Raw genomic sequence first — 144,179 nt, forward strand, 5'->3', positions numbered from 1 at the left:
CAGTTGGTTTAAGCATTTTACACTTTGCTAAACTCAACTGAGGCTCACTGCCACTGCAGCTGTTTAAATCTTTAACTCAGCCCTGTTGCTCCCTATTAAGTAGAAAAATACATGCACCACACACTTCTTTCCTACCGTGGATGGCTAACAATATTTTGATAATTAATACATTCTGTTTTCATCTCTAACAGTTTGGTTTTTTTGCACTACATACAAAGTCGCATGGCAAACAACCTGCAAAAGACTAATGGTAAATTAGTTAACCAATTTTAAATAAATTAATTTAATTAATGCATTACTTTTAACATTTGATCATTGTAGCTGTTAGTTCTGCAAAATACGCTGTGCCACAACCACCTTGTTATTTTTTATTTTTTTTTTTTACCCTTTTGCATTGTCACAATTTGAATATATTAACTTTGGTGATTTCTGTCTGCTCCTCAACCAGACAGAAAGAATTACTGTTGCAGTGACAAGAAGGAAATACTTTATCCAACCTTTCCTCCCCCAGACATAGCAAAACTATTTGTTTAGCCTTATTCCACTTAAAATTTGAAGGTCTAGAAGATGACCAAATCAAACAGCAGCAATAGATGAGTGATCGTCTCTGACTTTACATCTTCAAGGTGGACCAACTAGGTAGGAGTGTCTAATAGAGTGGACAGTGACTGGACACAGTATGTAAAAACTCCAGCAGCGCTGCTCTGTCTGATCCACTCATACCAGCACAACACACAGTAACACACCACCACCATGTCAGTGTCACTGCAGAGCTGAGAATGATCCAATACCCAAATAATACCTACTCTGTAGTGGTCCTGTGGGGGTCCTGACCATTGAAGAGCATGAAAGGGGGCTAACAAAGCATGTAGAGAAACAGATGGACTACAGTCAGTAATTGTAGAACTACAAAGTGCTTCTTTATGGTAAGTGGAGCTGATAAAATGGACAATGAGTGTAGAAACAAGTAGGTGGTGATCGGTGTATATTTTAGCTAGCTTAAAGGTCATTGAAAGAGTGAAAGTTATGAACAGCCCCAGTATCATTAATTAAAGATTGGGGTTCCCTGGTCTATAATGCAACCATACTGTAAAAATGAATTAAAGTATAGGGTTTGCTCAATACATGATCTTTAAAGGCGATGTTGACAGGATTTCACTTTAGAATAATTTACATACACTCTAATCAATAACTAATTTTGGGTATAGTCAGATGAGATTAAACAAAGTGGTAAATGATGAGAAGAAATATGGACTACAACATAAATAGTGATTTCTGAATAAGGGATTATTATATAATGAACATCATGTAGAACCAGGTTTGACAGTTTTTGGCTTGTCCCACTTGGGTGATACTTGAAATCATTTGTCAATGAATCATTCAGTGTATGAAAGCGTGTTCTGACCCAAATGTGCTCTTTAGTTTTTGAATAATTTATTCGCAAATACTGAAAGTGTGGAACACTACACATACTGTATGTACCTTGTATTACTTTCACAACTAAAACATGTTGTATTGTCTTGTTGTTGATTCAATCATACAGTAAGTAAAATACATTACAAAAAGTTTTCTATAGCTTTCAAATTAATATTATTAAATTACCCTATGTTTTGGTCTACCTGTTTGATCATCCCAGTCAGCAGTGAATCTCATGCTTGCACACAGTGGGTACACACTCTTTGACTGGAGTGTCATTCAAGTGACAATTCATTGACTGGAATATTTTGGAGAGATGGGGAACCAAGTAATTTCAAAAACCCAGCCAAACACTGAATAAACATACCAAACTCAGTAGTTGTTGCTACTGCCCCACTGTCCTTATCAAAACAACAACAATAATAATTTATAGAAATCAGAATTAATGTAAAGGCCATTGTAGTCGGTAGTGCTGTCACCTCACAGCAAGAACAATTCAATTTCTGTTCAATTTCTGTGTTCACATGTTCTCCCTGTGTTCGTAAGGGTTTTCTCTGGGTACTCCAGTTTCATCTCACAAGTCCAAACACACGCAGTCAGGGCAATTAAGGCTAGTAAACGTGTATAAGTAAGTGTCTGTGTGTGTCCTGTAATTGATTGTCCAGGGTGTTTTCTTGACTGCAGCCCAATGAATCAGACCCACTGCAACCCTAACCAGGAAAAAGTGGTGGTAAAAAAAGAGATAATGACTGAATGAATGAATAATCAGTTTAAATGGTCAAAACATAAAAACATTAACAATAGAAACAATCTTACTTATTAATATGACCACAATAACCAAAAACCTTTCACATTGTAAAATATAAAATAAAATATGACATACAGTTTTATACAGTTACAGTAGTTAAAACGTCGAGGGCGCCCAGGTGGCGCAGTGGGATATTCCACAAGCGTCTTTTGTCTGCTTTGAATCTCGGTTCTGCTACTGGCCATCTAGCTGGCACAAATTGGCCACCATGTCTGCTGGGTGGGAAAATGACCGGACTGAGTTGGTGGGGTCTTTAGAGCAGCAATTTATTTACTGTATTGTTTTTTACTTTGTTTACCTCCATGCTACAGCCTCACAATTCCTTATAAGTGATTAAATATAGCTTTGTTGTGTCTATATAACTAGGGTTTCTTAGCTGAGAGGGAATTGTACAGATGGTCAGTAGGGTTGCCACCTATGTCTGACAAAAACCTGGACACAGACAGACTGCTTTGCCTACAAGCCAAGCAAAGAAACATCCATGAGACTATATATATATATAAAGCCCTGAATATTTGAAATACCTTTAGTATCTTTATGGGAAGAAACAGGTGCTTAGCTGATTACTTAGATACTGATGTGTGCTTTGCTTGTGCTAAAGTTCTTGGCTAAAAAATAAAATGGGGGCCATTAGAGTTGCATTTACTAACATTAAGTACTAGGTTAGAGTGGATAGACCTAGCTTGATCTCACTCCCCAAGGATTCAGGAAATCATGTGAGAAGCAACTGACAAAAATGGAATGCAGCTGAAATGGTAAAAATGGATCAAGTCTATTGAAAACATTAAGTGTTCTTGCAAAGAGAAAAAAAAAACTTTTTTATGTGAATGCCTATTAAAAATAAGGACATAAGGTGGCAACCCTAATGTGTGGTAGTTCTTGGAATACTTTTGATCAACTGACAAATTTCTTTTTAGCTTAAGGGTCATATACACCTATCAGCCATAGCATTAAAACCACCTCCTTGTTTCTACACTCAGTGTCCATTTTATCAGCTCCACTTACCATATAGGAGCACTTTGTAGTTCTACAATTACTGACTGTAGTTCATCTATTTATCTACATACCTTTTTAGCCTGCTTTCACCCTGTTCTTCAATGGTCAGGACCCCAAAGGACCACCACAGAGCAGGTATTATTTAGATGGTGGATCATTCTCAGCCCTGCAGTGACAATGACATGGTGGTGGTGTGTTAGCGTGTTGTGCTGGTATGAGTGGATCAGACACAGCAGCACTGCTGGAGTTTTTAAATGCCGTGTTAACTCTTACTTTCACTTACTTTCCACTCTATCAGACACTCCTACTTAGTTGGTCCACCTTGTAGATGTAAAGTCAGAGACGATCGCTCATCTATTGCTGCTGTTTGAGTTGGTCATCTTCTAGACCTTCATCAGTGGTCACAGGACACTGCCCACGGTGCTCTGTTGGCTGGATGTATTTTTGGTTGGTGGACTATTCTCAGTCCAGCAGTGACATTGAGGTGTTTAAAAACTCCATCAGCATTGCTGCGTCTTATCTACTCATACCAGCACAACACACACTAACACACCACCACCATGTCAGTGTCACTGCAGTGCTGAGAATGATCCACCACCCAAATAATACCTACTCTGTAGTGGTCCTGTGGGGGTCCTGACCATTGAAGAACAGGGTGAAAGCAGGCTAAAAATGTATGTAGAGCAACAGATGGACTACAATCAGTAATTGTAGAACTACAAAGTTCTTCTATATGGTAAGTGGAGCTGATAAAATGGACAGTGAGTGTAGAAAGAAGGTGGTCATAATGTTATGCCTGATAGGTACATACACCATGCTTTTCATGTACTTATTGCCCTTATTATACAAGCACAGAGAAGTCTTCAGGTGTTGTTGATCATAGTCACTAACAATGTATTTTTAGGGTATTTAAATACATTTTATATTTTTACACCACTAGATTTGCAAAGTTGCAGTATGTTTTTTTTTATTCAGGATATTTAGTCATATTTTCAGACAACCCACAACAAAATCAGAGAAAAACTCATATAATAGTTGCTGAAATTAGAATGCCTAAGACCCAGGACCATGACATCCATGTCCATTACTAGTGTGTGCCAGCCTTTGACCCTTAACTGTGAATGAAATGCAAAAAATAAAATGCATTACTGATACCTGAACTACTCTGAAAAAGGCATAGTAAAGGATAAGAGAAAGGATGAGAGCAAGAAAAGGACAGAAAAGAAGAAGAGGGCAGTAAAGGGGCCACTGTTAATTCTTCCATATCTAAGCCTCTTTGCTAAAACTCTCTTTGTCTTCAAAGTCCAAGTCATTAAGAGTAATCCTATCACTCAACCTAATCTGAAGTTGGGGAGCATGAGTCCAGCTTTACTAAAAAGTGAATAGACAAAGCTAAGTTTTGGTCAAGAGAGTCTGAAAGAAAGCCTCTCATCTGCTCTTTACCCCTTTTCAGTGCCCATTCTCCTCCAGTTGAATCCTGTCCAAACTCCTAATGAAGTGCTATTAATGAATATTTTTCTTCCTCCCAAGCTGGCCTCCATCTGCTCTTCCCCATGTAACCACAGTGTCTTTTTGTCTTGCTGATTCACTGATGTATTTACTGTACGTATTACTAAAGTAATGTAAAATATACATTTGATATTCTCACCTTATTTCTGCTTGGAATTGGAACCATAGTGTTTTTGTTAGAATTTTTCTTCTGCTTCTTCTTACTATTATTATTCTTTTTCTCTGATAAAATGAAACACACAGACCAAATCGTAAGTCATTTGGAGATGAGACTTGGTCAACAGGTGTTAGTACCTCCGGCTAGTCAGGACCTCGAGCTATGCTTGATTGGCCTGATGGTGGTGCTATAGTGTAGCATCAGACTTTGAGATCCATGTCTCCTACCCCATATGATGTAGAAACAAAATCTTTTTCCCACTGATTACTTGACTTATACCCTACCAAAAGCCACAAGAACCATATGCCCCAGCCCATTTAAATTTGAAACTAAATTGCATAGTAAGCAAAATCACACAAATATTTGAGTGCGAACTACTCTCTAAATTTTCACCACTCATACACAAATCTGGTATTAAAAGAATGCCAAGCTTTTGCACTTTAATAATTAAAAAACATATTGGAATTCTATACTTGTTGTTGACAGATGCCAGTCAAAACATGGATGGAGAAAGCCAAACATAGAACATACATATAATGCTCTAACTCAGAAAGCATTTCACTGATTGTCATGAAACCACAATCATTCTATAATACAACCCCAAATCAGAATAAAGTTGGGACAGTATGGAAAATGCAAATAAAACAAAAAACACAGAGTTTATTACATTTACTTTGACTTTTATTTAATCGCAGACAGGATGAACCCAAGATATTTCATGTTTTGTCTGCTCAACTTAATTTGTTAATATACATCCTTTCCTGCATTTCAGGTCTGCAACACATTCCAAAAATAAATGGGATGGGGAAAATTCAGGCTAGTAATGAGATAAAAAACAAACAAAAACAATAATGATGTGACTCCCAACAGGTGATTGTAACCATGATTTGGAACAAAAGCAGCATCCAGGAAAGGCTGAGTCTTTGATAAGCGAAGATGAGCAGAGAATCTCCAGTTTGTCAACAAATATGTGAGAAAATTATTGAAATGTTTAAAAACAAGACAAGATCCAGTAAAAACTAACATACTTATATTTTCACATTTCAGAATTTTCACTATCAAATTGGGCTGCCCAAAAAAAGTAGTAAACAGAACAATCTATATTTTTTTCATAATCTTATGTTAAGTTCCCTTAAAGTTACTACTTCAAAATGAATAACCTGGCAAAAAGTTTCACAACTTGAACTAATCTATGTTAGTCTAAGTTTAGCTTGTCTAAAAATCTTTATTACATCAGTGTACAAACACCATTTCAAAAAAATGTAAAATGCAATATACAAGAATCAGTGATTTTTCAATTGAACACTTATTTAATTAACAAACGTACAAATAAATTACTTTTAATGTTTTGGCTGGCCAACATAATTGTTTGTTTGTTTGGTTGTTTGTTTGGATTTAATGTCATGTTTTATGGTCACATTCATGACAGAAATGGTTACTCGTTACACAAGATTAATCAATTCACAAGATTATATCGAACACAGTCATGGACAATTTTGTATCTCCAATTGACCTCACTTTCATGTCTTTGGACTCTGGGAGAAAACCCATGCAGACACGGGGAGAACATGCAAACTCCACACAGAAAGGACCCGTACCACCCCACCTGGGAATCGAAGCCGGACCTTCTTGCTGTGAGGCGACAGTGCCTCCCACTTAGCCTCCCTGCCGCCCACCAACATAATTGTATATTACAAATAAAAACATATGTTGAATTTGATATCTGCATCAAGCCCTGTAGGGAAGTTGTAGCCTGGTGGTTAACTATACTAGTAATCAGAAGGTTGTTGGTTTAAGCCCCACCACTGCCAGGTTGCCACTGTTGGGCCCATGAGCAAGGCCCTTTACCCTCAATTGCTTAGATTGTATACTGTCACAACTGTAAGTCGCTTTGGATAAAAAGCATCTGCTAAATGCTGAAAATGTAAATGTAAAATTTAGGAATCTATTTCCATGTAGGGCAAAATCAGAACCCACTGTTGAATGTGACCTCAGATGATTGTTATTAAATACATTGCTGACAACACTGTATGAGCATACAAACTAAAACACTGATGTAAAGATTTACCTGTGAAGGCAGTTAGTATAATAGGGTAGTATCATAAAAATAATGGATAGCATAATCATAATTATAATAATAAAAATGATTCGATTATTATACTCAGATTTGTACCAAGTACATATGACAATTTGGGTGTACAATCTGCGTAAAGGTTATAACTGTTTAATTTAAGAATTACATCTTACAAACACACACACACACACTCACTTTAGCTTTTATGTTTGCTGGTTACCCAAATGAAAAGCACATGCAGTTCAGTTAAAATTACAGAGTAGTAAATTGGTAAAACAACACAAATGTAGTTTAACTGTGTCATAAATGCAGGCAAGAATCTCAGATTGCACTGGCACTGATGGCCTAGAGACCAAAACACAGAGGCATACTGTGTTTCATGACTCACCGACCAACTCAGACAGCAACAGACATTGGCACGTCACAGCATTACGCCAGCACCCAGGGGTCAAGGTTCAAACTCTAAATTGTTTATGAGACATGAAACTACCACTCCCAACCCAGCACCAAAACCATTTGGGGTTGAAACACAATTTTCAAAATGACTCCAAATGTGTATTTGGGTTGTCACGGCTTCAGCTCCAATGGAGCACCAGGCTGTGTTTATAAAACACTGTCTCCGATAGTCAACATCAACTGCTGCTGCAGCTGCAGGCTGCCAAACACTTACAGCTCAAGCCATTCGCCTGAAATGACTGAAATTATGAGCACACTTGGGTTTGTTTGTACTTGTTTTTTAATTGAATAAACATTGTGCCTTATAAAATAATAGAATAACCAATTACATAATGTTCTTTTTTGTGATTAAATGCTATGAGTAAAAAAGTGTATGGCATTCATTACATTATACTATGTCTTTATGTAAACATTTCTGGTACAACATAATTTTTTTTATTAATATTGTATAATAATTTACTAATTATACTAATTATAAAAGTGTTATTTATTATTTTAATGTTCAGGCATTTTACATATCATTTTTTTGTCATTTACAGTTAATTATAATATAGTTTATTAATTTAGTTTGAAACCTTTATTTTGCCTTTTGATGATATTTTTTTTTAAACATCATGTGGCACAAACAGCACAATAAATTATTAAACTTTCTAGAACTGTAATCAAACTAAATAAAAACAACTACAATGTCTTTAAGGAAAAAAAAACACAAACATAAAAAATCAACCATACCAAGCAGAAAACTACAAAATAAATTGTATAATAGAGAATTCAACACTACAATAATATGACAGCATATTAGAGCCTGGATTGGGACACAGACGCTGAGGGCAGCCTCCAATGCGCTTTACAGTGGTTATCCAGTAACCCACGATTACTTTTAGGTCATTGTTTGTATTATAGGCTTCTATCCTCATGACATGACGACTAAACCCATCAATGCAACCATTAATAGCGATGCCATACGGCTTTAGTTTATCGTACGTGTCCATATGCCATAAGGTCATAAGTTCGTCTGGTTCTTTCTTCTAAATAAACAAAGTTTATTGCAAAGCCGTTTCAGCTAATAACAGAGATTGAAGATTTCTTTATTTGGCTTTATTTTATACGAAAGTATAACTTTACCAAATCATGAACATCCCTCATTAACACAAGGAGGTTATAAGGCCAGAATATTTCAACTTTAATCTCAAAATCATTTCGACTTTATTGACTTTGAAACCTATACAACTTTATTCTCGAAATCGAAACCTAAAAAAATATTTTTTTACAGTGGCCCTAATACGCCGTAATAAAATTGATTGCTTTTGTATAAAATGTAATAATAATAATAATAAAAGTATGTATGGTCAGATCTCTGACATTATTTTGGTTAATACAATAGATTCAGTATAGATATTGCAGATAAATGTGTATTTGAATAAGATTTTAAAAATGACATTAAAACACAATTGTCACTGATCCCATATGGCTTTACTTTCACATAAATAACAATGCATGGTATTAATATAGATACACTAATCAACCATAACATTAAAACCACCTCCTTGTTTCTACACTCACTGTCCATTTTATCAGCTCCACTTACCATATAGAAGCACTTTCTAGTTCTACAATTACTGACTGTAGTCCATCTATTTTTCTGCATGCTTTGTTATCCCCCTTTCATGCTGTTCTTCAATGGTCAGGACCCCAAAGGACCACTACAGAGTAGGTATTACTTGGGTGGTAGGTCATTCTCAGCACTGCAATGACACTGACATGGTGGTGGTGTGTTAGTGTGTGTTGTGCTGGTATGAGTGGATAAGACACAGCAGTGCTGCTGGAGTTTTTAAACACCTCACTGTCACTGCTGGACTGAGAATAGTCCACCAATCAAAAATATCCAGCCAACAGCACCTTGTGGGCAGCGTCCTGTGACCACTGATAAAGGTCTAGAAGATGAACTCAAACAGCAGCAATAGATGAGCGATCATCTCTGACTTTACACACAAGGTGGACCAACTAGGTAGGAGTGTCTAATACAGTGGACAGTGAGTGGACACGGTATTTAAAAACTCCAACAGTGCTGCCGTGTTTGATCCACTCATACCAGCACAACACACCACCACCATGTCATTGTCACTGCAATGCTGAGAATGATCCTCCACCCAACTAATATCTGCTCTGTGGTGGTCCTTTGGGGGTCCTGACCATTGAAGAACAGGGTGAAACAGATGGACTATAGTCAGTAATTGTAGAACTACAAAATGCTTCTATATGGTAAGTGGAGCTGATAAAATGGACAGTGAGTGTAGAAACAAGGAGGTGGTTTTAATGTATTGCTTCTGTATTGCTAACAATAGATAATCCTGACAGGAGTCTAAAACTCTGATATCTTTAAATGGCTGGCTCTAAATCATGCTGGCCTTGCTCTGACAAACAGTGATCAGAACTAAGCAAGCAGTCCAGACAGCCAAAAACAGAGGTTCGCTTTGTTGCCATGTGCAGATTAATATCTTAAGCGTGTACCACTGTTCAGAGTTATGTCACCAGTGGCTTTAATGATATCTTAAATTAATGAAGTGGTAAAAGCATTGAAGGAGAAGGCCCGTGATTTACAGGATGGCTTTTAGCTGATGCACGTAGCCATCCCAGCTGATAAATCAGCCGCTGGGAGCCAGGCCCAAATGAACAGAGGCTCATGAGTTTACAGTTCAATTAGCCAAGCACAAGGACACTGCTGCATTATGCCTCTCAAGACCTGGATAAATGGAAGGAATACGCCATGGCAAAAGAAAGGCTCCTTTTACTGATGGCAATACATCTTAGCTAGTTTGAATAAGGAGTCTTAAAAAAATAGCAGTGATTTTAAAAAAGTGAATAAAGCACAAAATCATTCTAATAACTTTTATTTCCATGAATGCAAATGCACTGAAAATACTACACTTTCAATTCTAAATCAAAGAATTAACAAAATGTAGCCAGTTTGTGTTCATCATTTACAGAAAATTAAGAAAAATGAATATTAGGCTGTTCAAAAAAATAGCAGTGCCAGCATTTTTCTTTAAAACTCAAAAAATGTATCTATAAACTAAAAATGTTTAAGGTTTCACTTTAGCTTAAATTACTGAACGAATATTTAGTGGCATTACAATTGTTTCCGAGATCTGTGTTGCATGGAGTCTACCAACTTCTGGCACCTCTGAACAGGTATTCCAGTCCAGGATGATTAGACGACATTCCACAGTTCCTCTGCAATTTTGGGTTTTGCCTCAAAAGAACGCATTTTAGATATCAGCCCACAAGTTCTCTATGGGATTGAGGTCAGGGGATTGGGCTGGTCACTCTATTACCTCAATCTTGTTTGTCTGTAACCAAGATGTTTTGGGTCATTGTCATGTTGAAACACCCATTTTAAGGACATTTCTTCTTCGACATAGGGCAACATGATCTCCTCAAGTATTCTGATATATTTAAATTGATCCATGATCCCTTGTATGCGATAAATAGACGTAACACCATGGTATGAGAAACATCCCATATCATCATTTTGTACCACCATGCTTTACTGTCTTCACAGTGTACTGTGGCTTGAATTCAGTGCTCAAGGGGCGTCTGACATACTGTCTACGGCCACTAGACCAAAAAAATAAAATTTTGCTTTCACCAGTCCACAAATGTTGAGCCATTTCTTTTTGGACCAGTTAATGTGTTCCTTGGCAAATTTGAACCCATTCAGGACGTGTCTTTATCTTAACAACGGGACTTTGCAAGGAGTTCTTGCTGGTAAATTGGCTTCACTTAATCATCTTCTGTACTCACTGGTAACTTCAGATGTTCCTTGATCTTTCTGGAGGTGATCATTGGCTAAACCTTTGCCATTTTGGCTATTCTTCGATCCATTTGAACAGTAGTTCCACGCTTCCTTCCGCGTCTTTCAGATTTTGGTTGTCACTTCAAGACATTTGAGATCATTTTAGCTGAGCAGCCAATAATTTGCTGCACTTCTCTGTATGTTTTTTCCCTCTCAACTTTTTAATCAAAGTACGCTGTTCATCAGAACAACCCATTTTACCCAGTATTTCAAAAGGAAATGTGCTATGACCAAGCTGTGCAACATTTGCCCCCCTCCTACCTTAAATAAGGGCCAAAATTGACAACCGTTCTTCTGCAGAATGAATGACTTCACCAATTGAAATTCTCACTGCTATTATTTTGAACAACCCCCTTTCAATCAATGCTTCGATTACTCAGAATGAGTGGCATGCATGTCCTAATTGTTGGGTTTGTTTTGTTTTCATTACTCTACTACACTTTCAAGTAAAATTTTTGCTATGTAGAAATATCATTTCTACTAAAAACAGTGATTTATCAGGTCAATGGTGTTGGACTGCTATTTTTTTGAACACCACTGTATGTGGAGTAATTTATGCTTAGTCTTTAAGAAAATTTTAAGATGCATTTTTACTATGTATTTTAGGCAGGGTTTTTTTTTATGTCACAACAGGAACGAAACACATAGTACATTAAGGAGAGGTGATAATCCAGAGATTTGGCCTTAGTTTAGTTTACTACCACCAAGAGAGCTGTAACACTAAATGACCTTCAGAAGCCCATAGCCTTTTCTGTTTAGGAGATAAACAGTGCTGAGGTAACCAATGCTGTTTCCTAAAAACAATAATTAAATGTAGACAAACATGGGGCTGCACCCCTCTGCTGAACATTTTCTGATTTTACTCCATAAAAACGGTCTAGTATGTTTCTTATGTTACTTCATGCAATGGTATATCACAGCTGCTTTGAACAACTTGAGGTGGCAGTGAAATGATGCATATTGGAAACCATTATTCCAGATATTTAACCTTTGTTATTACATCTTCATCTCTTCACTAATATTGTTTGTGGCTTGGGATGGACATGGCATTACCATGTCTTTCTTATCACCTGATCTTCATTTTCATTGTGAATTGATTTAACAGTGTTAAACTAGTGCCCGTGGTGACCTTTATACTTATAAGCACTAGCTTAAGGTAAACCTTCAGTACCATAATTCATCATTCAGCCACTCAGACTAATAATAATCCTACTTCTCTAAAAAACTGTATTACCAAAATTATGTGGACATCTGACAATGAGCTTGTTGGACATCCCAGTTGGAAACAAAACAATCTTAAATCTTATGGGGAGGTTTTTTCACAAGATTTGTGAGAATTTGTGCCAAATCAGTGAAAAGAGCATTTGTGAGGTCAGATTTTTTTTTTTTGTACTTATTTTGGACTGTTTTTGTGCCCAGGTAGCACAGTGCGATATTCCGCTAGCACACCAACGCCGAGATTCTAAACTTCTTGGTTCGAAACTTGCCGTTGCCACCGATGGGTCGGTTGGGCGCCATCTAGCGGGCATTATTGGCAGTGCCTGCAGTAGACACGTTTCTGCTAGGGTGGAATGACCGCACTATGTGGGTGGGGTCTTCAAACTCTGTGTAAGGGCCTTGATTGGCAGATAGAGAGGCGCCTGTGCAGAGTGCATAGGGGAAAAAGGGTTCCTCTAAGGGCTGCACGCGGATGCACGGCATGAGCAGCAATAAACCCACCTTGACTGCAACAGGGATCCCCCTATGTTATTTTCTTACCATTCCATTCCAAGCAGAATTTAATTTGGCTATAATAATTTTTCCCTTCATGTGAGTGAGTAAGTCAGTCAATGTGTGAGTGTGTATTGTCCTGCGATAAACTGGTGCCCTGTTCGAGTTGTTTTCCAGTCTTGCATTTAGGGTTTCGAGGATGCTAGATCAGGATATAAAACGATTAGAATAAAGTGGTTACTGGAGATGACATATATGTGTGTAATAAGGTACAGTAGAATAAACAGAACACCCAAGACTTTGTTACTTTGACATTAATTTAATGTGGTATTATTTACAGTAACTCACTGATTTATTATTGCAAGCAAATTGGTATTTAACTATGTTTAGGAACAAAATCATCAATTTACAGTAGCTTTTTGTTTATTACCCTTAATTACATATACTATAGATATATATAGATTTTTTTTCATTTTCTTTAATGGCTTCATCCTTGTCATTGTCGCAGCAGGTCCACTTTTACTGGAAACACCAAACGCAAAGCAGTAATACCCTGGACAGGGCTTTGGCCACTCTCATCACACATACACAAAACACACGCACACACAAAGCTGATCATGTCTGTGTACACGCCCAGCTGGTTGATAGCACTAGTTTTCACCAAAATAAACTTTGTGGTGGTGGGCTGCCATGACAGACCATAGTACCTCCTGATTGCCTAAATTGCATAATAAGCATTTAACATTTTTAAGTAGCACAGCTGATCAAAACTATTATTATTTTTTTTTTAATGCATTTTCTCCTTTTTTTTCCCCCGATTTTTAGCGCGTTAAATTTTTACCCAATTGCGTTATGCTTCCTCTCTACTGGTGCTGACAAGATTAACACGATTGAGGAGAGCTTACTGACACACATCCCTTCCGATACGTGAGCAGTAGCCGACTGCATTTTTTTACTTGCACCAGCTGAGTTTATATGCGAATCAGCCCTGTGCACAGAGAGCCACACCCTGATCAGCCTTATTCCTCTACTCTGTGCAGATGCCATCAATCGGCCAGCATAGGTTGCATCAGTTATGAGGTCCCTATCTGGCTCCCTAACCCTGTATGAACAACAGCCAAACATTGCTCAAATAGTCGCCCAGCCCAGCTGGATGGCAGAGCTGAGATTCTATACAATGTATTCAAAATCCCAGCTCTGGTGTGCTAGCGTATTTTACCGCTGCGCCACCTTGATCAAAACTATTATTAACTATACTGACTTTGTTTAAACTAATTCTGCATTCCTCTTTAGAGCCCTCATGTTTTACAGTAGTAGGTTGTACGCTAGCCCACTACGGCTGAGATCGGTGGATCCTATGTTCAAATCTCAGTGGTGCTATCGGCCAGTTGGGTGTCTGCACAGACATGATCAGTGCCGTGTCCAAGAATGGATAAAATAAGGAGGGCCTCATCAAGAAGGACTGTCTGATTTTCATATCCGCTGTGTTGACCCCTAACACAAAATACAAATGCAACCTTAATTTAAAAAAATGCATTCACCTTAAGGAAGTGAGAAAAAACACATATGGGTGTGTAAAAAAGTAACAACTTCTTAAAACTGTGTGTAAAAACTAAAGCTTAAAGCATTAATGTTTATTAATTTGCCATGGCAAATAAAACCTAGGATTCTACAGTAATATCATGTTGAGAACAATGTAATAATGCTGTAATAACAACAAAATGAATTTACATATAAATCTTTACACTAAACTGTTCATTTAAATTCCACTGTGAATTTCTTAAGAGACGTAGGCCTGGTTGTAGATTATCTGCTATATGATCTAGCAGATTTGAGTAAGGGTAGTTGCATTTTAATGCGTCACAGTGGCCGGCTTCTCTGTTAGAAGCCCCTCTCTCCTTTTTTCTGGTTTAAGTTTCCTTTAGGGACTGAATGAGACCCTCTGCGTCAGATCCCATTCAGTCCATTGTTAATCGAGAGAGTCTGCAATCAAAGTGTGGAGTGTTTGGGTCAGGAGCCCCTGTGATTGTTGTCTACCCCAGGGCAGCAATGTGGCCCCCAGGAGACTCCCTTTAGCAATAGACTCGACTATTCAGACACTTGTACAATTAAAACTTGATCTTGTTGATAAGTCAATAATACACCCTTTGCACGTTTTATTTTCTGTTGTTTTGATTTGTTAGATATTTATGTGAAATTGTTTTAAACATGTACAATTTTAATTTATTGCATTTAGATTCAAAGAATAATTTGATAACTTCAAGAAATAAATGAAGTAATGAGGTATGTACACTTTAGTAAGTCAGTAATCAGATTTCTCAACATACATGTGGTGACGCTGTTTACTTTCCAATGATTTGAGAGCATTGATACTTTCTAATCAAGTAACATTAACTAATAAGTGTTTTAATTAATTTACCATTTATCTAATTACATTATTATGACTGTAATGTTCTGTAATTCCTGACTTTAAGGAATCTGGTAAAAGGAAAAAAAAAAATGCTCAATTTAATTTACTCTGTCAGCGGTGTCTCTGTATGTAGTAAAGCAGTTAGTTTAAGTACATTTTCTAAAAGCAAGGTGGTGCTACAACTACTTTTTATGCAATGAGCCTGTAAATAATTTAGTTAATTTGGTTGGAGGCACAATTATTTTAAATTTTTATTTTCGTAATTACCTCTTTTAAAGTTGTTATTTAATTGTTTTTATAGTGGAAACTTGTTCTTAATACCATTATGCTTTAAGAATGTGCTTTATTTTTATACTAGATTACTTAAATAATATAACAGAATACAAATGACACCAGTGGTGATGTTACTAATTTGACACACTTTAATGACCTGCATGTTGGGTAAACGTATTATACTTTCACAAATGTGCAGTTGTAGAGATTCAAATGATCATTTAATTACTTTAATTACTGATTATCTGCATTAAATAACATATTTACTGGGCTAAAATGCTGCTGGCTTTATAGGTCTTTGGAATGTGTTAACATGTCTGAGCTGGTCACCATATACTGTATATATATATAGGATTATTGTCTCTGCTAACTACCTAACAGGCTTTTAAAAGGGGCTAAAAGCCTTATTTAAATATATTTATCTATTGTGAAGTCGGAAGTAAAACAGCAGACAGTAGACCGAAGTGGTTTTAGTGTAATTTTACTGACATCAGTAGATCTAGTGAATACTGTAATCTAGAGAATACATTCCCATTTCATCATCTGTACACTATTTTATCCAAATAATAATAAAACCATACTTAATGTATTTTTCTTTGCTAGAGTGTTTGTATTACAATAATTAATCTTATTTCAATTACCATATTATTTAATTACCTTTATTCAAAACAGCCTAGCCATTGGGACTTGTCAGTGCGCTTGTCATTGCCGGTCCCAAGCTTCTTATCCATATTTCTTGAGATTGTGGGGCATCATTTGGGTAGTGTCTTCTTTTGCTCACACCCTCTCGTGAATTAAGCAGCATTCTCATGGCTTTATTAGGGCATCTTTGCTGTGTTTGTTTGGGGATAGAGATAAATGCTTTGGACTGGTGACAAAAATAGCACATTCAGCCCTGACACGTCATTTGCTCTATAAGCAGGTGTCAGTGGAGCTTCACGTTTGTTCGAGAATCAGCCTCTAATTTTTGAACGTGTGGCAGGGAGAGAGGGGATGTGGCTTTGATGGACAGGAGGTGTGATCCGACAGTAGTACAATGTGTTATACCAGAAATCTGAATGTGCATACCAGGATCATTATAGCATATGGTCGCTGTCCTGTGTCCAGGCCTGGATCTTTTTTAAGTCCTTGCAGGAAAATATGGATCTTCACACATTTTCTGCAAAAGCACGCTTTGGTTCCTTTATTCTCACACTCACTTTTTTCTCTCCTGTCCCTTTGCTCGGTCTCTCGCTCCCCCTCCACCTTTTCTCTTCTCTTCTACTCTCTTAGGTGCTGATCAATTCACAGCCTCCTTTGAAGGTGTGAGACTTGTCCCTGCACTTTGTGATTGGCCTAGTCATCGCAGGCCCTCTGCACTGCTCTATTTCTTTGCCCAGTCTTTCTCTAGCTATTCATTAGCTGGGGGCAATGGTCTTCTTTTTCACTTCTTGCCAGCCTGTGTCTTACAAGCCACATATGCAACCCAGACAAAAGGCATACGATCTTACACTAATCCAACATTCTATCGCTCTTGCTGTCATGCCATCTAGCGCTGTATTTCTTCTTTTCTCGCATTCTCTCCTCTCCTGTGGCTGTGATCCCATTAGCACACCTGAAACAATACCTCAAGTGACAAATGTTTTGGCACTCATAGCTGAGAGACAGAGGGGGAGAGTGAAATGTGGGAAAGAGTACCCAAGCAGCCAGAGCTATTTTCAAGTCCCAATAACATTTCAACACTTGTAAACTTTTAATTGAGAGAAAGAAAGGAAGAAGGACAAATATTAATAAGAAGAAAATCTTTTATTTATTATTTATTTATTATCTTTTATTTAAATAATTATGTGATTTTTTTTTCTGTTTATTAAAAATAAATGTCCATTCTTAATACAAAACCTAACACTAATCACTATTATGACAAATATATTTTTTGTCAGTTTTCTCCCAATGTATTCATATCAAACTGCCTGATTCGTATTTTCACCTCTAGTGCTGATTACCTCCACTCCTGATTATGGAGGGCTGTAACTAAAACATGCACCTTCTGACACGTGTGCAGTAGCTTCTTTTCACTGGCAAAAGGTGTGTTCTTGTGAGTATTTACATTGCACATGGAGAGTCACACACCACACCATTTCAAAGTGTCATTGGGACGTTTGGTGCCTATTCATTTAAAAGAGCATGTGTAAGGTCAGGCACTGATGTTGAACAAAAAACCTGGTGTTTCAATTAATCCCAAAAGTGTTCAATAAGGTAATAAGCATGTCTCTGAAGTTCCTTCACACCAACCTCACCAAAGTCTTTGTGGAATTTATGTTCAGTGTTGCCACAAAGTTGGATGCATATTTATTCAACATAACTGATGTAATGCACCTGTTAGAAACTGGTAAAACATTTAACTTTGATCAATATCAACATATTTTTGGTCAACTAGTGTATGTTAGGGAAAAGTTTGTGAAATTAATTTATAAGGCTTAGACATACATTATGTGAATTAATGTGATTGTTATAATGGCCAATAGACATGTAAAGATTGCCCAAGTAGTGCTTTCATTAAGTCTTAAGTCTCAAGTCTTAATGGGCATCATATCCTGCAGTAAGTGATGAATTTGATCTATGATTGACCATAGTAAAAAAGTAAAAAAAGTATTGTGCTCTGAATTATTATTTTACTGACATTTAAAAGATATGTTATGTCTTTAATTGTTTGGAAAAATGCGTATTGCAACTTACATTTCGCATTAGGGTTCTATTAAGAACGCCCGTTGACCTCAATTGACTGAATTGAACGTCTTACACAGTAATAAACCAATAAGCATTATCTAAAGGATCGTTTAGTCAAGGAATAAAGAAAGCTTAACTGAATGCGCTATTGCTGTATTGTACATGCAGTGTTTTACTAACTTATATAATATAAAACTCAGTAAGCAAGCTGAGGTAAACAAACTGCTCTTTATTTCCCAAACCTGAAAAAAAGAATATTAATCAAACAATAATAAAAACTTGATATTTTATTATATTACCAGTTACAGAGAATACATAAAATGTAATTTTAGCTTTTTGGAGTTATGTAGTAAGTAATTTTGTCAGACTAGATGGTAAAATTAACGTTACTGCCCTATATTATCTTACAGTTATACGTTATGTGGTCAGTAGGGGGCGCGCATGATCCAGCTGAAGCTTCACTGCACAGTTTGACTTTAGGACGTTGTTTACGTTACACAGTGAATTTAAGCGGAGAATTTTATTATTTTGATTAAGTGATTTTTTATTACCAGATTTTCCACTCGTCTCATTTTTTCCATCGCTAATACATTTATCACGTTCTTTTGAAATTTCCTTGCAAATATTATGTGACAAATAGGCCTACAAATAGCCCTGGTTTTCTTTTCCGGTGTACACGTTTAGCATTTATAATCCAGCACTATTAAATAGTCTGTCAAAAACTATGAGTGATTCGTGAGGTTTTTTTAGGGGGTTTTTTTCACTTTGTTTTTAAACTTCCAGTTGTTTTTATTTTACTCAGCGTGGGTTTTTTTTCAACACAATTAACACGTTTAATATTCGACCTGTTTTATAAAATTGACCATCAATTTGTTAAAGTGTTTAAGAATATAAACTGTTCAAATTGTATATATTTTTTTTTTCATTTCCATTTCAAGATTGGCTTCAAAAGTTGAATAAATTTTGGACAAAGTTTAGTTCTCGTTGCACAACTAATTCAAGTCAACAGACCTAACGAACTGCCACGTAACCTTTAAAATGCACTAACACTATGATGTTACACAGTGTGATGTTTCCACTCGAGTTATTGTGCTGACATAAAAGTTTCTTATTCATTTTGACATCCAATTTTTGTCCTTTTTTGCATATTAAAAAGAATGATTTAAACTCCTCTCGAAGCCATTTGATTGATAACATACTTTGGTAATTAATACATTAATTTATCAATAAAATATCAGCGTTAAAATTAAGAACACAATATTTAACTTAAATGTTTGGATTTGTTTTTGGAAATTAACCTGTGTTTTCGAGACATCATTTGTACTGTCACTGGTCTAAAAGTGGCTCGTAAATGCAAATGGACTTAAATGACAGCGTTAACTCAGTGATGCGTGTCACAATCTGCTGAACCTCTCTAAAGAAAAAGTTGAAGCGAAAGTCGTTGCCCACATTGTTGTTCTTTTATAGACGCTAACTGAGACGACTTAATGACTTTATAATGCCATTCGGTGGTGTGACAGCAGTTAAGCGTTTGGCTAACATGTCATCCTTAAACTGGAATACACAAAGTCCGAACAAAGTACGACCGAGTGAAAATACGAGTTGTTTTAACGAATTGGTCAATGCCATATAATTTGTGAAATAAAATAATGTAATGGCTGCACTATTATTTTCAATTCGAAACTCTTAACATCTAGGTTTTAAAGCCTCATAAACGTTAATACTTCAAGATATTAAATCATCTCACTAAACGCATTAAACAGTTCGTAAAAGTAAATGTACTTACGCCATGAAACTGATGTAATCTACTGAGCAGCGTTCAGTTTAGTGACAGAAATCCTCATTTCGTAGCCTAGTTCCAGAGATACACAGAGGCGCATCACGGTACACCGTACAGTTTGCGATCAGTACTGGCATACTGACTTCACATACCATTTAAGATACTATACAGTCTGCTGTTTTAGACGCATCGTATTTCTTCGGACCGTCGAATGATTTAAAGATGATCTTAGTTTCACCTCGAAGAAAAAAGCCACGGGGTGTTCGTAAACTGTTGCGAGTCCGTCTCTCTTTAGTGTGCAAACTGCCGTTAGTGTTGTATAAAATGCTTCCAGGCGCGCACTGATGACAGACGCTTTTCGGATCATCTTCATCCACACCTTGTCACGGGCCATCACTTTCAGCCCACACTTAGTCCTGTGCTCTTCTGCAATAAGCAACACTAAGTACAAAGTTCCTCTCCTTAAAATGTTTAGTCTAGAGCATAGAAAATAAACCAGATATAATACCATTAATTACGCACTATACACACAGGACCTGAACTCAAACCACTGAACTACTAGTCATATATGTGTTTAATTTTACTTAAGAGCAGGATACACTAGATTTTTAACTGGGTAAAACTGTTAAAGTCTGTTAACATAGTCATGATAGGACTTAATATATTAGTTTTAATGGGAATTAAAGGTTCATTCATGGGTGAATTTGATTAGTTCTGTTAATATAGTCATATATGTGTTTAATTTTACTTAAGAGCAGGATAAACTAGATTTTTAACTGGGTTAAACTGGAATCTGTTAACACAGTCATGATAGGACATTAATATATTAGTTGTAATAGGCGTTAAAGATTCATTCATGGTTGAATTTGAATCACATTTGATTAGTTATGTTAACATAGTCATATATGTATTGCTTTTCAGCGAGTTTAACAGGTTTGTTAGCATAGTCAGAATGTCTGTAGTTTGACAAGCAGTATATAACATTTTTTTAAAGCTTTTAAAGGCACCTTCTCAAGTGTGTAACTATACTCCATTATAGAAGTAGATGAATGTGTCTTTTTTTGTTAAAATTAATCAAATACTATTATTAAGTTCCTTAAACAATATCCATGGTACTGCAGTCACACTACAATCCCTAAGTTTTGTGGACCTGTACTTTATTTAACGTGAGACCAAACAGCGCAATTAATGAGACTTGAATTTGAATTATATTATTAGTTGTAATTATAAAATCAACTCAAAATCAAGAAAACGAACATTTCTATCAGGGGGATTACAATTTTTCAAAAAATATGTAGGTACAAAGCTGTAGTATATAACTTTTGGAAATGTAAGGTTTTGGAGTCCTTATTTCAAAAAACTTTTGTTAGCAACTTACATAAGAAAATTAATTTAGTTGAATAATCCTTTTTGCTACCATATTAATACACAATTAGTAATAGTGTCTAAATTCATATTCCCAAAAAAGTTTATAAAAGCTTTCTTGCTTTTAAGTTAGACCAAAGGCTATATGAATTCGGTAGCTGACAAGTGAATAAAGTGTCTGTTTTGTAAATACATTAATAAAACAACTATTTATTAATGATACTTATTTTACATTTTCTATACACCCTAGTAAATATGTTCACTAGTTTTTTCAGTTAGTGGTGATCTGTTAAAGTACATTTAAACGTGTAATAAAAACAAAACACAAAATGGTATTATATATTAGTTCCCTTTATTTTTTGCATATTTGACGATAAATAATCAAGCGAGTGGTCTAATCAAGTAATGATAGGTCAGTTTAATCCAATGCAGGTTTTGTTCTCCTGAACCTCCCTTCCATTGGTCATCCTACCAAACTCAGCTGGACTAGCCCATTTACAAACCACGCGGGGGTGTTACATGAGCGCGCGTGGGGCGCCTTGTTGAACATTCAATGTTTTTTATTATACCTTATGCGTGTCACGTTGAAGTGGAATTGAAAATGACTGTGTCACTGTAAACCCACTGTAAACCCAACACAAGTTATGCGGTGTAGTGTGCTATGAACGTGTCAATATACACTTAGAATGAAGCGTGTCTCATAGTTGGGGCAACACTAACTGTAAACAAGGCATACCGCATTGTCCAGATAAGTCCTTTTAGGACATCACTGAATCTGATTACTCATGTTGGTATACTGTGAACAGATCTAAAATTGTGCCATAGTGCACAATCCTTACAATCCTTACACAGCCTTACAATGTTAACCGAAATAACACCTCCATATGTACCCTCATGTACTGTTGTTGTAGAGTGTTGTTGTGATTATACAGATACTTGTTTGTATAATGTGAATCTCTGTAGTGTGTACTATTACTGTTTGACTTTTGATTTATGTAACTAGGCCTTAATTTCCTTAATAAAGTATCTATCTATCTATCTATCTATCTATCTATCTATCTATCTATCTATCTATCTATCTATCTATCTATCTCAATCATATTTTGCAGTTTTGATAGGCCTACATGTAATTGAGCCCTGGTTTATGACATTTCTCAGTAGTTGGCTGTGTATTGCTCGTTCTAAGTTACTATGAAACGCCAAAAGGCTCAGCTGTAAAACAATGTTTTTATTTGATTTATTTTATTAGGATTTTAATGTCATGTTTTACACACTTTGGTTACATTCATGACAGGACAGGTAGTTACTGATTACACAAGATTCATCAGTTCAAGTTTAATGTTAAACACAGTCGTGGACAAATTTCCAATTCATCTCACTTGCATGTCTTTGGACTGTGGGAGGAAACCGGAGCTCCCAGAGAAATCCCACGCAGACACAGGGACGGCATGCAAACTCCACTCAGAAAGGACCTGGATCGCTCCACCTGGGAATCGTACCCAGGACCTTCTTGCTGTGGTGCTACCTACTGAGTCACCTACTGAGTATTGTTGGAGTAATACTTCAAACATTTACATTTACAACATTAACGGACTCACAGTAGATTATACTTTAATGTTGTATATCTGTACATTCATAGCTTTACATGTATATATTGAACAGATAATGCTAGTTTTATATAAGATTTATGTAAGTAAATGTGTGTTTTGTGTTTAATGTGTGTTCAAACTGTGAGGGACTATAGTATGCACCCAAGATTTCCCCTCACCTTTCACACCTGTGTTAATGTGATGTGACAATAAAAGTGATTTGATTTTACCCTGCTGCTCAATGGTGTTTTTAAAACAGAATACAAATGTCAAATTACACTCTGGATTCATGACATTTTAAAGCAAACTTTGGCACATTTTGGCAACTACACTGCAAAACGGGGCGGCACGGGGGTTAAGTGGGTAGCACTGTCGCCTCACAGCAAGACGGTCCTGGGTTCGATCCCCAGGTGGGGCGGACCAGGTCCTTTCTGTGTGGAGTTTGCATGTTCTCCCCGTGTCTGTGTGGGTTTACTCCTGGTGCTCCGGTTTCCTCCCACAGTCCAAAGACGTGCAAGTGAGGTGAATTGGAGATACTAAATTGTCCACGACTGTGTTCGATATAACCTTGTGAACTGATGAATCTTGTGTAATGAGTAACTACCGTTCCTGTCATGAATGTAACCAAAGTGTAACCAAACACTGCAAAATGACTAGAATAGCAGTAGCTTTAAAATGTTGTACAGTTAATTTAAATAAATCTATTTGATTAGAAATAGCATGACATGTACATCTTCTGTTATTGATTTGTGTTCCATAGCCCAAAGCTAAATTAAACTCTAACCTACTTTACAGAGGGAAAAGTGAAACCCAACACATTTCTCAGAGCATCTATTTTGTTCTAATAAACAACTCCTGAAACACAAAAGAGATCATAGGGATCTTCAAGACTTGAAACGTATTGCTTCTTTTAGATGTGACCCATTTGGCTTTCCATGCGGTACACACACCACCCCCTTTTCAGCGAGCCACTTACTGTAGCCCACTGCGTTGTGGAAGGCGCGACCTGTTATGGCCACCACTACTTCCGGGTTTTGGCAGTCTGGTCCAGATTCAGCGCGCCGCCGCTTTCTACACACACATACACACGCGCGCGCGTGCACTCACACGCTCGCACACTCGCTAGTATACGAGCAGCGGAGGCGGCTCTCTGCATCGATTGTGCTCCTTTAAGAAGAACTAAGCCAGAATTCTCACCCCACCTCCTTTCCTAGATCATTTAGACGCTTTGTATAAAAAAAATCAACTCGGGAGCCGAGAGCGATCAAAAGAGACGCACAAGAGCGTGATTTTTGTGCGCGCGTTTTTGCGAGCGATCTTGAGGCGGGCGAGCTGTGCTGACCGGGAGAAGCGCGCCGGAGGATCATCATTCATCCTGCACTTTGACAAGCTAACCCCTGATTGACAGGCTGAGTGGCAAAAAGCCATGGGACTTGCTAGTTGAGTTCGAGAGGTGTTTTTTTTCCTACGGGTCTGGAAAAAGAAGATTATTTGGGTTCTCCTCACTGTCCGGCGGGTGAACCGCGAGGAACCATTTGATTTAGTTTGGCTGAAGTTGATGTAAAGAACTGACTCCGCCAGCCGCTCCAAAGAGGCGTTTGGAATTTTTGTTTTGGGAAGGAACAGTCTCTGTTTTGGAATTTCTGTGCTTATTCCTTCTTCATCCTGGCCTCTTCTCTTAGGGAATATATTTTGTCTTGAAAGAAGCTGAGGGAGTGTGGAGGGCGATGGCGCAGCGGGTACGTACAGCCGACTTCAAAAGTTTCTCCAACTCGGTGCCGAGCGCTGAACCGCTGAAATGATTCAGAAGGCTCACTCTGTTCTTAAATGCTTACCTTTACGCGTTTATATTCCATTCTTTCCTTTGCATATGATTTACCTTAACTGATTAATTAATTAGTGATTTAATAAACACTAAATCGCGAAACATAACCTTTGTGACTTTAGCTTTTTATAGTATGCCAATTTGTTTGCGCTTTATCTTATCCAAATTCAAGTCTTTATTTACTCTTACCAGCTGGCAAAAATTGAATTTAAAAAGAAACCCTGAATCTTTCTTGTTACTTGTTTATAAAACCCAGATTGCTTTTACTTTATTTTATTTAATCACACTTGAATCCATTACTTTCAAGACAGAGTCTTGTTTTATTTCTATTTAAGAAAACAGCCATGAGATGAGATGTTTTTTTCAGGGGTTACTTTTTCCCAAGTTTTAATGAGTCAGTCAAAGTATTTTGCATACTTCTTTCTATTGAGCAGAATGACCGCACAATGCTACCAAGTTCTTAAATGGTAGTAAAAACACAATAAATAATACACAATAATACACATTAATACACAATAAATAATTTATTACAGTGTAAGAGAGATTATTTTAGTGTTTGATACTTATGTACACTGGAACTTCCAATACCAGCCAAATAAATTATTTTTATAGCGTCCATAAACACTGTTTATTTATGTCCAATTTGCAAACGTAATTAACAACAATTAAGGCAATGTTTAAATTCGTTACGATTTTGCTTGTTTAGTGTCCCGCTCTGGTCCAATTCTCTACAGTCATCCTGTCACTTAATAATCATAAAAACTGACTTTACTTTAAATGTTTTAAAAACATCAGGGATAATACACATTGTAGATTACTATGTGTTAATAATGTACACTAAACTAATTAAAGTGATGCATCGTGTTCATGTCACACTGTGCATACGTGTAGTGCAAAACATTTTCCTATTAGAATACCATACATATTTATTAATTTAAACTATCCAATTTAGAATGCACATGCCATAATAAGAATTAATCGCTCCGGATAAGCTGTAGAATATTCATTAACATTTAGTTATCTAAGAGAATATTTATTCTAGCAATGTTAACTAAATTGTAATAGCAGTGTGTGTTACTGTTTATTATTCCCCATGCTTTACTGATCACCAGTTTGTGTCAATGTTGTGTATACATGACTATAGAGACAGATGAACGGAGAACATGCTTTTTCTTAAAGCAGTATATATATATATATATATATATATATATATATATATATATATATTTCATATATATATTTCAAAAACAGTTTTTTCCTAATATATATTTGTCATTTGAGTGGGAAAAGTGAGCTCCCATAGGCTTGTGGCTAAATGTTTATATCGTGTGCAGTACGAAGACTTGCCCCACTACGGCATGGACGGAGTCGGGATCCCGGGCACCATGTACGGGGACCCGCACGGTGTCGCGCGGCCCATGCAGGCGGTGCACCTGAACCACGCGCCGCCGCTCCACGCGCACCAGTACCCGCACACAGCGCACGCTAACGCCATGGCGCCCGGAATGGGAGCGTCAGTCAACGACGCGCTCAAGAGAGACAAGGACGGCATTTACGGGTACAGCTAGGGCCCAAACACACACACACACACACACACACACACACACACACACACACTTTATTATCAGACGTGCCCGTTGCACAAAAAGCACTTGCCATTCTACCATTATTTTGTGTTCCGATGTTAAAAGGAGTTTCTGCAGTTAAACAATGCACCCAAATAGTTCCCCTTACACGCTTTTTTTGCAAACGCTTGCTTTATTTCGCTTGGTTGTTTTCGGTGTGGTGTCCGTGTGAACCCAGCTTTAGTGTATATACACATCAACTTGGCGTTATTTATTGCGTCACGTTGCCCTAAATATATGGAATATTTGTGGCTGAACTGTTTACTTTTCAGAAATTTTAATTTCCCATGAATTCTAGTTTTTTTTTTAATTATTCGATAGTTTTGTTTTATTAACAAGCGCAGAAGTGAGTAAATATTTGCTTACTAAAGACTTTATTATTATTATTATTATTATTAGCAAACTTACTATTGTATGTATTTATTAGTATGTATATAATAATATTAAAAATAATTATAATAGAATAATAACAATATGAAAAATATTTGTCATTGGGATATTGTTACTTGTTATTTTGCTAATAATTTAATACAACTTTTGAAACTTCCCTTTCGGCCTAGTCACTCTTTTTTTTACTATGTATGTATCTATTATTTTGTCATTATATTGATTGGCAAAACTAACACTGGAATATTAACTGTTGTAAATTCTGACTGTTATTCTTACAGTTTTTGTTAGCTGGTTGAAAGCTTTTCCTCTTATGCTGACGTTATGTTTTTATGTTTTTTTTCAGACACCCCTTATTTCCACTACTAGCACTAATTTTTGAAAAATGTGAGTTAGCGACGTGTACGCCCCGGGAACCTGGTGTGGCTGGAGGAGACGTGTGTTCCTCTGAGTCTTTCAACGAAGACATCGCAGTGTTCGCCAAACAGGTTTGGAAAATATAGTTCATTAATATGCGCTGTTGGCTCAGCCTAATAAATGATTATTTACTTTTGTCACATTTACTACTAGTAATACATAGTGTGAGGTTTCACCTAATGAATAATAAAAACTTGCACGGATTTATTATAGACGTATATAGATGTATTTATTTTTAACTCTTGCTTAACCATTTCACTCCAGATCAGAGCAGAAAAGCCATTATTTTCATCAAATCCAGAGCTGGATAATTTGGTGAGTACAAGGGGTTCTTCTTTTCTTGTTGTGCCATGATGTAATGTCATATTGCTTTATTAATTAGGATCGCACATAGTATCCCAAGTGTTCAACGTGTTTAATCAATTTAATAAATGCAAATGTGTACATAATTGCCACATAAATAAATTTAATACGTCAACAAAATAATGTGACGTTGTGTTGGTCTTACGCATTTCATTATAGAGGATATCAGGTACACACTGTATTAGTAATTTTAAACAAGTAATAAGTAATTTTAGTATAATGGTCTGTTTGTTTTCACCAGCCTGACACATATCTTACTTTGCACTGAAAAAGTAATTTCCATTGCACTTATCACTTATTTTTTGTTTATCATTCGTCATGCAGTGTAAGAAAGTTTTAAATGATCGCTCTATATGAGCCTACTCACAGATTAACTTTTAAGCAGCACTCCTTTGGACGTTTAACTACTTTTAAACTAACCCTAATTAATTTTTAAATAATCATTTGCAGATTAAATGCATTAAACGTTACGTTTGATTTTTAGAAAGTGTCTCATTTTTCAATTAATTTATTTTCCAGATGATACAAGCCATTCAAGTTTTACGTTTTCATCTTTTGGAGCTTGAAAAGGTAAGGTTATCCATAATTGTTTTCATATTTATTATAGTTTTACTTTCATAATACTGTTTCCCTCTTTGCAATTATGGATACGCGATACAATTACAAGACTTCTTAGCAACAACCCTGATCTCTGCATTTCATGATGCTGCAGTGTTATTATAGGGCAGTAATAAGACAGCTGAACTGTTCCAGAAATTTGTAGACATGAATGTCCAGTACGTTTGGAGCAGTCGGTCTGAAAGAAATTTAAATTAAAAAAAGCTGCATTTGCATGATTAATGCATGATTACTACATTGTAAACGTCCCTTGTTGATCCGATGGGTTTTTGCCTATGGCCATGTATAATAAATAAATCTGTTAAATTCATCTATTAAAATCAAATAAATTCTTCATTGCATGGCTCAAATGCCCGTGAAGGCGTTTTTCCCTAAAAGGAGGCAGTAATGAAACGCAATTATAGTCTTTGCCTTAAATGCCACTTCAGCGGGTTGTGTAGGTAATGACCACAGCCCCGGGAACAGATGAATTTAATACGGGTGTTGAGTATGGTGTGTTGCCCTTGTCACTGTCAATTGTCAGCTGATATCTCTATTTTGTGGGTTATAGTGGGATTATTCTTGGAAGTTGTGTTATAGGATTTAATGTGTCATTGGTACTCAATATAACCGTAAATACCTGCGTGTGCGCTTTTTGAGTCATTTCTTTATTCTTCTTAAGGTACACGAGCTGTGCGACAACTTCTGTCATCGGTACATCAGCTGTCTGAAGGGCAAAATGCCCATCGACTTGGTCATAGACGAAAGGGAAGGAGGCTCCAAGTCGGACAACGAGGAAATTACGAGATCAACGGGGCCGCTGGATCAGGTAGGGTGGCACCTTGACTTTCTCCGTTTCCCGATCGGGGTCACTTCGCTGTTTCTCGCTCATTTGCATGCGATTAAGGCTTTTCGGATTCCGTCGGAATGAAGAGAGAGAAAAAATTTGAATAATGTAGCCATTATCGCTTCATTAGAGTTTGATCCCGTATCCGACCTGAGGGGATTAGCTTGTGAAAGCATTGCCACAAACTTGACCTTCTTCGTGTCGATTTTAATTTAGACTTCTCCCATCGGTTTTTATATTTTCTTCTTTTTTTCTTTTCTTTTTTTTTTTTCAATCAGACTGGATTGTATTCAGATGACTTTGCTATTATCGCATAAGCGAGTTGAGGGCGAGCAGTGTGTGGAGGTGAAATCTCCAGAGAGCACTGGTGCGATTCAGTAAATACTGTTGTGGGTTACATCCCAGCGGGCACACAACGTTCATGTGACTTCTTTTGCTATTTAACAATGAATAATAGATCTAAGCTGTGGTTTGGAGGTGCCAACCAGCTTTTGGGTGTTGAGTTAGATTTGGCTAAATAGTCTATTGAACCTCAAAGTTGACAATTACATTATTAAATAGGCAACACGTCATAAAACAACATTGTTAAACAAAATCAAGAAAACATCTGACGTCACAGTTTTATCGTAAAAAGTTTTTTTTCTTTTTTATTTAAACGACCTGTGGTCTTTTGAATGCCTCCGATTATGTTCTGGTATTTGTGCTTCAGTGGCTGTTTTGACAGATTTTTCCTTTGGTGCCAACGCTGATCCCATTGTATAAAGTTTAGTTGATCAACTAAATTACCAAATAAGAGTGGCGAAACGTTATTGTGTTTTGTAGCTTATTGAATAATTTACATTTACATTTTCGGCATTTAGCACACTTACTGAAGTGCTTCCATAGTAAACATTTCATTACTCTAGTTTAAGTAGACAACAGTCCAAGAACACAAATCTGCTAAAACTCTGTTAGAACCAAAGTGTTTTTTTTTTTGTTAGTAAGTTAGTACAAATTGTGCTATATGCACAAACACTATTGCTTATTGGCTCATGGGCTTATTAACAATGAATAATAGATTTAAGCTGTGGTTTGGAGGTGCCAACCAGCTTTTGGGTGTTAAGTCAAATTTGGCTAAATAGTCTATTGAACCCTTAAAGTTAATTAGACAATTACATTATTAAAAAGGCAACACATCATAAAATAACATTGCTAAACAAAATCAAGAAAACGTCTGATGTCACAGTTTTATCGTAAAAAGTTTTTTTTTTTTTCGCTTTTTTTAAAACGACTCCTATTATGTTCTGGTATTTGTGCTTGATTGGCTGTTTTGACTGATTTTTCCTTTGATGCTAACGCTGATCCCATTGTATAAAGTTTAGTTGATCAACTAAAATACCAAATAAGAGTGGCGAAACATTATTGTGTTTTGTAGCTTATTGAATAATGTTATGCTATTTGCACAAACACTATTGCTTCTTGGCTCATGGGCTTATTAACAATGAAAAATAGATTTAAGCTGTGGTTTGGATGTGCCGACCAGCTTTTTTTTGATAGATAGATAGATAGATAGATAGATAGATAGATAGATAGATAGATAGATAGATAGATAGATAGATAGATTTCCATATTATAGCTAGTGACAAGTACATTAAATAAAACATAAAGGCAATAAATAAAACATTGTTATACTAAAAACAAGAAAACGTCTTACGTCACATAAAAGATCCACCACAGTTTTATAACAAAAGACCTGTGGTCTTTTGAATGCTTCCAACTATGTTCTGGTAATTCTGCTTCATTAGCTGTTTGACTGATGTTCCCTTTAGTGCCAGGGCTGATCCTGTTCTATAAAGTTTGGTTGGTTGATTAACTAAAATACCAAATGAGAGCGGAAAACCGGTGATGTGTTTTGTAGCCTATTGAATTATGTTGTGCTACGTACACAAACCTCACTGAGCTGGACGTTTACGGTGAGGATTTAACTGATCTGTAAACTTTAAAGGCCAAACCAGAAGCAGTGCAGTTTTTAATAAGATGTACGGGCCCAGAGAGGGCTGCTATAGATAAAGAAAGATAAGTGCGCATATTAAGGGGATTAGACAGATTCGCCAACATAAAAAGTAACGAGGCGGTTAGGCGTAATCATTTAAATCCATACGGTCGAGTGATCGAATAAGGACCCTGACCAGTTGTAGCTGTGTGATGAGTGAAAACCCTGGCGCGCTGCTGCCTTCATTACTGAACCAAACGGCCTCTGTCCGCCATCTCGCCTTTATTATTGTTAATGAACACACTCGCAATGATCCTTCACGCAAATCAAAGTCCAAATTTAATATTGCACATTTGACGTGTTTTTCTTTTGAGCTAAAACTCAATCATAGGAATAGAATTTGTCAATATTTAAGTGCTAAGAGCTGATGACTTTTAATAATAGATATAGCGTAGCCCATATGAACACCCATGGGTATCTAGGTATATAACTTGACAAGAGCAATTTGTAATGTGCTGGAGGGCGCACAATCAAATCTTTAATTGACTTTAGGATTATAAGTGTGGCCTATATTTTCAGTGATGGTGGTTTTGAACTAAATATTGAAGATGATATTGTGTTTACGCTTCTTTGTTGAACTGTCAAGAGTGATAGGACTAAGATTTTTTTTTTGCCTGACATTAATAAGATATTAATATGTGTAAGTGTATGGATATGTTCCAACATCCAATACTCTTCTATATCATACTACCAATGTTACAGGGCACGGTGGCTAAGTGGGTAGCACTGTTGCCTCACAGCAAGAAGGTCCTGGGTTCGATCCCCAAGTGGGGCAGTCCAGGTCCTTTCTGTGCGGAGTTTGCATGTTCTCCCCGTGTCTGCGTTGGTTTCTTCCCACAGTCCAAAGACATGCAAGTGAGGTGAATTGGAGATACTAAATTGTCCATGACTGTTAAGATATAACCTTGTGAACTGATGAACCTTGTGTAATGAGTAACTATCGTTCCTGTCATGAATGTAACCACAATGTAAAAAACATGACGTTAAAATCCTAATAAACAAACAAACAAACCAATGTTACATTTACATTATTTAGCAGACGCTTTTATCCAAAGCGACTTACAGTACTGTGACAGTATACAATCTAAGCAATTGAGGGTTAAGGGTCTTCCTTGCTCAAGGGCCCAACAGTGGCAACCTGGCAGTGGTGGGGCTTGAACCGGCAACCTTTTGATTACTGGTCCAGTACCTTAACCACTAGGCTACAACTGCCCTTGTTCAGCAGTATACTGTCCGTAATGTATTTACTTAACAATACTTCTCTGGGTATTATGAGTTTTGATTGCTAGTCAGTGCTAGCAGCCAGGAAAATCGATATACAGTGTATCACAAAAGTGAGTACACCCCTCACATTTCTGCAGATATTTAAGTATATCTTTTCATGGGACAACACTGACAAAATGACACTTTGACACAATGAAAAGTAGTCTGTGTGCAGCTTATATAACAGTGTAAATTTATTCCTCTCTCAAAATAACTCAATATACAGCCATTAATGTCTAAACCACCGGCAACAAAAGTGAGTACACCCCTAAGAGACTACACCCCTAAATGTCCAAATTGAGCACTGCTTGTCATTTTCCCTCCAAAATGTCATGTGATTTGTTAGTGTTACTAGGTCTCAGGTGTGCATAGGGAGCAGGTGTGTTCAATTTAGTAGTACAGCTCTCACAATCTCTCATACTGGTCACTGAAAGTTCCAACATGGCACCTCATGGCAAAGAACTCTCTGAGGATCTTAAAAAACGAATTGTTGCGCTACATGAAGATGGCCAAGGCTACAAGAAGATTGCCAACACCCTGAAACTGAGCTGCAGCACAGTGGCCAAGATCATCCAGCGTTTTAAAAGAGCAGGGTCCACTCAGAACAGACCTCGCGTTGGTCGTCCAAAGAAGCTGAGTGCACGTGCTCAGCGTCACATCCAACTGCTGTCTTTGAAAGATAGGCGCAGGAGTGCTGTCAGCATTGCTGCAGAGATTGAAAAGGTGGGGGGTCAGCCTGTCAGTGCTCAGACCATACGCCGCACACTACATCAAATTGGTCTGCATGGCTGTCACCCCAGAAGGAAGCCTCTTCTGAAGTCTCTACACAAGAAAGCCCGCAAACAGTTTGCTGAAGACATGTCAACAAAGGACATGGATTACTGGAACCATGTCTCATGGTCTGATGAGACCAAGATTAATTTGTTTGGTTCCGATGGTCTCAAGCATGTGTGGCGGCAATCAGGTGAGAAGTACAAAGATAAGTGTGTCATGCCTACAGTCAAGCATGGTGGTGGGAATGCCATGGTCTGGGGCTGCATGAGTGCAGCAGGTGTTGGGGAGTTACATTTCATTGAGGGACACATGAACTCCAATATGTACTGTGAAATACTGAAGCAGAGCATGATCCCCTCCCTCCGGAAACTGGGTCGCAGGGCAGTGTTCCAGCATGATAATGACCCCAAACACACCTCTAAGACGACGACTGCTTTATTGAAGAGGCTGAGGGTAAATGTGATGGACTGGCCAAGCATGTCTCCAGACCTAAACCCAATAGAACATCTTTGGGGCATCCTCAAGCGGAAGGTGGAGGAGCGCAAAGTCTCGAATATCCGCCAGCTCCGTGATGTCGTCATGGAGGAGTGGAAAAGCATTCCAGTGGCAACCTGTGAAGCTCTGGTAAACTCCATGCCCAGGAGAGTTAAGGCAGTTCTGGGAAATAATGGTGGCCACACAAAATATTGACACTTCAGGAACTTTCACTAAGGGGTGTACTCACTTTTGTTGCCGGTGGTTTAGACATTAATGGCTGTATATTGAGTTATTTTGAGGGAAGAATAAATTTACACTGTTATATAAGCTGCACACAGACTACTTTTCATTGTGTCAAAGTGTCATTTTGTCAGTGTTGTCCCATGAAAAGATATACTTAAATATCTGCAGAAATGTGAGGGGTGTACTCACTTTTGTGATACACTGTATATCCTGGGCCAGTTTCATTATGTCAAAACATAGTACGCTAGCATATGTTTTAATTAAATTATAAAACAATTCTAATGCATAATAACACATATATCAACTCTGACCTGCTGGAAGACCTATCTGGAGTGCTTTACAGAAAGCAGCTTCTCTGTATGATTTCCATTTGGTTAGGTCTTTCTCACGCTTCGTTACGCTGTCCTATTATTTAGTGTATCAATCTGTCATTAGCTTATATTCAGTTAGATAGTAACAGTCATGCAAATCCAGATGCAGGCTAATAATCATTTAAACCAAATTACTAAAACTTTGGCTAATTGCATGCAAATAAGCCGTGTATATGTTTTATCAGACCTAATATTGCTTCTATTGTTAGCAGTAAATATTTAAATTAATAATTCTAGTATTGTGTAAAAGCAAATCTTGAGTATTTGATTTAAGTCTCAGTACTCCCCAGTGAGCTGTGAAGTTTTAAACTGAAGCATATGTTTTACACACTACAATTTACAAGTTTTAATGGATTTAATCAGCTAAACGTCTTATTCTTGTTGACTGCCATGTTTGTGGCTTGACTCTGTGGTTGTTCTGCGGTGACACCCTTAACAAATTTGCGTGCGGTGTGCATTTTTTCACTTTATATGTATTTTTAATATATGCCTTCAGGCATAAAGTTGAATTGGACTAGGGGAAGTGTTCTTCTTGCAAATGCTGCTCATGAGGGAGTAAGGGCAGCTCGTTTATTCATAAACCAATTTATTCCGGCAAGAGGATTCTAGCAGAAAGCAGAGTATACATGGATTTGATTAAACTCTACATTTTCATTCTCTGTGGTCTCATGCATCTTTGTAATGTCTCAGCTCTTGACTGTCATTGTTTTACACGGCCTGTGAGCAGTGAGAAAAGAACGGCACCTCCCAACAACACAAAAGGAGCAGTAGGTGAAAAAGTCAGCAGATTTTGTCTAGTTTATGAATGCAGCCAAGCCAGTTTGGAAAGAGGTTTTGCGGTTTAGAGCTTGCTGATAAACTCTTTTCCCTTGCAGGTGCTTAGCAAAGAGCCATTAACCCTTTTCTCATGGGGCTTATGTGCATTTTGCCAAAAAAACTGATTTTTAGCGTAGAATTTATACACATACACCGATCAGCCATAGCATTAAAACCACCTCCTTGTTTCTAGACTCACTGTCCATTTTATCAGCTCCACTTACCATATAGGAGCACGTTGTAGTTATACAATTACTGACTGTAGACCATCTATTTCTCTGAATGCTTTACAAGCCCCCTTTCATGCTGTTCTTTAATGGTCAGGACGCTCCCAGGACCACTACAGAGCAGGTATTATTTGGGTGGTGGATCATTCTCAGCACTGCAGTGACACTGATGGTGGTGGTGTGTTAGTGTGTGTTGTGCTGGTAAGAGTGAATAAGACACAGCAATGCTGATGGAGTTTTAAACACATCACTGTCACTGCTGGACTGAGAATAATCCACCAACTAAAAATATCCAACTAACAGCACCCTGTGGGCAGCGTCCTGTGACCACTGATAAAGGTGGTCACTCAAACAGCAGCAATAGATGAGCGATCGTCTCTGACTTTACATCTACAAGGTGGACCAACTAGGTAGGAGTGTCTAATAGAGTGGACATTGACTGGACACAGTATGTAAAAACTCCAGCAGCACTGCTGTGTCTAATCCACTCATACCAGAACAACACACACTAACACACCACCACCATGTCAGTGTCACTGCAGTGCTGAGAATGACCCACCACCTAAATAATACCTGCTCTGTGATGGTCCTGTGGGGGTCCTGATCATTGAAGAACAGGGTAAAAGCAGGCTAAAAAAGTATGTAGAGCAAATGGACTACAGTCAGTAATTGTAGAACTACAAAATGCTTCTATATGGTAAGTGGAGCTGATAAAATGGACAGTGAGTGTAGAAACAAGGAGGTGGTTTTAATGTTATGGCTGATCAGTGTACAGTGCCCATACAGACTACATTTAGCTGGACTAAATGTCAACTCGTATGAAAACATATAAAACATTAAAATAATTAATGTTTGTAAAATTTCCTTAAATATTCACATTCAGTGCAGTGTTAAATTTGGCAAACCTTGGCAAAATAATATCGATATGGTATGATCTTCATTAGTGCCATTATGATTTCTTTGGAGGAGTTTGTGGTCCACATTTGCATGAGCCACAGCAGCATTTGCACAGTTACTTCTAATTACAGATGACACTATGAGTGCTCTCGATTTTGCTAATGAACTTAGAACTTAGAAGATTTTTTTAGTTATGACAAAAGCACTTATGACTTCAGGTGCCTCTCAAGGGTGCTTTCGGTTATTTCAGGCTAAAGAGGGTTACAGATAATTGAAGTGCCCAGTGATGACTCTATTAAAATGTTTATTTGCACATTTTTCATTGTGAGCTCTGCATGCCTATTTTTCAGAATGTCTATCATTATACATTTAGCAGTTCTCCCGCAAATTAGTACAGAATTTCCCCCAGGGAGAAAATTTTTTTTTGTGTAAGTGCACATAATAAGGGTTCTACTGTATAGTCAAAATGATGCTTAATTTAGGGTGGTGACTTTAAGTTTGTTTTGTGTGTGTTTAGCCTTTCTATTTTTATTTGACATTATTTAACACAGAATTTAGTAATAACTTTAAAAAAATTTGTATTTTTTCATTACTAGTCCAGTTTTATTTCTTCAGTCTATATCTTTTGGTTTTTTGGTCCGTGTGTAATGCTAAAATACAGTAATCATAAACAATTATGGGCTATGTTCCAGGTTGAGATAACAAGTTGCTGTTAGGATTCAAAAAGTGATTTTTATCTAGAATAGTGAAATAGTATGGCAATATCAAATGTAGCTGTCTCTGAAGGCATTGTTTAAAAAGTGTTATGGATTAGGGATATGAAAAATTAAAAAAATAATTTGTATAGCCAAACAAAAATGGTTAATTCTTTACCAGAACTTTACGAACTGTAAATATAATATTTATTTATTGTATTTTTGTGTGTTATAGTCAAACACCTGTTTATCATAATTGTCAAATATTTCAGAGAAAAGAAAGCGTTTTGATTGCTCAAGCAATGGCTACATGTGCTGGGACCTGAAAGCTATTATAATTAAGCAAGATCATGCTTATCCTCTGGTGCCATTAAAAGTAACTCTACTTATTCTAAAACTAGATATCACCCACAGGCCATGAAGACATATTTTTCTCTCTCCAGAGAGCGAAACCAACCCGATTTCTTTACCAATTATCAGGTTTTCCCCCTCTTTTCCCCTCTCCCCTTCTTTCTCCCTATTGAATTGTGAGATTTGGGGAAGAAGTAGGTGTAACGGGGGAGGGGATTGTATTAGCTTTCTCTTTTTTGCTGGCTGTGCATACCATTATCAAAATCCTTTTATTTCCTTTAAGTCCTCTAATATTTTACCATTAAGTGTGTATGTCCTGGGTTTTAGTTAACCCGCCCCATGTTTTGTTGTCAGTATAGATAGTACTTCTCTCATCAACGTGTAACAGTAAACAAGTAAACAAATAAACAGAACAGCATCCAGAACATATTTGCTATTGTGGTCGGCATTCATTCAGAAAAAAAATGTGTGAAAGCTTGAGCAGGGGCTCCCAGGGGAGCTGGCACTAGTTGGTTTGCACATGTACCCTGGCGAATCTTTTCGGTGCTGTTAAAAAAAGGGAAATGCCAATCGCTGAATCTGTTGTCATGAACAAAACAAAAAATAAAACAATCTGCTTTGACACTCGTGCACTAAAAAGCCTGATCAAGAATGCAGAAAAATATAAGTGTGTAATGTTTTTAAATTCTGTGTATATGGGTGGTGGGTCGGTAGGTATGATGGTGGGTAATATGTAAAGCGCTGAGAGAAAGTCCCTAGACGATGCAAATGCAATGAATTGGAATGCCTCACCGATCATAGCAGAATCAAAATTTCCAGCAAGGAAAATCTGTTCATGGTGAATTAAGTGGTGGAGGAAGAAATGGTAATGAAAAAAGGAGAGAAAGGCAGACACAGATGACAAATGCTGCTCCCCATGCTACGCGCTACAGATTTAAGAACTTTGGCTAAAGCAACGCAGAACAGAACGTGGAAAATTGAATTTACTAAACAATTAAGCATTGAATTAATCTTCATCCTGCACGAGAGAGGGGGAAGGGAAGGAAGGAAGAAAAACACACCGAGGAAATTCTATCTCATTCATTAGATGAACAGTGAACTATATCAAACATATTATGTGTGGTGGGAGTGTGTCTGCTGGATCCATGTCTCCCACAATCCACTATTACACACACCAGCACCTCTCGGTAATGTTAAAATACACACTCCAGCTTGTACCTCCAGCTCCTATGTGTTCGTTCTGGATGGATAGCTGGAAGGATGTAGTGCTCCTGTGCACTTGGCTGGTCTGTGATCTGGGTGCTTTCTATTAATTAGCTGTCAGATCTGCGGTGGCCAGGAGTGGCTGGCCAGTTATAAATAGACTGGCGCATACCCTGGAGATGTCACTCACCCTCAGTTAAGACCCTCCCCCATTCCCAGGGGCCTCTGCAGCATACCTCCCACAAGTCTTGCTGCTCTTTTTTTCAATTACAGTTAACACCATAGTTTGCCATTTTCTCCTAATTATATTTTCAAGTGGGATTTGTTGCGCACAATGAAACATCCTTTTTACATGTTGGGGCACTAAGGTTTGTGAGCCTGGCGCTCTCCATCCCCAGGGTGCTGTGCCATTCTTTTCCATAAAGCTCTGAATAAACAAATTTGCTCCATCTTTACTTTCCCTCTTGTTCTTTTTTCTTTTTGAAAAGCTGGAGTTGTAGAAGCTGCTTTAACAGATTGTTCTCTGAGCATATGTTCCAAATTACCTCTTACAGCATACGCTTGGTATGCTGCAGAATACACCATTTTTTCGTTTGACGTTTTCTTTGAATACTGTTTGCTTTTTGTGCTAGTACATTGTGAGCAGCATGTTTACAGGACTTTTTTTTAAGCAGCAGAATATGTTGTGTGGGGAGTCTGAATGTTTCTGTATTGTTTAAATGCGTTTTATTTAAAGCTGCTGTAATTACGTTGGAAATTAAGTGATTTGGAGACCTCTCTGGCAGAAATATGATAATGCAAGCAAAGAACATTACGTAGGAATACGATCTGTAATAACATACAGCTCTGAAGCGACTGAAGCAGAGCAAAAAAGGAGTATTTGGAGTATTTTGTTTTCTCAACCATATTAGGAATGCTATTTAATAGTCATTCTAATTCTTCTCATATAGACCCTTACAACCACACAACACATGTATGAGTGTTTGTGTGCACAACACTAGTATATTTGTCTAACAAAAGCTCCAGTGTCCTCCTATAGGCTTGTTTTTCTCCAACACTACATTACTTTTTGCTGAGGCACCCGGCGATAAGAGGCAACATCTGTTGTGTGTTGTATGGGGTGAACAGGCTCTGCATGGGGCTGAGGGCTCCCAGACTGTGGTTCTCCATTGTTTGGGCCTCTTCTCTTTATCCTCATGTCTCTTCCATTTGCTACATAGCATCCGCCCAACAGCTGACACTCCTCAGCCATTATACACCTAAACGGAATTGTCAATAGGATTTCTCTGTTTTAGCTCACTACTCTACAGATGAGAGCGCAGCTTTTATTTGATTTCAGCTTGTACAGACACACACACATTTACACGCAGTCTTTCTGAGATATATAAGAAGTGCCTGGCTGTTCTTTCTCTCACTGCTGCTGTGTTTGCCAGTGTGTGAGGAACGACAGGTTCTGTGCCACTGAGACTGAACTGCATTGTACTTTAAAAATGGATCAAATGGACCTTATTTCTCTGGTATTACTTTTATTAAGCTTTTTCTCAGCTGATAGCATCTTTTTGATTTGAAAAGGATACATTTTGTTAATATAGCTGTTGTCTGTTGCTATGCTCAGAAATGTTAAGAAAACTTGTGGGTTAAGGAGTTTCTTCAGCGTCAGGCTTGTGGGTTGTAGGGAGTAAGCATCACATGAAGGAGTACAGGGCATGGGAAGAGTTTACTCTGCTAAAACCAGCTAAATAAGGAACATCTGATAGTGCAGGCTGTCTTTGCAATGTGGGAGTTCAGTGAGCTCTTATCTGTGCGTGAGTCCCTGTGGTCCAATGCCTGACTGTGCTATCCTCCCTGTCTTTCTTATTTTCTCCACGCAGACCTCATGGAACAGAGACCACGATGACACAGCGTCAACGCGATCTGGGGGCACGCCAGGACCCTCCAGTGGCGGACACACATCACACAGCGGTGACAACAGCAGTGAACAAGGTATGCATTTTAAAAAGCTTAATATACAAGTAAAGGGTTTAGACCATAATGGTGTGATAATGTTATTGTGTTGAACTTTTGGATGCAGAGAGGATGTAGGTAGTGTCAGCAGTACTGACAGAATGCTGTTGGGTTTACAATATATATATATACAGTGGGGCCAAAAAGTATTTAGTCAGCCACTGATTGTGCAGGTTCTCCTACTTAGAAAAATGAGAGAGGTCTGTAATTGTCATCATAGGTACACTTCAACTATGAGAGACAAAATGAGAAAAAAAAATTCAAGAAAATACATTATAGGATTTTTAAAGAATTTATTTGTAAATTATGGTGGAAAATAAGTATTTGGTCAATAACAAAAGTTCAACTCAATACTTCGTGACATAACCTTTGTTGGCAATGACAGAGGTCAAACGTTTCCTGTAAGTCTTCACCAGGTTTGCACACACTGTAGCTGGTATTTTGGCCCATTCCTCCATGCAGATCTCCACTAGAGCAGTGATGTTTTGGGGCTGTCGCTGGGCAACACGGACTCCACAAATATTTTATGGGGTTGAGGTCTGGAGACTGGCTAGGCCACTCCAGGACCTTGAAATGCTTTTTACGGAGCCACTCCTTCGTTGCCCGAGTGGTGTGTTTGGGATCATTGTCATGCTGGAAGACCCAGCCACGTTCCATCTTCAATGCTCTCACTGATGGAAGAAGGTTTTGGCTTAAAATCGCACGACACATGGTCCCGTTCATTCTTCCCTTAACACGGATCAGTCGTCCTGTCCCCTTTGCAGAAAAACAGCCCCAAAGCATGATGTTTCCACCCCCATGCTTCACAGTAGGTATGGTGTTCTTGGGTTCTTCTTCTCCCTCCAAACACGACGAGTTGAGTTTTTACCAAAAAGTTCCATTTTGGTTTCATCTGACCACATGATATTCTCCCAATCCTCTTCTGGATCATCCATAAGCTCTCTGGCAAACTTCAGACGGGCCTGGACATGTACTGGCTTAAGCAGAGGGACACGCCTGGCACTGCAGGATTTGAGTCCCTCTCGGCGTAGTGTGTTACTGATGGTAGCCTTGGTACTTTGGTCCCAGCTCTCTGCAGGTCATTCATCAGGTCCCTCCGTGTAGTTCTGGGATTTTTGCTCACCGTTCTCATGATCATTTTGACCCCACGGGATGAGATCTTGACCCCAAGATCATTATCAATGGACTTGTATGTCTTCCATTTTCTTACAATTGCTCCCACAGTTGATTTATTCACACCAACCTGCTTGCCTATTGTAGATTCACTCTTCCCAGCCTGGTGCAGGTCTACAATTTTCTTCCTGGTGTCCTTCGACAGCTCTTTGGTCTTGGCCATGGTTGACTGTTTGAGGCTGTGGACAGGTGTCTTTTATACAGATAACGATGTCAAACAGGTGCCATTAATACAGGTAACGAGTGGAGGACAGAAGAGCTTCTTAATGATAAAGTTACAGGTCTGTGAGAGCCAGAAATCTTGCTTGTTTGTTATTGACCAAATACTTATTTTCCACCATCATTTACAAATAAATTCTTTAAAAATCCTACAATGTGATTTCCTGGATTTTTTTTTTCTTTTTGTCTCTCATAGTTGAAGTGTACCTATGATGAAAATTACAGACCTCTGTCATCTTTCTAAGTAGGAGAACTTGCACAATCAGTGGCTGACTAAATACTTTTTGACCCCACTGTATATATATATTTTAAGAAGCATTTTTGACATGATGATTCAGCAGGTGGTGTTGGCGCCACAAAGCTACAGGGTCCTGTGTTGGCATGTTTTTCTGTGTCCATGTGGTGTTTCTTAGTGTACATTTGGCTTCCTCCACCTCACTTGTACATAACAGTAGATTGATTGGCTTCTCTAAACTGCTGATCTGTGAGTGAGCGAATGGAGGATTGTGACCTGTTCAGGATGTATTCTTGCAAAACACAACAATGCTGTGAAGCAGTATTATGACATGGCTGGTTTGCTAGTGTGAATATTGTGTACATTTTAATCACAGCAAAGCTATATATAAAAATATACAATGGATTGTTTTAGCATGAATACATTTTAATATATTGCCCAATCCCGGTGTAAAGGTAGACATAGCAAAGGAGCAGAACCTGAGATTTCTAATAGGCACAGAGTAAGGTAGGCAGCAGTGCAAATAGTGCAGGACTCTTTTCGCAGGGCACTTCATTTGAGCCCATCAGCTGATTGTGATGAGTGTACACACTAATGAGGCTTCCTTTCGCCTGGACACACCATCTGCAGACCCTCTGGTGGTGGCACTCCTAGGAAAGAGCTAGTCAAAATTTTATTTACTCCCTGTTTTATTCTATCCAGAGACTTCAGATTGTCCCTGTCCAGACAGCTCTAGTAGTCCAAGCAGATAACTACAGCATTTCTGTTTTCTATTTATTCAGATATGCGCCAGGTTTTCATTGCAATAAAATGTGTCCCTTTTGTGGCCTCAATATAGTGCATCAGATGTCCAGATTTATACAGTAAAAGTGTAAGCCTCATCAGCTGAGTGCTGTGGCCGACTAGTTGTGCTATTAGAGCAATAATCAGCCCATTTTCCTAAAAGGATTATCAGAGCAAGAAGCAGACAGGCCTATTTCAAACAAACTGGGTGAAAAGCAGCTTCATTTATTATTAAAGCCAATGTCAAGGCGGCAATCCGATGGGCAGCCAGCAGGCAGAGCAGCACAGGAAGCAGAAAAGGGCTGTGTTATGTTCCAGATGACTGAGCAGTGATTTCTATGGCTCAGACTGTTCTTTTTTCCCCTCCTCTGGCTGGAGAAGGACAGTGTTCAGAGAAGATCTGAAGCCAAGGTGGTCAGATGGCTGGTGACTAATATCCAGGCAAAGCATCATGCTCAGTTGGGCCACTTAATGAGGACGTTTTATGCAAGTTCGGAGCTGCTGACCTTTGCTCTTTATCGACCAAAGTGACACTTCATTTTCAAATACTTCCAATTATTGTTGGGTTTTAACCCTCCCCCATACTTATCTTTCCTGTCTATACCGAAGGGAATGGCATTTAAGCCTTCTTTAAACTCAACACCTGGTAAATTACTATTGTTAGTAATATATATACATAACTCCACATGTGCTTATTATGGGAATGTTTTACACACTTTTACATTCTATTTTTATTGTTATTTTGTAGACTTAATGTAGTGTACTTTTGTATTACTCTTCCACAACAACCGATATCAAGTATTGGTCAAATATTTGGACAAGATACTAGTTGAAGTGTGTGTGTGTGCATACAGTCATTTTTTCCAACTAGTGTCTTGTCCAAATATTTTTACTAATACTAATATTTTGCTAATGTTGCAAAGTATTCACTAAACCAGGTTTTAGGTCATCAAAATGTAATGTATCATCTTTTATTTACACAAGCCAACTTAGTAATTACCCGGAAATTTTACTCGACCTGGGAACTTGCTGTGCCTGTCTAGCCAGAATTTCAACCCATTCACACATACCCTTACCCATTAAAATGCTGGAAAATTTCCAGGTCAGTACAGTTGTGTGAAAGGCTTGTATTATAATGTACCCAAGCAATAAGTCGTGTATATGTGTTGCTTAAAGCTGAGGCTGTGGTGTGGGATGGAATTATAGTAATGTGGGTTAATTACTGATTGTGGAAAGTAGTAGTATTAACCAAATTAGCATGTTCGGTAAGGAGTCACTTCATAATCCCAATAAGCACACTATTATCCTTTTGGCTGAGACACTCATTGCCACTTTACCCTGTCCCAAGTGGCCACCTCCCCCTCCTTTTTTCCCTCATGTTTCCTACTGACCTTTTCTGTCTCTCCATGCTCTACCGCTTCCTTTTACTGCACGTCAGTGACTTTTGCTGGCATATACCTTAGAAATATTGCTTTGTCTTTCCATGCACCATGGACTAAATAACTGATTTTGCACTGTGCTCAAATATTCAATTAATGCACATTGTTAGAATTAGCAAAGAGCTTCAATATGCTTACCCTTCTCTGGAAAGCATGTGTGAAAAACATGCTGAAGCCATTCTTGTGTTGTGTCTCCCGACATGTTCTTAACCGTAAACAATGATTGATACACAGTTTTGTAGTTATGATAATATAGTCAACCATGCTGTGTTTTCTAAAGTCTGATTACTCCTTTTTGCATATGGAGGGGAGGCTGGATTTTCTGGCCACACAATTAAGTTCTGATTGTATGTCATCCCTTGTGAGGGGTTTTTCTTTTTAAAGGAGTCCAGCTGAGAACCAGTCCAACCCTTCCTTCTTTAATTAGGGTGTATCTATTAGCAAGGGCGGCTCAGTGTAGCACACACATGCCCACCTTTGTGTGACAGCTACCCTCTCAAGGGACTTGTTGTGGTATTGTAACAGGAATCCTGCTTAGTTTAGTGAGTATCTTTAGCTTAAGAGGACAAAAGAAAACAAATCATTATTACAGACCAACCAACTTTCCAAACAGCAGCAAAAGGGGCTGAAAAAGCCTGATTAAAATGAACATCTTAGGCCCACACTTAGGAAAGGAAGAATAAGTATTTAAATTCAACTCAGTATTTAAATCCAACTTTGAGAAACCTAGTGTTTCAGTCGCTTCTATAAAAAGTCTAGGGCCAAGGTGTTGACTACTGAAGTTTGATACGTATCAGCAATTACTAGGACCCTTTTGAAGAACCACCTCTACTAGTGCGCCAAGCCAAATAGTCCCTAGAAGGCTCTTGTTATTGTCTGCATAAATTTACATGCATTGCGTCAGGCTAAAATTCTGCAAGGCTGGTGAGATCTGCAAGTCTATGATGCTGCTTAAAGAGAACAGCACATTTGCAGACCTAGACCAAATTTAAGCTCTGTTTCAAATAGTGCAGTGGGCTGTATTTCCTTTAACTATACACTTGAGTATGGGCACTGTATTTTGTAATTGTTTACTACACAACTCTAGGGGCAGGACGCTGCCCATGGGGGCGCTGTTGGCTGAATATTTTTGGTTGGTGGACTATTCTCAATCCAGCAGTGACAGTGAGGTGTTTAGAAACTCCATCAGCATTGCTGTGTTTTATTCACTCATACCAGCACAACACACACTAACACACCACCACCATGTCAGTGTCACTGCAGTGCTGAGAATGATCCACCACCCAAATAATACCTGCTCTGTAGTGGTCCTGTGGGGGTCCTGACCATTGAAGAACAGCGTGAAAGGTGGCTAACAAAGCATGCAAAGAAACAGAAGGACTACAGTCAGTAATTGTAAAACTACAAAGTGCTTCTATATGGTAAGTGGAGCTGATAAAATGGACAGTGAGTGCAGAAACAAGGGGGTGGTCATAATTTTATTCCTCATCTGTGTAAATGCTTTCAACTTTGCAGCAACAGTTTAGGGAAGGCCCGTTCCTTTTCCAGCATTACTGTGCTTCTGTGCACAAAGCAAGGTCTATAAAGACATGAACTCTGGAGTTTATAGAAACTCCAGTGACCTGAACAGAGCTCTGACCTCACCCCCAGTGAACTGAATGGGCACAAATCCTAACAGACATACTTGAAAGTCTTGTGAGAAACCTTTTCAAAGTGGCTGTTGTTATAGCTGAAAAGATCATATGCCACATAGTGTAAATATGCAGCAATATAAATAGCAAAGCAAAATCTGAAAGACATGGTGTATATCATGTCATGTAGCTCTAGTGTGTTGTACTTATATATTTAAAGGGCACCAAACACACACACATATATAAGATCCTATATTTTAATCCGACATACAGTGGGGCCAAAAAGTATTTAGTCAGCCACTGATTGTGCAGGTTCTCCTACTTAGAAAGATGAGAGAGGTCTGTAATTTTCATCATAGGTACACTTCAACTATGAGAGACAAAATGAGAAAAAAAAAATCCAGGAAATCACATTGTAGGATTTTTAAAGAATTTATTTGTAAATTATGGTGGAAAATAAGTATTTGGTCAATAACAAAAGTTCAACTCAATACTTTGTAACATAACCTTTGTTGGCAATGACAGAGGTCAAACGTTTCCTGTAAGTCTTCACCAGGTTTGCACACACTGTAGCTGGTATTTTGGCCCATTCCTCCATGCAGATCTCCTCTAGAGCAGTGATGTTTTGGGGCTGTCGCTGGGCAACACGGACTTTCAATTCCCTCCACAAATTTTCTATGGGGTTGAGGTCTGGAGACTGGCTAGGCCACTCCAGGACCTTGAAATGCTTTTTATGGAGCCACTCCTTCGTTGCCCTAGCGGTGTGTTTGGGATCATTGTCATGCTGGAAGACCCAGCCACGTTCCATCTTCAATGCTCTCACTGATGGAAGAAGGTTTTGGCTTAAAATCTCACGATACATGGCCCCGTTCATTCTTCCCTTAACACGGATCAGTCGTCCTGTCCCCTTTGCAGAAAAACAGCCACAAAGCATGATGTTTCCACCCCCATGCTTCACAGTAGGTATGGTGTTCTTGGGATGCAACTCAGCATTCTTCTTCCTCCAAACACGACGAATTGAGTTTTTACCAAAAAGTTCCATTTTGGTTTCATCTGACCACATGATATTCTCCCAATCCTTTTCTGGATCATCCATATGCTCTCTGGCAAACTTCAGACGGGCCTGGACATGTACTGGCTTAAGCAGGGGGACACGCCTGGCACGGCAGGATTTGAGTCCCTCTCGGCGTAGTGTGTTACTGATGGTAGCCTTGGTACTTTGGTCCCAGCTCTCTGCAGGTCATTCATCAGGTCCCTCCATGTAGTTCTGGGATTTTTGCTCACCGTTCTCATGATCATTTTGACCCCACGGGATGAGATCTTGCGTGGGGCCCCAGATCGAGGGAGATCCATCCATCTTCCATTTTCTTACAATTGCTTCCACAGTTGATTTATTCACACCAACCTGCTTGCCTATTGTAGATTCACTCTTTCCAGCCTGGTGCAAGTCTACAATTTTCTTCCTGGTGTCCTTCGACAGCTCTTTGGTCTTGGCCATGGTTGAGTTTGGAGTCTGACTGTTTGAGGCTGTGGACAGGTGTCTTTTATACAGATAACGAGGTCAAACAGGTGCCATTAATACAGGTAACGAGTGGAGGACAGAAGAGCTTCTTAAAGAAGAAGTTACAGGTCTGTGAGAGCCAGAAATCTTGCTTGTTTGTGGGTGACAAACTCATTTTGTCTCTCATAGTTGAAGTGTACCTATGATGAAATTTACAGACCTCTCTCATCTTTCTAAGTAGGAGAACTTGCACAATCAGTGGCTGACTAAATACTTTTTGGCCCCACTGTAACATGTGACATTGGTGTTTAAGTAAGTGCTGGATGTGTCAAATCATTATTTTGCTGTATTGATTCGAGCGAGTGAGTACTGTTGTTCACAGATCACATGGACTCAGTTTGCCAAAGGCCTCTGTGAAGGTCAGCTTGAGCAGAAGCCCTCATTGGCTCATTGGCCCTGACTCATCACCTCTGTTTGAGGATTGGTTGGATTTCAAAAGCTGCCTAGAAGACAAGGCTTTAAACAAGATGTATGTCTGCAGTATTGTACTCCTAGTTAAGCTCACCATTCCCTTACTGTTTGTTCTCATCCAGATCATGCATTAATAAAAACAATTGTCCATCAGAACAGAAAAGCCCCTTCATCTTATCTTTGTTTTTGTCTTCCCCCATCTTTTGTGCCAGGCTTTCTTTAATTGCTGAATGTGCTACAATGTTGCTCACATTATCTATTTGTGCATGTGCTTCACAGTTTGCGTTTCTACCAGTCTCTTTTCTCCTGCTTTGTTTTCCTCCCTACCTGCCTTAACTGTACAGGGGTGCTACTTCAAAGTGCAGCTCTAAAAGCCTGATGTTATATAGATGACAGCAGCCATGATCTCTGTTGTGCATGCAGATGCACATTTGCTTTTGAAGACTGGATGTAATCTGGTTAAATAATAGAGGCCTAATGACTGATAAATGGTCTGTGTTTTTGATATGGCCTGGATCTGAAGGTGGGCACAAGGTGAACTTCTGCTGGTCGCACATGCACATCTGACCCATACACCTACACACACAATCACAAAGGATACAAGGGCTGGCGGTTCCTTTCTGTGTGGAGTTTGCATGTTCTCCCTGTGTCTGCGTGGGTCTCCGGGTGCTTTGATTTCCTCCCACAGTCCAAAGACATGCAAGTGAGGTGAACTGGAGATACTAAATTGTCCAGGACTGTGTTTGATATAACCTTGTGAACTGATGAATCTTGTGTAATGAGTAACTACCGTTCCTGTCATGAATGTAACCAAAGTGTAAAACATGACGTTAAAATCCTAATAAACAAACAAACAAACAAAGGATACTGGAAAGAGAATCCTGCGACAGCAGTGGTTATGGGCAAGGGAATAAACCCATGCACCATGCAAACTGGAAACATTGATAAGCAGTGGACATTTCTGTAAGCACTTACTGAAAAGTTAAAACAAGCAAATGACAAACTCCCACCCATACTTTTCTTGTGCCTCCTCAGTCACTGTTTGACTAATTTAGGGCTTCCTGGATACCTTGTCTCAGGGCAAATAATGATTCAAATGCTGCAATAACACGGACATTGTGATGTTTGCTATGGGATTTAGCGGTCACTGGGGCACTTCCTTCTGTCCAACCGTGTCAACCCTGGCCATGTAGCTCCTTCCTTTCCTCCACTTGTGCTCTAACCATTCTTTTCCCTTTTTTGTATACATTTTTGTTGTTCCCTACTGAATATGCACAGGCCAAAAATCAGTTTTCATTGTTTCAGCATTCCTTTTTACAGACAGAAGATGTTTTGTCTGGTTACCTTTATTTTCAGCCTTTAATGTACATCCATTCCTGCATTTCAGGCCTGCAGCACATTCCAAAAAGTTAGGACTAGGGCATTCTAGGGCTAGTAATAAGGTAAAAAAAAGAAATAAACAAAGAAAAAAACACTAAATAATGATGTAATTTTAAACAGATGATGTCGGTAAAAAAAAAGCCAGGGTCTGTCATGGTATGGGGTTGTGTCAGTGCCCTTAAAAATGGCAATTTACACCTCTGTGATGGCAGCATTTATGCAGAAAAATACTTTGAGATTTACAAGAAGATACAAGGTACAACAAGACAATGCAAAACCACATGCTGCACACATTACAAAGGCATGGCTATGAAAGAAAAGGGTACGGCTACTGAACTGGCCTGCCTGCAGTCCTGACCTGTCCCCAGTAGAAAATGTGTGGAGAATTTTGAAACAAAAACCAGTACTGTTGCACATCTTAGACATGTTTGCAAGAAGAATGGGACAAAATAAAACCTGAAACACTTTATCGCTTGGTATCTTTGGTGCCAAAACGTGGCAACGTTACAAAGTGGTTAGTGCTTTACCGCCTCAACTTGTTTTGGTATGTGTTGCAGGCCTGAAATGCAGGAATTAATGAAGTATCTTAGGTTCATAATATCTGCAATGAAATAAAAGTCAAAGTAAATGTAAGGATACATACTCTCCCAATTTATTTTTCTGATTTTGAATTAAAAAATAGGAAAAAATGAATTATCAGTGTGCATCTTGAAGTGTTTATGGGGTAAGGAGCAATGGCACTGATACTTTAATGTCCCAAACCACATACTACCTATTAAAATGCATGTTGAAAATAGCAGCACTACTATTGGTGATGTACAGATATGGCACAGCATATGTATGTATGTGCTTCAGGACACAGCCATGATTTAATGTTTCACCATTTTTTGTTGTTAAGGCTTATAAGTAATCACTGTAAGTTACTGTAAGGGACAGTGGCTTTGGGCTATCAACTGAAAGGTTGAGAGTTCGAATCCCAACTCTGACATGCAGCCACTGTTGGGCCCCTGAGCAAGGCCCTTAACGCTCTCTGCTCAAGGGGCGTCGTACAATGGCTGACCCTGCGCTCTGACCCCAGCTTCCAAACAAGCTGGGATATGCAAAGAAAGAATTTCGTTGTACTGTACTCGTGTATATGTATATATGACAAATAAAGGCAGTCTATTCTATTCTAATATATACACACATATTTCCAAAATCAGACCTAAAATGAAGAATCTTGCATCACTGAATTAGTTCCCTGTTATTCAAAGACACATGTTAGACAGGTCTCTGAAAGATTGCAACATTACCGACTTTACCAATCACACACAACAGTTCTCAGACCTGCATCAGATATATGCTACTCAGCTTTCTAGGAAAAATGCTGATAACACCCAGAGAGATATGCTATCACCGCTTCACGAGCCTGATGGAGGAAAGAAAAGACATAACGCTGAAAGAGGAACTACAGTCAAAACACAGCCCTAACACTGTTCATTAGTCAGGCATTCCTGTTTGGCAGCAGACACACAGTTTATTTAGGTCTTTGATAAAGAGATTAGCAAAGATCTTCTTTGCCAAGGAGAGATGGCTCTTTGCTAAGCTGGTTATTTTAAAACATTGCATATACATTGACCTGCACAAGAGATACAAGTAGACTGTGGGGCAAGATTAGCACTCGAGTTTTTTATTTTATTTTTTTAAATGAAATGAGATTAAACTGTGTTAGCCTTTTAGCAGCCGAAGCAGAAAAAAAAACCATTAACCCAGCTGGATAATCCTGCCATGATCAGTGCATGAATGTACTCTGTCTATTTATTTCTATAAAGGTGAGCGGGCTTTTTATATTAGCAGTATCGCATTGGTTCGAGTCCAACCGAAAGCCACAAACAGTATTGTGCTAATTTTAGCTTCCAAAGAGGATGAGGATGAATGGCCTGCTGCTAGTTTGCCATATGCTTCACTGCCGATAGTGCTGGGTGAGGAATATTTTCCTGCAGATAGTGATTTAGGCATTGTGCGTAAGGTCCTCGGTCTGTTTACAATGACATGAACGTTTTATTAAAGATGTAATGCGGTTGGAGATGTTAAGTTCTGTCATATGGCAAAAAGTGCTTAGCCATTTCTTTATGTCTCATCTCTAGGATATTTATAGCCACATTTTGGTCACTATGACACCTTTGTGCAAAGCGACTTGCATTACAGTTACAGTATACAGTCTAAGCAATTGAGGGTTAAGGGCCTTGCTCAAGGGCCCAACAGCAGCAACCTGGCAGTGGTGGAGCTTCAACCAGTGAACCAGTGACCTTCTGATTACTAGTCCAGTACCTTAACCACTAGGCTACGGCTTGCCTTGCCTAGTAAAAATTTAATGCTTCGGAAATAAGGTTTTCTTTAATACCTAGGAGCCTAATAATCACAAATTGCCTCCATTTTTAAGCAATAAAACAAACATGTATTGTAAATAAATTGTGTATACGCTCATATATCTAGTTCTTCATTAATTTATTATTTTAAAAAATGTCAAAGTTAAAGAAAAATCATACGTTTGCGTTACCAATGCGCCCAAACTACTTTACGCCATTATTTAAATGTTTAACCCTTTGATGCACAAGCTAAGCAAACCCCTTCTAATGCACAACATGGGTCAAAAATGACCCATATTCATCCATTTAAGAATATTTTCATATGCACATTTGTCAGTTATTCATGTATTTGCTGTCTTAGCTAATAAAAGCTATCTATACTAGAATATGTAAACAGCTAGCAAGCAAATAGTATTGGACATATTCAAGATTCAACAGCCTAATCTTTGGTTGTCTTTCAAAAGATCAGTAAATATGTTTTTGACTACAAACACTTACAAATGTCAGTAGTTTCTGTCAAATTCCATAGTAAATACATAAGGGTCATTTTTGACCCATGTTGTGCATTAGAAGGGTAGTGATACAAAAATGATTTTTATTAAAAAAGTAAAAAATATAAAACTGAAATAAGGATTTGTGATGAGCAAAAACAAGTTAATTGAGGAATTCATGGAAGCTTGAATGACGAAATTCATTTATTGCAAAGATGTAGAAAATAAAAACTCAGTTGAGTCACTTTTGACCCAGGTTGTGCATCAAAGGGTTAAAGCAAAGAAATAAAAGGTCACAAAGCCTTTATATTTAAATAATCCAGCCTCCTGTTCTAAAGGTGTTTGACCCATGTATTTGTCACTGGAAGCCACTCGCAATGAAGGAATTATTTGCCGAGTGTCAGTGGGGTGCTGCGACAGAGGACAGTGCCTGTGCAGATGGAAAGCTGAATGCTGGCAGAAAAGGGCTCTTTTGAAAGGGGGAGGGCTGAGTTAACAATTGGGCAAAAGCTTGACCCAGTGCTGACCCTTCCTATATAACTGCCCCCTCCAGAGCTCTGGGCTGGCCTTTTGACATGGATACCTGTTAAAGGGATTTAAAGGGAAAAGATAAAGAGTTCCTCAAGGCTTTTTTCTTCAGATTTAGGGAGTGAATGAAGAATAACAAACAAACAAAAGTGTGTGTGTGGTTGAAGGGGTGTGCGTGTGTGTGAAGAGGGTGTGTTTACCTTAATGCATGTTTGAGAGAGTTAGAGCTTTTAACAGGCTGTGTTTACGAAACACACATTCTGAGTGGTAACCTGATCACTGGCTGCTGTTCTGAGTTTGAATGAGTCAAAGAAAGGCTGAAGTGGAGGAGATTTTCAATTGATAACCTAAGAAATGTTCATTTTGTGATCAGTGCAGGCACACTGGGTTTTCTCTTTGCCCTTTTGACCAAGCGTGTGTGTGTGTGTGTGGATTGTAACGGCATCGCTCGTGTTCAGCCATCCCTCATGACGCTAGTCAGGAAGCAGACACTCAGGCCAGCTCCTTTTTTTTCCAACTTAGAGCTTTATCTTCTCAGCATATTCTTAGTTGATACAAGTACAACCGCATCCTTTTTGCGCCACTTCCTGTGACCTCAGTGAGCATTGCTCTTATCCTACGGGGTTTATTAAAGTTGATGTGGCTTAGCTAACAAACGTGCCCTTTGAAAATCAACTGATTTTAAAACCATCTGAACAGCCATCTATTTTTCTCTCTGCTATTTATAAACATAAGCTAATCATATGTAATTTGCCTTACTGTGGCCCCTCCATGTTAACTCCATTGGACAATTTCAATGAGTGCTAAGGGGCTATTATTGGCAGTGAAACGTTTGCTTATTATCAACTGTACTCGGCAAAGGGGAAAATCCCTGTCTATTAAAAGCACTTATCTTTGCCTGAGTTATTTAGATAGCCACCATGTGGAAAATTATCTGCCAGAAGCCAAAAATGAAAGCTTTTTTACTCTACCACAGGGCATCCAGATCTGTTCAGTGACTTGCCACGGCATGCCAAAAAAGCTTGATCTAATGATGCAAGTGGTTGCTGAGAGAGTTTTTTATTTCTAATTGAAACAATTCGGTCTGGGTTTGACATTGCCCAATTACAGGACCAAAAACGCAGACATTTAGTTTATTACAGATATCATAAAGTATATATTTTTCATTAAGAGCAAGCTTTGTGTTTTTTTCCCATCCGTTTGCAGTCAGAGAAGCACTTTTCTTGCAACAATGGACGATGTAATTTTTTATAATGTAACTAACATGGACCAGATTGTTTCAGTATTGTTTATTAGTTCTGAGTAGGGCTGTCTCGATACCACTTTTTTATGTCCAAATTGTAATAATACATGTCTCAATGCACCATGGTTAAACTAGCTATCTAAATAACAATGCTCACTCTGTGAAACAAATATTCTAAAGGAATAAATACAAAACCTACATCACACTTATACAAAACTGCTGTTTTTATTTTAACTTTTACACACAGAACATTTAGCAGCATTTTTGGTTTCACTTACGTTCGAGCTGTTGTTCACGTGACACATCTCGCTTTACGGCGTGTCGTCCAAAGTGTCTACAATTGGAAGATGTGGATGTCAATCAAACGCGATGGACCAATTAGAATTGACACACAGTTGAGATTTTCCGTTAAAGTTCTGTCACGTTTTTAGATTATTAAACCCTGCTGGATTTTAAAGAGGACATCTGTGGCTAAACGGGAAACGGTGTAGTTTGTTTTATTTCATAACACTAATGGATTAATCGTTGAGGATGTGAGATATCTCCAAGCCGGGACAAGATTTCTTTATCTCAGGTGAGCGATTTATCATTTATAAAGTGATTTTTATTGTGTTTAAACAGTGTGTTTAGATGTGGCAGTAGTAGATGATTTTTTACAATGATAAAAGTAGATCAGTGTGTTTTAATTTCTGAATAGCTGTTGCAGATGAGTTGTAGATTAGTGGCACATGTTAATGACCTTGTTACGGCAGTCACCGAGTGAGCTGGCAATAAACGGCACTCTGTTGGAACGTATCTTCGTGTGTTATATGCTTTACACACAAACAATGGCCTTATTTACATTAAGTGTTATTTACATTAAGCAACAGTATCGGATCGGATTACAAGTGTTTTACCTTCCGATATCCGATCCAGTGATTTGGGCCAATATCGGACCGATATCAATACAGAATATCAGATCAGTGCCAGCCCTAGTTCTTAGTGTAGCTTTTTGTTTAAAAAAAAAACATTCTCTTTTTTTGTTTGTCCACTCTGGATTGTTATCGAACAAAGCTGGCCTGAAGAAGGTGTCAAAAGCTGTCTGAGACAGAGGGTGAAAAATGAGAACATATAAGGTGTGTGTGTGTGTGTGTCTCAGTGGAATCGAAGGACTCTGAAAGTGTTCTTGTTTGAACCTCTGTGCCCTGCTTTTTCTCCTACCTTATATCTTCAGATTAAAAAAAACATTACAAAGGAGGAAAAATCAATAGTTTAACAGTAAAAGTGCTTGACATAAAAGGGTAAACTGGCCGGCTGGTGCTGCAGTTCGACCATTTCTTTCTCCTCAACATGAGAACAGGATCAGCAGGGGGGGGGGGGGGGGGGGGGGGGAGCACGTGGTGGACAAGTCTAGCAAGAAGAGAAAGGGTGAGAGATAAAAAAAAAAAGGAACAGAGAGCTTACCAAGCTAATGCTGTGTTTGTGCCCCTGGGCCCTGGCGCGTTCTCCAACGTGTTGAGGGCTTCAGTGTAAGTGACCCTTATACACACACAGACAAGAAAAAGCCATAACATTTGCAGTGACATTTTTGCCATCACCTATGGGTATGTCAGGCGCATGATCCCAGAGACCTAAGAATATGCATGAAGGGCTCACATCGAGGCCCTGGCATGGGCACCACCGTGTAATGAGAGATGGAACAATGCTAAATATGGAATACATTAAACACATTACAGCCCATGATCCAGTACAGCAAAGGTGGGCAAAGAGACACGGGCGGTGATAAAAGGGTTTGTAATTACATTTGTTTTCATGTATCGAATTATGGTTTACCAAGCCGGCGTCTGTCAGCATTACTCAAAGCTCTTTGGTTCTTTAAACTGTCATCATTTACCTCATTATTTCAAATGAATCACCTTTAATTGCGTATCATAATCAAGCTTTAAAGATTAGTGTTTGTGCTGTCATTCCTTGCTTGTAATTATGAAAGAAAAAGGGAGAAAAGATCTGTTTATCTGTTTCCATCAACTGTATGTTTTGCATACATATGCAAATATTAAAATACACCCAGGAAAAGGAATATTATAGCACATGCCTAAGTGCTTGTTATTGAAAGCGTTATTATAGGCTGTAAGAAATTACTGTTCATTATTTTTGATTTATAAACAAACTGTTATATAACAATCATTACTCATTAAATGTTTGTTTTATTACTTTCTTCCAGTAGCAACAGGTTGGTTAGAATTAGTAAGCAGGAAAGTGTGTTATAATGTGAATAATATCTAGTAAGTTCATCTTAATCAAGTTCACTGGGGTGGCACGGTGGCTAAGTGGGTAGCGCTGTCGCCTCACAGCAAGAAGGTCCTGGGTCCTTTCTGTGTGGAGTTTGCATGTTCTCTCCGTGTCTGTGTAGGTTTCCTCCAGGTGTTCCGGTTTCCTCCTACAGTCCAAAGACATGCAAATGAGGTGAATTGGAGACACTAAATTGTCCATGACTGTGTTTGATATAACCTTGTGTAAACTGATGAACCTTGTGTAATGAGTAACTACCGTTCCTGTCATGAATGTAACCAAAAGTATAGAACATGACGTTAAAATCCTAATAAACAACCAAACAATCAAGTTCACTGATTACAGGTGCGAGGAAAACCCCCTTAACTGGAGTGTTAGTTAATAATAATAATTATCACGGGGATCCAGGGTTCGAATCCTCAGTGGTGCTTTTGGCCGGTTGGACATCTATATACAGATATGATTGGTTATGTCTGAGGCTGGGTTGGCTGAGGCCACAAAATTAATTGGCATCCTGTCTGGGGTGTGTTACTTCATTGTGCCCTGTAATTTCAGGTACCCTGCACCACTCAGACCAGGTTTAAGCACTAGTAAAACATAAAAATGCCATTTTATTTTATTTTGTTTGCCAAATTACAAAAACAATTACAAGTGAACCTGTAATTAAGGTGCTCTGGTGTTGGTCTATTACACTTGTCCACCGATTCAGGTTTGAATCTCAGTGGTGCTATTGGCCGACGGGGCATTTATACATGACTGGCTATGACTAAAGGGTTGGGATGTCTGAAGCCCTCTTATGGATTGGCAGACTGACCAGGGTCTTCCTGCCTTGCAGCCAGTGTTTCCCAGTGACCCACCATGACCCTGACCAGGACAAGCAGGTTAATGAAAATCTAAAAAAAGAAAGGAGAAAATCTGTAATTATTTAAGGGAATGTATAGCTGCTGTGTTGGGTTAAAACTGAAAAAATGTACATTAGATTAGAAAAGAAATCATATATAATTTGTGCTGAAATAGGATTGTTTGGGACTGTGTTGACATGGATTTGGCTGCCTGCTAAGAAATGAATGCTGGAGTTCCAAAAGTGCAGCAGCCACTTTGAAACTTTGACTGCTCTTTTAAGGAATTCCTTCATGCTCTGAATATTTTTAGGTGGGAGGCGCTTGTGACCCTAGCAGAAGGACTCCCCCCTCCATCACTGCCCGGCCTATTCTGGCCATGTGAATTAGTAGAATACAATAAACGCAGCTTTATTTTTTCCTCCCTCTTTTCCCCTCACTTGCACTCTCTTTCTGTGCGCTTGTGTGTGCGCTGGAGAGAAAGGCAGGGGTGTGTGAATGGGCGCATGCTGAATGGATGCAGACAGCACACCCTGAGTCTTGGTCTTGCTGAGCTAGGGACTGCAAAGTCAAATGTGTATAGTGTGTAAGGGTGTGTGTGTGTGTTTAAAATGCTAAGAGAGAGGGACAAACCACCAAAGTCAGTGCACCGGCAGGAGCCAGAGGTAATGTTGTGTCAGGAAAAAAAAGCCTCAGATATGTCTCTTTGACTTGGCTTATACAATTTTGTCAAAGCAAGAATATACTGCAATTTAAGCTTTGATAGATTGAATTATAACCCTTGGCAAATCCCTACTTCTTTCACTGAAACCCTGCTTTGTGTGAGTGTGCTTTACTTCATTGTGCTTAAGTGGATGTCTTTTGTGATAGGGATGTGCTTGACAGTTGGCTAAATGGCACAGTACTAATTTGTATTTCATAGAGAAAAAATTGTTGACACCCTCGGGTTGTGCGTGAGCCAACAATTGTACAGGTAGTGCCAATTGAAGTTCATTTTAGAGCAATTAGATAATAAACGATCACTTTAGAGCTTTTTGATGAATACCTTCAGTGGGCAAACGGGTGTCAGAGAGTGATGGAGAACTAATAGCTAATCAGGAGAGCTGGCTGACAAAAGCATGTTAAGGTTTAAGTGTTAAGCTGATTCGTGTGGCAGGCAGGCAGGCAGGCAAGCAGGCAGGCAGAGAGAGCAATGTCAGCCATAGCAGTGTGTATGTGCATGTTAGAAGGGAGCATAAAAAATTCTTTCCCTGATTTGCCGTGGGGCATCCCCCTCAGCCTCTGGACCGCTCCAGTCACCGGCCTGCTGCCTAATTGCCACATAGACTCCATCACGTATGGGTAGATGAGATGACATTCCACCCCCCTCACTGGCAGTGGCAGACCAGCCTGCACATGCCGCCCTTCCAACCCTTCCACTAGCTGCTAAGACGCTGTCATAACCCATTAGCGGTTGGCCAAAGTTAGCCCATGGCATTTCCTCACAGCATCAGCAAAAAGGCGAATAAATCTGCCACTGGAGCCTGCTGCTGGTCTAATGAGGCTGTGAGCTTGTTTATAGACTGGCATTATTTTTATGATTATTTCCACGTTTTTGGACTTGCCGCCACTCACATGCTTCTCGTTGGCCATATACGAGTAAGTCATGGTGGCCAATGATGAAGCTGATGTCAGAGTCATATGGATACCTGGTTTCTGTCAGTTTACAGTATAAAATCTTACCAGCCCCAGATCGTACCTAGATTTATTGATATTAAATTGCAGAATAAATAGAAATGCCAATAAAATCGACAACTCCAACCATCTTTCTTTCCCTCATTTTTGCCTTGAGGGGGAAGGTCCTCACAGGTCAGATTTAAGTAAAAATACTAAGGGAGAGAGGTTAAACAATTCATAATACAGAAGAAAGGAGAAAGGCTCCAGAGAGAACACACAACACATTTACCTTATTGATCACACGATCTCTGTTTTACTCCCTCTCACGCCATCCCCCTTTTTTTCTCGTCCAGTCTGCGTCCTGATTTCTAGCCTTTGCTTCTGTTTTGCTAAGTCGCATGGGACAAGCCCTGGGTTTATTATTTTAAGCTTTGCCTAACACGAACTGGTCTTTACACCGTATTGAAAGCATTTGCTTTCAATGAAAATCTTGTCTTAGATTACAAACCTGCGGTGCTGCTTTCCCTCCCAGGCGGGAGTGAGGAAGTCTTATTTGCTTAAAAACAGTAGGGAGGACAAACTGCTGTTTAGGCCTGACTGTTTTTGGCATCGGTTAATGATGTAATCAAAGCTCATATTTTTCTGCGATTTTGTGTGTGATGTGTGCTATTGTGGCTCTGATAGCATGTGTTCTTTTCTCCATGGGGAAGGCTTGGGAGCTGCGGTGGCTCTCAGGAAGCATCTAAAAGGGTGAAATGTGCCCTTGGATCTACATAACTATTCACTTAAGAAATCTCAGGCTTTTCTGGAGCTGCTCTACTGCTACAAGGGCAGGGAGTTTATATGAAATGCAGAAAGCCTCCGTGCGCCTAATGGCGTATATAATTTAGATGCCCGCAAGGCATGCTTTCAGGAATTCTATTGCCCGAGGTAATGGGGAGCAAAGGCCATTTTAGGCCCTTCATTATTTCACTGTAGCTGGAAAGAAAGCTATCTCCAGCCAGATTACCACAGACATTTCCATTAATTATCAATGAGCTTGCCCCATGTAGGTTTTTAAAGCTACTGGTGTAGAAAGAGTTAACCAGTGGCATCTCGTAAAGCTTTGGTGAATGAACAGCATGTTGGAAACACTTTTTTTGTGTAATTAAAAAATAACAGGCTCTAATTTTTTGCCTGCTCTCCCCTGCTACAGACACAAAACACTGCCTAGCTGTTAAAAGTTGCACAGCTTTCGCATGTTGTTTACCCTGTTCCTTTTTTCTTTTATGATTTATTATTTAAAAAGTCTGAATTGACAGCTTTTCCTTTGAATAAGGATCATATCAATTATGAAATATGCCTAGATATTGTATCTATTGCTGCTGTATGGAGTTTTAACAATAACTGGTTATGTGAATAGAATAAATTCTTAATCATCAATTGCAGGGCATTAATGCTTTAAACTCTCTTCTGAAATTCAGTCTTATTTTGCCTGCTTGCTGAAATATTCCCTTATCAAAAATGGGTTGCTGTTGGCACTCATTCTGCATTGTTATTAAAATTGTGTGCTTTAAAAAGCCACCATATGTGCAGGGCTACAACATATTTATTTCCCCCAAGTTTGTGCTGCCATGTAGCACTGTATATGTACCTGAGGTGGAAAAAAGCCTTTCCCCAGATGACAAAGACTAAATCTCTTTGTCAGTGCTGACTCTTCTCAGACTGATGGCAGCAAAGAGATGCAACCTTACAAGTCATTTGAGTGACTATGTGCTTAGTTTCTGCTTTATCTACTTCTTTGCTTACTGTCTGTGCTTTGAGCTGTTTGTTATAATTATATGACTAAATACTACTGGAAAACTGTATATTTGCCCCATTGTTGCTTAAAAATAAATAAATGACCATGTGAGATTAAGTACGATGAACAGGCTCGGCTAATGCTAATGGACCGCCTGTGCGTGTGCATCTATTTTTAAAGGTGACGGTCTGGACAACAGTGTTGCCTCCCCCAGCACAGGTGATGATGATGATCCAGACAAAGAAAAGAAGAGGAATAAAAAGCGTGGCATCTTTCCCAAAGTCGCAACCAACATCATGCGGGCATGGCTCTTCCAGCACTTGACAGTAAGTGAAATGCTGTGGTCTGTTCTCTCTCTATGGCTGTGCCTTTCTACTAACACACCGTAATCATTCTGCATCATGCTTGGATACGTTTGAGAGTTTAACAGAAAAACAGCCTCAAGCTAGATGTGGCAGTGATAAGCATTATTAAGAGAGTACTTTGCTTTTCTTCTCAGTTTGTTCTCATTTGTGGAGCACGAGCGATGGAATGAAATGGCCCACTCTGTGTGATGGATGACTTGCGCTTGTGTTTGTTTTGGTCCATGCTAATGAGTGTCGGAGACGGACATGTCATATAGGAGATGTTGGTGGTTGAGCTTCTTTTTATGTTTGTTCAGTTCAGTTCCGCTTCCCAAGACATGCTAGATAGTCATAGTCTCATAGTCTTTGAGAATATGCTCGGCCTTTCTAGATGGGACATTGTCTATTGTGCTTAGGAAGAGTCTTAGTTTCTGTGACAAAGCTTGTAGTTTTAAGACAGATGTGATTAATTACTTTAATTTATTGCAAGATCAGGTGGCAGACAAACAGGCTAAACAGAACAAACTTTAGCTGCCTTAAGGACCCATCAAAATCTACCTGTGGACACCGTGTCTGTGTCCTGAAACAAATACATACACTGTTGTGATCAGAAATATTAAACCATGTCCAGTTCTAATGCCTGTGCATCCATTGTTAGTGCTTTGAGTGGAAGACACACCGAAGGGTTTGATGGACTGTGTGTTGTGACACCTTCACATCATCAGTAGTTATTAAAATAATTCGCAAATTGAGCCACAGTAGCTCTTCTGTTGTTCTCTATGAGATGTCAGAGCCTTCAATCAATCATTTTTGGATACCCAACAACCTGTTGGCGGTTCATGGCCTGTCCTTTCTTGAATCACTCTCAGTGTGTATTCACTGTGTATTCACCACAGCTGCCTGTAAGCAACCCTTGCTGTTTTGTAGATGCATTAACCCAGTAATCTGCTTATAACAATCTGGTTTCTCATCAGAGTTACTTAGATCTTTATGCTGATCACATTTGCTGCATTCAACATGTGTATTATGAGTAACTTCCATCAGCGCAACATTAAATACATACCCGACTGTGATTTGCACAACAGGCATTGTTATGAACAGGTGTTTTGGCCAATTAATTAAAAATGTGGATAAAAATATCCACTTTATTTTATTATTTTTTTTATTTCAAATGTTAAAAAAAAAACCAAAAAAACCCCCAAAATGATTAGAATTTTTTTTTTATTACTGTATGTTTGAGCGCATGTTTTATGGAAACTTCTATTCAAAGTGACTCAAAACTGTGACCAAATACAATTCAGCAATTCAAGCAATTCAGGGTTAAGGGCCTTAATAATGCTTACATGAAGCCTTGACCTTACTACATTTACATTTTCTGAATTTAGTAGACGCTTTTATCCAAAGCGACTTACAGTACTGCGACAGTATGTTGTCTAAGCAATTGAGGGTAAAGGGCCCAACAGTGGCAACCTGGCAGTGGTGGGGCTTGAACCAGCGACCTTTCGATTACTAGTCCAGTACCCTAACCACTAGGCTACAACTGCCCTTACTAAATATCCTTGGATTCATTTGAATGTCAATTGCCAGTCGGGTCATCCTACCAAACACTACAGCCTGACCTTGCAAATGCACCTTTGACTTAATGTGATACGAATGCCACCGGACACACTCTAAAATTTTGTGGAAAGCCTTACCAGAAGAGTGGAGGTTGTTGAGTAGGGAAGTTAATTTTATATTAATGCTAGTGGTATTGCCAGAAAGAGATGTCCAACAAGCTCATAGTTAGGTGTTCACATACTTTTGGCCATATAGTGCCTTCAAATAGTTTTCCTCACTGTATTTGTGTTTATAATTTACAGCTAATCCTTACTAATCTGTGTATGTATGTGACTGCCAGACAGCGGTTAGCTATCTGCGGCTGTCCACACCTGCAGTAGAGGATTGCTAGGAAAGTACTCTGCATTGATGTGGTTGGCCCTCCTCTCACCCTTGATGAACTTTATTTCCCCTGTTTTGTTCACCGCAAGCTAATATGAGCATTGCAAAGACACAGCTTATCTTCATATATCAACACCAATGACTTACTAATGTCATACTCCACTAACAAGCCTGGTGGTGACTACTGCGCAACTTCAGGACTTAATTTAACATAGTGAAGTGGTTCCTTTTATGAACCTAAATGATAACCAGATGACTTTATGATTTGCAGAATACACACCTATTATGGTCACTGGTCATTGTTAAAAGGTGTTGAAAGCCAATGTGTTTCCAACCGGAAAGCGGAGTCAAAAGGAAAGTCATTTGATCATTTCCAAAGAGCACCCACGTGGTCAACCCCCTTTCTTACATCTGTGCCACAGAAAACCACCCCAAGGGCCCTTGAAACCTTCATCTGCCCTCGTCCCCCTTTACCCTCTCACACATGCACAAAGACACACACACACACACACTCACTCTCACCCCTGCTAACCATCACCTTTAAGGGCCCCTTGAGAAAGGTGTGTGAAAAGAATGCCATTTGCTAGTTCACACACAGTGCACTCACTGGCACATACTGGAGTTAAGAGCGATTGTGAGAGCGTACTGTCCGGTTTGACCCGGTTTACAGGCCATGCGGACGGTGCTGTGTGATTTCGCCTTGTGTGTTTGTACACTTTGGCAGATGGGCATTGCTGCTAAATGTAGAGCCACTGGCGAAAAGCCTGAGCCTCTGCCAACAGCGGCCCCCTCAACCACAGGAGGCCTCCAGAGCACCCAGAAGTGAGAGAGAAAAAAGAGATAAAGAAAAAAAAAAAGCAGTGCAAAATAAAATAGTGGAAAATGGAGCAGTACGTGGAACAAACAATGTTCTGTTGTACCGTTTACATTGCACTTAACATGCACAAATATGCAGAAAACTTGACATGCCACAGTTGAGCTGGATGGCCAATCTAATGCAGTCAACTCAGCTTCCGGCCCACACCTGTTCCCCGTTCAGTCTCAACGTGAGCAGATAATCAAAGGAAAAGAAGGAGAAAACAGGAACAGTTGCATGAAAAAGCACAAGAGAAGCTGTAGCACAGCATTGTGTTCAGTTCTCCCAATTTATTGTGTGAATGCATCTGGTTCTCGAAGATAAAGCAAGTGGCAATTACCAGGCCTCATAAACAATGCAAGCGTATGATAGTCTTAATCTAATGTTTTAAGATCCTGCAGTTGTGAAAAAAGAAAACATCCTCATACTGGAAGTGTAGATACCAACATTTCAAGAGAAATGAGGAGGCATCTATCTTTGTTACATGAGCCGACCAGTGAAGCCATTGTACAGAGACGGAAACGTGAAGTGGGTGGTTAGACGAGATTACCCTGCCAGGCTGCAGCAGAGGAGGCAAAACAAGAAGTTTGGGGATGAAATATGCTGAAAAACTAGAACCTATAAACACGACTTTAATTATTTCTGCTCAGTATTATGTTTATCTCTGTAAAACAAGCTCTAGACCCACATAGGACTAAATGTAACTATACTAATTATGTGCTGCTCAGGACTGCTTTATTCTAGTGTAAAGTCCCATTCTAAAAACACCAAACTAACTGTTTGTTCTGTTTATCGATTGTTCCAGACATCCTGGGAAGAGATTCATGGGCATTGCATCCTGCCTTTCTCTTTTTGTCCCTCCTTTCCACCTCCTTCTTTATCTTGTTACCCACCATATTACTCGCCTCTTAACAAATGCAGTTTCTCTTTAATTTACCCAAAAAATTATAATAAAATAACAGCCTCTGACCTTAAGTCTCAGTGTCCCTGTGGTTCTGCACTTAGCTCCGCTCAGCCACAGCAAGGCCGTAGTTTAAAACAGAAGAGTAAGGCTGGCACATGCAGCTCTGGGCTTCCTCTTATTTGTACACAGAGCTGGAAAACAGGGTGCCTATATTACAGCTCGTAAAAAACAAACCGCAGCGCAACAAGCTTTCTGCTCTCTCTCCAGTGTTTATAACGCTTGTTTATATAAAAAGGGCAACTGGAAAGCACCGATTCAGACTTCCTAATGCAATAAGGTCTTAAATTATCACAATTTGAACACACACAAACAAGAACTAGTGGAGGTAATGGCATTTTCCCAGGGCTAGAGTATATTTTACTAAGAACCTCTACAGTGCTGCACTTTTTTTGACCAGAACCAGGTGTGAAAAGTGCTATAATTCATCTCTGCAGCAGTTTTTAGGGCTCATGGCTGGACCAGCAGGGGGGATAGGGTCTATGCCCTCTTCAGGAAATTTAGCAGTGAATTTGTTCCCCTGCAGACATGGATGTGGATTGGGGGGGGGGGGGGGCGCTATGGGGTTTTGTATCTCGGCCTGGTGATGATTTCCTACATTCGCTGGGCAGGATTACAGATGTTGAGCATATGACCTGCCTAAGAATTAGGCCTTGGAAAGTACAGTTGGGTTTTTGAGGGTCTGAACCTCCCCATTTTTTCTTAGAACAACAAGGGCAAAGAGTTATTTCGGCATGGAACAGTGAATTTGCAATACTCTTTCATTGCACTCAAGGATCGTATGTTATTTATTTAAAAATACTGCATATATTGCTTTTTAAATAAACTATGTACACTAAACTAGTTATGTCAAACAATTACATTGTATACTGACACTGACTACACTGATCAGCCATAACATTAAAACCACCTCCTTGTTTCTACACTATTATACAATTACTGAATGTAGTCCATCTGTTTCTCTACATACTTTATTAGCCTGCTTTCACCCTGTTCTTCAATGGTCAGGACCACCACAGGACCACGACAGAGCAGGTATTATTTAAATGGTGGATCATTCTCAGCACTGCAGTGACACTGACATGGTGGTGGTGTGTTAGTGTGTGTTGTGCTGGTATGAGTGGATCAGACACAGCAGCGCTGCTGGAGTTTCTAAATACCGTGTCCACTCACTGTCCACTCTATTAGACACTCCCACCTAGTTGGTCCACCTTGTAGATGTAAAGTCAGAGACGATCACTCATCTATTGCTGCTGTTTCAGTTGGCCGTCTTCCAGACCTTTATCAGTGGACACAGGACGCTGCCTACGGGGCGCTGTTGGCTGGATATTTTTGGTTGGTGGACTATTCTCAGTCCAGCAGTGACAGTGAGGTGTTTAAAAACTCCATCAGCAGTGCTGCTGTGTCTTATTCACTCATACCAGCACAACACACACTAACACACCACCACCATGTCAGTGTCACTGCAGTGCTGAGAATGACCCACCACCCAAATAATACTTGCTCTGTAGTGGTCCTGGGAGAGTCCTGACCACTGAAGAACAGCATGAAAGGGGGCTAACAAAGCATGCAGAGAAACAGATGGACTGCAGTCAGTAATTGTAGAAGTAAAAAGTGCTTCTATATGGTAAGTGGAGCTGATTAAATGGACAATGTGTGGAGAAACAAGGAGGTGGTTTTAATGTTATGGCTGATCAGTGTATATTGCTAGTCAATAAGGCCTGCCTTATCACCATTTATAATTTAAGTGTTTTGGATACTATTCAAAAGACATGTCATCATTTGTTTTTAATTATTCCTTTGTTATTGAAAAGCAGCTGAAACCTACTCAGTATTCCTTGCAAACTGTCCATTTGGCCATTAATTTGGCTCCTGTCTGACTGTAAGTTCATTCATGTGGACAATTTTACTGAAGTCTACTTCCAACAACTATTACTACCAAAAACTCTTTCTGCCATTAGGGTTCAGGGGTCACCCAGATCTTAGATACCATTAGTTGTCAGTTGTTTACTGCTGGAGCCTACAGATTTTAAGCACACTGGTCACCCATGGCAACTTCAGTCATGCCATGTGGCCTCTATCTATCCTGGCAGGGAACGCATGGAACAAGCCCTACTCTCCTAGCTGCTTAAATGTCATGCCCTGAAAAGGCCAAACAGAACACCTAATGAAAACAAACATTTAAAAGCTACAACTTCTATAACTCTGTTAACATCTGTTAAAATTGCACCATATTTGTAGGTTCTTCTCATGTGAGCAGAAATTCATTCATTCAAGTTGACTAATGTCTCTGTTACATTATTTGTTTATCTAAGCACCCCTTTCATACTTTGGATGGTGCCACATTACAAGCTTCAAGAGTTTTAGATTGTGAGGAAAGGACTAATAGCCGGGGCCATTCTAACTGTGGAAGCTTTCTCCCCTCTCTTAAGTGTACTTCTACGAGTTCCCTTGAAGCACGGATGTACAGTGTAATTTTGAACATCTCTGACCACTGTTTGCATTTTAATCATCCTCTGTGTGCATATTTACTTTAAACAACATTAAGACCTCCGATACTTAAAGTTACTTGAGACAGCCAAGTCAATCTCAGGGCAAAGGCTATCCATTGTACATGGGCATTCCCTCACCCACCTCCCTCACCTTGTAATGAAAACATCATCAATTATCCCACTGACAGGCCCCTGGGATGTGGGGCAGGCAACTCTTTGGAGCTGGTCTTTGTGGGATGGTTGCCTTTGCCACCCCCACATCCCCTGGAGAGGGAGTAAGCGAAAAAGCCACATGTATCCATCATTTGCAAGCCTTCCAGGCTGACAAGTTAAAGGCACTGATGTGTCTTTTGAAGAATGGGCTGAATTGGCAGACCCTGCATGAACTGCCAGTCGCCAGTGGACGTCTCACTGTCACTGGTGATTGGGGCTTTTATTTGACCATCTGTGTGGTGATTGATGACCATAGTACTGATGCTTTGCCTGCTCTAACTGCAGCTTCCCAATTATTGTATTCACCTAAAGGTCAAACGCTTTCTGGATAGTATTCCCTTTCTTCATCTTCTCTACTTTTTCCTTACTTTCTAGCTTTCTAGCTTTATGCGCCTCTGAACGATTAGTAGATGGCATTTATGGCAACTCCCAACCCACCTAAACATAACTTAACAACTTTTTAATGGCTGCAGTATGCTTTAGAGAACAGCTCTGAACAAACATATAAAGTGCTAGAACGTTCATGGTAAACATGACAGTAGAAGGTTCTTAACTGTTCATCAAACAAAGAAGGCAGGTAATAGATACATAGTAGTAAACAGTGACGGTGCATCTTTTGTAAGACATTATAAACTTTTAATTCTCAGTAAAACAAAACAAAAAAGCATGGTTTAATGTATTAAAACAACAAATGTTTATGTTTTATTACCAGAAAATGTAGTTGGGTTTAACTCCTATTCTTCTCAATTAGTTGACTGAGTTTAATTCTGGTATGTTAAATAAGACAGAACGGTCAACTGTGGCCTTCAAGGACCGCTCCAGGACAATGGCATGAGATCGTGCAGATTGCACATTCTTAGCATGTTAATGGCCTCCCTTGGCGTCTGTACTTTCACTATGTGGTCCGCTAAATATGGCCGTTGCATTTCATTATCAGATCGGTGTGAAGAATCACAGTGGCAAAGAAGGGGCTGTGAATCACTTTTGTATGATTGTTTTTAGAATCCCAAACTGGCTAAGTGTTGCAGAACACAATGGATCACTTTATACTATACAAGTTCTGGTTTTCATGCAGTACTTCGGGTTATCACCTGTTTGGCCTGCTACAGCTTTGCTGACTTCAGAAGCCAGTACTGAACATCCTGCTAGGAAAGCAAGTAGTGTCCCTAGGGCCTGCCATATTATATAGTGTTTATAGAGTAGTGTATGTTGTGATAGCCAATGATTTTGAGACATAGTATAGATGGAGTCTATTGAGAGATGACTTATGTGGCATTGGTTATCATAGATTATAGCAGGTGGTTAAGTGTATTCAGTCGGCTTTACCTTCCTTTAGAATAAGGTGTCACTGCTTTGCCATTTGCTTTAGGGGTAAACTGAGTTTAATAATGGTCACTAAGTTATTTTTTCTTGTTGTCCAGCATAAATATTAATGTATTATTTGTCTAGTCAAGGGCTCTAGAGATTTTACAGTGTCTTTAGCTCCTGAAAGAGCATCAGTGTACCTGACTGCTCCAGATCAGTATTTGTTTCTGATGGATTATATAGCAGCGGAGGCACAGTAATCAGTTCACACGTTTGCTAAACCTATTTATCAGTTAGTTACAGGGGTTGGACAAAATAACTGAAACACCTGGTTTTAGACCACAATAATTTATGGTGTAGGGCCTCCTTTTGCGGCCAATACAGCGTAAATTCGTCTTGGAAATGACATATACAAGTCCTGCACAGTGGTCAGAGGGATTTTAAGCCATTCTTCTTGCAGGATAGTGGCCAGGTCACTACGTGATGCTGGTGGAGGAAAACGTTTCCTGACTCGCTTCTCCAAAACACCCCAAAGTGGCTCAATAATATTTAGATCTGGTGACTGTGCAGGCCATGGGAGATGTTCAACTTTACTTTCATGTTCATCAAACCAATCTTTCACCAGTCTTGCTGTATGTATTGGTGCATTGTCATCCTGATACACGGCACCGCCATTGGATGCACATGGTCCTCCAGAATGGTTCGGTAGTCCTTGGCAGTGACGCGCCCATCTAGCACAAGTATTGGGCCAAGGGAATGCCATGATATGGCAGCCCAAACCATCACTGATCCACCCCCATGCTTCACTCTGGGCATGCAACAGTCTGGGTGGTACGCTTCTTTGGGGCTTCTCCACACCGTAACTCTCCCGGATGTGGGGAAAACAGTAAAGGTGGACTCATCAGAGAACAATACATGTTTTACATTGTCCACAGCCCAAGATTTGCGCTCCTTGCACCATTGAAACCGACGTTTGGCATTGGCAAGAGTGACCAAAGGTTTGGCTATAGCAGCCCGGCCGTGTATATTGACCCTGTGGAGCTCCCGATGGACAGTTCTGGTGGAAACAGGAGAGTTGAGGTGCACATTTAATTCTGCCGTGATTTGGGCAGCCGTGGTTTTATGTTTTTTGGATACAATCCAACATCCCTTTCAGACAGCTTCCTTTTGCGTCCACAGTTAATCCTGTTGGATGTGGTTTGTCCTTCTTGGTGGTATGCTGACATTACCCTGGATACCGTGGCTCTTGATACATCACAAAGACTTGCTGTCTTGGTCACAGATGCGCCAGCAAGACGTGCACCAACAATTTGTCCTCTTTTGAACTCTGGTATGTCACCCATAATGTTGTGTGCATTGCAATATTTTGAGCAAAACTGTGCTCTTACCCTGCTAATTGAACCTTCACACTCTGCTCTTACTGGTGCAATGTGCAATTAATGAAGATTGGCCACCAGACTGGTCCAATTTAGCCATGAAACCTCCCACACTAAAATGACAGGTGTTTCAGTTATTTTGTCCAACCCCTGTATGTGTGTGACTGTGAACCTACAGTACATTTACCTGGGGCTGCTTAGGAGGAGCCATCACCACCTATACAGTAGATTTGTTTTACAGAATATTTCTTCCCATTGAGAAAGTAGGTAAAAGAAGTATGATAATTGGTATCAGGTTGTGGATTTATATAGCCATGGTGCTTCAAGATGTAAAGCTAAACTGCAATAATTGTCCATTTACAGCTCCAAATACATTTAGGTTCATGAGGGTTTTTTGTTTTTATTTAGAATAAAATGTGTGATTCTGGTGTTGTTGCACATGGCATTTGTGCCGGTGCAATAAGAGATGCATGGCTGCATGGATGTTGCATTCAGCGTCCGCTGAGCCATGTCATCCTGAGGGAAATACAGTATTGGTGCAGTGATCCATCCAGGCTGTGTCTGAGGCAAGAAGTTGTTAGCGTGTGCTTTAAGTAAGCTATGGTTCCATTTCATTAGATTTAATGGCTACCTTAACTAATTGTAAGTGTTAAAAAACCAGCAAGTAATGTGTTGTGTGTGAAGGGCAGGTAGAAGAGACTCCACTTTGTTTTTCAGTTGTGAGTGTTTTAGTGGCAGTGGATGAGGTGGAGCACAAAAACGAGGCACTGCTCAATTGTTTCTTACGACAGATTAAAAGTCATTGATTTCTAAAAGCTGTGCATTGATGGGGAAGGTTTATCTAAAGCACAGAGAGAGAGAAATAGAGAAAGATAGATAGAAAGACAGTGACTGCTCTGTCTGTGCTTAATTGTTTTCTTTTTCTCTTCTGCTTGCAATTAATGACCATACTGAAACAATTGTAAAATACCCCCATCTGCTTCTAACTCTGCTTTAGTTTTGACCAGGTTTCCCCTTCCCAGGTTTCCATCTGCAGCCTCTCCCACAAAGATTAATTAAAATAGAAAGGGCAAAGGGGTAATTATGATAATAACATAATAATATGAGTTCTTGAAATGTGGGTTCCTCTTGCCCCTCCTCCTGCAAGAAAGCTTTTTTGAGTGTTACATTTAGCTTAAGGAATGATAGAGCCAAATGTTAACCAAATTTTGTCACCCTTTATGCTCATGTACATCATAAGCTCTGTACTATACCTCTATGCCTGAATAGATCCTAATAGCTGTTTGCATTTCCCTTTTGGACTCCTTTCTGACCTGTTTTTATCTTGAAAGAGTTTGATTGTCAGTTTGTAAAGCTGAGCTTCTCTGCTACCTGCCCAGCATGGCATCCTTTACTAAGTGACCTCCAGCTGCAGTTTGGAACACCACGTGGCACGCCTCGATTGCTTTTGAATGTTCTCCTTTGCTCAAACAGGGTGTGATTACAGACTTAAATAGGTTTAGTGGTCCAGTAAACTTTGTAATCACCCCTGCCTCTAACCCTCCCAAATTAAGCCAGGCTCATCAGTTGTAGTCTAGCAAACTTTCACTACACCTGAAGCATACAGGACCCCTTCTTATTAGCTTGTGGCTAGAATAGCAAACGCAGGGCAATATGCATCACCTTTGAACAAGTTAAACGTGAGTTCCAGCCCCACCACTGACAATGAAGAACGGGCTCAGCACCCTTAAGTACTTAAACTACATTTATAACTACTATTAAATCAAAACTATATTTTATACACAGTCAACTGTCCCTTAAGCTGGCGGTATACTTTAGATAATGGAAACGTTATAGAAAAGTAGCATTGCAAGCAACAGTTTAGGCTCTACTACAAGAAAGAAGGGGGTGTTCCTAAAAACGGCTCTCCTTTACTATAGTATGAGCACAAATGTTTTTAGATAGGGCCATGAGTAAAGCCAAGCTCATAATAATAAAGAACAAATAACCAAATTAATTTGCTCACATTTAAAAAATTTTTGCTATTATGCTTAGGGGGACAATGTAGCCTAGCGGTTAAGGTACTGGTCTAGTAATCAGAATGTCGCTGGTTCAATTCCCACCACTGGCCCTTAACCCTCAATTGCTTAGACTGTATACTGTCACAGTAAATGTAAGTCGCTTTGGGTAAAAGCATCTGCTAAATGCTGAAAATGTAATGTAAATGTACTTACAGAATGATTAGCATTACCCTATGAAATATGGATAAAAAGAACCAAAAATGAAATAACACTAAATCAGTGATAAATAATTGTCAAAGGGTTCATAGTGCTTCTGAATGAATTAATGTTAATGAAATGAATGTTAATAAACATAATCCCAAAGAAATGAAACAGAAAAACATCATTCTGTTGCCGAGAATAAGTGCTAAGTCCAGTAAAATACATGATTTACCTCAACTCAGTGGTGAAAGTCTTAGAATCATCACCTTGCACCTGCTGCATTATGCAAAGCTATTTAAATGTCTCCAAATTAAGTGGTCATAAGCTTGATGTTCTAATCTTTTGGTGTTCTCTGTCTGTAGTGTTTTGCATATTACATGGGTCATTACAGCAGGCCTACATGCAATAGTGTAACATTTTCCGCCTGGCTTACACAATCACTGAAAGCTTATTGTTTAGTCAGAATATGGTTTGTAATCCAACTCATTTCCCTGCTTAAACTGCAAGAGACATTTTTCCCAAACTACATCAACATTAATTTGATTTGCTTCCTACTGGCACTGCTGCATACGTCTGACTGCAAACAAACAAAAGTTGTTTTTAACATGGAGAAAATAATTACATCACTTAAATACCGGTTTTGGAATGTGTTCTGTCAGCTAGGACAGAGTGAAATTTTCTAGCTTTTCCCTTTTTTGTTCTAAAGCCAGGAAATAATTGTGCTGGCTTTGGGTTCTATAAGTAAGTTGTAAACTTCACATCTCAGCCTTATAAAATAACTTTCCAATTCCAAAATCTGATGCCTGAAGCACAGTCCAAAAAAAAAAATTGGAACAGGGGCTAAGGACAAGTTGTTTGTTTGTTTATTAGGATTTTAACGTCATGTTTTACACTTTGGTTACATTCATGACAGAAACGGCAGCCACTCATTACACAAGATTCATCAGTTCACAAGGTTATGTCGAACACAGTCTTGGACAATTTAGTATCTCCAGTTCATCTCACTTGCATGTCTTTGGACTGTGGGAGGAAACCAGAAAGGAAAGGACCCAGACCACCCCACCTCGCTCATCTATTGCTGCTGTTTGAGTTGGTCATCTTCTAGACCTTCATCAGTGGTCACAAGACGCTGCCCATGGGGCGCTGTTGGCTGGATATTTTTGGTTGGTGGACTATTCTCAGTCCAGCAGTGACAGTGAGGTGTTTAAAAACTCCATCAGCATTGCTGTGTCTTGTCCACTCATACTAGCACAACACACACTAACACACCACCACCATGTCAGTGTCACTGCAGTGCTGAGAATGATCCACCACCCAAATAATACCTACTCTGTGGTGATCCTGGGAGAGTCCTGACCATTGAAGAACAGCATGGAAGGGGGCTAACAAAGCATGCAGAGAAACAGATGGACTACAGTCAGTAATTGTAGAACTAGAAGTGCTTCTGTATGGTAAGTGGAGCTAATAAAATGGACAGTGAGTGTAGAAACAAGGGGGTGGTTTTAATGTTATGGCTGATCGGTGTATACTGTTGAAAAGGTCATTACTGTCTGTTTTTTCTAAGAAGGTTGTACCATATGCCAGCAGTGGGTATAAACCATGGCCTACTTACTCACTACAAACCAAAAAAAAAATAAGAAGAAGGGAACAGACTTTTAAGTATGCATAAACACACAGGCATACAGTCATGTTATTTTGATATTTATACCAGGCTCATTGGATGAAATGGGTTTGCAAAAGCTTTGTGCTGTTATTTTCTCTTCCTTTACTTTCTCTCTCTCTTACTCTCTTGTTTCCCCCTTGAAAGCCTGTTTTGTTGCTCCCTAACGAGGGCCAGGACTGCGTGTTTATGCCACCTACACAAAGAGGAATTTGCTATGGCTTTTGTCGCTAAGGGATATCTCTAAACACTTGATTGTTACATCTTCAGAAATAGCACTTCTTCTCTCTGATAGTGTAAGAAAAACAATCATGGCACCATGTAATGCTGTATTCATGGCTGATAGAGCAATAACTGCAAGATGTTCTTTTTTAAAAACACTGAGAATGTATGCAGATGTAGGCTAAAGTTTGGGAACCTGTGAGCTCGGTAAGCACAATGTTAATGTTAACAAAGCTGCTGGTAAAGAAACAGTAACAGTCTGCCTTAATTCTGTTTACTCAGGAGCCCATAAAGTAGGGTGGGAGTATGTGTCTCTGGGATGGGCTGTTGATATGATACTCTGAGGACACCTCAGCCAAAAAGGCTGTTGGTTCCAGCCTCGGGCATTCCTGAGGGGTAGCTCAGTTTCTATGGGGATTAGGCTCATGGAATACGAAGAGGAGACAGCAGCAACAGATCTAGGTGAAAAAGAACCATGCACAGACACCTAAAAGAGTCCCTCAGTGACCAAGTTCCTGACTGGAAAACAACTCTGCAGCTCCTGTTATGCAGTTTTTTACCATACTGGACAGTAAATAGAGGGTGAAGACTAGACGGCATCTTCACTATCACATCTGCTTGAGTTAGTGTTATCAAGCATAAGGAGAATATTTAGATCAGAGAGTAGATGTGGTTTAAATATTAGGCCTTTTGACTAGGCGCATGGAAGATGTTACATGTAGAGGGGCTGCAAACTGAATCTGGAATCTGTGTGCAGCCTGATACAGCAAGTTTCATGCTGATATATTATGGTAATGTGATTGTCCTTATCCATTTGACAATTTCCCTTAAATTTGGAGGGTGGCTGGGGCAGTGACGAATCTACTCTTCCCACACCTATGATTTTGTCTCATGGTCTGCCTTCTTGGTAAATCACTCACTCACTTTCTTAACTGCTTATCCAATCAGGGTCACGGGGGGTGCTGGAGCCTATCCCAGCTTTTCAATGTGCGGAAGGCACACAGTAACACCCTGGATAGGGCGGCAGTCCAATTAACCTGACTGCATGTTTTTGGACTGTGGGAGGAAACCCACGCAGACACGGGGAGAACATGCAAACTCCGCACAGAAAGGACCCGGACCGCCCCGTCTGGGGATCGAACCCAGGATCTTCTTGCTGTGAGGCAACAGTGCTACCCACCGAGCCACCTTGCCACCTCTTGGTAAATCATAATCAGCAATTTTAGCATATAATCAATTGTATTGAGGTAATCTTTCCTTGAATGGGAATCACACATAATGCAGAGACATCATGTTAAATAGAAAAAGAGCAGACAGAGATAGGGAGATGAGCTGGATTGTTGGAGTGATTGTAATTGGTTAAACAGGATATAAAAAGAGATGTCCACCAACAACTCTAGGGAGGATATGTTGAGTCATGAAGAAGTATGTCCAAGACTTAGACTTCAGTGAGGAGGAGAACTTAAAATGAAAAGAAATCTCAATTTCTCTTTAATCCCCAAGATAAAAGAAACGTTTAAAATTATTCTCCCCTTACAAATGAACAGGAGGATTCCATATGTTGGAACGATACAAGACACTGCTGGAACTCTTCCAGATGTCTCAGTACCCCGACCAAAGTTGTCTGCTAACACATGAACCAATATTATACTATACAGCCTTTTTAAGTTGCACCTTGTACCTTATACTTTAAATTGAGCAGCCTAAATTCTGCTGAGCATGGGGCACAGGGACAGAGTGGGGTTAGCAGTTTGTAAACTACAGCTTGCTGTACACAAAGAAAAGGGATCAGTTCCTCTTTTTGCTCTGATAGAGCTTGAACTCTACACTTCACCCTTGCAGGCACAGGCCACAGAGGCCACTGATAACACAGGCTTGGAGAGTACTACTGGAGCTCTAAAACTCTTTCTCCTACTGATAAGATTCATGACTACAAAAATGTGAAGGGAGGACATGAATCTCCTGGCATGCATGGCTGCATGCAGACTGGAAATTCTGATGAAAGGAGTAGTATATTTGGACAAGACATATCATTAGGATAGGCAGAGGAAAGACAGGGAGGATGCTTTAAAATTTTCCATCTGTTGAGTGCTGTTGTTGCACTCAGAAAGTCTGCGTAAACACTTCTCACCTAGTCCAGTTTGCCAAGAAGATTAAAAATACCCAGAACGTCTTGCACTGTGATAAAAAACAAACCTTGGTTGGTCTTTTTATTAGGAAATCTGAGCACATAATTTTTTTAATAATAAAAAATCTGTCCTTTATACAAATGCACCCATTATCCATGAATGCTTTAATATGATAGAATCGTCAGTGAGCATGAAATCAAATGTGTGGGCAATTAAGGGGGTAGGAGTGTGTTTTAGAATCAAGAAAGAAGAGGAAATTCGAATATGCGTGGAGGTATGAGTGGAGAACAGAGCACATCAAAACAGCCAAAGGAGCACCATGGGAAGTGTGGGTAATCAGGGCCTAATGAGCGCAGTTATTGAGCTGTGTAATACAGCACCTCCCCTCTCTTTAGCTTCTATCACGGTGGCCCCTTTTTTTCAGTCCAAGCAGTTGTGTATCTTTAATAGTCACTAGTACTACACGCATTAGACACTTGTTATGCTGAAGGAGAAAAAGCAGGTACCCACATGATAGGAGAGTACGCTACCATTGGAAAAAGAAAATAAAACAATATTTTTATCTACTAGGAAAGACTAATCTTCAAGTAAAATTGGTCAATACAAATATTTTGTTAATGTGTAAGACTTGGTAAAACTGAACAGGCCATGGTGATCTCCTATAAAATCTTTAAAATGATATATAGAATGCTGAACAGCTACCAAGTGTACACAATTTCAAACCCATTTTCCCTATAATCATTAACTTGAGTCACTAAAATAGTCAGGTCCTAATGGCTATGTTTACCCCTTCTAAAGATACACTTGAAGTAAATGCCAAAATTTCTTCTTTACAGTTAAAGGCTATACAGTACCCCACTTTTTAGTCAGTATTTTCACAATGTACAGGTCTCCTGAAATACAACAAAACTGACCAAATCCTCCCCTGGTGCAAAACACCTGCTTATTCAGAAGATGTGCACAACTTGGTGCACACTAGATTTGCAATTAAAGCAGATGTGTACTTATCACTACTCATGTAATGTGAGCGGGTGGGTCATAGATCAGTGGCAGAGCCTTCAATATTTTCCAGCATGCAGGATATTATTGGCGATGTAGAGTGAGATCCCAAACAATTAGTGGTAAGCTCAGCAATAAGCAACACTGGGATTGTGAGAGGAAACTGAAAGAAAGAAGCATAAAAAAGCAGCTACATTAGTACCTTGTAATTGGTGGTTTTTTCCTAACATCTACATCTATTATACAGAAAGTATTAAAAAGCACCCTAATTATTTAACTATCTATTTAAGCAAGTAGTTTGACATTTAAAGCACAGCTCACTGTCAGCAGCAGAGCCTGGATAAATTTAATTTGAGCTATTATTGCCTGAAGTCAGTATTGATAATAACAGTCTGATGACAGAAAAATCTAAAGATTAATCGGATGTTCCCCTGAAGGGAGTATGTAGTCTCTCAGTCTGCAATCTGGGCCATCCAGATTCATCTCTCCATAGAGCGTGTGTGGGCCAGCAGTTTTTGAACAGGCTACATTTGTGTTGTGCTGTTGCCTCTGGCATGGCTTTTCCTGAGCTTGCTCACAAGGCCCCCATTGCCATGAAGCTATTACAGCCAATAGTATGGTTCATGCAAATTTACACCCACATCTCAGTGCTTTTTAAGAATCATAACTAACTACAAATCTAGAATAAGTTAAAACCTTTGTGGGACAGGTCAGTGATAGTTTTTGTCTTACAATTTAAAAAGCACAGTGTTCTGAACAGATAGATTCATAGATAAAAACATGAGTCTGAACAGTTATGGCTGATGAGAGAGGAAGAAAAGCACACAGGAAAAAAATAAAAGTCTTTTAATTATAACTTCTATGATCTATCAAATCCCAAATAGGTAATGGAGAAATAGAAGAACAGCTCCTTCTACAATACACATTGTACACAATCTAATTCATGATTATGAAAATCGCATCACAGACCGTGAAATGAGCCGTTTCTCGTGTAATATGCAATTTCAGTTACAATGAAATTCAAATTTTAAGGTTTGTGTTTAGCTATTTAACATTTTTGTGCTTCTCTACACACGTGATCATCTCTCTGTAGTCTGTGCTGCACCTCAAAACAACAAGCCAGCAAAGTATTATGCTCCCGAAAGTTTGTCTATGTACACACTTCTTTTTTTATAAATTGGCACAATGACCCCAAAATGGACATTTCTCAGGGTGATGTTGTAAAGAGTTTTTTTTTCAGTCCCTGTAATGTAATACTGCTTAGGACACTATACAATCCTCTGCCATTTAAAATGTCACCTAGAAGAACTGGCACTGACTGCTTTGTCATATACATGACCTATACTTGACAAAAATCACCACTATAAAATAAAATAATGTTTGTTTGTTTGTTTATTAGGATTTTAACGTCATGTTTTACACTTTGGTTACATTCATGACAGGAACAGTAGTTATTCATTACACAAGGTTCATCAGTTCTCAAGGTTATATCAAACACAGTCTTGGACAATTTAGAGTCTCCAATTCACCTCACTTGCATGTCTTTGGACTGTGGGAGGAAACCGGAGCACCCGGAGGAAACCCACGAGGACACATGGAGAACATGTACTCCACACAGAAAGGACCCGGACCACCCAACCTGGGAATCAAACCCAGAAATTAAAATAATGACATTTTCTTTTTATTTGGTGAACTTCATTTCTCAATAAGAATGTTCAACCGTTTAGTATCTCAGTGGCAGAATTTAAAGGAATTGATGTCAGTTTGATCATCTCTACTTAATAAATACGTGTTTAGAAACTATTGAATATTCATAGCAGTACAGTAGAGGGTGTTCACAAAAAATAAATTGCTCTGCAGTTGAACAGAACAGCACTCTAATTAATGATTTTGTTTCTACACTTCACTTAACTTTATAATTGGCTTGTCTTTTCACTGCCATTAATTACATGATTTCATATTCCATTAATGACTCTAAGAAAGAGATGCACCTCACTTTTTCACACTAATTAACGACTGCTTTGCCACTTTTCCTCTCGATGTGTGAGCAGTGTCTCTCCTCCTGCATAGCAACATCTACTAGCACTAGCCAACACATTTATTAATTGATTTATTTACACTCTTTGCTTTTGTGTGTTCTCTTTGCAGCACCCATACCCATCAGAAGAACAGAAAAAACAACTGGCACAAGACACTGGTCTCACTATACTACAAGTGAACAACTGGTAAGTAAATTGTACCTATTGTGTTTACATGCAATCAATAGCATTGCCTCTGGCCACCAGCTTCTAATGACCTGAATTAATAACCCCACCAAGTCTGAACTCCCTTCCCTTTTTCCTCTCATCTACCTTCTGATCAATTCACCTCAAGGGATTGCATTGCTGGGATTTTTGTGACATTGCATTGGTAATCTGAGTGCAATTCTAATAGCAATTCCCATGAGAAAAGCAAGCCTCATACATGTGAAATCCTATTCTAAAATTCATATGGTACAGTTGCACGTGTGATGCAGCTTTTTGTTTCAGGCTAACGAGTGCCTTTGATTTCTCAGTTCCTACTACTGGAGCCCCATTAAATTTGGTGTGGGATTTCATCCTTGGTTGCCTGTTCTAAGGGATGACCATCAGCACATATTTACCATTATTAGCCATGTCTAACAAATGGCCCAAGAAAGGCGGGTAAGCCAGTAAATCTACGTCTAGGTCGGCACTTTTGATGGCAGTCTTGTAAAAAACAATTCCACATAGTTACTGCCAGAAGGTTTCCAGGTACAGCATGAAAGTTTCTCACAGTGTGTACATACGTTCATTCACTATTCTAAAAATAATGTATAAATGCTTCATTTCTAATTCAATTATGTAACCTTTTGGTGAATTAACAAGCCTTAAGTAGATGTAGACTTGAGTCTCTGGATGTGGACATTAGCCAGACGGGAAATATGGGAGACGTATTAAAGCCCATTATGCTAAATGTAATTTCTGACAACATAATCCATGCCATTGTTCAATTTGGTAGAAACAAACAGGCTACTCCCAATATACATGCCCAGAGAGGATACATTTACACAAGTAGTGAATTTGCAAAGCACAATCCAAATATTGTGCTTTAACACCAGTAAATATTTTTTGAGTTATCAATTTGTTAACTTTTAATAGCCCATGGGAGATCAAACCTTTAAACAGTGTAAGACTTGGAGCACAGGCAAGCCAAAATAGCAATTAGACATACACCGATCAGCCACAACATTAAAACCACCTCCTTGTTTCTACACTCACTGTCTATTTTATCAGCTCCACTTACCATATAGAAGCACTTTGTAGTCCATATGTTTCTCTGCATGCTTTGTTAGCCCCCTTTCATGCTGTTCTTCAATAATCAGGACCACCACAGAGCAGGTATTATTTAGGTGGTGGATCATTCTCAGCACTGCAGTGACACTGACATGGTGGTGGTGTGTTAGTGTGTGTTATGCTGGTACGAGTGGATCAGACACAGCAGCACTGCTGGAGTTTTTAAATACCTCCATCTCCACTCACTGTCCACTCTATTAAACACTCCTACCTAGTTGGTCCACCTTGTAGATGTAAAGTCAGAGACGATCTCTCATCTATTGCTGCTGTTTGAGTTGGTCATCTTTGAGATTTTCATCAGTGGTCACAGGACGCTTCCCACGGGTGCTGTTGGCTGGATATATTTCTGGTTGGTGGACTATTCTCAGTCCAGCAGTGACAGTGAGGTGTTTAAAAATTCCATCAGCATTGCTGTGACTTATCCACTCATACCAGCACAACACACACTGACACACTACCACCATGTCAGTGTCACTGCAGTGCTGAGAATGATCCACCACCTAAATAATACCTACTCTGTAGTGAGTCCTGGGAGAGTCCTGACCATCGAAGAACAGCATAAAAGGGGGCTAACAAAGCATGCAGAGAAACAGATGGACTACAGTCAGTAATTGTAGAACTACAAAGTGCTTCTATATGGTAAGTGGAGTTGATCAAATGGACAATGAGTGTAGAAACAAGAAGGTGGTTTTAATGTTACATACTCACATCATTTTACACTATGTGTAGTGGTATGCATGTGTGTCCAAGGGAACAGGGGAAAGTGTGGGAAGTACCCGAGGAGTGCATGATGTGCATGATGTACACATAAACCATAGGCTAGCATAGGAGAGCTGTTGCTCCACAGGCCTGCTGTGCTCAGTAGAAAGCTCGCCACTGGGTGTCTCCATGGCAACCCTAGTCACGTTACCTTCTGACCCACTGATTTTAAAAGCAATATCCTGAGCTGTGATTCTATTTATCAGGCAAGTCAAAACACACAGTGCCAAGCAGCCAAAAAACCAGAGTGATGAAATTTATCAATCGGAGCTGGTAACAGCAGCCACACTGTATTAAACCAACACGACCCATCTTTTACAAGCATACACATCTTAACCAGTTTAAGCTTGTTTTTATTTCATTGTAGCTGTTATATTTAGGTTCCCCATCAGGGCTTTGATTTTTTATGTCAGGTGTTATGAATGGAAGTTGCAGCTGTGACCATTTGGTGGCAAGAAGAGATCATTTCTGCTCCTAGACTTGTTAACACAAATGTAGTGCTTCATTATTGATGAGGGCCCTGTAAATCGGCATGCTGGAGATTAAATAAAAATGCTAAAGCAGGGTGGGATGTGGATCACTCATGAATCATTGGTGCATACACAGCATGAAAAAGGCTTCCAATCAAAATTTCTATTTTTAGAAAATCTCCATTGTTAAACAGTTGTTATAGATTAGTCCAATGGTATATGTGTGCTTTAAATTTTAATAAAAGACAAAGATTAAAACATATGGGCAGAGATAGTTTTGTCACACTTGAGAAGACAATGTTATGCTCATATGAGCACAGACACAATCACTTGAGTGAGCACACACTACTGGGCTTTTAACAGGCAAGCAGTGGGTGGAGAATGTGGACTGACTAAGTTCTATTTTTGGCTAATGCGTGCAGGTTGATTTAGATATAATGGTAAATATGAAAAGTAAGGCGACAGTTATTCTCTCAGCAGGGGCTGCAAAGGAAAGAGAAACTGATGCAGATAAAGAAGGGAAGAAGTGGGGAGTTTTAGTCTCTGGTGATAAGAGAAACAGTGTGTTCTCAGAATGCTCCATAAAGAGCGCTGATGTGAAATCAATGAGCAGGTCATCAGGTTTCACATGTCCAGTCTTCCCTTCCTGGCGGAATTTAATAATGCCCTTAAAGATGGTGTTTAAACCTCAGGGATGGATTGTTTTGTCAATAAGGCAGCTTTTATGAAAGTCTTAAAAGCATGGCGAGAAGTGTGTCGGCGCTACTTTAGAGAAATAGTGTCCACACAAACCAGAGATCCGGTTTCTCCACCTGGGAGGAGTGAGTGAAGATAGTGGAGGTGGGTGGGATGTGGAGGGATGACTGGCATGCTTCGTCTGGTTGACAGCCAGGTCTGCTCATGCTAAAAGCAGTTGAAACTTGTTCTGAGTAAGCTATCGCTGATTGCTCCATGCTCAGAATGTGTATTCTTTGGCAATGCTTTTTAGACTTATGGGCAATTTGTGACCCCTGCCCCAGTGAGTATGTTCAAGTGTTTCATTACTCTTGAAAAAAAAAAATATATATGTACACCGATCAGGCATAACATTATGAACACCTTGTTTCTACACTCACTGCCCATTTTATCAGCTCCACTTACCATATAAAAGCACTTTGCAGTTCTACAATTACTGACTGTAGTCCATCTGTTTCTCTAAATACCTTTTTAGCCTGCTTTCAACCCCTTTCTCAATGGTCAGGACCACCACAGAGTAGGTATTATTTGGGTGGTGGATCATTCTCAGCACTGCAGTGACACTGACACGGTGGTGGTGTGTTAGTGTGTGTTGTGCTGGTGTAAGTGGATAAGACACAGCAGCGCTGATGGAGTTTTTCAATACCTCACTGTCCCTGCTGGACTGAGAATAGTCCACCAACCAAATATATCCAGCCAATAGCTCCCCATGGGCAGCGTCCTGTGACCACTGATGAAGGTCTAGAAGATGACCAACTCAAACAGCAGCAATAGATGAGCGATCGTCACTGACTTTACATCTACAAGGTGGACCAACTAGGTAGGAGTGTCTAATAGAGTGGACAGTGAGTGGACACGGTATTTAAAAACTCCAGCAGTGCTGCTGTGTCTGATCCACTAATACCAGCACAACACACACTAACACACCACCACCAGTGGTCCTGACCATTGAAGAACGGGGTTGAACTGTAGAACTACAAAGTGCTTATATATATATCCTAATTATTTAGGTGGACAAACTATAAACAGTCTTAACTTTATTCAGACAGGTTCAGTCTTCTGCATGTATTTACAATTTAGAAGTGTTGCAAGTTAAAACTAAAAATGGAAATAAATCCATTTTTTATTTAAGTTGGATTTTTAAGATAACATTATTAGTTTGCAATAATATTTTTAGTTAATGTTTCTTGTAGTTCTGGTATAAGTATGTGGATATGCCTGTTTGTGTGTGTGCGACAGTGACGAAGGCCCACACAACTGGGTGCAGTGATGTGTGTGTGTGGGTGTGTGTGCACACGGGTTGGTGTAGCACAATGCCCTGAAGCAGCTTTCACATAGCCGTGCTGTCAAGGTGCTTTAACGTGAATCTCTGTGGCCTTTCAACAAAATACCAGCTCACCCTGGGGTCACCATGATCAACAAAAGCCTCTTCCACGCAAACACACCGCCACACACCTCTTCTTCTGCCCCTCCTCAAAAAATGGAGGAACTTCAGGCAGTGCAGATTGATGAGCCTTGGTATTATTATTGTTTGTCCTTCTGCATGGTTGGGCTAAGTCAGTTCTTGAGTGTTTGCTAACAATTGTGCCATACTGGAATTTCAGCACTTGCTCAGACCTGATCTCTATCTGCGTTATGTCAACATCAGACAAGTTGGAGTGTGTGTGTGTGTGTGTGTGTGTGTGTGTGTGTGTGTGTGAATGTGTATGCATGTTATGGCTCAGGAGTTGTTTCTTGTCCAATTATATGTTTATGTTTGGTGTATTTCTGAATAAAACATGTGGAGTGTATAAGTGTTTAAAATTAAAGGGTGTATAGTGTACTGTAACTTGGTCACAGTAAGTTGATTTTTTGTTTGTGGGTACACCCCACCATACTCTGAGTTACATATAACAACCTATATTTTTTTCTTTCATATATTTCTTTTTTATTCTTGTCTTTTTGTAAGGGAATCTTTACATGAAGAAAAATGGCTTTATTTCGGCATATCACAGATTGATAGCCTAAAGCTTTACCCACTAGGCTACCACTGTCCTAATGAAAGTGCATTCAACATTCTAGTTACTCGCTGAGTTTTCTCTAGATATTGAGACTTGGAACTAGATCAAACCAGAGATGTTCACAAGTCACAAAATACGAGTCAGAGTCAAGTCACACACAAGTCAACCTAATCTACACAAAACATATTGGAAATGTAGCATAGAAACTCAGATAAAAGCATAGAAGTTCAGATAAAAAACGACAGATTAGCTGTACTGTATTTTGCCATTTTACTCAGTGGCTTTACTTTCCTAGGTACCAGTTAAAAGCTTACACTGATATGTTTTGTTTTCATTGCAAAACAAAAGCACGCGATAAATCAGGCACAGCGGCCAAAATCCAAAACACAGCAAAAAAAATCCATAACCACTGCTTACCATAACTTCTGTACTTCCAGATGCTATTAAATTTATAAGCGTGTGTCCCATTATGAATAGAATCTGTTGTTTTGTAAATGTGTGCATATAATTAAAAACCTCCAAACTTTTCCCGGTTGTGAAGTAAAACACTAACCTGTTAGAAAGCCAATCAAGTTTCGTTAACACATCATCTGTGTGACGCTGCAAACTAAATACATGCAAATAACAGCATTTCTTACTAAAAATTACAATCAGAAGGTCTGATTGGTTCAGAAAGCGGTTCTTCCAACCATTAGCGCCAATACTGTAGGATATACGTAGGGTATTCCACCATTTTAAGTGAGATTCAAATCCAAAGGAGGTAGTAGGGAGTGGCGCTTCATCGCTATGCCGGAAGCTGGCTGGAACATTTACCCATTGCGTGTGCTGCGGGTTAAAACGGCTGGAGCGTTATTAGAGAGCAGAAAATGACATGATCAGAATGATGTCAGATCATATATGTATATGTATGTAATTGTTGCACGTAACTAATGTTAACACATGATCCACTTTTGTTGTATACAAGTCATTTTTTGCGAGTCAGTTGAGTCCGAGTCATTTGAAACGAGTCAGAGTCGAGTCTGAAGTCGCTGTGTGTGCATCTCTGGATCAAACATTAGCTGTATAGTTGGTGCCACATATATGCTCTGTTATCGGTATCATTAATGTAAGGTGTTGTCCAGTTTTTCATAATATGGCTTCCCCAAACTACACATTCTGATACATCTTGTCTTGCAGTATCATGATATTTTGGGCCATTTCCTTACCCCCAGCCTAAAGGACAGCAGTTCCAGTACTAAAAATATACTGCTGGAGACAATCATGGCAACATGCATAAAAAAACATAAACACTGCCATGCAGTAATTGAATTTCCCTCAAACTTGACTGTAATGAGATTTTTTGTGCAACGCACACCACAGCGAGTCTCTTCAGCAGTGCTCTGTGGGTGTATGTTTTCCCAGAAAGAAAGTGAGTGTGATCTGTACAAAATCCCCAACAGATTCATCAAACAAAGCAGTTTATACACCCAATACGAATTTACAACCTTAAAATCATGAAGTGTGAAGAGGGGCAGGTGGGCGCATTGATGTCAGGTCCACCTGACATGTGGTTGATGCAGTATAGCCCCAGAATGCCATGTTTAATACTTGCCTCTAATATTGCCATGTATCGTGTTTCCCTGTGTCTTTGTAAGTTTTCTTATTATAATCCAGTGAGTTTGAGTGTGATGCCCTGTAATGACCAAGTACAGTGTTCAGGTTGTATTTTCTCGTGGCACCCAGTGATTTCAGGCTTTAGACCTTCCGCAAACCTGACAACAAAAAAGCAATTACTGAAGAAAAGTGCATGTAAGCTGTGTAGTGATGGTGGAAGTCTTTCTTTTGCTTATATATATTTTCCTGTTTTTTTTTTTTTAATCTATCAGTGTTTAGTTGTTGCTTCTTCTTCCTGTCTCTTTCTAAGCTGGGTGGGGAAGCAGTAGAGCAAGCAGACCACATTCTGCCAAAAATGACCTCATATTAGCTCCAGGCGAGTGCAGGATCCTTTTCTCCCTCTCAATGTTCAGCACAAACATGCACATTTATTACATAGCTAATTTCAGCGAAAGGCCAGTGAGCTTAATGCTAAAATGAAAGTTAAGCAGTCCTGACCAAACTCTTCAGCTGGGCCACATGCATATCTCTCTTTTTTCCTGGCTTTTTACCTGAGTTCGTGACCAGCCGTGTGTTTATAAAGCATGTCCCTTGGGCCCCAGGCAGTGGCCCCTATGCTGTAAAAGCCAACCTCACAGCTCTTTAAATGGATAGGCTTTAACTGTTTTAAAAGTTTTCAGGTTTTAACTGATGGAGTAATAGCAACCCAGCTGCTTTGGCTCTTGGGAATTAGACGAGCCTCCTTTCCAAAAGCCCCTCAACATATCCATTGTTTTCTTTGGGCTAAAAAGCCATGTAATCCCCATTGTTTTTGCAAGAAATATGCCCAAATTAGATATTGTGCCTGTTGGGGACAGTAAAGATAAAAATAAATAAATAAAAGTGGCTCTGGACTTGGTGAGAAGACTAAGAAGGTTACTCAACCAACTCAAGCTGTCATTAAGGACCAACTAACAACTACTTTCAGCTTATGTCTACTGTAAAGATTTGCTCCCAAACACATCACAAAGTCTAGAGCAATTTCCATACCAGGGGGTGGCAGTAATCTGCATTATTAAATAAAGAGTCAATCCCAGAGATTAGGCCACACTAGTAAAAACTGCATCCAAAAGTGTTACTAACCAGTAGCTGTACCCTTAATATTGTACTATTTACTATTCTCTTTGGTGAATCAGTAAGCATTTCTATCCCATCTACCATTTTCCCAGTACTCTGCATCTGTATCTATGAGGTGTGGTTAGAATTACTAACGAAAGCTGTATCATGTAAGCAGAAGTTAAGTAATGACCACATGAGTGAAGATAATTAATCATTTGCTTGCTTTACTTGCTTCAATTTTCTTCTTCTGATTAGTAAAGAAGCAGTTGGGCAGTTGTAGCCTAGCAGTTAAGGTACAGGACTAGTTATCAAAAGGACACTGGTTCAAGCCCCACTACTGCCAGGTTGCCACTGTGGGCCCTTGAGCAAGGCCCCTAACCCTCAAATGCTTAGACTGAATACTGTCACTGTACTTTAAGTCGTTTTGGATAAAAGCATCTGCTAAATGCTGAAAATGTAAATGTAACAGCCAGTCGGATATTCTCTTATGCTGACTTTACAAGGGCCATACAAGGGCCAAATAGTGCAACTATTGAGAATCTGAATAAGGAGATGTAGTGACCTAAGCCAGATCCAGAGTGAAACTAGTTGTTGGATAAAGTGAGGTTTTACACATGAACTGAGATCAGTAACAGCTGGGCAGTTGCAGTTGAGGACTTGTATTTGTGAAAAGTGCAAGATTTGTTTTACTAATTAATAAAAATTAATTATAAATTTTTCACATATGCCATAATACTTAGAGATAAACATTTGACTGAGCATGTTAGATGCTACCGCTGTTGCACAAGTGCAGTAAAAGAATGCATGATTGAAGGAAAAAGCATGAGTTTTGTGGAATGAGTGTAAATGGAATTTGTACAGCAAACAGCTGGATGGGTTTATTTAAATGCAAGCCAGGCTAAGAGACTGACCCCTATTTGACATAAATAGGGAGGAGCAGCTGCATGTTTTTATGGCCTCAAATGAAAATCAAAGGAGTAATGCTTTTATTTCTTATATTTGCCCTTGTACCGAACTTGTACATGTAACATGTAAATGTAGCTGAGTGGGATGAAATGTGATTTTATGAGTTAATCTGGTTTCTGTAGCAGGGCACATAATGCTACCATGCTCAGGCTAGATTTGGAGGAGAGCAAAGCAGGGCAAATAATTAAGTGTCACTGTGGAAAAGGCCTATTTCATATGCATTTAGATTTACACTATGTAGTGTAATATTTTGTATCTTAAATTTTTTTATTTATTTTTTATTTTTTTATTTATCATGGCACAAAGGCAATCGATGGAAAAGACTTCTTGCTTCATATGGCATATGGGCTACACCTGTGTGTTTCTATTAAGAATGTGATATTATAAGGGGCCAAGACAGACAGTATTTAATAACACAAGTATTCTGTGGATAGGTACACCGATACGCCATAACATTAAAACCACCTCCTTGTTTGAACACTCACTGTCCATTTTATCAGCTCCACTTACCAAATAGAAGCACTTTGTAGTTCTACAATTACTGACTGCAGTCCATCTGTTTCTCTGTGGATAAGACACAGCAATGCTGCTGGAGTTTTTAAACACCTCACTGTTACTGCTGTGACCACTGATGAAGGTCTAGAAGATGACCAACTCAAACAGCAGCAATGAATAAGCAATCATCTCTGACTTTACATCTACAAGGTGGACCAACTAGGTAGGATTGTCTAATAGAGTGGACAGTGAGTGGACACGGTATCAAAAAAAACTCCAGCAGCGCTGCTGTGTCTGATCCGCTCATACCAGCACAACACACACTAACACACCATCACCATGTCATTGTAACTGCAAGGCTGATAATAATCCACCACCCAAGTAATACCTACTCTGTAGTGGTCCTGTGGGGGTCCTGACCATTGAAGAACAGGGTGAAAGCAGGCTAAACAGATATGTAGAGAAACAGATGGACTACAGTCAGTAATTGTAGAACTATAAAGTGCTTTTATATGGTAAGTGGAGCTGAAAAAATGGACAATGTGTGTAGAAACAAGGAGGTGGTTTTAATGTTATGGCTGATCGGTGTATATAGCTGTAGGAAAGTATGAACAAACAGGAATGTGACTTCTTTTATGCCTCATTTGACTTATAAGTTGACTTTAATTCTGTCATTTGTGTTTCACCCTACACTCCTTTCACCCGACTTCAGAGGTGCCACTGGTGGCGTTTTGCTCCAAAATAAGCCTCCATTGTCTGCGACTGGGCTGAATAACTGCCTTCATTGTGTGGCGATGGGAAGTTGAAATTGAACAGGCCGTAAAGGCAGTCTGTTCTGGCCTAGAGCTCACCAGGGTTGCACAGAGTTTAACTTTTTTACATCTAATGGTAGCAACAGTGGCTTTAGTAGGGTCTCTCTCTCTCTGGCTCCTAGACCCCTTTTGACCTCCTTTTTTAACTGTCCGCCTGACACACAGGGCAGAGCATGATTATTCTTTCTTTTTTCCTTACAACTTCTATACCTCCCCCTACCCCTCCTCAAGCCCTTACGCTCTCCCTCTGCATCCCTCCCCCTGCTTGGTATTGTGTAGCATTTGTCTTTTGTTCCAGTCTTCTGGTGCATCTGGCCTTAGATATTCCAAGGCCTGGGAGAGGAAGCTTAAGATAACTTTAGAAAATACTTTTAAAAAGTTGACATCAGAAGTCAGTCATAATAAAAATGAGTGTGAGAAAATAGAATGAATGAGGCAAGAAAAGCCTTAATACCAGAGGACAGCCAAGATTGACCCAGCTCTGACCCCAAAGACAGAGAGGGACACCAGAAGATGAAGGCAAATGGAATGCCTAGGCTGAGACTCCCCTTGCTCCCCACGCTCCTAGTGATAAAACTCCAGACATTCCCTCATTTGATGGTGCAGAGCCATGTTGGCACATTCCTCCTCTGCTTACTTTTTCATTGCCTTTTGGGTGATATTTGATGTGGGAGAATGACAGTAATGATAGCTGTAAAATGAAAACGCGTTCGTTTAGCAAGCCAGTCCAAAAAGCATTTTAATTAAGGGGATTGTAGAGGATGAGCACATAAACTGCTCTTTGTACATAAATTATTCTTTTTGCAGTCTTCCCATTCTGTTTTCCCTCAGTTTACCCTTTACTCTTCTGAAAAGAGTGGCCTGGCTATTGTTTCCTTTAAAGTCTACTAATTCCCCCCTCAAAGGATGAAATGGAAGTGTCCAACTGTGGCAACAGCAGGGGGACATAAATCTAGTCGAAACCACTGAGCTTGCTCTACCAGAGGTCACTGAGGTCAGAAGGTCAGCAGAGATGGTTTAGGCTAAGCAGAAAAGGACTAAAGCTTGGTGCGGGGTGGCAAAGCCATGGGACAGCTAACAAGCAGTGGGTGTGTTGGACAGTTTTTAACTTACAAGCAATGGATCTGTTAGAACACATTGGAGGAATCCTAACTCTGTGCTGTATGGATGCTTTTTGATATTATTTTTTTTATTATGCCCACATTCCTACACAAGCTTCTAAGACAGCTGCCTACTTAGATAAAAAAATACAATAATTAGAACAAATTAATTAAAAAACTGAAAAAAACCTTCAGTTGACCACATTAATTGGCGTCAGTGTAAGATAAAGTGCAGTAAAAGAAAGTTGAACAACAACACTAGGTCTCTCGAACATGCTAAAGACGAGAGTAAAGTGCCATTTGTCAGCTTAACTGTATTTGCTTTACCGAGGTGGTGTATGTTATAGCCATGCAGGTTTGTACACGCTGTTAAGCTTTGTGAGTTTAGTATACATTTCTCTGTTGGTGGTGATTTCACCATGACACTCCCATCCCTCCCATTCAGGGTCTTAAGGAAAAAGGAAAATAATCCCTCCTTCTTCACCTCCCTGATTAGCTGCTCAGGCTGGTCTGGACTGTTTTAGGCTGGGTCTCAGACAGTGTATTTGCAGGTGTCATAATAGTGCACTATACACTGTTTACTATGGCAGTATGCATATGTAATAAGCTTCTCTTGTTTGATTCTTTCAGGTTCATTAATGCAAGGAGGAGAATAGTCCAGCCAATGATCGATCAGTCCAACCGAGCAGGTAAGTCCCCTGTAGTAACTGTGTTCAAGTCAGTCAAGCAAAATTCTTCTCTCAGTCATGCACCTGGAGTTTGTTCACTTGCTATTAAGTACATCACCCTGCCTGGATGTAAGATGTGATTCCCACTAAAATCTTTCCAATTAACCCAAAGCACTACTTACTCAGGCCATCCTAAACAAAGTGGACAAACCTGATTGATTAAACTATTCAAACTGTAATGTTAGCTCATGTCCAATGAAAAACTAGTTAAAGACAAAAATCCAACCAAGATTTTAGAGGGTTTTTAGAGGTCTTTTTGCAATAAGCTGTCCTCCTGGTGTATGGCCTGTTGTAAAATGCTTTAAAGCTCATGAGCTGTAATGAGGTTCAAAGGGCAAAGTTGCACTGCAGGACTCAGAAAAGTTCAAAGGCATTTACTGCATCTGGACTGTTGTTTTTGATGGAATAACCCAATCTCACCCATCTAAACAGCATCACCATAAATATAGTTATATCAGCCCACAGATCATACAAAACAGTTTTTAAGTAGAATAAGTAGAATTAGTAGAAAGTATAATTGACAATGTTCAGCTAATGCTAAAGAGCTACTTATACACTATATAGAACAAAAGTATTGGGACAGCCATTCTAATTATCAAATTCATGTGTTTCATTTACATTTTCGGCATTTAGTAGACGCCTTTATCCAAAGCGACTTACATTACTGTTACAGTATATTATACTGTATAGTGTCTGAGTAATTAAGGGTTAAGGGCCTTGCTCAAGGGCCCAACAGCAGCAACCTGGCAGTGGTGGGGCTTGAACCGATGACATTCTGGTTACTAGTCCAGTAACTTAACCACTAGGCTACTGCTTGCCGGTTTAAGCCACAGCAATTGCTAACAGGTTATTATATGCAGAGATTATATGCTTCCAACATTGCCGCAGTAATGTAGGGAAGGCCCTTTCATGTTCTTTACCCAAATCAAGGTTTATAAAGACATGAGAAAGAGCTTGGTTAAAAAAAAAATAACTCCAGTGGCCTGAACAGAGCCTTGACCTCAGCCCTACTGAACAGCTTTGGAATGAATAGAAACATCAATTGTGGCTTTCTTGACCAACATTAGTGCCCAGTAATACAAATGACTGAATAGGCACAAATTCCCACAGAAATACTTCAATGTCTTGTGAGAAGCCTTCTCAAAAGAGTGGTTGTTGTTATAGCTAAACAAGATCACATAAGGTCACTATTTTATTACCAGTTGTTTTATAAATGGGACGTCCAACAAGCTCATGGCCCAGTGTCCAAATAATTTTGGCCATATAGTGTATGTAATTATGTAAGACATTAAGAGAGAAAATAGGCTAAGGAGCATTAGCCCGTGTGTCCGTTAGCAGATGATGTATCCTCAGCGATGGAAACTTAATTAAAAGCACTAATTGACCACTGTCCTGTGCCCTCCCTCATCCTCCCACAGTAAGTCAAGGAGCGCCTTACAACCCAGATGGTCAGCCCATGGGAGGCTTCGTGATGGATGGCCAGCAGCACATGGGAATCAGACCACCTGGTAAGACCTTGGCGTGTCTCACTTTCCTGTGCCATTTCCTACCTTTTCAATAACCCCTCCCTCTGCATCAGTACAACCACTTTTTCAGGTGTAGCCCATTACATTACACCCTTTCCCTTTCACTCTGCTTGTTATTACCCATTCCTTTGCCTTGCCACTTATGCATTACCTTTTCTACCAGAATTCCCTCCCATTTCCCAAATCCCATCATGCTTCTGGTTGTCATCTATAATCCAACTGTTTATCCCTTAATTCTCCTACCCCTAAAATATTTGCCTGAAATCAGAATACATTTTAACATAGCAAATGATTTATGGTAAATTATTCATTTACTTTCAGTTTATTCTTCCATTAAACATGTCATGTTCCCTTTTCTTTTTAAGTTTGGCGTTTCTTAATTTCTTAACTTTTTTGTCCTGTATTTCTTACCTTTGGTATCTTCATGGATTGTTTTCTCTTCTTCTAGGGCCTATGAGTGGGATGGGCATGAATATGGGCATGGAGGGACAGTGGCACTATATGTAATCTTCTAGTTAACCAATCGCAAAGCAGTGGGGGAAGTAAGTACAAAATCAGGGTATTCAACTGTTTTAACTTTTTCTTGGTGCTGATTTATATATATATATATATATATATATATATATATATATATATATATATATATATATTCTGTATTGATGGGTTACATATGACTAACAAAAGGGAGAAGGATATGAAACGAAATTACTAATAATACTATAAAACAACTGGGGACAACACCATGTATTATGGTACAACCGTGGGCTATTCTGACACTTACTTTTGCAAGCTTTGTTGACTACATATGCACAGCACCACACTGTAAGGAAACATCCATGAGAAAATAGATAGTGTGTAGAAGAGAAACCCGTTTAGGGAATGACAAGTTGGGGATTGGGGATCAAGGTTAAGGTTTTGGATAAAGGCGGGGGTGGAGTGCTGGTGGGATGTTACCATAGCAACAGACTGATTGGCAAAATGTAAGCAGGCTGCAACAGTGCAGCAAGAGGAAAGTGTATGTCCCTAACGTGCCATAAATCTGTCTCTGCACAGCTGACGCATGAGTTTCATTAATACGCTAACCTGTGCACTTATAGTCGCTCTTTTACCCCTTTAGCAGAACCCTCATCCGTGGTTTGCAAAATTACGAAATAGTTTGTAGCATGGGCTGTTTTTAAGGTGTAGGTGCTTTCATCACTCTTAGCCTGGTGTACTGTTTTCCTGTCTGTGTGCCCTAATAGGATTACTTATGGCTAAGGGAGGGGAAGTGAAGAAGTGCAAAATGGAGGTGTGCTCAGCAGGGTATGCAGCTTAGTCTGGCCTAATTGACTATATCCAAATTAAATATGCCATCACAAGCACTGTGACAAATTGATTTGACTTATTTGGTATGCAAAAATGAAGACCATTATTACAGCCACGCACAAAATACTTTTGTTTTAAAAAAATATACCCACTTCTTAGGCCGTACTGTTCTGAACAAGAGAAACAGTACGATTATGTAGCCTTTGTTATTTCCAATTTTCCATCCATGTGGACTTATTAAGTATGTGTCTAAACACCAAGTGTGTTTCCTCATATCCAAATTCTGGTGTTTCAGCAGCTGCCATATTTCCCAGAAGACTGTCAAGCAACCTGCTTTAAACAGCCTCAATTTGCTTGGTGAATTCTGTAATTGGGCCGTGTGTGGAATCTCAGATGAGACAGGTTAAAGAGAGAAAGAAAGAGAGGGAGAGAAAAAAAAGAGAGAACCAGAGCGTGACAGAAATATGTCGCCATGGTGGAGAATGCCTTGTCTTTATGGCTTCATCACTGAAATTTCTAGCTTGTCTAATTTAGAAATCGTTACTTTAGTTTCTAGGTCAATTAAATGTAACTGATGTGTTTTATACCTCATGACCAATTAAATTAATAGGTTATTAGAAAAACGTTATCTTATTTGATTAAGAGACGAAGGGTTCATTATATTTTATAAGCAATTTTCATTAGTTGGAGATTTTTGCTTAAGGCAAGATTAAGCAGTTACTTGCCAGGGAGTCCCAAAACCTGAAATTAAGGTGTTCCTGGCAGCCATACTGCAACATTACTTAAAACCAAAGCCAATTAACCCTACTTAACAAGAGCATTATGCTTTCTACCCATGCCGATTATAGAGCTTATGGGACTTTGAAACAATGCACCTGTCAGTGCATATCCTGTTTACTCAAGCAAAAGATAGTAGTCTTTAATAGCTAAGGGAAAAGCTATTTATGTACATTCCCTCAAAAACTGTCATTTATGGTCCTTTAAACTAACCCTGGGTGGCCCAATTTTAGAAATGCAATTTTTTATGCACTGGATGACCCATATACAAAAAAATATTTTTAAGAGGACAGTAGTGATTAGAGAGTCATTCTTAAAAAATTTTAGCTCCGCCAACCCCCCTGTTCGGGGCACAGATGCTGCTGGTATGCTTTGGTGAACTTGCCCGGTAACCCTGGCTCCACAGGAAACCCTTTTGTTTGCTGTTTCTTTTCTCCCAATTAATAAGCATAAGTGTATTAACCTTCTGCAAGGTCAAAAACTCTGCTCTCTTCACTGGCCTGAACTTTTTAGGTAACCACAAACCAAAAAGCAAGTTATATGGATTGAGAGTAGATTGTTCTTGAATTGTCAGATATGCTCCCTGATAATCTGGTCCCATTTCTTATAACGTGGATGCTTTTTGTTTGTAAAATATCCTTTAATATCCTCAAATATGACCAATGACCCCATAAAGACTTAGGTCATCCCTTTTAGTAGTAAAAGCCTAGCTCAACACACATTTATAGATTGGGTCAAACACAGTCACCAAGAATATAAGCAGAATTAGCTAATGAAAGCATTCTTTTATTTGTTTTTAGTGAGGCAAATGGTTATTATCCTAGTAGCTTACTTGTACACACCAAAATAAAGCCACTCATGAAACACATATTATGAAACTCATATTTCATCTTTAATTTTAGCACAGTGACTCCATTTCTCAGTGAGAGTTTCTGAGTAAACCACAAACTGTCACAAACCTATTGTGTTTAAAGAGGGACAGGTGGAGGTCGTGTAGACAATAATGGGGTGACTTATTCTTACCTAATTTGTCAATTTTGCAACAGAAAACCCTTTGTTACAATAAGAGCAATTCTAGCAAATGAACACGTTGACCAACTTTATTTATGAAAAACGAATAGTATGCAAAACACTTCCCATGAAGTCGCCCTGCATTGCTTCAGAAATATATCTGTAAAAAAGCTAATTTATTTGCATTTAATTGGATAATCAGATATACATAGTACATATAATGTAGGTACTTTATATGAACAATCAACAGGGAGTGCAATTATGAAGATTTAACATGTGTATTGCCCTTTAGGATGAACATACAATGTTGGCATTTGAGTCAACCTTAGTCAAGGTCTTTTGGCCTATGTGAATGTCATTGTGGCTAGGCTAAAAGACTGCATGAGATGTCTTTCTTAAGCTTAAGCAGAGTGTTGTTATCAACAGCTAAAACTGTTTTTGTTGTGACTGTGGTAGAGGATTTATTTAGTGATCGTAGTATAAAGATAATTTGGATAATTTTGTTTGAGCTAACCAGTTCTGTGCTTCTTTCTGCAGAATTGCAGGGCATGCCAGGGGACTATCTGCCTCACAGTGGCCCGATGGCCATGGGCATGTGCCAGCAAGTTTACGGAGGCCACCGGGCCCCCCAGCAACTGCGGCCTGGGCCTTCCATGTGTTCCTACATTCCTGGACACATGCAACACTCAGTGATGTTGATGCATGGAGGATCAACCCACCCTGCTATGCCCATATCAACCTCCAGTACCCCCATGTTTTCCCCAGGAGCCCCTGCTATGGGTGAACAAGTCTTGGACATCCACAACCAGTAGTCTGCTTTTTTTTTTTTAATGGACTCTTAAAATCAGCAATGATCAAGACAGAAAACTGCGATTGGTTCTGAGATTTTTCTCAGAAAATATAATGTGCCGGGTCGCTGCAGAAACTGAAGAATTCCATTCTTAGGTGCAGACTGGATGGGTGAAAGAAGCCAGCGATTGTACATCATGGGACACTTATGAAATATGTGCCCTTTTGCAATGAATAAGATGGCGAGAAAGGTTAGATTTTTTGCTATATTAGCTCCTAAGGGAGAGGAGAGGAGAAGATTCTGTATACTGTTGTAAAATTACGTTGGACTCATTGAGAACTGGGAATTAAGTATTGTAAATGATATTGTATTGTTCTGCATATTATGTTGTTTCTAATAGATTTTTTTAAAAAAGGATGTGAATGTTTTTCTTTCCACACTATGTGTGTGCCATCTCCATAGACTTTTGAACTCCTCCCAACATCACCTTGCGTTTTAAAAAGGACAAAAAAGTATGTGAATAAATCAAATAATTGTTTGAATCAGTTATTTACCTGACAATTTTTTTTCTTTTGTCTTTGTTTTTACATATCTAAACTTTTAAGAAAATGGCTTCAGTAAGTCCACTTACACTAAAAATGGTCAAAAACACTGCCCAAGTGGTTGATCTATGCTCTTCCTAATTTAAATATTTTGTGTCCCTCTATTTATTAGCTATATATGAGTCATACATATTTTAATTGGTGACGTTTTTGTGGGACATCAGTTTGGAGATTTAAATTTGTATACATTGTAAATACATTTTAAATATGTCTGCAAAGACTTATTTAATATATACTAAAGTCTGCTTATGAGCTTATGGTGTAAGACATAAATACAGTTAAACACACACATTCATTTTAGAAAAGTAAAAACCAAAACTAATAACCCTTATTCACCAGCTCTGGTTTTGTAATATTTAAACTAATTATTTGATCTCCAGTTGCCAGCAGTTTCACTATCACCAATGCAGGCCACAGGGTAGAAATGTGACCTAACAGGCTTTTATTTGCATAGTTTGTTAGGTGTGGTGAAGAAACAGGTAATACCTAATAAAAACAACTCCTAATGTCATGATATTATTGCATACACACTTTTTTAAGTATATTGCAACATGGCAACTAAACTAATGGTCTATATGGCTTACCAGCATTTTAAGCCCTGATTAGATTTGGACCAGTCACATATAAAATAAAGGGCAATATTTACTGACTTAAGTGTTAACAGGAATCCATGCAACACAGATTACGCTTTCATTACAGCGTTACACCACAAAAAGGAATCCCCTGCTGCCATGAGTATGCTTCTTTAGATGTTAAAATGTTACTCACATTGCTAAAGCTTGTTTATGGATTCTTCTTTAAGTGGTAAGAGTCAAACAAGATGAGATTTAGTTTATAGTAGTTTTTATTTGCCTAATTGACCAACAAACAGTTGATGTGATAATTAAGGTCAACTGTATGGAATACCAAGACACCCAGAGCACTGTTGTAAACACCAGTAGTAAGTGTTTGTGTCCCCTACCAAATAAGACAAACTTAGTAATTTTAAGGATGTTTAAATGACTAACATAAACAATATATGTTTGTCTTACCAGCATTGATCCAGACAACTCAATGAGAAGCTCAACAAACATGCAGCTCTGCGTCTCACCACCCTGTGGCTAACAGCCAACAAATGTGTAGTGTAATGTCATATGCAGGAATTCTCTTTTAAAAAGTGGATAGATAAGTGTACGGATAAAAGGATTTATTATACCCCGTTTAGCATTAAAATTCGTTTAGATAAAATTACTACAATCACTTAAATGGGAAGATTAGTTCCCCATTCACGCTTTACTGCACACGTTCAATGCCTCCGTAACAGCGGCTCAAACTAGCATCACCATGGCGGCTGTTGTTTCCCGATACGCTACATTTCAAACCTCCTAAATCACCCAAAATAATGATTTGTGAAATAAAGTGCGCGTTAAAAGTTATTAAAATCTTTAACCATTGTCTTTTAAAGACAAAATGCTGGTTGTAATACTGCGAGGAATTCATTACATTCAGTCAAATTCAATATCACCTCGCTAACAACTGCAGTTTTTTCACACTTTTGTTTTCACTATCTTGCTCAAAATCAGCTGAAGTTTTTTATACTTTTAAGCTGCTTAGCTCGAAATTCCAGAGCTGTTTACCACTGGTCGACAAGGAGAGAGTAAAAAGAAATCCCAGGTTTGACTGCCCTCTTTAGGGAAGCTGGAATATTGTCCTTTAGGGGGACATGTTTAGCCTGTGTATTGCGTGAGTCTGTTTAAATTATTAATGCTTCACATCAGACAAAAATGTGTCACTAAGGTTCGAGGCAACTCAGTACATTTATTAATTTAATTACATTACACATAAGGCATTTATTCACTGTGACTTTTGTCAACAAAAAGTGTTAAGATGTGTAGCTATATTTTCAAATATGTCAGAGTCTGCAGTCTTCCACCAAATTACCACCAAATTAACCCGTGGCTCGGTATGACCTAAAGTTTTTACTGCTGTTCGTTTGATGTGTAATGTATAGTACTCGTAAGCATTGCGATATACTGTAGGCGTGTATGTCTTGTAGCATTAAAAGTACAATTAACCCACATATCTAACGGACATTATGACTATACTATAGTATACACAATGTACTTAATGTACAGCTAGGTTTAATTTAGGTTACCTATGAAAGTATGTCCTATGTTAATTAAATGGATCTGTATTTGGGAGCTGACTTTCCACATAATTTGTGTGACATGGTACCTAATAATAATAATAATAATAATAACAATTATTATTATTATTATTATTATTATTAGTTTTGTTTAATGTAGTAAGTTGTTTACAAAAGTAAAACCACGTTTCCTACTACCACAACGTCTTGTATATGTGCACATAAACAATTAAAAAGATTAGTTTCAAATATAAAACTCCAAATACAGTAGCTTTAAAATTGTGACGTTGCAATACTGCCCAGAATTAAAAGCATTCCAATCTTTTAAAAACTATTACTATAAATATTTAAATATGGTTATGCGTTCTGGATTTTACACCGAGTGTTACAACTCTATATGTAAAAAGGTTTAAAACTACACAGTTAGGATTATGTTTACAAGGTTTTACACATTGTATCAATACAAAAATAATTATGTAGTTCAAAAGAAAATGGACTGAACTAACTGATTTAGCGCGTACTAGAACTGAACTAACGTACTAGAACTGAACTAACGTTTAACTCGTGCTAGCTAGAAATAAATGAAATAAAGCCAACGACAAGCTCTTTAGCTTCACATCATAGTCACGAAATATATATATATATATATATATATATATATATATATATATATATATATGCACATAAACAATTAAATGTAATATATTAAATGTATTTATATATATTACTATATACAATATATATTAAATGTAATACATTTGGTCAATTTTTATGGCAGCTCCTAAAATAATAAGAGTTGTGTCCATCATTGTGAATATATAAATATATACAGGGATGCACTCTTTTTAAAGAAATCCCTGTGCATCCCTGTATAACCAAATCCCCAATGGATCGATCCATTGGATGATTATTGTTGAGTTCTGTATTTACAATTTGGCACATTGCCTACAGATTACAAGGTAATAGCACCAACATGTTGCTGCTTCTGATTGCAGTAAAAGTTAGCCATATTTTTGCTTAAATGTTACCCGTACTCCCTACTCCGTTTGGTGACATAAAAAAACTTCTAAAAGTGCAGTTTAGGGCTGAGTTTTTTGACACATAATGTCTTGACTATTTAAAACGGCCACATCCGGGGCCGTTTTGGATGTGATCTGGGTTTTTTTTTGGCTACCAAAAACCCAGCAACCAGAGGCCCTGAAGGAGAGGTGCGCAATTTTCAGCGCTGCCATTTATCACTGTCACCATAATGATTCCCCTTGCAGCTGCTTATTGATGTTTGTAATTGCGTTATCTTTTAAGACTGTTGATCAATGAAACCATGGATCTGCATCCAGAGGCAAGAGACACCCAACGGCTGGATGTCTGTTTAATACACCAACATATACGATAAACATCATTTTAACACTTTTCGTGATAATACCGACGTAAGAACGTAATACACGTCATGCCAGATGCAATATGCTGTCATGAGGAGACATAACAATTGCGTCGTTACTGTACCTGTGTTCTGGTTACAGTCACATAGCTCTTGAAATGTCCTGAAAGCTTCTTATCTCATGACATAAGCTGGTATGGCAAATGATGTAAGTTCCATGACAATTACTAATGCTGATCATTCCAAATATTGGTAACATAACATCTGACCACTTACAACAGTATATGGCATCTGGCATGAGAGTATTTTATTAAAGCATAGTTTTGGAAATAAATCCATAAATAAACATGTTTAAACTTATAGTTAAATCATTTAAAATGATTTTTATTTCATTTTTTGTCTCTTATGTTTAAGATAAAAAGAGCAGGACATTATTTTTTTACATTTAAGACTATTTATTGCTTTTATCTAATTTTATTATTTTATTATATTATTAAAGTATTTTTGGAATAATTTAGTATAGGTGACGCTCAGAATTCAAACACATTTTAGTCTTTACTTGAACTCTGATAATTAAAATTCACTGTACAAATAATTAAATAATTTAATTATTACGTCATTGTGCATTTTTGTTTTTAATTAACAGAAAGTCTACTTCATGCTCATCTGGTGATAAAACTTAGGGGAAAATCAGAAGGGGAATTTGGGGTTTATCTCAGATTTACGCCTTGGTAATTTGAGTCTGTGCTGGCAGTAAATGAAGCCTGTCAGTTGTTATGAATGTAGATACTGTCATGCAGATATTCGTTCCTGTGAGAGACAGTAGAGACATGCGTGCCATCCACTGTTCCATACAGGTTTCCATGGAAATGTAAGTACTCTGTACCATACTGCTCTACTCATCATTAATACCTATATAGACTACTATAGTTAACTATACAGACAAATATTTTTTTAGTGATTTTTAGTACTGGCAAATTATACTCCTAATATGGAAGAACAGGGTTGGTTGGCACAGTGATTCTGGTTTAAAAGAGCTGTTTACAAAAATGATATCAGAATACTCTTCTGTCATTAAGTGCATAAATCATCAGTTTGTTTAAAAATGATTTATTAAGGTGGGGGATTTTTCTATGTTAAAATAAAACATTTTTTAATAAACACAATCAAACCTACTTTTAATAGGGTAGTTTAAGTCATATAAATTTCTGCCGGGTCCTCCCACCTCTGATATAAAAACTATGCATAAGATAAAATAGTTAAACTAAGTTGCTTATGGATGTACGTAAATGTGTGAGTGTGTGTTGCCCTGCAATGGTCCTGTCTTTGTCCAAGGTATATTTTCACCCTGTGCCTCGTGTTTCCTGGTGGAGCCGGGCAAAGTAAAAATGAATGTAGCACTAGCAAAAAAATCTTCTAGTTGTGTTGTCCTGATGTGTCAATAAATGATTGATAGTGCCAAAATAACAAACCATACCCCAATCATTTGCTATGGAAAGATATTGTTCTAAAGAAAGTATGTAAACACGGTGTGTACATGTAACGGTGGCCATTTAGTTTAAATGGAAACATAACTTTGCAACTATCAAATATAACTTTACAACTATCGTGTCCGTACTGTCAGCACCTGACCCCATCCCCCCCATCTCCAGTTAAATTCAATTCTTTATTGGTATTACTAATAGTGACATTTAAAAAAAAAGTTAAAAATAATGACAACGAAGTATAACAAAATGAAACAGAAACAAATGTACATAGGCTGCCTTAATTATAATAATAGTAAAAAAATAATAACAGTGCAACAGTAACAACAATAAAATGATAGATAGATAGATAGATAGATAGATAGATAGATAGATAGATAGATAGATAGATAGATAGATAGATAGATAGATAGATAGATAGATAGATAGATAGATAGATAGATAGATAGATAGATAGATCACTTTATAAATCCCAGAGGGAAAGTCAATTATTACAACAGCGCAAGGTACATCAGAAAAGATGAGTAAAGGCTCAAGGTACATTAGGAAGAAAAAAGTAAGTAAAATACGTATTATTAATTAAGTAAGGCTCAATGTGCGTAAGAAATATTAAGTAAGCATTACAGAACAAGTAATAAGTAAGTATTACAGTACAATGTAAAAAAATTGTAATATATATATATATATATATATATATATATATATATATATATATATATATGCAATATATATGCAATATGTGATATAATAGAAACATTATAAAAGTGTCCTGTACATTAGATATCCATAGATGTGCAATGACATAAACAGAGTGATAGATCATGCTTCATGAGTCTGTCCTGATAGTAACAATAATAGTAGTAACAATACGTGCATTTGTGCAGTACGCAAATATGTGTGCATGCATGTGTGTGTGTGTGTGCTTGCGTTTGTGTGCATCTCTCTCTCTCTCTCTCTCTCTCTCAAGGTCATTTCGCTCTCTCAGATGAGATGGTTGGTAGAGCAGCCTCAGATGTCACTGAGCTCACCGTGCTGAGATCTGATCCACTCGCAGTCTTTAATGAGCACCTGCTCTCTAAGATAATACCAACGGGCCGGGCGTGCGCCAAAAACGTACTCACCATCACCCTCTCCTCCTCTCTAACAGTATAAATTTTTATATGACACAATAACCCCTCGTGTTCTCGGCCTGCTTTGAACCCAGAGAAAGCACGCGGTGCACGACTGTTATCCGAAACCAAAGAAAATCCAGGGCGCGTAATAGAACTTTCAGTTGAAGTTCTATTAAATACATTACATACAGTATTACAGCGCGGTACACGTGCTGTCTACAGACACTCAGCGTCAATTATAAAGCATAACTTTATTACTATTTAAAAAAAATATATTTTAAAAATAAAACCAAATAAGCTTAGTAAGTTTATCCAAGAACTCAAAGAGGAATGTGTTCCAGTAAAAAAAAAACTGTTGTAGAAATGACAGAAATCCCAGTGTTAAAATGATTCTTGCTTCTTACAATAGTAAAGTTTATACTTACATTGTAAGCAGTGTGCCATAAAAAAAGACCAGAGTCGTTGCAAAGATGTGATCCAACCTTTAGCCTAGTTTTTCTAATAGTGTTTTTTCTCCACATGCAAAGCAGTAGTTTTCAAAAAATTAATAACACTCTTTAAAGTAATGTGATGCTTTCAGCCTATAAGCAGGTTAGCTGGTGTGGAAAGTTGTTTACAATGAATTTATAATACCCAATAAATAATGATTATTCAATTGCCCCCCTGTCACTATAAAACACTACTTTGGAACTACTGTGCACAGAGAAGGTATACATACTTGGCACACTGCCAGGCACTTACACTTATTTACCTATGGAAAATGTAACAACTCAAACTAAAATAACAGTTCATTACATGTTACATAATTTGAAACTTATTTAGGAACTTATTTAAAAAAAAAATAGCATCACTAATCCGCAAAAAAAGAGTAACCTAAAGTGGTCATCGAATTGGTTTGTTGAATAACTGAGGAAACAGCACAATTTAAGCCACAAATTAAAACTAAAACTATTGAAGGCCATTCATCTATCAAATCGACACGTGTATACCAGGTCCTTAATTAGAAACAAACAAACAAACAAACAAACAAACAAAAACATTAAATTTATAATAAATAATAGCAATAAATACAGTGTTATTACAATGAATGAATTTTGTAGGATGAAACGTGACCCCAGAACTACAGGACATAGCTCCCCGTGGCTGGAACAGTGGGTGAAAAGGTCACGACACTTTAAGGTAAATATGTGAGCTGCAAGCTGAGACAAGACAGAGTCCTAAATTCCGCTGGCATAGCAGTGCAGTGATAAACCTGTGACCTGGACCACGTGTGTGCTCACTATTCTGAGGGCACACTTAAATTTACTCTTTTTTATGTATTAAAACTTCTTCTTAAAATATAAAACTATATAATAATAGGACACATAATGTAGCATCTTATATTATACAATCCACTACTGTGGTCAGGTGGCGTTTAATGTTGACTTCTTCTAGTAACTGACAGCTATGGCTAATTTATCAGTTGTGTTTTATAAAAACATTCAATTATTAAATCAAATAATTATAATCTGATTTACATTTTAGTAAATACGTTTTAGTAAGTGTAGCTAAATTTGTTTCTAAATAGTATGGAATTGATTTATATTGATATAAATAACAGCAATAATAATATTTATAATAATAACAACAATATTTTACCAGTTTAAGCTCTCATTTTATCAAATTAATATCTAAATAAGATTTGAAATGTATATATAATAATAATAAATATAATAATAATTATTATTATTGGGTACGGTTAAATGATATCACCCTTTATATAAATACATCGTGTGTTTAAATTAGTTTAATGAAATGAACGCTGATCCTGAGGCGACAGAATGAATGTGTGTACGTGTGTGTGTGTGTGTGTGTGTGTACGTGTGTGTGTGTGTGTGTGTGTGTGTTGGTTTTTTCTCGCCCTGTCAATTTTCCGAGTCGCTTTTCACAGTACAAGCTGAAGCGCGTTAATAAAGAGACTTAATTGTATTGTTAGTTGTTTATCGTTGCTTATTGGAGTTACCAGTGTAAAAATAGCTTTTTTCAGCTTTTTTCCATTAGAGATCGTCTTGAACATTTCTACCCCCAGTCAACACATTCTGTTTTAGACAGTGTTTTAGCATGTCGGCTTATTTATTTATTTATTTATTTATTTATTTATTTATTTATTACTAACGTGTGTGGTTAGCGTAATTCAATCCACTGTGGAACTTGTGTGCTTCTACAAATTATTGTTTCAATTAAATACTTGGCTCATCGGTCTATTACACTAGCCCTCGCTATCGGCCGTCCCGTCGTCCACACAGACATGATTGGCTATGTCTTTGCGGGACTGCCTCCCTGTCAAGGGTATTCCCATTTGCGCCCAGTGTTTTCTGGTGAAACAGGGCCCGCCTCCTGACCAAGATGAAGCGGTTGATGAAAACTAAGTGACTAAAATAACTTACGTTAGATTATGTTCATCATTCAGGCAATGTGGCGTTTACAAAATGTAAAAATTATTCCTTAAGTGCATACATTTACTTCTTTTTTCTTTTTCTTTATCTTCTTCTTTTACTATGTTTAAGAGTGATGTTTAGTTGAACTGTCTAATGAAAATGCTAATAAAAAGTATGTCACTGTACATTTAATATGCTTTCATTTTCATTACTGTGAGTCTGGTGGTCATGGGTTCAAACTCACAAACCTTCTTTCTTCAAATATGACAAGCTAAATTATTGACAAAGATTTATGTTTTATCCAATCATTGTTATAATGTATTAAGACACAGCACATCTTTTTAACAGATTTGTCTCTCTGTGTGTGTGTGTGAGTGTGTGTGTGTGTGAAAGGTAGTTGACTGTATATAATTGCTGTGCAGTGCCTGCAAAAAAGTATTTGCCTGCTTCCCAAGTCTCTCTATTTTGCCTGTTTGTTTCAGATAATGAAAATTGACAGTTGGGTTAAATATTACTAGCCACACCCAGACATGATTAATGTCAAGACTGTTAAATCTAAACAGCAGACTATAGGGCATTAAAAAAAATCATATAAAGATGCTAAACAAAGTTGAACCTACCAAAGGTTTCAATGATCTGAAGCCATTGCTAAGGCCCTGCATGGGACCACAGTGAGAGCTATTATCCATAAAGGAACACATCTGGAGGTTGTGACAGACCTGCCACAATTTCACCACATTAATGATCACATTGGCGGCTTATGTATGATTCCAAAAGAACAAAGTCTAGTCTCACATTTGCCAGAAAAACATCTAGGTGACCCTCAAGACTTTTGGGATACTATTTATATTTACACCATTTAGCAGACACTTCCATTCGAACATTTGCTAAATGTATTCATTCATTCATTCATTCATTCCTGTGCTGCCGCCCTGTCCAGGGTATTCCCATTTGCGCCTAGTGCTTTATGGTGAAACAGTGCCCACCTCGACCCTAACCAAGATTAAAATTAAATGATTGAAAGAACTTAGGTTGATTATGTTCATCATTCAGACAAAGTGACGTTTATAAAATACAGCCTACTTGTTAAAAATATTCTTTCAGTGCATACATTTACTTATTACATATACTAATTTTTTTCTTCATCTTTCTCTTGGTTTTTTTGACTGTATGTTTAAAACTGATGTTTTTTTGGAACGTCTAATGGCTGTTTGTCACTGCATTTTTTCATATTTATTTTCTTTTGATGATTCTTCAGTTTGATAAGAAGCAGCCCAAAGTTAATATGCTTTCATTTTCATTACTGTGAGACTGGTCATGGGTTCATACTCACAAACTTTCTTTATTCAAATATGACAAGCTAAATTATTGACAAAGATTTATGTTTTATTCAATCATTGTTATAATGTATTACGACACAATGTATCTTTTTAGAAGAGGGTTTTTTGTAAAAGTAGTTGAATTTATATGATTGCAGTTCACTTTTGTTTCATCCTGCAACCGTATTTTACTTACTTTTTTTTTCTGCAAACTGTGTGTTTTAGATACTGAAACTACTTTTAATATTAGATGAAGATATTTGAGCAAACACAAAATGTTTTATGCTTTTCAGTCCTACCTGGTGATATTTGAAAAAGTAATTGCCCTCTAATCTACCAAATAAACCAGTTAACCAAATTAAATTGACTACTGTGTTAAATACTACTAGCCACAACCAGACATGATTAATGTCAAACATGTTAAATATAAACATCACTTAAAAAGAACCTCCCTGGCAATGTGAAGCAGGCTAGAGGGCATTAAAATATTCATATATATATACAGATGCTAAACAAAGTTGAACTTACCAAAGGTTTCAGTGATCAAATTGGTGGCTTATTCCACAAAAGAACAAAGTCTTGCCTCACATTTGCCAGATAAACATCTAGGTGACCCTCATGACTTTTGGGATACTATTTACACCATTTAGCAGACACTTCAATTGAAACATCTGCTAAATTAATTAATTAATTAATTCATTCATTCATTCATTCATTCATTCATTCATTCATTCATTCATTCATCATTGTCTGTTTTACCACTGCTTTATCCTGGTCAGTTTCACCATGGATCTGATTCTTGTTTGTTAGTAGTTCCAGTTGGCCTGACTGCTTGTCTTTGACCTTGTGGGGAAAAACCGTAGCACCTAAAGAAAACTTTAAGTGGAAACAGGGAGAACATGCAAACAACACACATAAGGGACTCTGGCCACCTGGTTGCATAATTCGACCAACTGAGCCACTGTGCTGCTCACAGATACAACATTTTAGGATTTATTTTAACAGAAAGACAGATTGGTGTGAACATCAAGGGATTATCCTGCATTAATTAAGAACGACATTAATTCCCAAATTAGTATCTGAAACCATTTTTGTTACAGTTATTGTTCAGCCACTAACTGAAACTGTAAAATGTGGAACTCTTTTACTAAGATGTGAGAAAGCTGGGAATAGGATGTTTAAAGATAGCACATTTCTTCCTGCATCATTTTTTTTACATATAAGATAAACCCTATCCACTAAAATTTAAATCAAGAAGACACAGGGGTTGATTCACCCACCGGATGGCCAGGTTCCTTTTTGTGTGGTGTTTGCATGTTCTTCCAGTGTCCACATGGGTTTTTACCAGGGCTTTGGTTTACTCTCACAAGTCCAATGACCTGTACATTAGGTGAATTGGAGTTACTAAAAATTGTGAGTGTGTGTCAATGTGTGTGTGTGTGGTGTGTGTATTTGCCCTGTGATGGACTGACGACCTGTCCGGGGTGTTTCCTGCTTTTCGCCCGATTAATCAGACCCATCATGACCCTGACCAGGATAAAGCAGTAGTAAAACAGACAGTGGATGAATGGATGTATAAATATGTTAATGTTATCAATATAACACTTTTTAAACAGTACGGTTGCTGTTAGCAGGGTCACTGGTGCCAAATAGAATGCCAATGATCAAAACACAATTTCAAGGTAAATAATATGCATTAAGAAGAGTGAGAAACCTAAGTGGACATGTGAGGTGAGGAGGAAGAAGGAGATGGAGATATAACACAAAATAAAGTATGTACACAAAAACCCCACACAATTTGGTTTCTAAAACCAACAAAATAGCCTCTACAAAATTCACATTTAGTGTGACCTCACTTGGCACTAAGCACATCTTGAACACATCTTTATTGGGGAGACTATCCTAAAATTTAGAATAGTGTTAATAATAATAATTGTAAAATAATAATATAATAATAGTAGTAATAATAATAATAATCCTCTGGTAAATTATACCAGGCTTCTTTCAGGACATCAAGTGCAAGTAGTTTACTTTCCACTTTAGTTTTCAGAAGCTGTTTTTCTGGCTTTTTTCTGTTTTATACTGCATTTTCTGGTTGTATTCTAATAATAATAATAATAATAATAATAATAATAATAATAATAATAGTAAAAAATAATAATAGTAATAATAATAATAATAATAGTAATAATAATAATAATAATAATAGTGATAATAATAATAATTGTAAAAAAAAAACCAAATAAGAATAATTGTAGTAGTAGTAGTAGTAATAATAATAATAATAATAATAATAATAATAATAATAATAATAATAATAATAATAATAATATACAGTAGGATCTCCCTCTGTTTTCATTTCTCTCTCTTTTGTCTCATTTTTCAAGCCTTAAATACAAACACCCAAAATGTTGGGACATAAAAAACAATCTGTAATTTGTGTGGTGGAAAAACCCTAATGAAATAGCTCAAAGACTGGATTGTGGGTAGAAAAGAGTTTTAATCTTGTCTGCAGAGAAGGATCACAGTGACAGAGTCTCACATAGAGGCTATGTGAATGCGATGACATTTGGAAAAATAAACATCCTTATATATTTTGTTGGTGACCTTGTAGGACAGTGAAAGATTCCACCGATAACAGAGATTTCTTTTCTAGAACATAGGAACTGGTCTAAAACAGCTAGAACTGGGTTTTGGAGGTCATACAATAAAATTGACGTGTACACTATGTACACATCCAGTAACATTCTACTGTAGCTGTATTCTTGGAATATGACTACTGGCAATTATGCACTAGGCAAATCTACATTTTCTAAGTATTAAATGATTATGTATCACATTTGTTAATTCCGTTGAACCTTAATGTAACAGACAAAGGAACAACGAAAAGATTTCCTATGTTTTCACTGGCCAGCTTAATTGTATTTTGTCTATAAAACATGTTTGATACCTGCAACACACTCAAGTTATGGAATGGAGGCATGTTTACTACTGTGTTACATCACCTTACCTATTAAATGAAAACCATCTAGTTCTCTTGACAAATGTCCATGTGCACTATTATTTAATCCCCAGTCTTAGTACTTGGTGGAGCATCAACCTCTAATAAGTAAATTTGTTATGTGCTAACAAACTTCTGACACCACTCTTGTTAAATCTTTGCCTTTGTTTGTTTGAGCAAAAGCTTTTTAACTCACTGAGGTTGGAGAACTTTGAAGCTGCAGTCTTTAAATCTCACCAAAGATTTTCTATGGGATAGAAATATGGAGACTGAAAAAGCCACTACAGGATATTCCATCACGGATTCCTTAACCAAGCATTGGTCACTCGGAAATGTGCTCGGGATTGTTTTCAAGTCCAATTATCACCAAGGTTCAATTTCACCACAGATGTAATAACACTCCTTCTCAAGATGTCTTGGTATTTCTGTGAATTCATGTTAGTTACACAGTCAAGACATAATTTTGATTCATTACTCCACAGAACTGTGTCCCAGAACTCTGCAGACCTATCAAATTTCTTGTTGACGTATTCCAGTTGACCCTTCCTGTGTTTTTTGGTCTAGAAAGGCATGAGTCATAGAGTCCATCTATGAGGTCTTTGGTTATTAAGTGATCTTATGGTTGCCACTGTCAAATTTGTCTCGGCCTTCACCGGGTCTCCAGGCATTTTTCTTTGTTGTACTGATGAGATTGCTAAGGCCTCTGGACTAAATGTAAGGCTTTCTCTCTTGGCCAGGCAGGTTTGCTTCTGTGCCATCAGTTTGACACTTCTGGACAATACTCTCAGTAGTGTCTCTAGGAATGTTTAACTTCTTATACCCATTGCCCTTTTGGTAATATAAAATGATCTCCCCTCTTCCTGTGTGGTGTTTTTTTAACACATCACAGGTGAAGCAAATTAAGAGTTCCCAAAGGTTGAATGATGTTGTATCCTAACATTGTCATACAAACTAGCTGTAGGTTTTAAGATCAGCAGTACTACAAAATACTAAAAATTTAATATCAAATGTTAAACACTTATTTTAAAGCAAATTTTTTTTGCTCTGCAGAAAAGCTTGAGTTATAAATCCTGAAATAAATTGCTTATAATTTGAAAACTGGTGATTAAGTGTATGCGTCACAACAAACAGTGTATCAAACCCCTCTCTGTATGGGGCTGCAGGCAGACAATTAAAAAACAGAGTCTCTCTTCCCCCTTTCTCTCTCTTTCGCTCTCCCTCTCTCTTCCTCACACTGAAGTTAAGGCTAGCTGAGAAGCCAGACCTTGATTTTTTTCTCCTACACCAGCAGCTCACTTTAAAGATGAATTGTAGTCTGGTGCTAAACTGCATCAGAGACGCCGTCAATGTTTATGTCTACCAATCAACTGCAATGTGCTTATGTTATATGGTATTATAGACATGGTAACCTTAAAGCACAACAGGCCTGTTCAGATGGCCAGATTTATGACATGTTATACTTCAGGGTAAAAGACATACAGTATGTGCAAACTGGAATTTGTGTTTCTTTAAAGAATGCTTGTTTTTTTTATTGCATTTTTGCAGAGCGTTTGGTTAAATTAGTAGCTAATTCTTGTCATAGTGGTCAGTAATTGCCTTATTTCTCATTACGGTTTTTAACATATGAAATAAGCTAATTTGGGTAATTTGAATAATATTTTGTATATTCATTCATTCATTAATTTTCTTATCCGCTTATCCAATTAAGGGTTGCGCGGGGGTGGTGGTGGTGGTGGTGCTGGTGCTGGTGCTGGAGCCTATCCCAGCTTTTCAATAGGTGCGAGGCACACAGTAATACCCTGGACGGGACGCCAGTCCATCGCAGGGCAGACACACATACACACACATACAAACACCCATTCACTTATAGGGCAATTCAGTGTCTCCAATTAAATTGATTGCATGTTTTTGGACTGTGGGTGGAAACCAGAGCACCCGGAGGAAACCCACGCAGACACGGGAAGAACATGCAAACTCCGTACAGAAAGGACTCGGACCGCCCCGCCTGGGGATTGAACCCAGGACCTTCTTGCTGTGAGGCGACAGTGCTACCCACTAAGCCACCGTGCTGCCCTATTTTGTATATTTTACAATGAAATTTATAATGAAATGTATTCATTTGTAATAGAAAATCATTATTCTGAAAACATTGTCAATATTTATTACAGTAAATAGAAAAGCAAAGGGGCAGACATGTTCTTCCTGTGTCTGCGTGAGTTTCCTATGGGTGCTCCGGTTTCCTTCCACAAGTCCAAAGACATGCAGTTATGCCAAATAGAGCTACTAAAATTGTGTGTTTAAATGTATGTATATGTGTGTGTTGACCCTGTGATGGACTGGCAACCTGTCTTGGGTGTTTTCTACCTTTCCCCCAATGAATGAGACCTACTAATGATAAGCTAAGGATAAAAACAAAAACATTGGTCAGTTTAGTGTCTGAGTGATGTGTCCAGTATGGACTAAACAACAATGGGTTGTGCATAAAAAAGCAGGACAGATATGTTCATTTAGATGTATGAATAGGAAATCAAAAAGACAAACATGAAAACATAAAAAACACAAACATAAAAAATAGTTTATTAATAAAAAAATTTATATTCAAATTAATTTTACTTGAGACTTATAATAAGAAAGTGGATAATACTGCCTGTCTCGTCAACACAATAAAAAATCCCAGAAACTTCTACACAACATGCCTGTTCCCTTTCAAATTTTCATTCCGAACCCAGTGCTCTCGGTTACTAGTTACTAATTAGTAGTTATGTAACAGGGGACAGGTCAAAGCACGCCTCCACATGTGATAGTGTGCTTCCCTCACACCTGAGAGGAAGAAATTGAACAGCAGATATTCAATCCAAAGTAGAACAATACTGTTGCTATAAAAGCCCCAAACTAAATTGGGAGAATTTTACATAATAAAGTACCTAAATAAAAAATGTGAAGTAACAAAAGAATACTGGCACAAAATGCAGTGTCCACAACCCACTACAGAGAAAAGTGGACAGTAACAGAGGATAGTGCAGATTGAGAGCTTTTCACTCTCCCATAACTACCAAAACAGGGCCGAGTTTCCAAATGCTGACATCTTTTGTCAAAAACTTGAAGCAAACCCTGAGGTCTGGCATTACAACTTCAAGAGAAAAGATCTGCCATCTAATTCACTGACAAAGAAGACAGGGTGAAGCCGCCATATAAATAGAAGACCATGCCATCTGGAGAGCGTACGCTCACAGGTCACAGGTGACTGTCATTAAGAGATCGACAAGCCACCCATGTGACTCCATGCTACCTCTGAGGGGCAAAAAGAGCTAGGCTGAAGGGCACACCTCTGCAATGCGGGCAGGCTGTCTGCTGTCACTCGGCATTTTGGTCATCATGAACTACATACATAACCCACCAAGCACCTGGAAAATAAAGATACAGTAACCTAGAATGCATGAGTTTTTGATGGTTTTTAGACCTTCAGGTTACTAGGAATGTAATTTGTCTGAGGTTCTGAATGAGCTCCGTTTTAACTGATGTACAGTATTTAAATTTCAAACACATACACCAGTGGATCTTAAACATTTTTGTCACAGTGACCAAGTATTTCCCACAAAACAAATATTTACTTTAAAAAACTGTATCTCCTACACACACGTCATGTTATCCTTTACAAGTTCACACGTGAAACAATTACTTAACTGTTACTTAACATGTTTCACACATTTTTTAAAAATGTAACATGCTAAATTTTACATGGTTTTCATGGTGTTCCAAATGATTTCACATGTACAATAGTGGCCTACTGGGTAGAGCTGTGGGTTACAAACTAGAAGTGGGTAGCACGGTCGCCTCACAGCAAGAAGGTCCTGGGTTCGATCCCTAGCTGGGGCGGTCCGGGTCCTTTCTGTTTGGAGTTTGCACGTTCTTCCCGTGTCTGTGTGGGTTTCCTCCGGGTGCTCCGGTTTCCTCCCACAGTCCAAAGACATGCAAGTGAGGTAAATTGGAGATACAAAATTGTCCATGACTGTGTTCGATATTTACATTTACATGTACATTTTCGGCATTTGGCAGAAGCTCTTATCCAGAGCAACTTACAGAAGTGCTTCCATAGTTAACATTTCATTACTCTAGTTTAAGTAGACCACAGTCCAATAACACAAATCTGTGTTTTTTTCTTTTTTCTTTTTTAGAAATTGAAAAGTGTGTTAGTAAGTACAAGTCAGCTTAAGTGCTTAGTAAAGAGGTGGGTTTTTAATCGTTTTTTAAAGATAGCAAGATGTTCGGACAGACAGAGGAAGTTCGTTCCACCACTTGGGTGCCAGTACAGAGAAGAGCCTTGATGCTTATCTTCCTCTAGTCCTGGGTGGAGGATCAAGTCGAGCAAGACTAGTGGCTTGGAGGTTGCATGGTACAGAGCGGGGTTTTATTAGACCACGAAGGTAGCTTGGGGCTGGTCTACTTTTGGCTTTGTTGGTGAGCATCAGTGTTTTAAACTGAATGAGTGCAGCTACAGGAAGCCAGTGAAGAGAACGCAGCAGTGGGGTGATGTGGCAGTGTTTGGGTTGGTGGCCCAATATAACCTTGTGAACTGATGAATCTTGTGTAATGAGTAACTACCGTTCCTGTCATGAATGTAACTAAAGTGTAAAACATGACGTTAAAATTCTAATAAACAAACAAACAAACTAGAAGTTTGTGGGTTTGAATCCCAGCTGTGTCATGCAGCCACAGTTGGACCCTCATCTGCCTAATAAGTTGGGTTTTACAAATAAAGAATTTCATTTTACTGTGCACATGTATATGTATATATGACAAATAAAGGCATTTCATCTGCCCTAGTATATCATTATATGATACAGTGGTACCTTGAAACTCAACATCAATTGGTTCTGGGAGTGGCGTTGAGTTTAAAAGGCATTGTGTTTCAAGCTATTTTTCCCATAAGGATGTATGGAAAACCAGTTAATGCATTCTGTGGTCCTGTGGAACTGCATATATTTTAGGTTATAATATGTTTTTGACACTGGCTGTGCCGTTATTTTCTATGGAGTGTAGCAGTGCACAAAGCTCAACGTGACTTATTGTAGTAAAACAACGTTCAGTGTTCCTGTGTCGTTCTTTTAATACATTAAGTTACACTGAGCTTTTTTTTATAATGAGCGTCTTAGACTCTCTCGGAAAAGCTGATTCTTACCATTTCTCAGCACTATGAGCTATAACACCAGTTTAAAAGTGAAACAGGAGGAAAATCCAGCTAAACACAGATACATGTGGAGCCTTCAGAGTGAATCTGACGGTTATTCCACACAAATGCAGATTCGTCTCATATTCACACTTTGAATGTCTATTGTAAAAAGCGTTATATAAATAAATTTGATTTGACTTGACTTTACTGCACTGCTCAAGCGAAGTGCTGAACAAAGCAGCTGTTCATTCTTAGTTTGAAATTAAATGAATCAATTAAAAAAAAAAAAAGCTGAACACGTTGAGTTTAAGGTAAACATTGAGTTTAAGGGTACAAATTTCCCGATGAAGGGCGTTGAGTTTCAAAGATTTTGAGTTTAGGGGACGTTGAGTTATAAGGTACCACTGTATATTAAAAATTTTTTGTAAGGTAAGTAAAGGGTTGTATGATTTTATACGCAGTTATAGCCGCTCAGGTGGCGCAGCGGTAAAGTACACTAGCGCACCAGAGTTGGGGTTTCGAATACATTGTATCGAATCTCAGCTCTGCCTTCCGACTGGGCTGGGCGGCTGCATGAACAACGATTGGCTGTTGTTTATAGGGTTAGGGGTTAGGGGTTACTGGTGCAACTGCGGAATCTGCTGGCTGACTGATGGTGCCTGCACAGGGCTGAGGAATAATGTGGCCCTCCGTACACAGTGCCCATTGGTGTATGAACTCGACTCGTGCAGTATTAGGAGAGAAAATTGTGGGAAAAAAGTGGGAAATTTATTAAAAGATTGATGTATTAAAAGATTGATGTATTTGAAGAAGATGTATTAAAAAAAAAAAAAACCTTAACCAAGAAAATAAAGTCGTGCCCCTGTAAAGGATAACCAGAGAAATTACTTTTCATTGCAAGTTGTATACTGTATATAGTGTATGTGACAAAGAAGCATCTTGATTTGAAGTCCCCAATTCAGCCTTGAAGGGTGTGTGCTCATATGACAAGATCAAAGTTTGCCTTCCATCCTGTTGTCTTTAACATGGCCTAGATGCTTTGTTGGGAAGATGAGGGAACCCAATGGAAAAAGAAAGCAAGCAGATGCTTAATCTTGACAGACAGCACAACTTGACATCAATTTGTCCCTGGGAGGAGAAAGGATGGTGTAGTCCATTGGATCAGGTCAAAAGATTTCTCATCTTCTTCACATCATGCATGGACACACAGACACATAGACACACACACACACACACACACACACACACACACACACGTAAAGAACACTTCCCATTGCGTTAAAATCTCCACATCCCAATGATAAATTCATATTCAGGGAGCTCATGCAACCACAGAGAGAAGAATTAAGACCTTAATCTATGGTTGACTAAATCCACATGTACTGCGCAATCTGGTATTTTTCTTAGCCCTATGAATAAAATAACGATTGCACAGGCATCTTCATCACTCAGATGAAAGTTTTTGGCATCCTCAACACTCAGGGAGTTACTATTTCATAAACCCTAAATCACTTAGCTGTTGCCCCTCAAAAAGCAAGGCCAAGAGGTTATGGGATGTGGAGGAGTAAGTCTGAAAGGAGCCCAGTCACACAACCCGCCCCCCTTTCCCCCACAAGGTAAAAAACCTCGCAAACCTGTGGGGGAGAGGGTGACTCAGAGGACACAGCGTCTTGTAAAACACATGCACTTAATATTAGGGCCATAAAACTTGTTAAATTAAAAGCTGTTTTTGAAAATAGAAAGAGAAATATTTATTCGTCTGGCCCACGAGGGTTCATTTTGTTCTTGTGCCACAGGGGCTACCAGGGCACAGGTAACAACTGTCAACAAGTATGAAACCCTGGTACCCACTCTTATGTGTAGCACTGTTCTTTTAGCAGTACCATACAATTTAGTGCCCCAAAGAAAGCCTCAGAGGGACAAAGATAACACAATAAAGGCGTTGTTAGGGATCAGGGTTAAAAATATACCCAGCACCTCTATACGTATGTACAGTGCTTACAACACAACAAGAGCTCTCAGTGTTTATGATTGTGAAAATATATATGCTTGTAGTTTTGTGGCAAGCATTATAAGGTAGTATTTAAATGAGTAGTTTCAGACTTACTTATTGTAATGCTTGTGGCTCAGCCTAATTAGTGGACTTTTTTATTTGGGCAGAAAGTATTAGGTCACTGTATCTAATCATTACCACTAAGAAGAAATTAGGAGGGACACAGTTTAAAGACATTAAATAATTCTATACACCCCAAATGTATAGTCTAATGTATAGTTAAAAAACCTTTTTTTTTAAAAGAAAACCAACAATAAACTTAATAAAAATTCTCACATTTGTTTTTTAAACAAAGATATCTTTTTCATCAGTTATAATAATAATAAAAAATGTGCAGAAATACCTTTCAAAAGTATGTGTAAACGACTGACTTTACACAGTTGGCTCTTAAAAAAGAATTTAGGCATTGATTTAACACAAAATACATAATTAATAAAGCCTAAATTAATATTTTACTTGTAATAATTGCCAGTTTAACATGTAGTTGTATTATTTTAATACAAAATTTCCTATATTTTGATCATATTGTTATAATCAAAAATCATGAAAGAGTAAATTATTTCATTTTTACTATATACTGTACACTGATCAGCCATAAAATTAAAACCACCTCCTTGTTTCTACACTCACTGTCCATTTTATCAGCTCCACTTTTTATATAGAAGCACTTTGTAGTTCTACAGTTACTGACTGTACTCCATCTGTTTCTCTGCATGCTTTGTTCGCCCCCTTTCATGCTGTTCTTCAATGGTCAGGACCCCCACAGGACCAGTAGGTATTTTTTGGGTGGTGGATGATTCTCAGCACTGCAGTGACACTGACATGGTGGTGGTGTGTTGGTGTGTGTTGTGCTGGTATAAGTGGATCAGACACAGCAGCGCTGCTGGAGTTTTTAAATACCGTGTCCACTCACTGTCCACTCTATTAGACACTCCTACCTAGTTGGTCCACCTTGTAGATGTAAAGTCAGAGACTATTGCTCATCTATTGGTGCTGTTTGAGTTGGTCATCTTTGAGATCTTCATCGGTCAAAGGACCCTGCCCACGGGGCACTGTTAGCTGGATATATTTGGTTGGTGGACTATTCTCAGTCCAGCAGTGACAGTGAGGTGTTTAAAAACTCCATCAGCACTGCTGTGTCTGATCCACTCATACCAGCACAACACACACTAACACACCACCACCATGTTAGTGTCACTACAGTGATGAGAATGATCCACCACCCAAATAATACCTGCTTTGTGCTTTTATATGGTAAGTGGAGCTGATAAAATGGACAGTGAGTGTAAAAACAAGGAGGTGGTTTTAATGTTATGGCTGATCAGTGTATTAGTAAATAAATGTATTAATTTCATTACATAGAAAAACACTGCTAATAGCTAATTTCAACAGGTCAATAACTTATGACTAATCATTAATATGAATAATCATTAAAATGGCAAGGCTGTTAACTTAAGTAAAGAATTAAGTAAAGGAGAATATACACAATGGAAAGTAAGTTCAGGAACTCAAAAAAAAATAAAACCCACAGACATTAGGTAGGGAAGTCTTGCTGCCGTGTACTAAGAGCCAATAAAAATCTATTTTGAAGAAGATGAAATCATCAGCTTTCTTTTTAATGATTAATGGCATTTGAGAATAGAGTATTAACATGATCAAATCATGTTATTGTTGTGATCCTTGTTGACACAAAATAATTATGTTCAAAGTTTAAACATTATTATATTATTTAAGTACATGAAGACTGGTTTAGTTAATTTAACTGATGCTCTGATGATGATATTTGTGTGATAAATTAATAATTTCAGTACAGTATAATGTCTAATACATTTTCCCATTCAATATCTAGATATATTATCATTTGGTCCTTTAAAATGCATTTTAAAGTTTGCCCTGCAAGAAGCTTTAATGTTAACCAGCAGGTATGTGGAAAATATCCATGAATTTATAAGATTTATAGCGCATTTGATCTTAGGCTGGAAATTTGCTTTAAGACCCAGGTATTTGGATATGTGTGCACCTTCTCCAAAACAAGGCCAAACCCTTTTATTACTAAAAATAATAAAAGCACGGCCTGCACATTCTCATATGTACATGCATGCATGCATGCATAAATACACATGCACAGACAAGCATTTGCTCAAAAAACACAGCCAAAACGTACTTAAAAATTTATGGCTTGAGCATTCCTTCAGGGTCAAGCAATTTATCAAATCCTCCACATTCTGGTTTCAATTACGCAGCCTATTGTGGAAAGCAGCTATTTTAGCAGGTTCATTTGGCTCGGTAGGGGATGTGAAGGCTCTCAGTCTCTGACGGCAGCTTGTTGTTAGGCTGGTAGCGAAGCGGGTTGAGTGTAATGGACAGTGGCCTCCCTCTATCAGAAAGGGAACATTTTATCAGAGCAGGGCCTAGGACTGTGGTAGAGAGGTAATAAATCCCAGTTTTATTGCTAAAGAATTCCACTCTCTCCACAGGCCTGACAGCTCCCCGCGTTCTCCAAGCCTTTTGGACAATTTCGACACTGTGTCCATCTGGTACTGATTAAGATCCCGAGTGATGAGAGATGAAAAAAGAGAGACAATGAGGGGGAGAGAGATGTACAGGTCAGGGGTAGGAAAAAAACAGCAAGGTAAAAGGGAGGAAGAGCAGGGTTTTAAAAGCAAAAAGCAGGAGCTGAGAACGGAGAATGAAAATATAAAAGAAAGAAAAGAATAGCCTGTTATTGCCTGCCAACCTGGACACCATTAAGGCAATGTTGCATCATTAGACCGATGACCCAACCATAGCCAAAAGATATTAGTTGGAGTGAGTAGCCATCTTGTTGCCTGTATCTTGTTTATTATTTTCTCTGCTGGCACCTGCTCCCACCCTGAGCTTGCCAATGCTCCCCCATCCTTGCCTTTCGGCTTCTATTCCTCTCTCACTAAATCTATTGTAACTGATGATTTTCTGTGCAGCGGTCAATGAAAGACGGGAGGTGTTCATTTGGATATCCATTGCTGCATTATGATATTATGAAGCAAGTGCTCCGTTGAGAAACAGATCAACTGAAGCACCTAGGGATCTCATCCTGTGTTAACGACCAAAACAAGCATTTAAAGACCAAGCCTCACGCAACAAGCTACTCACATTTATTAATAAGAGAAATATCTAATGGAGTGGCATGTTATATGAGAGCCATATAGTCATTTTAACATGCATTATCTCATAGTTTATAAAGGGACAGGGCAGTAAATGCACTTTTTTGCATAAAGTCACCTTTCCACAGGTTAATGTGTGTAGCTGTTTTTTACACTGGCTGAATGTACAAAGAGAGGGTGGATGTGTAAACACAGTAAAAACGCAGTAGTTATTTGGGGGACTGAAGCAGAAAGTGAATATGGAAAAGCTGTATGTGATGATGATCACACCGATCAGCCATAACATTAAAACCACCTCCTTGTTTCTACACTCACTGTCCATTTTATCAGCTCCACTTACCATATAGAAGCACTTTGTAGTTCTACAATTACTGACTGTAGTCCATCTGTTTCTGTACATATCTTTTTAGCCTGCTTTCACCCTGTTCTTTAATGGTCAGAACCACCACAGGACCACCACAGAGTAGGTATTATTTAGGTGGTGGATCATTCTCAGCACTGCAGTGACACTGACATGGTGGTGGTGTGTTGGTGACCATTGAAGAACAGAATGAAAGGGGGCTAACAAAGCATGCAGAGAAACAGATGGACTACAGTCAGTAATTGTCTTAATTAGATGAGTGACACAGCAAATGAAGTAAGAAAATGAATGATGTAGTATTTTATAGTTTGTTTTTTGTTTGTTTTATTAGGATTTTAATGTCATGTTTTACACTGTGGTTACATTCATGACAGGAACAGTAGTTACTTATTACACAAGATTCATCAGTTCACAAGTTTATATCGAACACAGTCCTGGACCATTTAGTGACTCCAGTTCACCTCACTTGCATGTCTTTGGACTATGGGAGGAAACCGGAGCACCCGGAGTAAACCCATGCAGACACAGGGAGAACATGCAAAATCCACACAGAAAGGACCCGGACCGCCCCACCTGGGGATCAAACCCAGGACCTTCTTGCTGTGAGGCGACAGGGCTACCCACTTAGCCACCGTGCCACCCATATTTTATAGTAGTAGGATATTTTGTTAACAGTGCCTTGTTACAGTTATTCAACCCATACATAATATTGCTGATCTTAAAACCTACAGCTAGTCTATAGGACCCAAAGTTGGGTTGCAACTTGATTAAACCATTTCAACTCAATAACCACCATTAATTTGGTTCAGTTGTGATGTCTAATATAAACACCACCCAGAGATGTGTTCAAGATGTGTTGCAACTATGTTAAAAACTAAGGCCCTCAGGAGCAATAAGTATAAGAAGATTTTAGACATGTTGCCATTCAATTCTAAACAATTCCCCATAATACATTTTAAGGTATTGAGTGGGATTGAGTATATCCAATTAAAATGGTATATAATTATTAGCCAGTAAATTTATAACAGCAAAATTCTGCATCTCTGAATAAACTGAGAAAAATAATAAAGCCTTAATAAATAAGACTTAAAACTATCTTAAATTGTGAATTTACATTGTGTGCTGACATTTTACCTAAACAATAAACAGAAGCCACTTAACAGTAGCTAGTTTATTGAAAGACCCACTAAAAACAAGTAAATAATCAACCAACTGACCTTGTTTTGCAAAATGACGTTTTGAGCTTAAATTCATCATTAACTATCAATGTTGGTTTACTTGTTATAATGGGGCAACTTAAATGGATAAGAAATGGCTTGATGCTGGTTCCATCCCTAGTTGTGTGGGCCCAGAGCTATCTGTAAAAATTCTTAGAGGCTGTACTGGAGGTTCCCAAGTAAAGCTAGTTACATTTAGTAAAGTTTCACCTAGATTTAATCATTTATGTTTACTAACCACTACATCATGGTTCCAATCACAGTGGGTTTAGTATCACTCAGAAATAAGTGGGGAAAACACAGGTTAACACAGACTCACTTATACCTTGGGGCAGTTTATAGTAGTTTTGCCTGTTTTAGAGGGAAATCTAAGGACATGGCAGAAGCTCATGTAGGCTCAGGGAGAAAATATGAGATTCCCAACCAGAGGTGAGGTTTGAACCCAGATCCTTGGAACCCATTTTGCTATGTGGAACCTACACTACCAGATGTAACACAGTGTTGTCTAGTTTCGCATACAAAATGTGTAATTCCTTTATATTAACAATATATTACCTCATACCATTTGTATGGACTACCTATACTTACACTAAACTATATGGCCAAAACTTTAATCACCTGACAATGAACTTGTTGGACATGCCATTCCAAATACAAATTGTATTAAAATTATACTATATCAACAGCCACTCTTCTGAGAAGTCTTCTCACAGGACTTTGATGTACGTCTGTGGAATTTGTGACCATTTAGTCAAAACAACATTGGATGAGTACTGATGTAGGTCAAGAAAACCTTAATTGATGTTCCTGTTCATTTCAAAGCTGGGCTCAGTCCAAACTTTCTTTAAACCAAGCTTTTTGTTGTGTCTACAGATCTAAAGATCTAGTGTACACTACCTGTAACACACATTGTTCAATAATGTTCATTTTGTTAAGATTTCAAGAGACTGTTATAGGAAACTCTATGCTCTTACTTTTACTGCCCCACTGATAAAATCATGATAAAAAAAAAAAGAAAATTAAGTGCTTAAAGGGAAGAGCACAATAATCATTTTACATAATTTTGAGCATTTATTTTTGCTCCAAGGTGCTCATCAGGATGTACATAACTTCATGGAACAACAGTATAATTAAAACACAGGCCAGATAAATAAATCATGGATGCCATTAATGTCTGCTAACCTATTTAAATGAGCCTCTTCTTCCTAATGTCCACCCATCTGTGTAACTTTGTTTTATATTCAAATCACCATAATCAACTTTGCATGCTGGAAATGATAATTAATAGCATTGTTTCATATTTAATGCTTTGCATAGATGATGAATGAATACACAAATAGTATTATTTGAATGAAAAATGAAAGTAGGACAGACGATATAGATAATAAAGTTTATAGAATATTTAAGTTACAATGTTTCACAATAAGCAACTGAATTGGTAACAGATGAGGGAATCATGATTAAGTATAAGAGGAAGACCCATTAAAAGAACAGTCTTTCCAAACAATAAAGGGTTGTGGCTCACTACTTTGTGTGCTAAACTTCAGGAGAGAATTGCCAATTAACAAGAACCTTTATCAATGGAAGGTTGCAAATAATTTAGTCTTCTACTATCCACTGTTCATAATATGGTAATACGATTCAGGGAATTTGGAGATATCTCAGTCCCTGTAGAGCAAAGGCGAAAACCACTGTGCTGAATGTGTGACCTCTGAGCTGTAAGACAGCATAGCATAAGAAATCGTCAAGCTACTGTGATATATATACTGTATATATATATATATATAGCCACATGGGCTCGAGAGTACTTCAGAAAAGCATTGTCACTTAAAACAGTCCTGAAACTCTGGTACACAAAAATAAATCTGTACATCAATTCTTCTCCAAGTTGTCTTGGCCAAGCTCATCTCACATCTGAAATACAATAGAAACATGTGCTGTTGTCATATGAGCCCACGGAATGTCAAGCTCTTTGTGCCAAAGATGAAAAGGACCATCCAGGCTGTTATCAGTGAAAAGTGCACAAGGTGTGCATCAGTGCTCATGGCATGGGTGACTTGCATATGTGTGCAGGTATTATTGATAAAGCGATGTACAGCTTTTTGGAACTTTAGACAGACAAATGCGGCAATCAAGGCAACGTCTTTTCCCAGGAAGCAAGAATGGAGAAACATTCCACTTTGCAAAACTGCAACAATTGGTGCCCTCAGTTCCCAAACCAATAGAAGGCCACAGTATAAAGAAAGATTAAGAAACACATGGGTAAACACGTCCTTTGTCCCAACTTTTTTTGAGTATGTTGCAAGCATTGAATTCCAAATGTGCTTATATTTACAAAATAGAAAAACATTAAAAATATTTCTGCTTTTATCAGTTAAATAAAGATTCAAGAGAATTACCAAATCACAGATTTTTCCTTTTTTTGGCATTTTACATTTTTTATTAAATTAATTTATTTGTTTGTTTGTTTATTTTTGTGAACAAATTTAAGCACACTTTTCTTGGCATAATTGTTTTAATTTGACTACTTTGGAGGGTTTTCAAACATGAACTGCATTTCTTGTCACAGCATTAAATAAGACTCTAGTCTAGACACTGCATCTGTATTTAAATCTCTTTAGAAAGAAACTTAATATGTTGATTTTTGAGACCTTCTAGTATATTTTACATAGTCAGACGTGTTCTATATAAGTGTTTAGATTCAACAGGTCTGGCAGTAGGTATGCCTGGGTGTGTGTTTTTTATTTATTTCCGTTTAATTACAGTATATTTTTACTTTCAGTTTAGAGGAATTGTATTTAACAAACTTACAAATCAGCAAAAAAAAAAATCATTTAGGAATAATGAGACCAAATCAATACAATATTAAATGCATGCTCCTTGTGCGTTTCTGTAAAGGGAATACAGTAACTTGATAACTCTTGAGTGCTGAAAGCCCACGCTAAATAACCAACTACAATTCGATTTGCTTTGCACACAGTGATACACAGTCTGTGCTCGTTACTTTACTGTAATTTTTCCTTTTATTTTTAGTAACTCTTTCATTCTAATCAGCGTCTGGCTGGGTAATACCTGCTCACACACGTACACCTAGAGACAAATTACTAATGTTTTAGGAGGAAGCCACAGTACCTTAAGAATACACAAGACTGCACACAGACCCCCAAGTAAAAGCAAGAATGGAAACCCAGAACTGAAGTGATGTGCGGCTTCAATACCTACTGCTCCACCACGTCGTTCCATGTAATATTTGGGGGAGTGGAGACACACTTAACACACTGAACACGGTATTGTTTGAGCTCAGTTATGTAGCTGTTGTAAGGATTCTGTGGGAAAGTCCAACATGAATCTCTCAAACAGCGAACTTAATTGCACCAGCATGGAAGTCTGCTTATCAAAAACTGATTTTTGCTTAATAGAAAGAAGTGACAATTTGCCCTTTACAAAGCTTTGTAAAATAGATAAATAAATAAATAAATAAAGTCTTTATTTTTGTTGTCATGCTGATTTAATTTCATATAATTGCAACTGTAAGAAACTCTTTAAGTGTAACACTTCAGTCTTTGTGGCTAGAATTTAGTGATACTCAAATTCAACGTATTCTCTACACACTGCAACGTGTTCTCCAATTTCCTTCGGGATTAGTAAAGTATCTATCTATCTATCTATCTGTCTGTCTGTCTGTCTATCTATCTATCTATCTATCTATCTATCTATCTATCTATCTATCTATCTATCTATCTATCTATCTATCTATCTATCTATCTATCTATCTATCTATCTATCTATCTATCTATCTATCTATCTATCTATCTATCTATCTATCTACACCACGTGCAGCATGGGTAGCTCAGCAGTTAATCCCCCCCTGACGGTCTATAATTATAAGCCAGTAAATTTATAACAGCAAAATTCTGCATCTATGGATGAACTAAGAAAAAACTTAAATCTTAAATTGTGAATGCACATTGTGGGCTGACAAAATTTTACCTAAACAATAAATATAAGCCACTTAACAGTAGATAGTCTATTGAAAGACCCACTAAAGAACAAGTAAATAAATCAACCAATCTGACTTTAGCTTAAATTCATCATGAACTATTAATGTTGGTTTACTTGTAATAATGGGGCAACTTAAATGGATAAGAAATGGCTTTATCCTGATTTTATCCCTAGTTGTGTGGACCCAGACATAAGGCTTAAACATAGAAGACAAATCTGTACTGGAGGTTCCCAAGTAAAGCTTGACACTTTTTAGTGAAGTTTCACTTAGATTTAATCATTAAATCGTATTCTCTATACACCACGAGCAGCATGGGTAGTTAAGGTACAGGACTAGTAATCAGAAGAACAGTTGTCACTGTTGGCCCTTGAGATTAACATAGATAAGAATTTCGGTACGTGTTGTGTAGCTGCGTAGTCTAACTGCAAAGTTAACGTTAGCACGATTATCTAGTTTTAAACTACTTCTGTGTTCGTTAGATATTTATTAAATGATCAACTTTGTAACAGTTATGAGTTTGGTTTTGGTAAGCATGAACAGTTTTTCATTTCTCATGGTGCCACTTTACAAGAATAAACAAAATAGAATATACTGTATTAAAAACTGTAAACTTTATTATGGATTAGAAGTTTAATAAAAAGTCACTAAAAAGAGAAAAAAAATATATATATAAATAAATAAATACAGAATTGTAAATTGTTAACATATTATATTTCTAAAATTCAGAATTCACTGGAAATTCTTTACATTGTAAACACTTTTTTTTTGTTTTGGTAATAATGTATAATGTTGTATGCCAAAAGAGATAAATAGATAACGTTAAAAGAACACCTCATCTCATCTCATCTCATCTCATCTCATCTCATCTCATCTCATCTCTGCAGTTTTCTTGGCTGTCTTTGTCAGACTGAATGACATCAGAGTGTGGCTGCTCGTGTAGCATTGACAGGTGCATTATGGGGCAGCGGCGTTGCTCATTACCCGGTGGAGGAGGCCGATCAGAGGAAGAGTCCGCCACCGTCTCTACTGTCACCCTCCTGACAGGCAATTTCAACAATAACAATTACTCCCATTAGCCATGTCATAAACAATTCACCCGAGGCGTAGCAATAACAAAGCTTTATAATCCAAACGCCATATAAATAAATGCCAGCAGGTAACAAGTAATTTAGCTGAGGAACAAGCCCCAATCTGATGCATCATTCTGTTTTTAAATGAAACCCAAGATAAGATCTGAACAGTGGAATTAAGTTATTAAACAGATTGACCTGCACACCTGAGCAGGGAGCAAACTGTGGATTATTTATCATCATCATCATCATTATAAACAGCAACAACTAGTATAATAATATTAATAATAATAATAATAACAACAACAATAATAATAGTATTTTTCCTGTTATTAACAACAGCAGCAAAAACAACATTAATAATAATAATAATAATATTAATAAAAATAATAACAACAATAATGACAATAAGTATTATCCCCGTTATTAACAACAGCAGCAAAAACAACAACATTAATAATAATAATAATAATAATAATAACAATAATAAAAATAATAACAACAATAATAACAATAATAAGTAGTATCCCTGTTATTAACAACAGCAGCAAAAACAACAACATTGTTAATAATAACAATAACAATAATAATAATAAAAATAATAATAATAAGTATTATCCCTGTTATTAACAACAACAGCAAAAACAACAACATTAATAACAATAATAGTTATAGACATGATAACGTAAGATCGACCCAGATAATCCTTACAATAGACAATATGCTATACAAAATTATTTTAAAAATAAAGAATAAAACAGAGTAATTAATGAAAAGGAAACAGTTAATAACTATTTAATGCCAGTGGGCAAGCTGTAGCCTAGTGGTTAGGGTACTGGACTAGTAATCAAAAGGTTGCTGGTTCAAGCCTCACCACTGCCAGGTTGCTGCTGTTGGGTCCTTGAGCAAAGCCCTTGCTCAGACTGTATACTGTAACTGTACTGTACGTCGCTTTGGATAAAGGCGTCTGCTGAAAATTTAAATGTTTACACAAATTCTGAATCAAAAACTTAATCCAAGAACGATATTTACTTGCTTAACAGGTTTAATGGATTGGGCTATTTTATTATAATTATTATTGTTGTTGTTATTATAATAATAATAATAATAATTATTATTATTTTATTGTTTTATAATATTATTATTTTATTATTTTTAATAAGGATAATAAGAAAAAGAAGATATACTTACTGCTTAAAAAGAAATGCAATAAAAATAGTAATCAGCGTAAGCATACAGAAACTGTAGTTGTCAGTGTGTGTGTGTGTGTGTGTGTGTGTGTGCGTACGCGCGCGGGCGCACTGGAACTGTATGTGCATTGTGTTTCAGGGCAGGAACCAAATCAGCGCTGTATCTGCCCCGCAGCTGAGGAACTGAAAATCCCTAATTAGTAGAACTGCGGAGCAATTAACACGTGTCACAGTCGACATCATCAGGTGCCACTTTAATTTTCTCACTGAACAAGGAATTTCTCTCTCTTTCTCTCTGTGGCGTGTTTTTGTGCTTGTGGATAAGTTTGGGTATCTGTGCGTGTTTATCAGTGCGTGTGTGAGTGTGTACGAGTGGGTGTGCGTCAGTTTATTTATCTGTAAGTGTGTATCAGTGCATATATGTGCGTATGTATCAGTATATGTATGTGCGTGTGTGGCAGTGCGTGTATATCATCGGTGCGTGAGTATGTGCGTATCAGTGCGTGTGTATCAGTCTGTGTGCATCAGTGCGTGTGTATCTGCTTATGTTTCTGTGCGTGCTTATCAGTGCGTATCAGTGTGTGTGTGTGTGTGTGTGTGTGTGTGTGTGCTTGTGCATCTCGGCTTGGTGAACCCGCAGGCTGTTTGAGACTCCGCGTTAAGCATCGCCGCTCCACCGCGCGCGCATGATTATCCAATAACCCAAAACCCGGTTACCAACAAAACATCTGGCGTGTCCACACAACCAACATCAGCATTATACGAAGTGAAAATATGAAGAAGCACTCATATTGTGTTTATTTACTAAATAGCTTATATTAACAGGTACTTTAATTATTGCGACTCAAGTTGAAATCTATTTTAGATTATTTCAAACGTGCGTTTGAATTGTTTATGTGACGCAAATAAGCTAGATGAAGAATTATAGTGGCAAAAACAATTTTGCTTTGCGCTTTACAATATTAAACTTCATTTCAAATGTACATGTAATTAAGCATTTAATATGACCGCATATAAAATAGTTGCAATTAAATAAATAAAAGAAAAACAAACAGATTCATTTACACTCGATTTTGCAAGTCTATAGACGCCAATCTGATGTTGTTATTTAATCGGAATATTTAATTCAATAAGAAAAAAAAATCAGTATACACTAACAAAACAAACAATTTAATAATGCACATTAAAATAAATAAATTACATAATGAACAACTGACTGTTTTTATTATAGATGCATTAAATTATTTTAAATAAGAAATATCGAGTCCACAAAACTATTAAATACGTCTGTTTTTTTATTATTTTAATTTGACGTGCAATGACTGTGTTGGATATCCCACGATAAATTGTATATTGCATAAACAAAGCGATACTTTAAGACTATTCACTAGGAACGAGAAAGAAAAAAATAGTACTCTCGTTTTGAATTTGTTTTAAAAAGCATTTGCGGATTTTTTGTTAAATCGGGTACATTGTTTAAGACATAAATAAAACAAATTATTATTTATAATAATAATAACAAAGCATACTCATTTTAACAATTTTATTTTTGCAGGTCATTACAATTGTTTGGAGATCGTTTGAATAAGTATGAACTGTAATCCTATGATTTGTAACATATACAGCCATCATTAAAATTGACTTCATATTAAATATAATCATAAGCATGATCTTACATAAAAATCATAGTGATATTTAAAATAATAATAATAATAATAATAACAACAATAATAATAATAATAATAATAATAATAATAATTATAAAAATAAAAATAATAATAATAATAATAATAACATGAAGGTTTAACTTCACGCAGAATAGCTTGGTTAAGTAGAATTCCCCGCGGCGCGGCTGTATCACAATAATAGGTCGGTGGTTAGCGCGGTGTGGGTGAGAGAGCTTGACTTTCCTTTACCGTAGTAGAAAGAGAGAGAGAGAGAGAGAGAGAGAACTAGCGGCTGTTGACAATGGGCGGGGCTTCTTTCTCTTCTCGTTCTGTCAATCAGCCGCGTTGACCCGGACTCGCTGTTTTTTGGCTTGCGCATCTCATTTGCATGTGATTAGTCCCCACTGAGAAGGCCTTTAGTTCATTTCCAGCGTCCTCTGATAAGATCCCACAATTCCTCGCTGCCCTTGCAATACCTGCCGTGCACGCAAAGAAAGCAAAGAGGGAAGGAAGGCAAAGGGAGGGTGGAGAAAAAAAGGGCAACACTTTCCTCAATGCCAAAACAAAAGAGAGAGACCGGCGAGGTGGTATAATGAAAGAAGTCATCTTTTTTTGGTGGGTTTATGTGGCTTGGTCCCCTGGAACCATGCACTTTTTTGTTGTTAAGCAGCCTCTTGTCATGACAGATACCCCAGCAGGTCAGTGGTCAAAGTTGACTCTGAGGTCAGAAGTAACACAGCATGAGACTCCAAATCTAGAGTCTGGTTTGGCAGTGGGCAGTGCTGGCTCTTGGTGTGTGTGTGTTAGGAGGCATGGCTTCTTCAAACTTCTCCAGGTTAGGAATGAAACAATAGAAGGAGGGAATAGCAAATAGGTGATAAAATCCCCACGTCCTACACACACACAGACACACACACTGCTTCACATTACACAATAACCAGTCCATTAAAATCCAAACCAAGAATAAATACTGATATAGGTTGGAGTGCTGGAATGAGAAGAAGGAGGGGTTATTTAAAGCGTGACGACCCCTGACAAAAACCTGGTTCACTGGAGAGATGAATAAAAATTTTAATGGCTCATAAAACACAGCGATTCCTCTCATCTCAGTATTTTTTTCTTTTTGGGACTGCATTATTCCTTGTGATGCCTCTTTTTGTGTGACGAGTGAAAAGCCATTCGACAAGTCCTCTGCTGGAGCTCCATCATGACCAGGAGACAAGAGAGAAAAGGGAGAGCCATGAATTGAAGCCATGATTGGTGAGCAGAGAAGCTCTCTCTTTTTCATACATGCACTGTAAAAAAAAAAAAAAAGGTTTTCTTACTCGAAGCCATTCACATGCAAAGTGCATAGTCATGCGCCCAGCGTGAATGAAAAGGGGGTCCGGATAAAAAGGTCCGGCATTGTCTCTTGATTAAAAACCCTCTCAGCCATATTCTTGTTTGCTCCACCCATGACATGCGCCATTTGCTCCAGTGAAAATGGCCCTGGTGTTGATTCACTCACCAGTCAAGCTGGCCTCGGGGCTAGATAAATAAACAGGCATCTGTTGTTTTATTTAATGCTTACTTCATCCCATCCTTCTTTTGCGTGTTGGGCCAGGGTTGAGGGGCTTCACCGTACTAGTTCCTTTAGTAGAATCCATCATTCACGGAGGAAGAGGTGTACTCTGGCATTAGGTTGGATAGCTCTATACGATGACTTTGTTAGAGGGGTGTATTTTAGGGTTTATTGAGCCACAGCAAGCTTTTCATCCAGCCCGACAGCCGTTGCTCAGTTTTGAAAGAGGCATTTGTGCTTTAACTCTGAGATTCCACTTCTTTTTTTGCTAACTGTACCAACCTCAAAGTTGGTGTTGTCAGAGTTCTCTGCTGAATATGTATCAACGAGTCATGATTCTTGATTCTTTTAAATGAAAGAAAACAACTCTGAAATACTTTGTATTATTTTTATGTTTGTTTTTCTTACTAAAACTACCTGATCGGTGGTAGCTATTCATAAACTCTTAATATAATAATAAAATTGAAACATTAATTGATTTTAATAGCATAAACACTGTCTTTTATCCATTAATTACTACCAAATTAATTATGAAAAAAGAAACTAAGAAACCTAACCGGTTTTTATTACTGCGTCCATATTATACAGAAGCAAAACTCAGCTTTAAAAAGCAGTGCAGCGGCATACATTAGAAGGTGAAAAATACAATATTTGGCCAAAATTATTTAATCATTCCATTTCAAAATCATGAAAATTAATATGGATTCTCCCTGCTTGCCGCTATAACATCCTTCACTCATCCACTCCACTCCAAGGCTTTTTACAAGCTTGTACAAATTGTGCTCATTCATATAATAGATTAATGGGGTTCCTCAGTCGTACACACTGCACACACAGTTGACCATGTATGACTGAGGAACCCCATTAGAACACCTTTGGAATGAACTTGATTGTTGATTGGAATCCAGTCCTTCTCACCCAACAGAATTTAATTGTGTTTAATGGTCCCTGCACTAGCCACTGGGGTTCCTTCACACCAAACTAGTTAAACTAAAGTTCTGTTCCTGGAATGAGAAAGAGCCTACCCCAAATTGTTACAATGTTGGAAGCATATTATTTATTTTATATAATAATATGTGTATAAAATTGGCTAATACACTGGAGCTCAGTAATTAATAGGGGTGTCCATATACTTTTAAGTATACACCCCATAAGAGCTGCAGTTTTGAAGATGCTCTGACCTAGTCATCTAGCCATCACAATTTGGCCCTTGTCAAACTTGCCCATTTTTCCTGCTTCTAACATCAACGTTGAGGATAAAATGTTCAGGTGCTTAATATATCCCACCCACTAACAGGTGCCGTGATAAAGAGATAATCAGTGTTACCTGTCAGAGGTCATAATGTTATGCCTAGTCGGTGTACACACACATGCATTTTTTATTTTAAATTATTTTTAATGATGTAAGATTATTACATAGAACAATGTTTAATGTTCATTATAAAGTTTGCTTTCTGTGGTTAGAGTATATGCATCTACAGTAGTAGTAATAATTCTACAGTGCATACTGTAATACATTCTATATTATAGTATAAACTAGCTAGCTGTTGAGAACAAGCTGTATCTTTTTAACCTATTTTTGTAACTGAACTTTTTATACTTATTTCATACTGCATAATAATGTGCAGCATCATGGTAAATTAGATATTAAAACAGCAATGCATTTTTTAACAAAGCTTGATAATTTCTATCGGCCTAATCATATTTTTATGTTTGTTTTTCTTACTAAAACTACCTGATCGGTGGTAGCTATTCATAAACTCTTAATATAATAATAAAATTGAAACATTAATTGATTTTAATAGCATAAACACTGTCTTTTATCCATTAATTACTACCAAATTAATTATGAAAAAAGAAACTAAGAAACCTAACCGGTTTTTATTACTGCGTCCATATTATACAGAAGCAAAACTCAGCTTTAAAAAGCAGTGCAGCGGCATACATTAGAAGGTGAAAAATACAATATTTGGCCAAAATTATTTAATCATTCCATTTCAAAATCATGAAAATTAATATGGATTCTCCCTGCTTGCCGCTATAACATCCTTCACTCATCCACTCCACTCCAAGGCTTTTTACAAGCTTGTACAAATTGTGCTCATTCATATAATAGATTATTTATAATATTAGGTACTGTTGGGTGAGAAGGACTGGATTCCAATCAACAATCAAGTTCATTCCAAAGGTGTTCTAATGGGGTTCCTCAGTCGTACACACTGCACACACAGTTGACCATGTATGACTGAGGAACCCCATTAGAACACCTTTGGAATGAACTTGATTGTTGATTGGAATCCAGTCCTTCTCACCCAACAGAATTTAATTGTGTTTAATGGTCCCTGCACTAGCCACTGGGGTTCCTTCACACCAAACTAGTTAAACTAAAGTTCTGTTCCAGGAATAAGAAAGAGCCTACCCCAAATTGTTACAATGTTGGAAGCATATTATTTATTTTATATAATAATATGTGTATAAAATTGGCTAATACACTGGAGCTCAGTAATTAATAGGGGTGTCCATATACTTTTGACTATATAGTGCAAAGGCAGTTTGGAAAATACAGTTAATCTTTTTACCTGCACAGTGATGTAACTGATTTGTTTTTACATAACTTGTTTTGGGGAGCAATAACTCAAAACATTTTCTACTGCTGGAAAACAGATAAATGTGACTGTTTATCTTTCCATGTTCATTATCCAAGCATCCCTTAAGGTTTTTCTTTAAATGACTTTAGTTGCTCTTGCATTAATTTTATAACGTCTGATTCGTACTGTGGCTCTGTTTTAAGGCTGCAAGCTGAACTTAAAGAATATAAATTTAGTGCATTTGTGTATGGAGCGCGGAGGCCCTTCTCCTGAACCCTGGGTGCCGTGTTCGGTTCATGAGACTGTAAATATACAAGCAAAGACCTGATGTGATAAATCTCCCCAAGCAGAGCCTGCTGTCCTAACACACTGCCATTACAACACAACACAAACTAACACACACTCACTCAGACCACAGATCTCGGCCTTCATTCAAACAATGTTTTACTTGTCCTCTTTTAACAGAGAAATCAGTCATGCCTGGAATGACACGAGATTGAAAACAACACCAGTCTCTGGTTTTTCTGGACTTTAGATAAACCAGGGGATATTAAGTTACATTGCTTTCCAACACAGATCATAGGTCCTAGTGTTCAACTGCTTTTGTAAGGTGTGAAATTTATTACACCACAGTCACAAGCTATATTTTCCATTTACGATTTATAGGCTTCTTTCAGCCAGCCCCTTTGTCCATTTTTACATGTTTATCTGTCAAGTAAGGACCTGAAATTCTTCAATTATTTCTTGGGGCATTTTCAAGGGCATACACACTGGAATTAATAAATAGAGCAGCTTTTTGACATTATTAATAATGAGCTAGTTAAGGATTTGGCAGCCTACGCATATAGGACTTGTTTTGTCTATTCCAGCTTCACCGTGCATTTCTTCCCTAGGACATTTTTATTTTGAATAAAAATATAACAATATGTCTTAGAAATCTTAAGAATAATTACCTCAGAGTAATATGCTAAGTACAATTAAATAGCACATTTTATTCATTATTTTTAATGAATTAAAATGTATTATTAATTAAAAAACAATATATATATATATATATATATATATATATATATATATATATATATATATATATATATATGCATATGCATATGCTGCCAAAACTGCCCTGACCCATCAAGGCATGGACTATCAGACCAGACTTACCAGCATTAACTTCTTCAGCAATTTGAGCTACAGTAGCTCGTCTGTTGGATTGGACCACACGGGCCAGCCTTCACTCCCCACATGCCTTGGCCACCCATGACCCTGTTGCCGGTTTACCACTGTTCCCTCCTTGGACCACTTTTGATAGATACTGACCACTGCACTGCAGGAACACCCCATAAGAGCTGCAGTTTTGAAGATGCTCTGACCTAGTCATCTAGCCATCACAATTTGGCCCTTGTCAAACTTGCCCATTTTTCCTGCTTCTAACATCAACGTTGAGGATAAAATGTTCAGGTGCTTAATATATCCCACCCACTAACAGGTGCCGTGATAAAGAGATAATCAGTGTTACCTGTCAGAGGTCATAATGTTATGCCTAGTCGGTGTACACACACATGCATTTTTTATTTTAAATTATTTTTAATGATGTAAGATTATTACATAGAACAATGTTTAATGTTCATTATAAAGTTTGCTTTCTGTGGTTAGAGTATATGCATCTACAGTAGTAGTAATAATTCTACAGTGCATACTGTAATACATTCTATATTATAGTATAAACTAGCCAGCTGTTGAGAACAAGCTGTATCTTTTTAACCTATTTTTGTAACTGAACTTTTTATACTTATTTCATACTGCATAATAATGTGCAGCATCATGGTAAATTAGATATTAAAACAGCAATGCATTTTTTAACAAAGCTGAAGTCCTAATTAGAGAGGCCACTAAATACCTGTAATATAGAATGTCAGAAGGGTGACACTGGCAGAATGGAAGTAATTGCTCAAATTATCTCACACCAAATGTCATGAACCAGTACATTAAGATGTTATTTGCTAAGAAGCGTATTTTGGAGAAGGAGACATGAGTTAGCACAAGTGTGTGTAATTAAAATAATGCACTCAGAGTGGTTGTAGCAGAAGTATGAAGCTATTTGCTTTAAAGAAATTAACTCTACTATTTCATATATCTTAGTTAAGTCTTACATTCCGGTGGTTAAATCCTTGACAAATATACTTTATATACTAGTATATTACTTCAAAGTCCAAAGGAAATTGAGAGATAATGTGCAATTATTCATTATCTAAACTGTTCAAATACGCTAAATATAACCAGGTTATGTAGAGCAAAAAGAGGCATTAGCAGTTTTCCACAGGAGCTGGTGTCACGTTCAGACACGTTCAAGTCTGCTCCTGTCCGAGTGACGAAGGTATGTGCATCCAGGGCTCCAGCCATTGTCTGCTCAGCAAAATAAAACAGCACCAAGTAGATCACTTTACCCCCTGCGCATCTCTGCCCAATATGAACCTAATCCCATAAAATGCTACCTCTGTGTGTTGGAGTCTTCTATAATTTACGGCTGCTGTCTATGCTGAAAAGCCTGGTCCTTATCTGTAAAATGCTAAGTGAAGTCTACATGCACTGAAGTATCGTTTTGCATTTCTAACAGTTTGTAACAGATCACATTAAGGCAGCTGTGACAATGTGAATTATTATGGCACATGGCAGTTAAAATTAAGCATAAATGGGAATTGCCTTTTAAGTTGTGTTCCTCTGCGTATGCGTACTATTACATGTGCCTCATGATAAGCTCCAGGTGGAAGTTCCTCTATATATAATGGCTTCTCCCTGTTATTCTTATCAGCTTCTTTTGCATAAACACTTGCTTTTTTCTAAAGCTGTGATGCCGGAATGCTCAATACGATCCAGTTTTCCGCTCAAGTGGGATGTCTTCTTTTGTTTTTGGGAACGGCCCACAGCCTTGTGGCATTTTGGGCTTCACGATGAACCCGTAATATAAGAGTGGATTGCTCCAGAGGCGGCGCAATGCCCCTTTTCCGGAGCAAGCCCACCCATAAAATCACTTCATGCACTGGAGGTGCCAGTTAGTAGGCTAGGGGTTCCTCTCATGCATAGCCAACAGGCAGATTCGGATAGTTTCTTGTCTGATCTATTTCCTTTTGTTGCAGATGGCTGGAGCAGATTGTCATATTGTGACTTTCTCTGTTGCAGGCTGCGAATGTTTTGTTTCTTTTGCTACTGCTAGCACTAGGGCCTCACTAAATTCATGGGAAAGTGCTTAATTTCACGGACCCCGTTTTTTAAAAATTACAGATTTCACGGATTTGTGAAGAAAAATGCCACATTTTACGGCAGTCATTAAATAACACTCATAAATTGAATGATAGAACCAATGGAAGCTACAATACACAGCACAGCTTATGTGCTAAACCTAGAACATCAAGCGATGGTGCAAAGCTTCTTGTTCCAAAATTCTTGTCCATGTTTTGACACTCCCACCCCTTCCCCACAAAATTTGTTAGGAGTTTTCCAAACTCACTTATCTGACCTGTGTTTTAGCTGCTTTAGACTTTGACATCTTGGACATTTAGACTTACCGTTTGCTAAATTAGTTGCCATATGATTACTAGGACAACCTCATAGTGCAAATTAACCATTAATTTTTAATTTCACAGCAAATTGCATATTACATGGGTAGCAGCTCTTTTTACGGTCCGTGACGCGATTTTCACAGTCGGGAATTAGGTAGGGCCTCAGCTATTACATGTCTAAATTATTGACTACCAATATTTATTTTAATAATTTCATACAGTGTATAATATTTGTCATTATTTTTAGATAGTAAATAATTTTATTCAGCATTGTTGTGTTATCATTGGTTACAGTTTTTAAAACAAGAAATGAAGCATTTACAGACTATTGTCTTTGACATTGTATCTTAAACAGTGGGCTGTGTATCACAATTGGGCCACACATAAAAATTTAGTGGTCTGTGAACTTAATCTTAAGAAAAGCTGGATTGGGCAGATGTTGCCATCTTAAAAAAAAAGTGAGTTCTTAAAATTATAAGAATTATAAGTTTTTAAAAGGTAAATAAATATTAGTAACAGTACAGATAATTAAAACATTGCTAATAATTCAGTTGATGGCCTATCACATCAGTTGCATCAATGCAGTTGCTACTGCTCACATGTTGGTGACACACAAATTGCAGAAAATTAGTGATAGCTTACACTGATCTCCAAACAAGTATAAAACCACAAATATATTGAATAAGTGTCATATCAAATTAGGTTTTAAATCCCATCCTAATAAAAAACTTGATTTAACACTCACCAATCATGTGGGACTTGTATAAATTATACAGTATAGATTCTATAGATCTATACAATATAGACATTGTATAGATAAATAGGACATTGTATAGATGAAATGTTGTGAATTTCTTATACTGTACAGTGTGGAAAAGTATTTCATATTCAGTGGTACCTTGAAACTCAACATCAATTCATTCTGGGAGTGGCGTTGATTTGAAAAGATGATGAGTTTTAAGGTATTTTTTCCTATAAGGATGTATGGAAACCTGTTAATGCGTTCCATTGTTCTGTGGAATTTATGTATATTTAGGCATATATTTTAGGCTAAAGTTAAATAATGGGGTTGTTTTTGACACTTATACACTAAAATAACTCAAATATAATATAAAAACACTAAAATACAATTGAAAAACAGTTAAAAGTAATAAAAAAAATACAATTAAACCGGCACTTTACCTTTACTTCTTTATTGTGTTCTTATGCTTCTTAATTAGTGGAGCGAACTTATGAGCAGTAATGATTAAGAGAGTTTTAGTGTTTCTTTTAATACATTAAATCACATTAACTTTTTTGTTTTTAACGATAAGCATTTTAGACTCTCTGTGAAAAGCTGATTTTTACCATTTTTTTCAGAACCTTGAGCTGAAACACAATTTTAAAAGTGAAACAGGAGGAAAATCCAGATAAACACAGATACATTTCAGCTTTCAGAGTGGATTTGACTGTTATTCCACACAAATGCATGTGGAATTTGTCTCATATTCGCACTTTAATGACGTTTTACCGCACCACTCAAGCCAAGCACTGAACAAAGCAGCAGTCGCACACATGTTGAGTTTAAGGGAAATGTTGAGTTTAAGGATACAAATTTATTCACAAAGGGTGTTGAGTTTTTGAGTTTATTTTGAGTTTAGGGGACGTTGAGTTACAAGGTACTACAGTATTCACTTCAAATTTACATACAAGGTCTTACACACAAGGTTCTTATTATTGGCTAGGCCATGTAAGCACATCCTCTTTTTAGAGACTATTTTGTTGTTTTTATGTTTGTTATCTTGTTCAAACTTCCTGATTTATTTTGTCTTCTTTAGTGTGTCCTGGTACTGTAATGCAATTAATTGCTTACAGTTTATAATGTAAAGCAATTAATTTTCTGGCTTCTAAGAAATAGCGTTTGCAGTTTGTATTTTATCCAGAACCGGTCTGAGGTGCAAACTGCTGTCATGTTTTACTGAGAAAACTTCCCGTGAAATAAATTGTGCTGCTTTTGTGTGACAGAGCTGTGAGGCAATTTCTCAGCCTAAAGTCTTAGCCTGCCGTCTGCTCTGAGAGCTGGAACTGGAGCTGCTTCCGCAGAGGAAAAGCCAGCAACGGTCACAACACACCACAGCCATGATCCATGACAGCTCATACATCCGTATGCGGTAACACACATACATTTACAGCACAATGCTGTACTCCAAGAATTGGCCTTAACATCGGCCACTACCAAATCACATGAAGCTATGATGGATGTCCACTTAGGCAGCAATCGATTAATTAAGAGGAGCCCTGCATCTGTTCTGTATATCAGATATTCTAAACGAACTACAGTAGATAATAATGTGTCCACACTATAAATAAACCTGAGGTAATCTCTGGTAGTGATAGATAGTACTTAAAAATTGGTAAGTACTAAACCATGACCTTGTATAAAATCAGCAGAATTGTAATGCTCTTCATTATTATTGATTTTTTATTTCAAAATAGCAAAGCGGTAAATGACATTGAGTTAACTGGTCATTTCAAACAAGTAAGTAACCATCTAATATAGTAAATACACTAAAATTACCTTAAAACTTCACTTCTTTATTCTCATTAAGATATCTAATATATGTATATATACATTTACTGTCCATTTTATCAGCTCCACTTACAATATAGGAGCACTTTGTAGTTCTACAATTACTGACTGTAGTCCATCTGTTTCTCTACATGCTTTGTTAGCCCCCTTCCATGCTGTTCTTCAATGGTCAGGACTCTCACAGGACCAAGACTAGGTATTTTTTGGGTGGTGGGTCATTCTCAGCACCACAGTGACACTGACATGGTGGTGGTGTGTTATTGTGTGTTGTGCTGGTATGAGTGGACACAGCAATGCTGATGGAGTTTTTAAACACCTCACTGTAACTGCTGGACTAAGAATAGTCCACCAACCAAAAATATATCCAGCCAACAGCGCCCCGTGGGCAGCGTCCTGTGACCACTGATGAAGGTCTAGAAGATGACCAACTCAAACAGCAGCAATAGATGAGCGATCGTCTCTGACTTTACATCTACAAGGTGGACCAACTAGGTAGGAGTGAGGTAATAGAGTGAGTGGACACGGTATTTAAAAAGTGTCTGATCCACTCATACCAGCACAACACACACTATCACACCACCACCATGTCAGTGTCACTGCAGTGCTGAGAATGATCCACCACCTAAATGATACCTACTCTGCAGTGGTCCTGTGGGGGTCCTGACCATTGAAGAACAAGGTGAAAGCAGGCTAAAAAAGTATGTAGAGAAACCGATGGACTACAGTCAGTAAAAAAGAAATCTATCATTATAACAGTGTAGATAATATTACCAAATGAATAAAATAGTTACTATTTGAATGGAATAATTTTTACTAGCTCCAATGCCTGTGTACCTTTTGATGTTTTCAGTGGTGGACAGCAGTTAGCATGGGCACATTAACTGGTCTGTGAATATGCAGGTCCATACACAGAAGGGTTTTATGTTGTAACACATTCATCTCTTCAGCATTATTACAATTATCTGCAATTCTAAAGTCTTCATGTAGTCTTCATGTTGTCAGGTAATACTGAGTTTTGGCTGCCCAACACCCTGTTGGCGGTTTGTGGCTTGTTCTCCCTCTGGTCACTGTTGATGGGTACTTACCCTGACGGCCTGAAAGCACCCCTTGCTGGGTATCAGATTCATGTTTGATCCTTTGCTATAGGAACTGCAGCAGCTTCAACAAAGAATGGTTATGAACAGGAGTCTAGGGAAAGTCAATATACAGGCAGTAGTTACTAACTTTTGGAATTGGTTTAATGTCACACTATCTCCAATTCAACTTACTTGCATGTCTTTGGACTATGGGAGGAAACCAATGCAGACACGGGGAGAACATGTAAACGCCACACAGAAAGGACCCAGACCGCCCTACCTGGGGATCGAACCCAGGACCTTTTTGCTGTGAGGCAACAGTGCTACCCACTGAGCCACCGTGATGCCCAGATCAACATATAACATTGCTTATTGACATGTTTTGATCCACCACATATGCTATTGCTGTAAAACATTTGCTGTGCCTTCTCATGTGTACATAGCTGTTTAACACACAGAAAAATAATAAGTAATCCAGATTAAAACCAAAGCACAGGCTGAAAGTATTTATAGACACGGAGCATCTGATTGGTCTAGCATCTTTGTGTCAAGTAAACTAATGGTTTTAGACTGGATTCGAGTTCTGACAATTAAGGCATATTGTAAGAAACTCAATGTCAATGTTACAATGTTATGGCAATAAGAGTAAGTGGCTGTTTGAGGTTAGCATTCTGTTTCCCAGGTGAGCTGAGACATGAAGTCAGATCCATACTACTAGTAGTGTTTCATCCACTAAAGCCACTACAGCACTGCAGAAACATATTAGTTTAGACCAATTAACAGATAGATATTTTATTAATCCCAAAGGAAATTAAGGATGTCTGAGTTCCTCTGGGATGGGGTGTGTTATGCCGACGCGACCCATTGTTTAAAGTGCTAGTAGGTCATCCATATTATGCAACTACCTTTAATAAAAGAAAGTTCCATATCCATAGGATACACAAAACACACTGAATACACACTAAAATGTGTAGAAAAGACAAGAAAAGGAAAGAAAAATGCAGCATAAAGGTACTGCAACACTGAGTAATACTAGTCATCTCTCTTAATGACTCCCAGATCAGACCGTCTGATAATGTAAGACACCTTGGTGTCATCCTGGATAACCAGCTGACCTTCTCTCCTCATGTCGTCAACATGACATGAGCATGCCGGTTCCTCCTCTACAACATCAGGAAGATTCGGCCATTTCTCTCCATGGAAGCCGCTCAGATTCTTGTCCAGTCACCTGTAATCTTACGGCTGGACTACTGCAACTCCCTCCTGACAGGTGCTCCTATGTCCACTATTAAACCCTTGCAGCTCACTCAAAATGCAGCTGCTAACCTGGTTTTTAACCAACCTAAACACTGCCACATCACCCCACTGCTGCATTCTCTTCACTGGCTTCCTGTAGCTGCACGCATTCAGTTTCTTGAAGCTACCTTCAAGATCTAATAAAACCCCGCTCTGTACCACGCAATCTCTGTGCCACTAGTCTTGCTCGACTTGATCTTCCACCCAGAACTCGAGGAAGACGAGCATCAAGGCTCTTCTGTGTACTTGCACCCAAGAACATCTGAGTCTCTCGCTGTCTTCAAATGACGATTAAAACCCCACCTCTTTACTGAGCACTTAAGCTGACATGTACTTACTTATTAACACTCCTATTCTACTAACATTCCTAGTCTACTTAAACTAGTGTAAAGTAATGTCTATTATGGAAGCAAGTCTGTAAGTCACTCTGGATAGGAGCTTCTGCTAAATGCCAAAAATGTAAATGTAATACAGCTGAAATTGAGATGATAGGCAAAATGTATAAAATGCATAAATATTTATGATACTGTAAAGAAATATGGCTGTATAAACTCATAATTAATCATATTTTGGCCTAAAATCATTATTATCAACACAGAAAGCATGGCATGTCACAGATCTATTGACAAAAATATTTAGTTTAGAACTAAATTCCATGTTTCAACACCATTAAAGTGAGAGAAGAGTTTTGTTTATGCTTCAATTATAAAATCTAGAATAATGTTTCTCTGATATCAGAGTTAAATAAATGTTAAATAATAATAACATGGCATAAACTAATTTGATGTGGGTTTGGAAGAGACTAAAATAAAACCCCAATAAGACAGACAAAATTAATAATAATAATAAAAAAGATTGTCTGCAAAATGACATTTCAAAATACTGGTAATGATATTTTAAAAAATGCCTGGAACTGCCTGTACAATTCGAAGAAACCAAGTCATAAGCAAAAAACTATGAAACTATACACACACACATGCACACACCCTCATTAGTAGGTGCAGGTTCAGCCTAGGTCGTTTAGGCAGTAGACTAAAGAACTGAAGGTGTAGTGGAGTGGATCAGCACCCAGTGTGCCTTTGCATGGCTGCAGATGCACAGCAAAGCCATTACAAGTGACCTTCGACCCCACCCCCACCCTGGGGTGAAATGGCGAGTCTGGTCTCGCTGCCTTCTTTCAAGAAAGAAAGAAAAGAAGGGAGAAAAGAAGGAGACAGGAGGAGTTATCTACTGACCCATCCTTCATCTGTGTCACAAAATCGCAGCCCCTCGCGGCTCCAGGCTTCTCCTGTGGCTATGCAGATGAGAGAGGCGGCTTTGAAAAATGAATTTTAATCACTCTGGGAATCTCCAATTACCGAGCTGCTACCCGCCGTGAATCTGTCTGCTCGGGACTTGTTCCAGAAATGACAAAGTAGCTTCGGTATAGCCACACTCTCTCATGAACACACACACACATACGCACTGTCGTCTGGGCCTCTATCTGTCCTCCACTG

At 38.2% G+C, this 144,179-nt stretch overlaps 1 protein-coding gene and 1 long non-coding RNA gene across 2 annotated transcripts; one reads left to right on the plus strand and one right to left on the minus strand.

The window, feature by feature from the left end:
* Window positions 1-24,244: 24,244 nt before the first annotated feature.
* On the plus strand, window positions 24,245-97,245 carry meis1b (Meis homeobox 1 b). Its single transcript, XM_062995945.1, has 13 exons — window positions 24,245-24,844; window positions 26,265-26,488; window positions 27,289-27,430; window positions 27,624-27,674; window positions 28,242-28,292; window positions 29,002-29,148; window positions 40,387-40,498; window positions 60,688-60,833; window positions 79,352-79,428; window positions 91,215-91,273; window positions 92,731-92,820; window positions 93,287-93,380; window positions 96,469-97,245. Exons 1-12 carry the CDS (start codon window positions 24,833-24,835, stop codon window positions 93,343-93,345), a joined length of 1,170 nt encoding a protein of 389 aa, XP_062852015.1. The 5' UTR covers window positions 24,245-24,832; the 3' UTR covers window positions 93,346-93,380; window positions 96,469-97,245.
* Window positions 97,246-126,808: 29,563 nt separating this feature from the next.
* Window positions 126,809-128,517, minus strand: LOC134314429 (uncharacterized). The gene is made up of 3 exons (XR_010012382.1): window positions 128,368-128,517; window positions 128,051-128,146; window positions 126,809-127,143 (listed from the first exon to the last, which is right to left on the minus strand). It is a non-coding gene; the product is annotated as an uncharacterized LOC134314429 (long non-coding RNA).
* Window positions 128,518-144,179: the final 15,662 nt, after the last annotated feature.

Source organism: Trichomycterus rosablanca, chromosome 5 (genome assembly GCF_030014385.1).
Source record: "Trichomycterus rosablanca isolate fTriRos1 chromosome 5, fTriRos1.hap1, whole genome shotgun sequence".
Classification (NCBI taxonomy): Eukaryota; Metazoa; Chordata; class Actinopteri; order Siluriformes; family Trichomycteridae; genus Trichomycterus; species Trichomycterus rosablanca.

Coding starts and splice junctions, on each gene's coding strand:
- meis1b (XM_062995945.1), top strand. Junction 27,431..27,623: donor TCGCAGTGTTCGCCAAACAG/GTTTGGAAAATA, acceptor ATTTCACTCCAG/ATCAGAGCAGAAAAGCCATT. Junction 27,675..28,241: donor ATCCAGAGCTGGATAATTTG/GTGAGTACAAGG, acceptor TTTATTTTCCAG/ATGATACAAGCCATTCAAGT.